This window comes from Python bivittatus, unplaced genomic scaffold (assembly GCF_059951505.1).
Source record: "Python bivittatus isolate LINGU-HERP-01145 unplaced genomic scaffold, Pbiv_v1 ctg000020_np1212, whole genome shotgun sequence".
In the NCBI taxonomy this organism is placed as follows: Eukaryota; Metazoa; Chordata; class Lepidosauria; order Squamata; family Pythonidae; genus Python; species Python bivittatus.
The window spans coordinates 17,203,155-17,325,050 of NW_028277030.1; the positions used below are offsets into that span (position 1 = coordinate 17,203,155).

Sequence of the window (121,896 nt, forward strand, 5' to 3'; positions counted from 1 at the left end):
ATTCCCATGTAATAATTAAGTACGTAATACAGAATTAAGCAAGCATTTATTTTACTTGCTAAAGAGTTATATTTGGGTTATACTTTGTTTTTCCCTGTCCTTGGTGAGACACCTGTGTAGAGTAGGATGATCTTTCTCGTCTTCAATCCAGAAACTTTGAGATGGCCTCATCATCACTAAGTATTAAAAAATACTCCTTAACCTGGGATGGTATCATATTTGGCAGGACTAGGTGAAGCATTCCAAGAACAAGATAAGATAAATGTATCTTCTTTGGCCTTGGCAAAATCAAGTGAGATAAGAAAAAGATGTCATTAATTATGCTTTGGAACCCCCATGAGATGGAACCTCGATGCAAACCTAAATGGGAGGGTGCTACCTATTGTTGGCTTTGAAGGAGTCCATCTGCCATCATCTCTTTGGGGTTCCCTGGCTGGCAGAAGGGGGTAAGGTCTTTTTTTTTCTTTGACTTATTATATCCTTGTATTCTTGAATATCCATTGGTTCTGTCTTGTGTCACGTTAATATGTTTTTTTTCTGATACTGCCTTGGAATACAGCCTTCAGTACTCGTATTGGTGAAGTCATGGCTTCTGAATCCAAAAGAACCTGTGACCCAACCCTGCTGGGCTGGGGGCAGAGCAATACAGCACATGCCCAAAATTTTGCTATAGAGACACAGATTTAGTGAGAGGAGGCTCATTCAAAGTGCTGCTACCAAAACGTACAGGGCTATTTGAACAGATGTGCACAAATGACTGCAGACAAGAATCAGAGGTTTTCAAACTTGTTCAGGCCACAAAACATGTTAATTAAAATGAAAAAATTCCCAGAACCCCCAATCTAGAGGTAAAGCAATGAGTCATCATGAGCACAGATGCCCCCTGGGGTGATGGGGCTTCTCAGTGTAAGGTGACAAGCCACGCCCTTTCTACTGTACCTTATAAAAATTGCTATGGATGCTCCTGGTTACAAGCAAGTGAACTCCCCCCCCCCCCCGCCCCTTAGTTTCTCCCAGAACCCTAGGGTTCTGCAGAACACAGTTTGAAAAACCCTAAATTACAAAGACAGGAAAAGATATAGGTTAGGAATGGCTGCCCATGACTGACATATGTCCCCAGGCCTGTTTTTGCATATGAACCCTCTGCATAATCACTGGAAGCTCAAGCTGGCAATTTTGGATCTTGTGATTTTAAACATGAGGGTAGGGGGAGAAATAAAGGCTAATGTACATGTGTGAAGCTTCTGTTAGTCTTAATACTTCTCTTTTACCTTAAATCAACCAAAACTCAATAAAGATAAACAAGGGCCCAAAAATTCACCCTATCCTCAGAGACCTTATTATTTTTCTGCCACATCCTCTAACGCCCTCAAAGGAGGAAAAAATGGGGGGGGGGAAGCAGTTTTGGCCTAAAAAGAAGAAAATTCAGATAAATAGAGACAGTTAGACACATCAAATTAAAACCAATAGCAAAACAATTCACTTGCGTTTGCATACAAGAAAATGATGGAAGAACACAAAAAGGATATTCTCTCTGTAAAACATCCTTTATTATTTGTCACAAAGTTGTCCAGAAAAGAACTGCCAAGAGTTGTCAAATACATTTTGACAATTTTAGGTCACATCAAAGTTCAAAATGTCCTCAATTTGTTTCTACTATGTTTTGATTTGGTGATCAAGGGACCAAAATTACTGTCTGTACAATCAGCAGAAGCCCATTGTGGAACTGTAGAAAGTTGGTGAATCCTTGGCAGAAGATGACTTCCTTTTAGGGTCACCAGATTTCCAGAGGTCCTGGATGGCAAAAAACGGACTGCAAGTCTGAGGAGGAAGATCACACTTTATTAAAACAATGATTGTTGGGTTCCAGCTTACAGAAAAAGAGGAACAAAGCACAATAGGAAGGTAAGAACCGTTATAAGAACGTTGAACTGTGGAGTGGGAAATTTTCAGGGCTCTGATTTACTGTTGGAATTTTTGGAACACAGAAGGAAAATCAAACTGATTTTGTCTATGTAAAGAAAGGTGCTTTATTGGTAAGGAAAACCACACTTTTCAGAAGCAGCAGCAGCAGCAGCATTCGAACAGCTAGCAAGTGGTGGAACGCTGATGGGATTAGGGTGCGTCTCCAGTTTCCATGTGATGTCTGTGGTTTTGCTGAGCTGCATTGACCTTTCTTTTGTTAGGTCTGCCTTAGACAATTACATAGGGCTGGATCTCTGTTGCTTTGAGTGAGTTGCATTCTGTCTTTGTTACGATAAGGAATATTTCTTTCTTTCTAGTAAAGAAAGGATAAAGGGGTTTGTCTTGGGAAAAAAGTAGTTTCTTTAGACGTGAAGGGATTGTGCTAAACTGGCAACTGGACCTGGTCCCTGTTACTTCCGCAGGGGTAAAAGAAAATGTCCTAAAAATAAGTTTTCTTTCTATCTCAGTCACAGCAGTATAAAAACCAGGACAAATGCATTTTGAGAGATTTGCATATCTATTACTGTTCATCCATAATACTATTTCCCAAGAAATTACAATGCACCCCACCCCCATCCATTCAAATACATGTTTGCTTGACTACTGTTGAAGAGAAACAGCCCTGGTACAAAGGGACAGGGAAGGAAGTCCAGACTTCCCCCCCCCCCCCCGCAAAAAAAATACCGGACAGGAAAGAGCTTCCTCCCACAGCGTCTTTTTCATCAAGATAACTGTTTCCCCCTCCCTGGCCCTGCTATGCAAGTGAATTGGGAAAACATTCCCTCCGCTTGAATGCAGGGGGAGTTCTCTGAAGGCACTAAAAACTCAGTGGGTGCCTTAATATAGCTCTAGGGCACAGTGAGGCCAACAAGCACAACATTGGGCAACCAAAATCTGCACAAGCAAACCATTTTTCCGAGGCTTCCTCCAAGTGCCTCTAAGGGACATATTAATGTGCATTCTCCCATCTTTGAGTCAGTAGAAAAGTATACCAGCATAAGTGGCACTATCCCCCTGGCCGAGCTTTACCACACCTCAGAAACATGAGGGTGGTGACTGCGGATATCCTTATAGATTTAATGCAGGACAGTTTCTAGTCAGTGATTGTAGATTCCCCAATTTCCTCCCCCCCCCTTTTTTTTTTTTTTGTGCCTTCAAGTCAGTCTTGACTCCTGACAACTGCCTGGACAAGTTCCTGCAGTTTCCTTCGCAAGGTTTTTTGGAAGTGGTTTGCCCTTGCCTCCTTCCCAGGGCTGAGAGGGAGTGACTGGCCTGAGGTTACCCAGCTGGCTTCGTGCCTCAGCCAGGACTAGAACTCACAGACTCCCGATTTCTAGCCCGGTGCCTTCACCACGGGACCAAACTGGCTCTCTCCTTTCCTCTAAGGGTGGGGAAAACAACCACCAATCATTCTCCGTAATGTGTGGTTGGGCAAGATTGAGGGATGCCAGGCATGTGTCGGACATGGGGGATTTAGTCACCTTTAAAGCTGTCCTTTTACTCACCTTTCAAGTGAAGGTGGGCCTATCAATCTTCCTGAAGGTAGCTGTTCCACCATTGGTAAAAAAATATATTCCAGCTGACAGGTTTGTGAGCTGAAGCATGTGGGGTGAAGCAGGAGAAGCTTGCAGGGACATCAATACCGCTCACTTTTGTAGCACTTCACCCCCCTCCTTTACCCCACGTACCTATCAGCCACAATTTAAAAAAAAAGAGGAATATTGATCTTCTGGAAGAGCAACATTAATATTAAAAACCTCCAACAAATTAGTAAATGAACTTCCCTCTTTCAGAAGTTCAGTAAATATGCTTGAAGAGGGTGCCAGCAACCAGCAGCATTTGGAAGAAGGTTACAGAGTACTCAGAACAGTGTTGGAGAAGACTAAATGGGAGCGTCTTCCCACCAATTAATAATAGGGACAGCAGGAGAACGCCCACACAAAACCTTTCTCATCAAGACCCTGTAATACAGTCATTTGGACATAATCATTGATATATTTCTTCCCCAGTTTAAACTGACTGGCAGTCTCTTTTGCATACAGACAGGTCTATCAATCTTTTGAAAGATCACTGTACACATATCAAGTCCACTGGTCTTCTAGAAAACTAGCAGAACTGTATGCAAGAAACTCTGATACATTAAGGAGCCCGTCTCTGCCCAGGCCAGGGATCTAGACTCTCTTGCAACCCATGCCACAATAGCCTTAGAAGACAGTGCCCGGGGACTGGACCAGGTGGGAGCATACCTGCAGGATCCTTAAGCAGCCAATAGGAGCTGGGCAGATCCCAGGACCTGACCACGGGATCACCTCCATTGTCTCCAAGGCATTATAGATTGTCTGTACCACAAAACTGACGACGGGAGAAGAGGGAAAACACTACTTTAACAGGGGAATAACTAATGTTGACTTTAAGCTGCCTCCACAGCAGGCTGGGAATAAGACAGAGGCAACATCCTGAGAACATATCTTTTAAAAGAGTTATTGAGGTGTCTTCACATTATAGTAAGAGTGGCATAAGGATGAGCCAAGTCCAAAAGCAAGACCTCAGAGTAATAGCCTTTGGCACTGTTATCCTCCAGCCACACTTTTGGCTTATTTCTGCAGACTTATCTTAGCTTCAGCAGGGAGACATGGAACATTTCTGATGCTGGGGTATCCACACCAAGGGGCCAATTTCCTCCTGATTCCTCTTCTGTTCTTTTAAATCAGTAATGCCCCAGAGAACAAGGCATCTATATCAACTTCAAATACCTTCTTATTTTCAAAGTACAAGAAAAACTTGTTTGCATGCTTTGCTCATGTGCTCTCAGGGCCACTGATTCAATGGTGCAGGATTAGACCTAAGGACTGGGAGGCAGCCATGTAGTTGCCTCCTTTTACAGAAAGCAAAACCCCTCAATCAACCATCGAAGATAGAAACTCAGTTTATGGTGGGAGCCCTGGATGAGAGGAGCTTTCCAAGACAAAAATATTTGGACCCCACAGCCACATAGCCCTGCCCTGTACTTTGAGATTATCTGTCAAAGAAAACAAAGGTCAGACAGGAAATGGTGGCAATCCCTGGCACACAAATATTTTGATAAAGGGAATAAACCATTTCAGTGATCTCAGTGGAAGACATACTTCTTTCCACCCCCGCCCCCGCCGCAATATTTCAATCAGAAGTTGTCTTGTGAGGATCCTGTTTTTTAGAATTCTACCTTATGTTGCTCCCCAGAGAAGCTGCTAGCAACCCCAAGAGAATCACAGCAATTTCTTTCAGAGTAAGTATCCAAGGTATTCTCAAATGGTGTCTATGAGGAAGACATGCGGTCAAAAAAAAGTGTTCTGTGTCTCATGTCCAATTAAACTATTTCCCGCACTTATCAATATTCCCTAGTTTTCTGGCGAGTAGAAGCTTCCTCTATATTGTCTGCTCTCAAGCAAGTTTGCAATAGTGCTCCTATTCATTGATTGATTCATTGATTGATTCATTGATTGATTCATTGATTCATGTCCAATTAAACTATTTCCCGTGCTTATCAATATTCCCTAGTTTTCTGGCAAGGAGAGTAGAAGCTTCCTCTATATTGTCTGCTCTCAAGCAAGTTGCAATAGTGCTCCTATTCATTGATTGATTCATTGATTGATTCATTGATTGATTCATTCATCTGGATCACCATTTTGTGCAAATATCCTTCAGAACAGGCCTAGTTTGACATACTTGGGCAGCTGCCAAAGCCCAACACTGATCCTCATCTGGGATGACCCTCCCCACCCTGTTTTTTTGTGGGAGGGGGTCTTTTCAGGCCTGGCATTCTGGTCAGGATCAAATACCTGGATCTAACCATTGCTCCTCTTTCCATAGTGCTGTGGGATATCAAGTCACACTCCTGGAAAAAGAACTTGTCCAAGCAAATCGATCAGTTTATCAGACATGGTCCAGGTGCTGTTTGATGATACTGATAGTACTGCTATTGCTGCTCCTTTGCAGCATTAGGCGACAACGAGTCTATGCTTATCAGAAAGGTGAACAAGCAGCAGAACTCTAAGTACCACACAGCCTGCCCATCACTGCTAATGTGGTTCATTCCTCTCAGGTAACTGAAAGATTCTGCTAGTGTTGGAACCTGAGTCAGCTGCAAGTCCAACCATCATCTCCATATAGGAGAAGCGAGGGCAGAGCCAACCCTATCATTAGGCAAATTGACACAACCACTTCAGGTAGCATCCAAAGAGGAATGGAGAACTGGGGTTAAGTCCCCTCCTACTGCCCTCCTGACCTAGGAGCATTTGGTTCTTTTCACTGAAGGCATGTGGTTCTCTGGAATGACCTATCACATTGCTGGGAGAACTAGCGGGAGCATGTTGTGGGCGGGAGAGCCAGATCTTCTGAGAATACTTCTGGAAGAAGGTGCCATCTTGTCCTTGGTCTCAGGCTTGCAAGCCTCCCAATTAGTAAAGACCAGCTTTCTTCAGCGTGGTGTCTTCTAAATGTGTTGGGAATACAACCTCTAGAATTGATCACATTCTCAAATGAGATTTCAAGAGTTGTAGTCTCAATATATCGAAGGCAGTGACAAGTTGGTGAAAGCTGTACCATTCTTATAGCTTCTTATACAGCAAGTGTTTATAAAACATGAATTTGCTCGTACATGATTGATAAATAGGGGGACAATGTCTGTATAGCATGCGGTGTGTTTCTTTATGCACAATTTTCCCAAGTTTCAATCTTTGCACTAACAAGAAATGCAACAAGCACTAACCAGTTCAAACAACCGCTTGCTCTTTTGTTTGCTACATGTACTACTAATTTGCTAATAGTAATGCTATATGTGCACTACAATTTGCACCTTTCTCCTCATTGGGGGGAAAGGATGGCATTCTTACTGTTTAAGTGTCCATTTACCCTCCCAAGATTGAGTAAACTAATTGAAAAGAACGTGCCAAAGAAGCATGCTGGTGATAACATTTCTGGTGGAAAAAGAAAAAAAAAAGCAACCGAGGGCGCATCAGTCATGATGCTGATTGGATATAAAGCTCCTCCAACCTGAAGAGGATCATTTTTCAGTGCTTCCCTCCCTACCCTATCTCAACATCAGTGATTTTGTTTTACTTATAATTTAGAGGGGAAAATAAATTGTTTTGGCTTGTTTCACCAAAAACCCATCTGTAAAAGGGAGAAATTCAAACTGCCTGACCAACACAAACAAACAAAGGTGCTTCCATTTTTTTAAAAAAATCTATTTTTATTAATGTTAGCTTGAGATCCATTTTGGTGGAATAGTGGCCTATCAACCAAATGAATACATTTCTCCCTGGCCTTACTTTCAAGGAGAATGAATTGACTCTGGATTCAATTCAAACAGGGTCTACAAATGTGATGGTATGTGGGAAAGACCTTGGAAGACAGAGCAAAGATAAGAGAGGGCATAGCCTGCAGCTGTATAGTGGACACAGCAAGAGGCTCAGAAGAGACCTGCCCTAGTTTCTTGGGCTGTAAAAGAGACAGTGGGAGATTTGTACTTTCAGGCTGGAAATACTGGAGAACACTACATGGGGAGGGGGCAACAGGGAGAGGAGAGGGACATCAAATGGGAGAAAGCTGCTTTGAAACTATTCATCTTAATTGAGACACGGAACATGAAGCTGGAATGCTCTGCTTTTTTCCTTACCTCCTTTCCATTATGTCCTACCTCAGGAAGAAGTAGTTCTTCTGGTGACGTTTTTCAGATCAAACATGGAGGCCCAGGGGAAGGAAGACAGGTAAACTCTCCTTGTGCAAATGGAGGTTCCTTGGCATGGCACTGTTTGGAGCTCAGGGTCTTCCTGTTTCCTAGTCTGAGATCTTGGTGGGAATGTCATTTGCAGTGACTCCAGTCTTCAGAAAACAGCCTCTAACCCTTGATCAATTCAGCCCCACATTTACAATCAAGACTAACCTTTCCTTTCCATTTCTCTGCTGACAAATCTCCATTCATTCCATGAAGATCAAAGCTCTGTAGCCCTACCTCCTTGAACTGCTCAGAATTTAAGCTCTGCTTACCATTGCAGAGTGAACAACCTGCCCTATGAATGCAGTTGTCTATGTGGGCATAATCAAGGGCTATGATGGCTCATTTACCTTTGCCACAAGTGAGCGACCCAGCTCACTTCTGCTCTCGTTTTACAGATGTACGGTTCAGAAGTGCTTATTCTCATGCAATGCACCTACAATTCAAACCCAAATCTCCAGATCCAATCCCAACAATTTGTTCACTGGGCATACACTTCCTAGTCCGGCACCTGATTTGCAAGTGAAAGTTGCCTTGGCAAATTAAGTCCTGCTTCCCTGATGGCAGGGGATCTAAGCCACAGAACCGTATCCATGGGCTTCTGCTGCAGTGATATGGGACTAAGTGCTTTGTAGCTCTTAGAATTATTCTTAATTGCATCTTCTCCTCTTGTCACTCAGTTTCATGCACTGCTGATAAATATTCTTGCACTACCACATTGATTAACAGTGGCATATTTATATTAGATGTGTGGCCATAGCAACAGCTCTCAGGCAGCATTATAAACATTTATTTACTTCCATGATATTAGTTTACAAATCGCATCCTAGTCCTTTTCCTCCTTTCTCCCCTGTTTAGTTTTGTAATCTTAGACTTTATTAGAGCTGATGCCAAACTGAAAAACAAATAAATGTGAACATGCTTATAAACACATACATCACAAGAAATTATTATATCTTCCTTAACGTACTAGTAGTTATCCTGGAGGTTAGTTTTCCTTCCCAATTCATACGCATACGTACATACATACATGCATGCCCACAGTATCCCCAAAGCAGTGTTTTGCACTTCAGATATAGATTCTACCGCTTTCAGGCCCACTGGAGTATATCCTGATTCCAATATGACAGTTATTAAGTGGGTTAGATTTGCTGAAGTATTAAGACTAGTAATTTTTTGCTTCAGTGACATTTTTTTCCTACTCAGATGGCTTCACAATCCAGTTATAATTTCCTTCCTATTATATAATGTGTTCTATGAAGTTTAATGGGTGAATGTTGCATCATTTTTCCATAGAGGGAGGATGGCTTATCTTTTCTCTTGAAAGGGCTCTGAACCCTCACAGAGAATGAGTTGCAGGGGTCTGCGTGACCTCAGCTGATCGGCAGCACCAGAATAAGCAGTAGGTGGCTCACCTTGTTTGTTTGTTTGTTCTGATCAGCCCTATTGGCATCATCTTTGTTATTCTCTTTTGACATCTTCTTCCCTCTCCCACCCCTGCGCTCCACAATGAGACAAGCTACTAAGAAAGGGAGAAGTGCTCTAGCCAAAGGTCTGAGTTACTTGCTTGCAAAGCCCTTATGAGATTAGACCAAGAATTGCCTGAGATTAGGCTGAGGGCTGCAGACTGCCCATTCCTGTATTAGAGTATTCAAAGTTCTTGAAAAAACATGGTTGCAATTCTCCTTAAAATAATCAGATAGGTCACCAGTATAATATCCACTGGGGAGACTAAGGAAGAAGCTAATCTAAGCCCTCTTAATATATTTATTCATGGCAGGAGTGACCTATAAGCAGGAAGATGGGGTGGGGATTTTCAAGGTTGTTGAATCTCTTAGCTTCTGTGCTACAGCAGCAGTTCAAGAAATGGTTGATGAAGTAGTTAATTCCAGCAATCTTATATATAGGTGAAGGATGACAGGCAAGATATTTGTCTGTAATATTGCCTCTTCGTAAGCTTTCTTGATACTGTAAATACATGAACAGGATGTAGGGCTGGATATTTTAGTGCATGTAAGGCTGGATATATTAGTAAAAATCACTTTCAAGATATTTCCCAGTGGTGACTGATAGCATCTTCATAGCATCATCCAGTCATTGCTGAAGTGATATAAAGCCTGTCCTTATTAGTGGTCAGATGACTCTAGGAGACACTGTAAGTCAGCAATGAGAAAATGACCTTAATGATAAATGAGAATTTAATTTGATTGGAAGAAGGGATTCCTTAAGAATATGTTAAAATTTGCAGATTCTGTTAGAAATAAGGTGAAAAGAACTGGGGGAATTTAAAAAAAAATGATTTGGGGGACAAACAATACTGATAGTTTTAGCAGCCTAGTTATAGGACTCGGAAGGATTATTTCTTTAAAAACCTAGTTTTGCATTCCTGTGTCCCCAGCCATGACAGTAGAGTAGCATGCAAACCTCTTTTCTTTCCTGGAAATTTTCATAAATTTCTTCCTAAAATGGAAAGAACTTGAGATTTTTTAATACCTAAATCCATTCTTGCACTGATCAGAGGTTTTTTCATGAACTGTTGTACTTAGTACATTTCTTTAAAAAAACATTAAAAGGTAAAACATGGCCTTGAGTTTAGGAATACCCCAATGACTATCTGAATATGTTCATATAGATTTTCTGGCAACAGTGAATGGTCACTGCCTTCTTACAGGTTGTTTTTTCAATTTTCCAATCAAACCTGCAGCCCTGGCTTTATGTGGTAATCTCTGATCCAAGTTCAAAGCCGATTTCACCCTGCTTGCCTTTTTCAAGGTCAGCCAAGATTAGCACAGTCCGGCCACTTGCATCCATTTCTAAACACTTTTGATTTAAAATGTGCTTTTGAGATGCCATTTGATACATACTCAAACCAAGAACTGAGTCACAGAATTCAGAAATTTGCAACCTGAAAGGCCAAACTGTTCTTATCTGCTACCAATAGAAGCAAATATGTATAGCTCAGGGTTGAACTGTGGAGTCCTTGGGGATCTCTGAGCTTCGTTGTTTTCTTGCAGACGTTTTGTTACCTGGCTAGGTAACATCTTCAGTGCTAGAAGGGAGTGGGGTTTGCTCTCTGTTTATATACAGTAGCTTGTCCTGTCATCGCTGGTGGGGGTGTTACTTTCTCCTTGGCAGTTCTCTGATTAGGCTGTTGTTTAGTGCTTGATTGTCTGAGTTGGTAGTTTCTTGATTAGGATATTGTTTTCTGCTTGATTGTTTGTCTGATGTTAATCTCTGCTTATTTGAGTGTTGATTGCTGGCAAGGAGGTGTTCTGATCTTTTGTTTCCATTTCATTGTCTCTTTGAATAGTGTGTAGATGTTGTTTATCTCTATGTGCCTGTTGATGGCTGACTTGTCTGAATACCAAGCTTCCAGGAATTCCCTCATGTTTTTGGATTTAGCCTGGTCTAAGATGCTGACCATTTCCCAGTTGAAACTAGAGCTGTCTGCCTGGACAATGGGCCACTTCTTCACCGCTCTGGATTCTTAATCCTAAACAGTCTTCCAAACTGTTACCTAAAAGGGCCATTCATTTTGTCATGTGAGTGAGGAATGTTGAAAAGTCTGGGACCATGGGGGGCCAATGGCTGGGGTGTTTTCTGACATGGCTCCATTCATTTCTCAAGCAGATGGCCATGAACATAACTGCCCCATTTGGTAACCCCAAGATACCAACTGGACTTCCTTTGGAATTGCACAGCTTCTACATGTCCCAGCCTGGCCTCTTGATTAAATCAGGGATCTTTGCAGTTGATAGGTAAGTCTATCAGCTACCTTAGGTACTCAAGAGATGGAAAGAAAAGGATGCAATAGCATTCCCATTGTCTGTAGTAATTGTCTGGAGTACATCAGACATAAAGCTATACAAATTAACCTCATGCCCAAACACAGGCACGAATTTACAGACTAATTGGAATACTGTTACAATGTTTGTGTTTTCCGCCATTATATTAACCGAAGAAAGCGTACTTGTTTATGGTCTTTCTTACAACCAGAAATGCTAACTGTCAATGTGCTGCCATCATTCCTGAAGATACTGTTTTGTGATGGGCAACTGTAGCTTCCAATAATAGAGGTGGGTTTTACTCAGGTTCTCCATAGTCCTAGGAGAATGTTAAAGTAACAGATCCCAAAAATGCCCAATATTCAGCACAGAACAAAAAGGTTCAATATTCCTCTAAGGAAGGGAAAATGTTTTAGTTGGGTCAGGGCTCTTCATCAGAAAATGCAAGATTTTAACAAGCAACTATCTATGTTTGTATACAAATTCAGTTTTGTCTTTGACATGATACCTCTGACGTTTATCTGCATGTGGGCATTTCTCTTAAATCAAGTTTAATGTCAGTAGCCCCAAGATGTAAGCTGTACACTGTTTATTTATACAGCGTTTGATGGCATTTCCCGCCCCCCACCCCTATCCTTTTCTTTGCTTTGTGTGCCCATATATTGCAATAATAAAACAAATGCTATCTGGCTAACTTAGAAGATAGGAAGAGGGTCAGGCAAACTCTAAACCTCATGCTGATGTTTAACTACGTTGACTAGGAAAGAGACACACTCGTGGACTGAAATCCACAGGCACAGAATTTAGATGCTGCTACCATGCTGTAAAGTCGCACAGCAACCACAACAACAATCTCCTGTAACGTTTACTGAAATTGCTTGGGGAGAACTCCCTTGCAGGTCATTTGATTTGAGCAGCCAAATTTTTGAATCTTAAATCAATTTCAACAGCTGATTTCAATTCCCAGATAATCCCAACAGTTTGCAAGATTTTAAAAAGCGTAATCTACTTGCTGAGCTTCAGAGTCAAATGTCAAGGCAACTAACTTAACAGTGTATCTTTATAGCTGCTGGGCATTCTGCAGCCACCCTGATGCTCCTGTGGCTTCTCTCTTTCCTGAAACCTCCTTTCTAAAGAAAGAGGAGGTTGCAGGAGATTCGAGGCAACCCACAATTTGGGGTGGGAGACTGCATGATTGGATGGTGGGATCATTTTTTAAATTCTTCTCTTAGTTATATAGTGAGAAGTGCTGTTCTCATACATCCATATCTTATTACTTCATGGATGGAAAGGCTGTTAAAAAATAAAGAACGGAGGCCTTTGTGTGAGTGGCCTTAAGCGATCTTGCAAAGCTAAGGCTATGCTCTGACATGAGACAGGAAGAAGAAACTTGGGACAATCCTGACTATAGGTCAGCCAGTCTCAAATATTGCATTCTTGGACTGAGTAATCAACAGAGTGGTTACCTTGCAGCTCTGGATGTATCTGGATGAAACTAATTATCTTGACTCTTTTCCATTGGGATTTCATCCAGGAAACATACTGAGAATGCTTTGGTCTCTGTGGAGGATGACTTCTGTTGGAAACTAGATGGGGGAGTGCAATTATACTAGTTCTTTTGGACTTCTCAGGGGCTTTTGGTACCATTAACCATGACGTCTTTTGGTCCTCTGGTGGGGTTGGGCTTTGGGGGCACTGTTTTATAGTGGTTCCAGTCCTTTCTATTGGGATTTTTCCAGAAAGTGTGATAGTACAGCACTATAATATAAACCTAAATGGTTGCGCAATGGTGTCCTACAAGATTCTCTTTTGCTCCTATGATGTTTGACCTCCACATGAAACTACCAGAGAAGGTCATTCAGAGTATTGGAGCAGGTTGCCATCAGTATATTACTGCTTATTATCCAGTTCCAGGAAAGCAATCGGTACTCTTAAATAGTGCCTAACCTTGATAATAGGATGGATTATTTATTTATTTAATGCTGGGTACTTATTTTACTCATTTAAATGACTCTGGGCAGCTTATGGTAAAAACTTCCAATCAAACATTTTAGCCCATTCAATTACCTTACCCATGACTACCATTAAAACCTAAAATACCCAATAAAAGCTTGGCCAATATTCATATACTAGGAGTCAAATGCCAGTTGAAAAAGAGGCCTTCAATGCTTTTTAGAACATCAGAAATGATGGGGCCAAGCATAATTCTGAAAGCCATGGGTTCCATAATGGAGGGGGGCAACCATAGAGAAGGGCTTCTTGAGGGAATTCCCATACTGAGAGGTCCTCTTTAGATCTTCATATGGGACAAACAGAATCATATTAGCTAAAGCGGTCCCTGGTGTAACAAACTGAAATCAAATCCAGGCAAGATGGAAGCACTTGATAAGGAGAAAGGTAGACTTGGGAACTGAGGTGAAGCCAATTTCGGATAGGGATTCACTCCCCCAAAAAACACAGTTTGGGAAAGCTCCCTGACCTTCAGTTATCACTTAGGTGGATACTGTGATAAGGAACTTATTTTGTAAGATGGTCAGACTTAGTAATGGTTATCCACATTTGGCTATAACCTATTTTGACTCCCACAACAGGCTTTAGGTGGAGCCAGCTTTGAAAAGTGACTGAAAACTACAGTTTGGGCAAACTGTGGTTGCTAGGCTGCCAACCAGGATAAGATATACGGAGCACATGGCCATTCTGAAAGATCCACCCTAGCTGCCAGCAGTCTACCAGGCACAATTTTAGGTGCTGCTGTTGACCTAAACAGTTTATGGCCTATCTGAGAGGTGCCTCTCTGTGGCACAGACCCTTGTAGACAGAGAGGTGGGGAACAGATTTACCAAGTCAGAAAAAACAAATACTGGACTCTCCAAAGATGCAGAGAACCTGCTGAAGTTTATTCTCCCCAATCCCTTGAGCATTCAGAGACAGGATTTGAAATCAGAAACAGACTTTTCGGAGCCTGGGCAGTCAAAACTGTGAACTCAAAATAATGTTCTAACTAAAATGCCTGCCCCAGGAGTTGAACTGTTTTGGCAAGAGCAGTTTGGAGATTGCTTTCCTGCTCTCTCACCAACAGTCTCAATAAGCCTTCCAGCCTCAGCTGTGGGTGTGTAGGCAGTTCCTTACTTGTGTAGTCGTGTAGCCCCTTTCCTTTCCTCTGAGGAAGCCTTTCCCACCTCAGGAATCAGCTCTTTTCTCTGCCTGGGCAATGATTTGAGGGAAAGCCAGGCAGCATAGAAGGATAGCAGAATTCGTTTACACAGGCCTGAGAAAGGTAATCCAGCAGGTACTTTCTCTGTAGGTTTCTCTTTGTTGTCCTCTGGCATCTGCCATCTCCCTCAACCTTCTCCAGCAGGCACTGAGTCTGCAAATGCACATACTCTGTGGCTGTGCTTTACTCAAAAGGAGGCTGGTGTTTTCCCTTCTCCACACTCTCCTTTTGTGAACTTAGATCTGTTACTTAGTTCTGCAGGAAAGACCCTTTTGAAGATCTATCTGATGTCTGCTCAGCTATCTGCTGTACAGGACAAGATCTTCTCCTGTACTGCCCGGTCAAACTCCCTACAGCTGGACAACATCAAAGAACCATGAACCCATTTCATGCTAGCCTTGGGGTAAATGCAGAATCTTGGAAACCATAAGAGGAATTTCCACACCTGATTTATAGTGAATTCATAAGGCAGAATCATTTTGAATGATCTGAAATGCTTCTCCCTGGATTTCTTGCCACTTGGGCTGTGTTTGTTTGTTTATTAAATTTATATGCCACCCAGCTCCTAAAGACTCTGGGCAGCTGGGAGACTCTTGATAGTTTGTCTTCTTGCCCTTCCATTGTTTTCCCATCCCTCATATTCCCCTAGAATATGGAATCCTCTCTCCAGTGAGGTCCATTTGTCTCTTTCCTGCTATACAGGAAATGGCCAAAATGCATGAAAAGCTTCTAAAGAAAATGCAGTCATAATTTACCCTCAGGTTTGGTCTGACAATTGGTTTGTTTTTAATGGAAATAGTTGGATTTGTATATATTTTGTATTAATATTGTATATATTAATAACCAGTCCAATAATCTGCCCTTAAACACAGACAGCAAATCCGAGATGATTACTGTGGTCCACTAATCCCTAGTCCAGAGTCTGAATCTATTCTTTGCAGTTCATCTCTAGCAATTTCTGGCAGGCAGTAATTAAATTCAAGTAAATTCATAAACATAAACGCTCATGAGAATAAAATAAGAAGCCACTCTGTCCTTTCAATCAGAAACTTGACACGTTCATTTGGAATTAGAGTAATTTTTTTTCTCTGTCTGTCTTTTATGTGTCTTTTTCCTTTGGCATCAGACTCGGTAGCTTCCCACTCACAATGAGTCTCTCTTGGCAGCAGCTTACTCTTTCAGATTGCCCAAGAAGCAAAAACATTTCACATCTCACCTGAACAGTGTGTGTGTGTGTACAATAAAAATAAATGGCTTAAAAGGGGAAGAGACATAATTACCAGTGATCACTCAAGGCAATATTGTGGAAGTTAATGTGAGGCTCCAACATGTCACAAGGAAAGGGAAGGAAGAGAATTGAGACAATCCACATACTACGTGGGAAGTCAAAGGCATGTAACATGCATAAGTACTCTGGGGAGAAATGTATACCAATTAAAAAACCCATTTTACTGCTGAGAAACAACCCGTAATAATAAAAAGAAAACTGTCAGGGGAATATGGAGACCCATAAATACTCCCTCCCCTCTGAGTCATTTAGATCATTTCCTTCCTACACACATAAAGGAAACTGAGTTTATGGTGTTTCTCCACCTAGATTAAAGCCTAAGCGTACTTCTCTTTGGAAACTAAATTCTGAGCCCATCCCCTCCTCCTCCTCCTGTTTTGTGCCATCTTCCATACTTCTTACACGGCATTTGTTTCCACACCTTGATTTCTGATGATGATAGGCTTTAGCCAGGCTTACTGCCCAGGAGAGGGATGAAGAATGAGGATGGGAAAGACAAGCCTTCTTGAAACGGGGATGTTTGGAGGATGGGCTACTCTTAGGCTTTGAAATGGTCTTCCTTGGGAGGAGGGTGGAAGGAGGACCAAATCTGCCACCATTTTGTTTCCAGAAAACCTTGTTCTGGGTTGGTTTTTAAATGTTGGGAAATTCAGAATGATTGCAGACATCAAAATCCTTGCCTCCTTTGACATTCAGGACAAGAGATGAATGTGTTCAAAACTTCAACATTTGTGCAGATTGGGTGACTTGCTTGTCCAGCAGCTTACTTTATTCAAGAAGTGCAGTACAAATAAATATCTTTCCAAAGACAGGGCAGTGTTTGAAGGTGCCTGGCCAAAAATATGCTGTCGTAGTGTGCTGCTTCAAGCAAACCTATTTTTAAAACTGAAAAGCTTTCTTTTGGGTCTGAATTTCTTTTCTTTTTAAACATTAGAATGTCTTGCAAAGACCGGAAGGTACTTTATTCAAAAACAGACCCTGAAAGCTTTTTGTGCTGCCTTCCTTTTTTGTCTTTTGGGGAGGGTGGTAGAGAAAAAGAAATCTAAGGAAATATCGGTACAATCCTGTGCATTTCTTATTCCATTGGTCTCACTGCAATGGAATTTCTTCCCAAGTAAACATGCTGATGAACTGATAGCTTTATTTGATGTAACCCAGTTGAGGCCAAAGTGAAGATGGGGGTCAGTTTTATGAAAAGGTTTCTCTTCAATGGTTGGGTCAATTTAACCCATTTTTAGTCAAGTTGCTGCTGTAGCAAAAACATGATTCATGCAAGAGAGATATTAGACCTTGTCAAGCACAACATTCATAGACTGAGTTGGATGAGTGACTAAATAGTGCATCTGAGGTAGTTTTCACTTGCAGTGCTCGGCTTGTTCTTGGGTCCTGGGTTATACCAATTTGCATTGCTAGTGGGTGGCTCATATGATTCAGTGCCCATCATGCTAAGCTAAGCTAAGCTCCCTCCATGTGATGGGAGAGGAGTTTTAGACTCACTTTCTTCCTACACATGGTTCCTATGAATTAAGTCAGCAACTATAGCTGCAATCTTTAAACCGCACAGACAATTGGGCTTCCTGTGCAAAGCCAGCAGTTGGTAATCTTGATTTTCTCCCCTCTAATTCATAAGCCTCATCTTCAGCTTTATACCTAAAAGAATATGCCTAACCAATCCCCAAGCAGTATATGATAGCAACAAATAGGCTGGGGGAGTCTCTGAAGACGTTTCCTTGTTGAATCCTTCTGAACTTCAGCCACCAGAGAACATGCCAGTTGGTTTCATGGAGTTTTGCAGGCTAGTGCCACCAGCTGAGTGATCCTTCCTTTACCCATTGATTAAGGTATTGTGACATCATCTCTTTGTAGGAAACCGGATGGGAACAAGGCTCCTTAAGTCTCAGGTATGGTACTTTGGACAGGTTTGCCCAGATCTGAACCAGATAGACCTTTGGTTCAGAACTGAGGAGCTACTGTGAAGAAGCTCAGCCCAGTGATATCATCCTGACCCCTTGCAAAGTATTAGTTCTGCAAGCTCTGAAATTACACTCAAAGAATGCTAAACAATCTGCACACCATAAGAAGAGGCGAGCAGGTGAGGTCCCATGGAACAAATTGGCTGCTGAATAGCTTGATGGGACTGACAACTTGGAACAGTGTGCAATCAGATGGATCAGCAGTTGAATTCCTCCTCAGCTCCTTAGAGCAATTTGAAGGGATTCTTTTGCTAGAGGATGATATGCAGGTGGTAAGCATATTATAGAAAAGAAATAATCTCCTTAGATTTTTTTTTCACTATCACTGGAGGCTTTGTGAAACTGGCGAAAAAGATTTAAAGGCACAAACAATCTGAGATGGGTGGATAAAGTCTTATTTCAGTGTTCTGTGAAAACCAAGGACACAACTGAGATGGGGAGGAAATCTGCTCCATTCATGATGACCTTCTCTAGAGGCAACAGATGCCTTCAAGATCAAGGGGAGACAAGCTAGCACTTGCTGATTCCCATTTTCCTCACTGTTTTGGGTGCAAAATCTGAAGCTAGTAGGAAAGCAAGCTTATAATATGGGGGTTGTAAAGGAGATTCTTTTTTTAGCACTTTTTAAAAAAATATTTATCTAGGTTTCTTAGCCCTATTCTACAACTTAAATACATTTTTTCGGTTTGGTTGTGGACATTGTATTACAACTGAAAAAATCTGGAAACAGCCCTATCGATGTTTAGCCATGAAATTTCAGTAGTGCAAAGTGCAATTTCCAGTAGCCCAACAAGTAGTCCACCCCAGTTCAAACTGAACATGGACACAGAAGGACATTAGAAGCTGCTCTCACTGCAGAATATTTTGTCTCCCTCAATGATATCAATGTAATTTTTTCATTTCTGACATGCTTTCTGTTTATACATAGGAGCATCATTTTCAGAAGAAACAGTAGATGAACATGACTTGTGCATGAGACAGAAGCTTTCCTTCATATAACACTATATGTGACAGGTGTAATTTATTTTTCTAGGATGATCTTCGTGAGCGTATGAGAGGGTCTTGCTAACAGTAGTGTTACCTGGGCCTTCAGATCACAACTTGGATTCCTTCCTTTACTCACATTCAGAAGTTGGGCTAAGCTGGTTAGTTTGGGCAGCCTGCCTACAATGATTCCAGCACACATCAAGTTCAGATTTCCAGATGTAAAATTCATCACATATGGAGAGTTTCTGTTTGAAAAAGTTGGTCCACAAAGCTGCCTACTTCTGGTGAGAATCAGTTAGTAAGCAATGTTACATTATTCTTTTCTTCTGTTCTTTGATTTTTTTTCCCCTTATGATTCCTGCCCACAGCTTTACTCCACTATGTATCCCACCAACAATTCTATCCAATTTCCACAGGCCATATCTGAATTATCAGAAAACATAGCAGGAAGTAGAGGGCAGGTGAAGAGAGTTTTCTACCCCAGTGGCTTCTAGATGTGTTGAGATTACAACTCCAGAATTCCAAGCCAACATGACACTGTGATAAGGAAGGCTGGCTTAATCTATAGTTAGCACATAGAGGTCAGAACAAGCAACATCAAGAGTTACAGCTATCTTCACATAGTTTGGCAATTTTATCTAGTACACAACCAACACATAGCAAGAAAAGAGTCTGCAAGACTGTTGCTTATTGACATACATCCCAGATTAAACTGTTTTTTTAAGGTGTGGGTTTTAAGGCAAATCCAACATAGTATATTCCCTTTGGGTGCAAGGAAGAAGAGGCAAAGATGTGGGAGAATAAAAACAACAGAGATCACTTACTGATATTGTTAAAGGATTCGGTTTCTCTGGTTTGGCATTATGCATTATGAAATGTGGGGTTATGAAATTGAGTTAAAGATGAGAGGATGATGGAGTTGTCTGGGTATATATTGATTTTGAAGGATGCATCATTTAATATTCCCATTACAGTAGAATATATCCTAGTTGATGGAGGACAATCCTCTTCAAAGTGAAGAGCTGTCTATTCTAAGTCTGGTTTAAAAGATAAAGAAGGAAAAACAAGCAGGAGCCTCAAAACTACCCATCAGCACCTACTTCCTGGACAGAAGACTGAGACACACACAGACTTATTTATGATGAAAAGTGTGCTGTACTTCTATTTACAGCATAATCTGATAATTATTTTTTTAATGTGCAAGAATACATATAAATTAGGACATGCAAAAGTTGTGCACATCCGTGTAATCCTTTGGCCTCTTCTTTGTGTATTTCCCTTTTTGTGGCAATGCATATGTGGTCACCCAGTTCTAATTAGTAGATTTTATGATTCAGGTCTAAAGCAGAGACAATGTAATAGATTTGTAATTAGATCTCTCTCTTAATTTCTTTAAAACAACCTCAGGGAGGAAAGGTGACTGAGATTTTGATCAGCCCTGAAAGAGTAAACATTAACCTTTATCCTGGGTCATTTTTCTGATCTTAACCACATGTCTCCAGAAGCTACCATGAGTCCCAAAGCAGAGAAATGAAAAATGTAAGATTGGTAACTTTTTTCTCATTGTGTAGCTTCAGGAAACTTGAGTAGCTTCAGGAAAACAGCATATAAGGGGAAGGCTAATTTCATCCTTCCTGGGCATAGCTCCTCTGATGAACATTTTATCTGTTTGCAGCTGCTTTTAAAAGGAAGCACAAAAGAGGGAAGATCGGATCAGAGTAGTTCCATATCTGGACTCTTCAGGACTTAGGAACAATGCTTTACTTTCATACAAACATCTGTTATTTATTTTATCCTTTTAAGTCACTGGAAGTTTTTAACAAGTGAAATGTTTAAAATGTACACAATTAGAAAGTATAGGAGACAATGCAATCCTATACAAGTCCCTCAGGTCTTGCACTGCAAGCCACATTTGCCCTTAATTGGAAAAAATCTAGAATGTCTTGTGCAGTCATTTTGGGGGTTAAATCCTGGCAGCAAAATAAAGCTGGAAAAATCCTTTACCAAAGGCTGCCGAACAAATGCAACCACCCTGAGATAAGAAGATAAATCCACTCATTCATCGGCAAGTGGATAAAGAACAGGAAACTTAAAGTAGAAGTTTTCATATTGGAGAGCTCTCTGAAGTAGGGTCCTCTAGGAATCCGTACCGAAGCTGATACTTTTTAACTTGGTTACAAATGCGCTGATGAGAGCTAGGTGATGATACCAAACCCCTGCTAGTGAAAATCAAAAGAGGATTTCAGGGACTGCAAAGACCTCCAAAGGATTTGTCCAGATTGGGCAAAGAGGCATCAAAACGGCAAACTCTGGTCAAGGTAAGCAAGCAGAGATATAAACACCGACCTAAAAAAAGGCAGAACTTCACATCTGCTTTATAATCAGAGCTGGCTGTGACTGATCAGGAAAGAGATCTTGGAGTTACGGTGATGAGCTCAGCTGAAATGTCAACCCAAGGTCCGGCTGCTGTAAAAATGGCAAGTTATTGTTCCTCTTTCACAGTGATAGTGCTCAGGCCAGGGGTGTCTGCTGGAGAATCAGAAAAGTTAATATGGTGGCCACATCCATGCAATTAAAGTCCCACCTATTTTTTATGTGGTTTGTAAGAAAAGGTGGGGCTTCAGTCCCATGGTTGAAGCTGCCATCTTGACATTTAGACCCCCTCCCTGCAGATATCCCTAGCTTAGACCATCCATTAAACATAAATGAAGCAAGATGTAGGATCAATGTAGGAAGTACTTTTGCACACACTTCACAGATAAACCGAGGGATTTATTTCCACCACTTGTACTCCTGATGTAAAGAAGAACTGAATAAATTCATGGAGGACCAGTCTATCTCCTACTTCATTGCATGTAGGAGATGGCACATAATGCAAATGATGGCACACAAGGAGATGCTTAACTCCAGCCTCCTATAGCTTTGCCTGGTCAGCCTAGTCACAAGTATGAAGACAAAGCATTGTCGTGGAGGTGTGGAATAAGGGGCTGCTCACGCTTGGGGTGGCCAGCAGATGCATGGGACCTGGTAGATCTTACTAGATTGTGCAGTAGGATGCTCAAAACACATCCCAGATGCTGATGATATATCATCCTGAAATCCATGTCAAAATAAGTTGTTATTTCCACCACCTGGGTCTGTTTACTAGGTATGGAATTTGATAGCTTGTGGAAACTAGAAATTGGCTTAGTTCCTGCCATTCCAGATATCTAAGAATATGGTCTTCTGTATAAAAGAAAAAAAGGGGGGGAAAGCGAAATCAGACTCAGCAACCACAGGGCTTAGTAACTGAAGTTACCGAGACAACCAGCCAGATCCAGGAGAATGAGAGGCTGAAGGAATGCAGCTTTACTGCAGCAACATCATAAATGGGACCAGTTCTCCCCTGCTTGCCACCTGATAGGTTTCTGCATATCGATGGTAACACTACAAAGACAACTGGTCCTGGGAAGGACAGAGGGGAAGGCAGGGACATTCTCCTGCCTCTTTTTTTCCTTCTGTCTTTTGCCATCAGTTTGCTAAAAGAGAAATTGCTTTCAGATTTTTCTACCCAAGGAGAGAATTTTGGCAAAATGTTCATGGATTCCATGAGGTGTTCTTGCACTTACTTATTTACTTATGATGCATTTAAAAAGGGTGGGTGTGAATGTCCCATCTTTTTTTCCCTCCTGTGGTCTGCAAGTTCCTGAATTCCCCAGGCTTCAGTTCTTTAATATATGGGCACCTGCCTGTTGGATGGAAACCTGACCTTGGATTTTGCTCTATTATGTTAAGTTCTCCAAGTGTTGAGAGTGGTGTTCATTTTCACGCAGCATCCTTGAAAATTAATGGCACAGTTTCCTGCTATTTTGAGACAGGAAAAAAAAAATGTAGCTGTAACATAAACTCTAAACAGCCTTAGGGTGCTTTTCAAATAAATCAAAAGGAATCCCTCCCCACACTTAGGATAAAAAAGCAAATCGTGGCCCTGCTCATGTGTGACATGGCTCCACCCACTTTGCAGGGTTGCCCTTCATAAAAATGTTCAGGGCAGCCCTTGGACATGAAAAAGTTGCTCCCTTTACCTTCAGACATGTGGGCAACCTCTGGATCTCAACTCCTAAAGGGCAAGCCACAAGTCTACCTTGCAGGAACTAGAGCACTGATGTCCTATTGCCAAGGCAGCTGGCAATTTTAGAAACTCTGGACCCCAAACATTTGCAAGGCATCAGACTGGAAAGGGTGGATATCCCTAATTATACTGCAGAGGAATGTATATAATCCCAGGAAAAGTGTGAAAGAGATTAGCTTGCAAGCTAATACCCATTTCTCCAGGTGTAAGGGCTATTGAAGTTAGTGGGACTTACATGTGAACAAACTCCTGTGAACTATTGCAGTTTGCAATTGGATTTACTTCTGAGTAGACAGGTGTAGCTAATGCCCTTAAATGAAAGCTGTGCTCCCATGCACACATTCTTGGGGGTTCATTTATTCACTGGGGAGGGTTTCCAGGAAAGCCTGCACTGGCTCTTTCCTTTCTCCCTTCACACCTTCTAGTCTAAAACAAGATTATGCCTCCTTTTCCAAACTCAGAGTCATCTTGGTTTCTAGGCAGCATGCTGGGGCCACACTCTGATCAGAAGGTAGGGGCCAACAAATTAATCTCATTGTCACGTTAAATATGTATTCTAATTAAATATGAAATTAACCAAATTAAAGCAATTGGTTTTCCCAGTTGATTAACCTTTTAATTTATTTCCTACCTTTGAAAAACAACTACCTCCTAGGTTTAGCATGAATTAATTTCCCACCTGTAAAATTAGCTCCCCAATTTATCTCCCACCTGGAAAATAAACTTCTCTTAATTCATCTCCCACATCTTTAGAAACAAACACTCCTGTGATGTATTTCCCTTCTCTAAAATAAATTCCATCTGATGAATTTCATAGCAATTCTGTAGCACATCCTGGGTTGATTCTTCACTCACGGATGGCAGTAATAGCTCCCTTGCAGCCAGCTTGCCTGCTAGTCGATTTTCTGGGATCTTCTGCAGGGCAATAGTAAAGTGCTGGCATCCAGTGCAGAAATTATGCCAGCATAAATAGTAGTCTGGCTGCACTTCCCACCCCTATTCTGCCTTGGTTCTGTCTGAACCAGAAAGATGGGGTGGAGAGAAGTGGGATGGGGAATGCCGCTGTTGGTGCCAGACCTGTGGGTCTTCTGCTGTAATGGTACATGGGAATGACCTTAGGGGACAGGAGGAAGAGCCACAGCCTAGACAACAGTGATAAATGAAATCCAAGTCTAAAGGAGGGGTGAGGGTGGCAAAAGCATCTCAGGAGGGACTCTCCCTCATTTTCAGGAGAGTAAAAGTAAGGGAGGGGAAAAGTACTTTTAGACTTGCAAGATTGATGTCAGCCTTTTGAGGTAGTCCAGACAAGAAGCACCAACCATGAGTACTAACATTACCTTTATTGTAAGGTGACAGTAACAGAGTCTTGCAAGTCTGAAAGTACCACTCCTCTCCCTTACTTTTACTCTTCCAAAATCTAGGAAGGATCTCTCCTGAGATGCTTTCTCTACCCCCACTCCACCTTCGGACTCAGATTTAGTTTATCAGACTGTTGTCTAGGCTGCAGCTCTTCCTCCTATCCCCCAAGGCCATTCCCACATACCATTACATCTGCTGTCAGTTCTCTGATACCACAGAGTGATCAATCCAAGGACTTGGACAACTGGCAGCAAAGGAGCTGTGCCCTCACTTCTCTACCCACCATTCATCCTCCACCTAGTTCTCCCAGCATCAGAAATCCCCACTTCTCCACATAGAGCAGTGGTGCATGAGCTGGGGCAGAAGTGGGCAGAAGCAGCCCTTCAGCTGGCACCCCATGAGCTGCAATGATCAAGCCCCAGAGTGGTGGACAGCTGTACTGCAAGTGAAGCGATTCTGTATTTGGTACGTCCGTAGGAAAGCCATCTACTATGGGAAGGGAAGAAGTTTCTCAGCTGCCCCTGGGTCAGGGACGGGGGCTGTTTTTGATGCCAGATCTGCCTACCTTCGGAGATAAACAAATCATCACTCTAAACTTGATTAAGCCAGGGTCACTCCATATGTATTAACAGTTTCACAAACTGAAGCTGCCACAAAATGTTGCAGTGTTTCCTCCCATTTGACAGCCACATTCCTATTCAGGATTTGAACCAGCAACCATTCTCTGCAAGAAAGGCAACCCAGCCATCACGTGTTTTCCAGCTGTTATTGTCAAATCTACAATAACACTTGTCAGTGCTCAGTTCTCTTTGAGCTTTTTTTTTTTTTTAAAGAGCAGATTTTCCTAATGGAAGGCTATCCAAATAATTCAAGCCAGCAGTAGATGGACTTGCCCATCTAGAACTTTTGAACATCCACATTCTTGTTTATATAAGATCAATGGTACATTGACTTGAGCTTTTATTTAGGTTCCTTAACTGGAAGGGGCTGGGCTGTGAGCTAAAAGAAGAGCCTCTCACTAGAAGATGGAAATTATTTTATTTTATCTCTCCTTAAAGACTGACCACAGAATTCTGGAGGTTCCCCAAATTCTTAGTAGCAAAATGTCAGAAACACAAAAATGAAGGAATAATCGGGAATATATGAAAGTTGCTTCCCCACTTCCACTGGAATGAAATATATTAGAACTTAGACTCTTAGATAGATCCAGTTCATTTGAAAGTAAGGGCTTGAAAGTAAGTAAAGAATGGGGCACCGAAGTAGAGAAAAATTGAGATAACCCATCCAGAACCCTCTTGTTTATTCACTGAGGTCCATATTTAGCAGAGCGTACGTGCAGGAGGAGAACCAAGCTCAGTAGAGATAGACATTTAACATCCAAAAGGCCATGAATTTTTTTTTTAAAGTTACATGCTATGGTAGAAAGCCTACATCTCTGGACTTTCTATCAGCCTGGTATGAGAAGGAGGAAGACACAAAGAAATATTCTATTCTTCTCCTTCCGTGCCAGGACAACTGGAAACAAAAGATCTGCATTCCTTCCTTGTCTTCCTACTTCTGTTACCCATGGACTGGCAAGAAAAGTGGGGGAGGTGTCTTTTTTGGCACAGTGGGAAAGGCCAGATTTTCCCACTGCCAAAAGGCAAATGGCCCAGATAATCAAGGGGTGTCCCCATTGCAGTCCCTCTGGGCCAGTAGGAGAGGGCAGGCCCTACCCTTAACTTTACCTTGATATGAAGTGCTTCAGATGGGCCAGACACAGGACTTGACCTGAAAGAAGCTAGAAAATGTTTTAAAAGTGGAGCAGGGAAAGATGAGTCTAAGCTACTTTCCCATCAAGGCAGGGGTGATCTGAACACAGTGTTATCCTTTCCTATGCTCTAAATCCATTTTCTAAATTAGCAGATCTTGTGGAAAGACCTTCTATCTTCAAAAATTGGAGGAGAGGAAGAAGAAAGTGTAACCAAGGAAGTGAAGGGGCAGATAGAGGAATAAATAGAAATAATAACTAGGAAATGAGAGGAAGGGGGATGGAATGATATGGGGGACAACTGATATGGTAGCTACAGTAACTGCAATGAGAAGGAGAAGGAGAAACTGGTAATGTAATCAGGAAAGAAAGCCAAGCAAGTGGAAAGGAAAGGCAAAAATAAACAGATACTTTGATGGTGAAGGTGACAAGACAGACAGAAAATTTGGAAGCCATGGCAAGGATGAGATCACAGCATAACAAGATGTCTTTTATACCCGCAGGCAACATGAGAATATTGCCCACTAGAAGCAAGCAAAGTAAGTGGTGAGCCAAAGGAAAACTAAGCAGAGAGCAAGATGTGAAAGTTGGGAGTTAAGGGCAGGACAAGGGGAGGAAGCTCAGTAGGTGGTGGCCATGGTAAGGTCACAAACCAAGGGGCTTCTCTTCTTCTGCAACCATGCATTGGTGGGTGTGATAGAGCCACTGAAAATCGGGGACAACTTTTAGGAGCAGGCTCTGGGAGCCTCCCTAAAACCTTTGAAAAGCTACCAGCAGCCTGCAGGTCAAAGGTCACACACACGGGAATCTATTCCAAGCTTTCCCACCTCTTCCAGGAGCAGGCTAGACAAGCTATGCACAATTAGTCTTCTATTCAGGAATCAAAGGACCTTTACAGAGAAATGCTACTGAAGTGCAGCCTTTCATTCTCTCCTCCGCAACTCAGAGCATCTTTTCCCTGAATAGCAGAAATGCCATCCCACTCCAGTACTGCTCTAAGATGCTTTGTCCGGAACTGTCAGGCAATTCCCCTGTCAACGGCAGAGGAGCCCATCTGAGGGCTGACTGACCTCAGGATCACTTTGCACTGACATTTTGAGGGAGATGCTGGAGCAGTTTTAAATCAGCACTGGAAAAAATACCTAGGCATCTGATCAGCCTCTCTTAGGTCAGATATCATGAAGCTGTACACTTCTGTGGAAAATATCATCCCCTTCCAGATTTTATGAATTTTGGTATATCTTTGGCACTAAGTGCTATCAGAGTTCCAAATGGATCCTATTGATACATAAAGGGCATCTGAGTGGGCCAATATAAAGTGATATATAAAGGGCATCTAACCCCAAAGTTTGGACTTTGTTCTATTTATGTCATAAAGTCATCCACTGTGTGGTGTCCCAGTGTGAAAAAATGCTTGCCCCCAACAATTCAATTAAAAGGGTGACTAGAATTAGTTCTGCATTTCATTAAACGATCAGGGCCAAAATTTGGCCAGCCCTGCCTTATATAAATCTCACCAGATTTTTGCTGTCCACATAACAGTAAAGTTCTCACCATGCCGCTTGTAGAGGTATGTGCCTTGCTTAGAAGTAATTTCTGATGACCTCCATAAAAATTATTGATGCCTATCTATCTGGAAAAGGCTATAAAACTCTTCCTTCCTTCCTTCCTTCCTTCCTTCCTTCCTTCCTTCCTTCCTTCCTTCCTTCCTTCCTTCCTTCCTTCCTTCCTTCCTTCCATTTTCTTTTTTGCATATAATTTTTATTAAGGATTTTGATTACAATAGTAAAAATGAATACAAACTAAAATAAAGACAAGAGAATAGAAAGAAGAAAAAGTGCAAGAAAGAAGAAAGAGAAAAGAAAGAATATGATAAAGAAAAAGAAAAGGAATATATAAAGAAACGACTTCCAACCTTCATTACAACAGGTATAGACAAATTTAGTAACTCTTCACCCCCTATAGTCCCCTCTAGTGTCCAATTTCTAAAATCATAAAGTCGCTTATTTTTGTTATGAGCCAAGTTAGCCAAAATAATTCTGGTTCCCACAAGAAGCTATTTATTTCTTATAGTTAATTCCAAAATTTTATAGTAAAAGTCAGTATTCCAAATTTAACTGGACCCTTAATCCATCTGTAACTTTCTTAGATTAAAATCTTATTTAGCTTTTTGCTGCTTATTTCAAATTCTTTAAGTTCTTAAGCTCGTAATTACTTTTTCTTTTGTTCAGAGCTGAAGCTAAACTCATCCATCAGCTTTTCAAACATGTCATTCTGAAGGTCTGTAATAGTTTTAAGATAGTTAATAGGCAATTTCTGAAAGTGGTTCGAAAGTGAGGCCTGTGAACTTAGTGTCCTTTAAAGGCTCTACCACAGTTGCGAGACTTTGTCTCCTGGCTCTCAAACCCACAGAAGACCACTGTCCTGCAGTCTCCTCACAAGCAGCAGCCATCCAGCCATGTGGGCAATCGATCTCCCATCCTCTCCTTCTCTGGAGAGGCTCCAAAGAACCAGTCTACTCACCAATTCTTTGGTCTTTGCTGCAGTCATCGCTCCACTTTCATGGAGACGTCTTCAGTTCCCCATGCCTTCTCCGGAAGTCCACTACAAAACTACTTTTAAGGTTCTGGGATTCCATCCCTCCACAGTTAGAGGCATAGTCTTGAAACGGGTAAGATTTGGGACTATGATGAACCTTTCCCAGCATGGCTAGCTTGTTAAAATCATTCCAATGATGCCATACAAGATTCAGTCAATCATAGAAGACCCAAGAACACCATCCAGGAATCTGTAGACTTCTTTTGCCTTGACTAAAGTCAGCGTTCATGATTTCACTATTAGAAAAGCACCAAGTAAATAGCAAAGTGGAAGCCAATTCTCACCAAGTGGAACATTGATACTCACCTCAAGTTTGCCAAAACGCACCTGGATGACCCTCCAGACTTCTGAAGGAATGTTCATGGGCAGATAACTCAAAGTGGGACTTTTCAGACTGCATCTGAGACTTTGCATCTATCAGAAACCAAGCACTGCATCCTTCAAAATGAACATTATACCAACTGTCAACTAGGGAGGTAGTACTGTCACAATTTAGAGATGCTTTGCTGCCTCAGGGCCTGAGTGACATGTCATCATTGAAGGAGGCCTGAATGCTGCTTTGTATCAGAGAATAATACAGGATATCTGACCCTCTGTCCATCCACTGAAACAGCATTTCTCAACCTCAGCGACTTTAAGATGTGTGGGCTTCAACTCCCAGAATTCCTCAGCCAGTAGGAGTTGAAGTCCATACATCGTAAAGTTGCTGAGGATGAGAAACACTGCACTAAAGTACAAGTGGGCCATGATCCCAGACCTACAAGAGAACTCTACAAGAGAATGGATGAAGAGGAACAAGTCCAATGTTTTACAGCAGCCAAGTCAATGTCCACATCTAATCCCTATAGAAATCCTGAGGTAGAAACAAGCAGTTCATCCTAGAAAAACCTTAAATGCTATTGACTTGAAGTAGTCTGATATGGAGGGATAGGCCAAATTTCCTGCCTGGCAATGTGAGAGACTGATTATCAATGACAGGAAGTGCTTTGTTGCAGTTAAACAAAGGTGGCACATTACTGACCCTAAGGAGGCAATTACTTCTTCATACTAACAAACTGCATGTTGGATGACTTAATGAAATAAAAGAAATAAGCCCCTACCATTGGTATTAGTTGTTCACTCAGTCTCCCACTATATATCACTGGGATCTCATGAAACTTGGGTAAAATTTAGTGGCAAAAATAATCTGGAAACTCTGAAAGGAAATGGATACCTTTTTTGCAGCGCAATACCAGTCAGGTAACAGCTGTATGATGACATCTTCTGCAACTCCTGCTAGGTATGCAGTGTCAGCAATCCTGGGAGATATGCAAAGTGATCCTAGGGCTGCCATCCTTCCTCAATGGTATTAAGATCCCTAAATACATTCAGTTTTACCTGTAAGTAGGCAGGGATCTGATGAGGTAGTAACTCTTCCCAAGGTATATTTTAATCCTATCCTTTCAGGGCTTTTTTTCCTGTTGAAATATCACAATCCACTGAAGTGGACTTCTATTATGACACAGACTATAGCCCTGAACCGAATGCACTGCTCTCCTCTGCTAGAAAAATTAGAAAAGATAGCTTATGTTTTGGAATGCATCACTTTGTTTATAAGGAAAGTTGTGTTAAACAAGAGCTACATTAATACTTAGCTGTGGGTAAATTAGGGAAACTTATATAGAAAAAAAAACTTCCATTGAGCCCAATGGCTAAGAAAAAGACAGATATAAAAGACATTTCTGTATAAAATTCCTAAGGGGTTAGCTATATTAAAAAAAACAAAAACAAAACTATGCACATTGTGAAAAGATAAGCCCCTGAAAGAATCGTCTAATCACGAAAGAATGAATAGCATACAATTTTATCAGTAATTAATAATATTAATCAATGTCTTGCATTCTGGAACATCCTTAGGCCAATTCTAGCAAGACAAAGAAAGTATCTTTCTGCTGCACAGTGCCTTGTACCCCACAAACCATTGTTCTCTCTCCTACTGGTTCTGCTGTAGTCAGGGCAGAGGGAAGGGGTAGAAGAGGGTAAGCCAGGTGGGACCCAGAGGATGAAGCTGTGGCATCAGTCATAATCCTAGTGGTTCCCAATCTAATTGCATGTGGAATAGTCTCTTCTGCCACACCAGTGGTAGCTACTAAAAGTGAGCCGAGACCTATTCTGATACAGTTACCTAACCTGAACAAATCCAGAGGAAATTCGTAAAAACAAGGGCTTGTTCTCCCAATTTGCTTCTGTGCTAATCTCCTGAAAAGCAAAACCACAAATTGGCTCAAATTTGCAGGAGAGCTCAAAAATTAAGTGAATAAGTCTGCCAGGTTTCATGAAAATGAGTGCAGGATGGTTTTCAATCAGAGCAGAGATATACTGTAATTGCAATAAAGTTTCAGACAGTGAGTAATGTAAAATAAGGAAGGAGGCAGGTACTAGTCAAATTACATTGTTGAGGCACTTGGTAATTGAGGAAAGGTCTTTCCATAAAAGTACATTACGAAGGGAGGATAATTGAAGACATTGATAAAAGCTTCTCCCTTGATAAGCGGTGACTCAAACTTAAGGTGAAGAAAAACATTGAAGGAATTGAAAAAGGGTAGAAGACTGAAACATTTGAATGATCCTCGACAGATTATCTTCAACTTGGAGCCACTCTTTGCTTTAACTGTTTGTTTGGTCACAAAAGTTCTTACAAGGTTGTTATGTGGTTGAGCCTGTACATTGCTCCCTTCCCTTCCCTTCTCTTCTTTTCTTGATTCTCTAGATTAGAGTATCTGAATCAAGAGAAAAGCAGAATCAGCTGCAGGAAGCTGGATGTGGTAAAAAGGATTGTCCTAGGCCCACATCCACCTCTACTTGCTTCCTAGCCATGACACTGAATGGAAAAGGATGAGGCCATTCTCCCAGGGCCTTGACAAAGAATAAAACCCTCCTGTGAGGGCAAAGAGGAAAGTCTTACTCCTAGAAAAATCACCCCAGGATTGTACTAAATGAATGATGAAAGCAGAGCTTCACTGAGGTCTCCAAGTCAAGTCAGGCCCGCCTGATCTGCCTCATGGTTTACAGTTTGGTCAAAACAGACGCCTACTGCTAGTAGGCGCCATTGCTTTCATGCACAAATTGTTGCATTCTTTGCTTTCCTGTTACATCATGAGCAGCTGTATCCTACTCCTTCATTAATGGCCAAATCCTAAAATACCCATCGTGATTAAATCCGACAGCTGCTGGTGGCAACCGTCTTAGGCTGGTGAATCAGCCTGCGGGGGTGGCGGTGGTGGATGAGAGATGCAGGATTGCAGAGTCATTTATTTACACCATCAGGTTTACATGGAAAGCCTGTAAATATTCAGCCTCTATGAGTCAATGAATGGCACAGCAGGAACCCCTGTGAATCGCCTCACAAACATTATCTCCAGCCAAGTGGAATGAATAGTCATAAATCGTTTCCTTGTGGATATTGCAGCACTGGTGTTATCAGCCGTGTTCTTCCAAGGTTATTGTTTTGCTCCAAGGGAGTGATGCTTCTACAGCAGTGAATAAGTCGGAGGGTGTCTGTGTGGACCATCAAATAACTCCCACTGATGTTCTTAGCTGCACTAGGAAAAGGACAAGAATCTTTGGACATTGCAAGATACAATGCATATTTTCCAATCTGAAGGTTCAAATTTCCATCTAAGATAAGACAGCTGGAAGTATGTGAAGTAGCTCCAAATGTGAAGAAATAGGGATGAGTGGATTTCTCTGTTTTCATTTTTTTTATTGTTCCTCTGCTTTTGCTTCAGTTTGTGTTCTTCCCTTAAATTAGTTTCATTAGGAAAATTGCTAGTTTCCAGAATTAAAATAATCTTTTAATTCATTTGTATCCTCCCTCCCCATTTTTGTGTTATTAGTGAGTACATATGCATTGCAAAAAAAAAAAAAAATCAATGAGACAGTATGTATGACTATGCTCAGTTGTACACCGTTTTAATGATGTACAGATGTTCCTCTGTACTGATTAATTATCATGTCAAAACGATCTTGATATGACTGTATAGACATCCAAAGTGCCCTTATTAATTTGTTTTAGAAAGTTATCAATATACCCATTTGCATGGACAGACGAAGAAAATATCCTAGGGAAGAAAAGGAACTCTGTGATGCACTCTGAATTTGTGCCATTCTGTGTGAAATTTCAAAACTAGGTGGGAAAAAATAAGAACTGTACTAAATAGTTCTTATACCATTCATACTATAGGTTAGATCAGGAAATTCAGACTAGGCAAATGCAGAGAGAACTTTGGAAAAGGAGGAGTGTTGACTACTTGAGTAGAATCAGAGAGAAATTGAACACATCCTTCTGTGGAGGCAGCTGCATTCTGAGTGAGCAAATTGGACTTCTGAGTTTGGTGCTGACCCTTTCACATTCTACCTTTTGACTCTCATTAGGGCTGTATGAAGCAGTGTGACTTTGCTTCATGGAGCCTCCTCAACTCTTGGAATGAATGAAATAGCCATAGAAAAATAAGGCACTCTGCCTCAGTGTCTCCAGTCAGGTTTCTTTCAGCCACAGCTTCATGCTTCACCCATATCCGAAGCAGCTTAAAGTCATACTAAGTTGTTCCAGTTTTAAAAGAGTGCTTTCCTCTTCTCCTGAGATGATCTAGCCAATCATTGCTGACCGATGCTTTAGTGCTTGGGTTCTGTCCAGCTCCAGTTGGCCACTTCAGGCTGCTACAGGCAAGCCCCCTCCCCTCTGGTCCCTGGGCGCTGTCCTTCATAGCCATTTTTGTTTGGGCTGCAGGAAAGATGGAACACCTGGCTTCCACAGAGGGATTCCCCGTGTGACGCTTGACCAGCGTGTTCCACATCCAGTGCTTCCACAGCTCTTACGTGAGCTCCTTACAAATATAGACTTTAGAGCTCTTTTGAAATCATGCTAGAAGGTTGATCTGGAAAGCAAGCCAGGTTTCACCAGTTCTTACATCTGTTACCTTTGGGTGCATGACAGGTTTCCCACTGCTCCTGCTAACAAGGAGTTTTGTGCAGTGTGTTGTTTACTGGTTTTAGCAATTGTATTATTTCCAAGGACTTGTGTACAAGCACTACAAGTGTTGTCCTGACTAGCCAGTGCTCCTAGGACCACTCATAGGCAGCTGTACTTTCCACATCTCTCTGTGCAATGTGCCATGGCTACAAAGGTCACCCTGAAGCAATGCTCTTGTGCCTACTCCAGTCCTACTTTAGTAGCACCAGGAGCCATGGCGATGACTGTTGTTTTAACACTGGCCATCACATCTGTGCAAATCGAGAAGGCAGCCTAAAATGCAAGTTCTCCATGACTGTCCAGCATCTACTTACTGCCAGCACAGCACTAGTCAGGGATGGAGTTCAGTCACTGTTGCGCACTCCTTCCTGCTTTACTCTGCATCCCCTGAGTGACTTTTATCTGTCAGCCAGTCTGGTTTGGAATGTGGGGTTGGGGCCTTTCAGACGAGTACTATACCCATGTTCAGAAATAGCCCAAGTGGCAGATAATGATTGCAAGGAGCATGGGGACAGCTTCTTTCCTCCTACCTCTTAGTTGGGCAGCTTGGCAAGTGGCTACACCCACTCTTCCAAGCATCCATCTAAACTTCCCTGACTCCATGTTAAGGAGATTGATTGACAATTGTTTACCCTCTATCAGGTGATGCTGAGTGGGAGAGGAAGCGAAGACAGGGAGATGAACCAATTCATTTCCTTAAATCGGTCTGCAATAACTAAGTACGGGCAGCGCCATCCACTGGCCTCATTATTGTGCAGAATAGAGATCCAGAACTGGGCCAATGAGTGTCACGGCCACATTCTTTTCTGCCGGCTCAAGAACTGGGGGAGAGCATTTTAACTCAGCCAGGAGGAGGAGCCCTTAGTTAGGCCCACCAGATCTCACCTAAACAAGTCTGGACAGCCTCTGGGTGAGAGCAAAGAGAAGAGTTTTCGCTGTGCCTCTGCTACCACCTAGTCATCCTTCAGTTTTTTTTCCACCCTAGAGAACTCTTATCTACCTCTGTAGCCGAGACAGCTACAGCCATTAATGTGAATCCTTTCCCTTCTTTCATTATTCTGACAGGCTGCTTTAAAATGGGAATCTAAATTATTAAGTCCTCGTAGGATCATTTCACATTGTGCAGAAGGCATTCTGCAGGGGAAAATCCAAATGAACTAGTTTATGATTTAGAAGATGATCATCTGATCAGCATGGCAATCCTGCTGCTATGCTGGAGAATAAGGCAACCTATGATTTGTTAAGGAAAAGTTTTCTTTTTTTAATTCTACCTTGTACTCAAGTTGATTGCCTTTTTGTGATGAGGCAATCAGAGAACATGTTTAATTTAAGAAGGGCATTGATGAAGAAGCCTAACTTTGCCTTTAATTATAATTATAAAGGAATATAATTCCTGAATCATAATACATTGGCTCTTTTATGGAAAACACTGTAGGGTATTAGGGAGACTGTCTTGAATGTTCATAAGATTTTTTTTAAAGCATCATCTCTTAAGGCTGTGACTCTTTATTTCAAAACAAGCTCCACTGAACGTATTTAGAATTAACTTTTGGTTATCATTGCAAGGATAAGTGGGAATGATGGAAGTTGTAGTCTATCTGGAGGGCACCAGAAGTGGGAAAGCTAATGCAAAGCATTGTACTACATATGCACTTTTGTATATTATTCAAGGAATCATCAGTGCTAGAATTAGCTGGAGATGCTACTTAATAAAGGATCAGTATATAAAATTTGAGTTAAGGACAGACCTTGGGAATGGAACTTGTTCTTAAACTGGAGACTACCTGTATTCAACAACCTACTTAGCTGAAAATAAAGTTTTCCCAATAGTTCTCTGTTCAAACTTATGTTTTGAAAGGCAACATATAGTTGGTTTTAAATAATATTAATAAATAAAATTAAATATGTACTTCAGAGAATTTGGTCTTAGACTGGAAAAGCCCAAGTCAAGATCAAATCCCCATTTGTTCTACATAGTTTTAGTTTGTTTAGCTCAGCCTAATCTATTTTACATGGTTATTGTCTGAATAAATGGTATGTATTTTTAACCTCTGATTATTTTTAACTATTATTGCTGATTTTAATTTCTTTTCAACTCTTTTTAGTGTAGTTTCTATCTACCTGTATCTTAAATAATGAGAATTTTACACATTGAGCACTTCCATATTTATTCACATTTAGTATTTTTACTGGGTAAGCACTGATATCTAACCAAAATATATCCTATTTTTCACCAGAACAATAACTTTGTGAGGTAGGTTGGTCTGAGAGAAAGTGACTAGCCCAAAGACCCCCAATGAACTTACAAGGCAATGGGTGAATAGAAGCTGTGTCTCCCTGTTCCTTGATCATCACCTCAACCACTGCGCCCCCACTAGCAATCAAGAGCAAACAAATAGAGAAAGAATTGGCCTGAGCGTTCAGAGCTCTTCTACCACTCACCAAGTGTCCTTTTACTTCAAATGCATCTGCTAGATGTGCTTTCCCCAAAGCAGATATGGTATCAGTAGAAGAGAATATGGTACCCCTGGTCCTCTACGCTGCTATAGGCATCCTTTCCCCTTGACCATGCTGGGTAGTAACTCTTAGGAGTTGGAGTTCAACAAGATCTGGAGGACCATAGTTTCCAATGTTGGGACTCGCTATGTAGAATGATGACTGCTTTCAAATGGGTTAATGAACCTGAAGGATGTGGAATAGCACATTAATTCAAGGAGAAAAATGGGTGAAAAGAAAATGAAGGAAGGAACCTGTATCCTGTGACATTCTGACCATACCTTTGTGGAACCACTCTCACCCATTTGGGGTCCAAAGTTTAATCTTCTCTTAACCACCCAAGTTTAGGAAAGCTAATCTGCAACTAAACAGGCCACCAATAGTCCTGATAAGCTAGCTTTAATGTCAATTATGTTTTGGGGACAGCTTTTTAAGTTAAAAAAATAAATGGCAAATATTTAATCAGATCCTTTGCAATGTATTTGAAGACAAATTTAAAAAGGAGATAACCCACCTAAAATTCAGGGGAAGGGATCAGAGAAAATCAGCCTGGAAACCAGTCATTTGGCAAGTGAAGTTCAAATATTTTCTTTGGGCCGAACTACCTTTAGGAAGTTCAGATATCTTCAGCAAAATGGTCTTTTAGCTCCTTATATAAACAGTGGAATCTCAAGGGTGATTTACATGTTCTATGCATAACACCCAATTGATTCTTTAAGTGCTCATCCTTGTGTAATCAAAATATAGACAGCACCACCAATGCTGAAGAGGGAAATACCTGCAGGCTCAGGAAAAACCCAAGGTTTGCAGATGTACCAAAAATTCATAAGAGAAAAGCAAACTCAACAAGGTGGGGTACCAAAGAGCAGCCCATTGATGGCTGGGCATTGTCAGTAGCCTCAATGTGTGAGTGTCTATGGAAAGAAAAAAGCATGGCGGAGAAATAGGATGGAGCATCCTTGAAGGGGCACACATAGAGCCATCTTATATGACAAGCGAATTTCAGAACTGTGCTATTCAAGATAAGCTTCATGTCTCACTTCTACCAAGCTTTTCACCTTTAGAGTTTTAGACTTCAGACAAGTGATCTACATTCTTTACTCTCTCTGTGTATAATTTTCCTGTATGATAAAACTGTTTCTAAAGTGGAGGAAGTGGTGATAATCTTCTAGCAAACAACATATAACTATTGCTATCTAGGGATACTTTTTTTTTCACATTAAGCTACCTTAGCTAACCCCAAGGGTTTCACTGGAAATTACACTCTCTTTCATTGTTACAAAATGCAGCAAGGCTGATGTTATGAGAGAAAGACTTCTCTCTCTCTCTCCCCCCTTGAAAATACAGAAATACTAATATCATGATATTATCGTATGTAGAGGGCTAAACCAAAGACATGAAATTCTGGACTGTGCTTTTCTTTTTGAACGGGTGGGGACACATGTGTACAAAATACCTGTGCAAATCTTCACAGCTGTCACTGTGTGCAGGGAACTGAAGGAAAGAGGTGAGGAGAGAAAAAGAATGAAGAACAAGTACCCTAAACATCTGAGTATTTCCTGCCATGAACTGCACATTGATATACACTGGATAAAGTGAGTTTCTTTGCAATAATATACCAAAGAGAAAGGAAATGTGTGGCTATTCCATTGCAGCTCCAGAAGCTACGGAGACAGGAAAGCAGTGACATAATGTGGAAGAAACCTGTCCTACACACAGGTGAAAGATATAGAAATGGGGTCATATAAGCAAGAAGCATTAGCTAGTTTTCAGAATGCGTGACTGAATGAGCTTTTGTGCCAAAATAAAGATAAACTTATACATGCATAGAAAGTTAGTATGTCAAGAAAAGCAGGTTCTAGCATGGCTTTCTCCCTGGCATGCTAGCAGACAACACACTCTGAACGTTTCTATCTCCTGCAGAAAATATCTCTCAGTCATTCATACAAAATATCAACATAGCAAAGTCTCTAGAACAGTGTTTCTCAATCTTGGCAACGTTAAGATGAGTGGACTTCAACTCCCAGAATTCCCTAGCCAGCATGGCTGGCTGGGGAATTCTGGGAGTTGAAGTCCACTCATCTTAAAGTTGCTAAGGTTGAAAAACAGTGGTCTAGAAAGAATGGATCAAGTGCACAAATGCAAGATAAGGGATCAGTAGGCTGCAGTCATCTGGAGGTTGAGTCATGGCAACTGGACTTCTTTTCTTTTGGTTTGATACGTTTCGCTGCTTCTCCAAGCCGCTTCTTCAGTCTAGAAAGTTGGTTGGGGGGACCCCATAAATGTCTTCCAGGGTGGCTGCGTTTCTCACTGACATGATGGGCTCAGATGTGATTAGTAGAGTCTTCGGGATGTGAATGTCTTAATCCAAATCCCTCGCTCATCCCCAAGTGGGCCATTACGTGCTGCCTCCCTGGTGACCTTGTGAAGTGGTCTTAATAAACATATAGGCTACAGTCAGCTCCCAAACCACTTTTAGGAATTCATGAGCTATAATGGTACTATCAGGGCAGCACTATAGAACAGGCAAGCAGAGCCCATTTTGTAGAAGGAGCAGGAGGGCCCCCAAGTATTGCTGACTTCCTAAAGGTAGAAAACTCTAAGATTAATTGCATCACGAAGCCGTATCTTAACCAACAATGTAAAGCAGAATTACCTGCACATCTGCCATGACAGATATGAAGGCATTGATAGCACACTCAATCCACTGGCTCAGGGCACATATCCTGGTCTTTCTGAATGATCTGACTGCAGATGTTGGTAGGGCAAAAGAAGCCATTCTTCACACCATACAGAATTAGCTTTTGGAATTAGCTGCCTTGAGACATTACAGTGAATGCCTTCTTAGAAAGTTTAGGAGGGTGAATTGTGCTTGCCCTGAGTGGAATCATCTCTTTGATTCCATTTGATCCAGGAAATGGCCATCATAAATTCGATTCAGAAGTGTCCAACTCAATTTCAAGCATTAAAATAGATTTGACAACTCAATCTGAAGGGATGTTTTGCATGAAACCACCTCCTAGTCAAATATTGTAATCAGACAGAATATTTATGTAGCCCTGATTTCAAAAGAGAATTCAACTAATGATGAATGAGTAGTTGAGTTTTGTTCAGAAAATAAGCTATTTTGGCAGATGGTTACTTATTATAATGAAAAGTATTATGGGAAAACAAACCAATGCATAACTATAGAAGGAACATTTGGCCTATAGAAAATTCAATGTTTTGTGAGGAAGAGATTCCATTTTACCACAAGAATAGTGGGGGGGAGCATTTCCCCAGGTGTTTGAGTTGGGACTTAGGTGAGCTCTGCTGCTGTCGATGTGATTGTTTTTGTCGTCTTTGTGAGTGGGGCCATTGTTTTATCCTAGGGTTGTACGTTGTGGTTTTAATCCTTGTACCCCACCCAGAGTCACCTGTGTGAGGTGGGTGGCCATATAAACCATGTAAATAAAAATTGGAAAGTTGAGAATACCGAAACTCACCCAAATTGGCAGCTGGGGGAGCTTGCCTGTTCAGAAAATGGCTGCCATCCTAAATCTGGCCATTCAGTAAATCTTCACCTGCTCTTATCCCTCAAGATGCTTTTTACTTCCTCGTGCTCACCATAGTTATCTTTCTGGTAAGATGGCCACACACAAAAAACCCACCAGGTTATAACCACCCATTTTGTTTATTTGTCTTCTAAGAATGCCACAAGGGCTCAGAGGCATTCTTGTAAATAAAAACAATAGAGTTTGGTGCTGGGTTTTACCACAGACCAACTTCCCAACTGTAATTTTTTAAAAAATCTAGAAAATAATATAAAAGTCAGGCAGAGCAGGGAGCCTGGTGGGTGCAAAGGTGTTGACAAGATCCTGGAGGGCTACAGCTGGTCAGAAAAACAAAGGTGACCCAAAAAAACTGCCCCATTCAGAAGTGACCAGACCACAGAGTAATGAAGGTTCTCATGAAGTGCTTCACCAGGGCAACTAAAGTCCCAGGGGCTACATACCCACATGAGAAACTTGGTTGATTTTAACACTGGTTCAGGTTTTAGATGTTTTACAGTTGTGTGAAACCACCAACTTGGTTAATGATCTGTGCTAAACTGAAGGTTGGTTAACTCTTGGTTAATTTTATAACCAAGGTAAGCATGTCGAGTGAACTCAGTTGAAGATTGCCTGGATAAACATTTCAGCTGCAACTCCCCTAAAGCCGGGACATCCTGACGAACAGTCAGATATTGATCATGTAGATGTGATAAATGGAGGCATGAATGAATGACCAGAAGCCAGATGGCAATAAACTTTTGCTCCAGGGAGGAAAACCACCACAATGACAATGACAACAACAACAACAACAACAAATGAATGCCAGTTGTATTCCAAATACGTTGGAATTTCATGAACAGATCTTTTTTTAATCAAGTCGCCCTTTGTTTTATTCTCTTCCACTAACAACTTTCTTTTCTCATTTCCTCCCTTACCCATTTCTCCTTCTCTTCTTGAGGGTCACACCAGCAAGCAAAACAGCCATATTTTCAGGAAAGCAACACCAGCAACCAAAAACAAACTCTGGGAATTGTCACCTTCATCATTTCGCTACAAGAAGTGACTTTTCTGCAGACCTGAAATGCCGCCTGTCATAAGGGGCTTGACTTGGAGGGGTCATGTGAGACACCGTTATTTCAAAGGCAAACATCAAGGTGATTCATTGGCAACTCGCTGCCCATTATTAACTCTGCACAGAGTGACAGATTTCCAACCCCGATATGGTAGATTGATCTATCCTGCAGCCATTTGGCTTCCTCATCATTTAAAAGTCCTCAAACTGTGAGGAACTCATCTTGCCTGCCTGATTCTAAGTGATGTGGTCATTATTATTGGGGGGGGGGCACCTGGAAACCTCTTGAGCCTTCGAGTTGCCCTCTCACACACAGCATCCTCCTACTTGTCAATTGCCTCTTTGACAATAGGCCACAACAAAATTGCAGTACCATTCACATCTTGGTAGCCAGGAGCACCTCACAAGATCTCCCTTCTTGGAACGAGCCTCCCTCTCACCTATCAATGTTGCTGTCCAGCTGCTCAAGGCTTTGGATTCTGGACCCCACCTGTGATTGCCTGGCTTCTGTGTCTAGCTTCAACCTCCCTTTCTCTAATGTTATGTGGGAATGACCTTGGGAGACAGGAGGAAGAGCCGCAGCCTAGACAACTGTCATGCAAAAGGTATCTCAGCCCACAGAAGGCAAAGGGGTGTGGGAAGCATCTCAGAAGGGACCCTCCCTAATTTTCTGGAAAATAAAAGTAAAGGAGCAGAGAGATGCTTTCAGACTTGCAAGATTCTGTTACTGTAATCTTGCAACAAAGGTAGTGTCAGTACTCATGGTGGTGCTTCTTGTGTGGACTACCTCAAAGGGCTGACCCTTTCAGAATAAACAAGGGTCTGTTTCTTCAACCCCATTCCTCTAAACTCCTCAGCAGCTGCCTGCTGCTTCTTGCAGGAGAACTTGGCCATCGGCTTTAACGGCTTCCTAAAAAGGCTGGTGCAACCTCAGTTTTGAATGTGTGTGTGTAATCGAATTCCTAAAAGCAAAAAAAAAACAAAAAACCAAACACAGCCTCCCTCCCTTTCAGTGGTTAATGGCCGCCCTCTGCAAACATTTATTTTATAGCTGCTTTGTGGATTGTTCCCTGGCATTTTAGCTGGCAGGCAGTCATTTGAACCATGATATATGGAATCTGTGTTTGCTGGAACGAGGAAGCCTCTGTGTCTGCAGCTGCAATCTTTGTAAGGAAAGCAGCATCCACAGCACTGGAGTTCTGTCTCTGTTTACTCGCTGAGCCACTCAGTCTGGAATTCTAAAACAGGAGGCAGGCCTGCGTTATGGCTGAGCAAAGCACACCAAGAAATGGTTCAGTTGTGGATCGAGTAATAGCTTGATGGCTGAAGCCCAATCTAGTCACAGCAACAGGCGATGCATAAAAATGGCAACAGAGTTCAGTGCCTGCCCTTGTAGAGTCTGCCAGTGCCATAAAAACTCTCTGTAAGATAAGAATTAGAGACCCTTTTAAGACACATACTATATTGAACGTAAAAAATAAGAAAAGGAACACAGCCACACACGATAAGCTTCAGGAAAATCAATACTGCAACATGTTTCCCCAGCAATCATATTTTGCAGGCCAAGATGATTTAAAGTATTTTACTGCAGGAAACTCGACTTTATAATTTGTGGTAGTAAAGGACTGTGTGTGTATATATATATTTATCTATATACATACTAAAACTCTTGTGTCTGTCTGTCTGTTTGTAACCTTCAATTGAGTGAAACGGTGCATTATAGGCTAGCAATTTTTGAACCAAGGTACTTCAAAAGGGCTAACTTACAGAATGTGTCCAAAATCCAGGACCCATGACTTCCGTGGGATTGAACATTGAGAAAGTGATGGCCGCTTCAGTGCCACTGTGCTGCTACCACTTCAGCACTACTGCACTGCTACAGTCAGCCGTGGTCAGGGAGGGAGGGAGGGAGGGAGGAAGGAAGGAAGGAAGGAAGGGAGGAAGGAAGGAAGGAAGGAAGGAAGGAAGGAAGGAAGGAAGGAAGGAAGGAAGGAAGGAAGGAAGGAAGGAAGATCCAACTCGCACTACTTTTTCACCCACCTGTGGTCATTCTATTTCTCTGTTTAGTAATAGATGTATTAGATAATAGGTAATCTGAAGATCACCCAACAGGTCACGGGTTGTCTAATATATATACATATACATACACATACATACATACATACATACATACATACATGTGAGTGAGTGAGTGACTGAGTGAGTGAGTGAGTGAGTGAGTGAGTGAGTGAGTGAATGACATTTTGCTGCCTGAGGCCAAGAATCAGAGAACCCATTCCCATTCCATATGCAAGAAGACAACTGGGCTAGAGATGGAATTGTATCTCAACATGAGATGGACCTCATCTTTGCTGCCACCACCTAGCATCAGCCACCAGAGGTGTGTACTTCACTTGGCCGAATGGGGGAACAAGCTTGGTTTGCAGAGTGGTTCAGCATATTCAGCATATGTTTAAACTTTTATTGCTCCTTTGGCTAAGAAAATATGGTCTGCAAGTACACAGTGCAACCTTCTTGCTGAATTAAAACAGGTTTGGTCAGCGCTCCAGATGAGAGACTTCTTAGGAATCCTATACAGTATATGCTCCTTGAGTTCCATGACCTATGAATAGTGGATATAAATATCATGACAACCAACAATCCTGCCATGGGATATCACCTTGTCATGGTAGTGTAGCTTAACATCCTCAATGAAGCTAAGGTCTATCCAGGTGGTACCATAGATACCGGTAGAGTTTTCCAAGCCAGACAGGCCTTGACTTAGAGAATCAAAACAAGAACATCCCAACTATCTATTCCAATTGGGGGAAACTGGAAAACACATTTCTATATCAAATTGTCCATTGCCCAGTTCAAGGGCCACATCTGCTCTGGCTTTTGGGCATTTGGTGACAAGTGGGCTACAGAGCTTGGTTCCTTGTCTAGGCAATGAGGACAAGGAACCACAAGGGCACTGGAAAGAAATCACTGAAAAAAATGGCCAATCAATGACAATCAAAAATCATAAAATGTTATTATGATTCAAACTCACTGAGTTGTAGTTTCCAAAAATGAATTGTAGGACATTTGGAAAATAAAATTTCTGGAATCAAATATCACTGAACAATAACTTATGGATCAGAGATATTTCATAAACCCAGAAACTAGGGTTTTACAAGCACTGAGGTTAGTGAATTGGAACAATTTTTAAAAAAATGAAAATGAAAGGTTTGAAGCTGAACATGTGCTACAGAAACAGTAGAACAAGAAGTTGACATATAATCCATTCTGAGAATTTTGAGCAGCCATTTCAAAATAATGAAATAGAACTACGACTGTCTGAATATCAACAATAACTTAGAGTAAAAGTTTTGGAATGAATGAAAGGAATCATAAAAACAAAGGTTACCTCCTTTAAAATCTACCCAAAGAAAATATTTACATGGAATTTTGCATGGGCAAATTTGGTTGCCCAATCAATTATGACCAAAAATTGTCAAAGAGCTGAAACAGTTCATAGACAGCCTCACCAAAACTAATAACAATAGAACTGGGTTATAAAGTGAAAGCAAGCCATCAAATCAAAAAGAGATGCCTTGATTGAAATTTAAACTGGAAAATAAATCAGTTTTGAAAAGAAAGTAGCAAACTACAAAATTTAAAACAACAAAAACTGAAAAATGAGAAAATAAAAACAAATCTGAAAAAGCAATACATTCTGGACAGCAAAACGATTGCCAAAGTAATGAAAGAATTAAGAGAGTGGTGGCAACTTGGAAGAAAATTGAATGATCTGAAAACAGAATCCAGCAATTCCAGCAAAATAGGCAATTTCTAAAAAATTAACATTAGCTTAACTGAAAACATAAAAATCAAACTAAATCCCCTAAAAACAAGAGAGAAATTTTGGAAAACATTTGGGATACCCAGTACAATGAAATGTCTACTTGAATATGTGATATAGAAAAACAAGCCAAATCTGAACAAATGGAGAATTCTATAACAGCAGAAATTGTAAAGAACAGGCTAAGAAGATGAAGAATTGGAATGCAACAGAACAAGATCAATTTAATAGATTTTGGCTCAAATATTTATTCATTTTACATTCTCATCTTGCAAATCATTTCAGTCACATGTTGCAACAAGGACCAGTGGCGGAATGGCTCATTATAGACCAAACATTTCTGATCGTGAAAGACACAGTAAAAGCAACACCCAATGACTTTTGTCTAAACATTTGTCTGCCTACAACATTCAAGTTGTTGCTAAGAACGATTGCCAGTAACGTGTACTCAGTATCAAATTCATTGTACCGTGTAGAAGAAAAAGTGAACTGCAAAACTTCAAAAGATCAACTGTTGATTGATATAGTGGTATTTAAAAACTCTGAAAGGCATAAAATAAGCCTCTATAGGGCCTGGAGTAGTAACAAAAAAGCATTCCACACTATAGTTAGATTAAAAAATGATTGGAACCTTTTGAAATTGATGAGAAAAATTATAAAGTTTTTAAATAATGCCATTTAGAAAAACAGAAAAGAATACTGATGGCAAACACAGGAGAATGTGGAGAACTCAAAATCAGAAGAGGAATTTTTCAAGCAGACTCTTTGTTTCTATTGATGGTAATTTTGAATAAAACATTATTGAGTTATGAATTATCCAAGCAAGAAGCAAAAATCTCACATTTGCTCTACATGGATGATTTGAAACTCTGTGAAAAATTCTCTAGAGAAATAAAATTGCTTTTAAATATAGTTTGGTGATGACATTTAAAATTGCTTTTAAATAGAAACTTTGGTGATGACATCAAATTGGAATTTGGATTGCATACATATGCAACCCTGGAAAAAGAAAAATTGAATACTCAGAATTGTACAATGGAATGATACTAAAATCAAATCCTGATAATGGATGAAAGCTATGAGTATTTGGGTGTTTAGGATTTGGGTGTTTAGGATTTGGGTGTGGGGGGGGGGACCCAGCTCTGAATATGTAAAATAAGTTGTAAATTCAAATCTGAATGGAAGTAATATAATCAGACCATTAATGCTTGGACTGTCTCTGTAATATGCTACACATTAGATATTGTTGACTGGACATGAGCTGAACTAGATGCTTTAGATTGTAAGATCTGAAAACCTATTACAATACATCATGCATCGCATCCCTGAAGTTACATACATTATTTATACTTCACAAGGCAAAATGGTGGTCCCGGCTTTTTGGAAGTGAAGCAGATAGTGTAGGAGGAGACCAGAGGTCTAAACCAGCAGTTCTCAATCAGAGGCCACATGGCCCCCTGGAGGCCCTAGGACATTTTAAGTGGGCCACAGGTGAAAAACATGTCATGGGGGCCACAGTACATGCCTAGGGGGCCATAGAAAAGCAAAGTGTATTATATGCAAATACTGTCTTTCTTATAAACCAAAACATGTCTTCTATTTACAAGTCAAGTTTGTAAGCAGCAATCTTTTTCACCAGTAATGGGACCTGGACAGGCGGGCCACAGGAGAAAAACAAGGTCAGAAGGGGCCACAGGCAAAAAAAGGTTGAGAAACGTGGTCTAAATAATTGCATGGAAGCAGGCAAAGAAAGGATGCTAATAAAAGTTTATAAGGAAAACGTTTCTGATGTGACAGAATCAAAGGGAGTGCATAAAATCGAACAGTGACAACTGCAAATGAAAAATTGGAAGGATAAAGTTCTGCAAGTTCAATACATGAGAGAAATGGGAGGCAAGGTGAACAGTAATAAAGTTTGGCAATGGCTTCAGATTGGATCCCTCAGGAAGGAAACAGAAGGCTTAAGATTTACAGCAGAAGAGCAAGCGCTAGCAACAAACGCCATAGAAATGAAAATGCAAAAAACGAGAAACAACAGCAAATGCAGATCATGAAAATGATCAGACTGTTCATCACCTAATAAGTGACTGTTACAAAATTGCCCAGACAGACTATGAAAGGAGACATGATCACATGGCAAAAATGGTACATTGGAATGTGTGTAAAATGTATGGATTTGAACTCCCCCCAAAAGTGCTCCCGAAAGACCATGTAAAAAAATTATGGGACTTCCAAATTGATACAAACCAAAATCGGGAAAACAACATGCCAGACACCACAACAATTGAAGAAAAGCAAGTTTTACTAATAAACATGGCGCTACCAAATGGCAGCAGGGCAAATGGTAAAATATCAGGACTTAACAATTACAATACAGAAATTATGGGATAAAGTGGCACACATTTTGCCCATAATTATTGGAGCATTAGGAATTATAACAATAGTATTGGCAAAAAAGCTGAAAAAAATAAAAATGTTTGACCTTACAACATTTAGTTCACCAAAAACATATTTGCTCAGAACCACATATATATTATGGCAGTATATGGATAACAGAGAACCAGTGTGGTGTAGTGATTAAGGTATCAGGCTAGCAACAGAGAGAGCCTGAGTTCTAGTGCTGCCTTAGACTTAAACTTGTCCAGTCAGTCATTGGAAGCCAAAACACAAATACAAATAAATGGGTAACACGTTTTGGAACAATGATGCTAAATTACTTATGGTCTTGGGGGATTTTAATCTGCCTTCCCTGGGAACGGGATCTGAGGTAGCTCAGGAGTTCATGGCCACCATGACGGCCATGGGCCTATTCCAGGTCATCCAGAGCCTGACACGGGACAGTGGTCACACACAGATCTGTGTTCCTGTCAGAGCAGCGGCTATGTGATCTGCAATTGGGGGAGTTTTTGGTGTTCCCCTTGTCATGGTCAGATCACACCCTGATTACCCTGGGATGCTCTGGCGCCCCTATCCACTGCAGGAAAGCTGAACTCATTAGACTGGTCCACCCCCGGCAACTGATGGACCTGGAGGGGGTCCAGAGGGAGCTGGGGACTATTCCTGCTGTCTGCTGCACAGCCCATCCGAAGCCTTGGTTGCTGCCTGGAATAAAAGGGCAGCTGAGGCTTTGGATTAGATCATGCCTGTGAGACTTCTCCCCTCTCATGGAACCCATCACTCCCTGTGGTTTACAGAGGGGTTGAGGGAAGCAAAACAAGAGAAGAAATGTCTAGAGCATTACTGGCACTCATCTAAGGACGAACTCAACCAAACACGGGTTAGAGCCGCTATTAAGGCCTACCAAGTGGCGGTAAGGGCAGCAAAGCGACAGCACTCCTCCACCCTTATTGCATCCACAAATTGCTGCCCCGCAGCTCTGTCTTGAGTACTACGGCCCCTTTTAGGTACAGGGGGCCCAGACAACCTTTTGCAGGGTCTTGTGCAGGAATTTGCTCAGCATCTGTCAGATAAAATCATTTGGGTTCAATCGCAATTGGACACTGGCCTTGCTGCACGTCTGTGGGAGATACCTAGGGTGGAATCTTGCCCAGTTATCTGAGAACAGTTTGAGCCTGTTGGACCTGAAGAAGTGGATAGGATCTTTAGGACTATGAGCTCAGCCACTTGCTCTCTAGATCCGTGCCCCTCCTGGCTTGTGAAAGCAGCCTGGGAGGTGTCGTGTGGGTAGGTTCTGGTGATGATGAATTCTTCTTTGAGTGAGGGGGTTGTTCCTGCACCTCTTAAGGAGGCTATGGTTCACCCGCTCCTCAAGAAGCCATCACTGGACCCCCACAATACTGGACAATTTTCATCCATTATCCAGCCTCCCCTTTTGGGGAAAGGTGATTGAGAAGGTAGTTCCGCAGCAGCTTCAGAGGACCTTGGATAAAGTGGATTATCTGGATCCTTTTCAGTCAGGGTTCAGACCTGGGTATGGTACAGAAACAGTACTGGTCACACTTTTGGATGATCTCAATCATATTTGGAATATAAGAAATCTGGACAACAAAGTTATTCTGATCCTGATCTACAAGGGTCAAAAATCAAATCATACTTTAAAAATGGACATGGCAGGCAGAAAGCAATAGGTGGCCTAATAGACAAACTTTGATAGTCATCTGATGCTCTGATTCTAATTTATAAGTTTTTGTTTTTAGAAAGAACTAAAGTGTTTCTTAAACGTAAGTGACATTTTCTGCAAAATTAGAACTCTGTGTGTGTGTGTGTGTGTGTGTGTGTGTGTGTGTGTTAGAATTATGCTTTAAAAATAAAAGCAGAAATCCCATTTGGCTGCATCCCTTTGGAAGCCTGAAACTCCTGCCCAAGGTGCCCTATTCTCAAACCAGATTGGGAGGACCCATTAGCAGCAGGAGTGATTTCAGTAAAAGAAGGTAGAGAAGGCCAAGGGAAAGGACATGGCAATCCATCACACCAATGATGGAAAGCACCTGAGTTCACAGTCAGGACAAGAAAGAGTAGGAATTAAGCAATCAACAACATGGGGGGGGGGGGAGAGAGCAAAATAGTAAAGCAATGGAATCACTGAACTGAGCCAGTTATTACCTGTGTAACAAAGCAACCAAATTCTCTTGTCCCAAAGCCTGGGATAACTATGGGGCAATCTCCCAACTGAAACATCTGGCCAAAATTTGGCCTAAGCAGCAGGGAGTTGCCCATGTCCTTTAGAGGAGGAGGAGGATTGGCACTTAGCTATTCCTGGGCTGGTTGATGAATTCAGGTCCATTTTTTCCAATGGTTTTGCTTCCAGTGAGGTACTTGGAGGCTGCTGTGCCTCACACTTTCCATCACTGACCTACAGAACTACCGAATTCATAGGACTCAAGGGCAAGCATCTTGGGCAGTTGCTTGGCAACTGTAGGATGCAACATCTGGCTCAAAAAGCAGGTAAGAGTTAGCAGAGAAGGCAGCTATGCACATGTTGCTAGGCAAGGTGGTGATGGGGGGTCTGGTTGGCTCTTAGTGCTTGAGAAAACTACAAGGTACAGAGCAGAACAGGGGACAGACAGAAGAACCAGCCAATGGGCTGGGCAAGGTAGGGTCCCTTATACAGGGTTGGGAGGAAAAGGTTTCAGAAAGGAATGCAAGACGGGGGGCGGAAACAGAACAAGACAGACGTGCCATCATTTATTTGTTTGTTTGTTTGTTTGTTTGTTTATTATCATATTTACAAGGTCACCCAACTCCAGATGACTGTTCACCACTTATTGTGGTGAACAATAATAAAAACTAAGTATACTAACCATCAGGAAAAACCCAATGGTTAACCTGGAGGAGGCTACCCACAACCAACCTCACACACATACACCATCCCAAAGGAGCCCTGTTCTCATCTTAGCCCAAGGCCTGAAGGAAGAGCCAAGTCTTCAAGGTTCACTTGAAACAGAATGGCTTAGGGGCTGTTCCTTGTGAAAGGAGACCAGAAGTTTCAAGCAACACCTACATCTGTTGAAGAACCAGGCAAGAGCTCTATAAAACACAGATCCTCGGTTTAACAGTATTTATGGGTTTTTTATTTGGTATGTGTTTATATCTAAGCATAGTACAAGACCTAATTTCCTTACTACAATAAAACCTCTGAAGTAGATTGGCCTAAGAGAGAGTGACAGGGCCAATGCCAGCCAATGAGCTTCCATAGCTGGGGGTACAGTTGAATCTGTATCTCCTCAGTGCCAGTCCAACACTTTTCCCGCTATACCACACCAGCTTTACTTTAATTTCAACTAAATTGCTTTCACTGCCTCATTCTGTGTCCCCCCCTTTTTTTTTTTAATTGAAGTGACCCAACAGTTGGAGACCAGCAGCACCCTTTCATGTCCTCCACAATGGGGATCCCACCTATGTTGGAAAGCTGGGCCAATTAACCACACAAGTTAAGCATCTCAGATGTCACCCCTTCGAGGGAGGCCAGGTACGAAATGGACTCCACAAGAAATATAGGAACTCTGCTTTATATAACCAACATAATCTTGAAAGCCTAACAGTGTTTTCCCTTCCCTTTCTTCCCTCTTATACCAAAGAGAGTCAAGGTGGAGTAATCTTGAGTTTCTAACACATTCTTCCCTCCCTGGGCTTAGTTCATGTTTTGCTAACTGCCACATTCCTTCTCCAAGGTCATCTCTGTAGTTCTCTACATCAGCTCGTGCTCCAGAAGAAACTCTGCAACCACAATTTCATTGCATTCCTGGATCTGCAGAACAAAGTCACCTCTCATTAACGCAAATTCTCATATTGTTCTACCTCCCATCTCTGGGATCCCTGCTGCAGAAACCAAGGCACCCTTTCTCTTCTCATCCTTTTCTGCTGAATGGAACAGCAGCTTTCTTATTCCTCTAAGAGTATCCACCTTATTTTCTTTCCCTTGCAGCAAAACACTAATACAATGAGGTGATGTGTGTGATAGGTGTCCTTTTACCTCCTATTTTGGGCAGTTTACTCTTGGCTGGTTGGAGGATCACTGGTCAGCATAAGGAGGGACTAGCTGCTCTGTGCCATGCATCAGCCCCCAAAAGATAATTATGATGAAGGGGGGTAAAGCCAGTGGCCATGTGTCCTTTCAGTTCTGTCTTGACACAACTGCACTGCATCGTTTCCCGGTAGCTATTTTCCCCTCAGTCTGTATGCTCAGCTGTCCTTCTTATCTCCTCCCCTAATTTCACCCAGTAGTTTGACACACACTCTAATTTTTCTGGCTGATGTTGGCTTTGAGCAAAATCAGCAGAAGCTGGAACCAAAACAACTCCATTCTTGGGGAGAAGGGTTCTCCTATGGGCCAGGAATGACTGCAGGTCATGTCTGTTCAGATGACTTTTCTTTGCTGCTATCCTTTCTCCATGAAGCTTCCTTGATGTTTTGATTTTATGACCAATACATCACTCAAGGCCTGGGAATCTATTGTTCCAAGGAATTGCATGTCAGTCAGCCATCAGCCATGACACTCACTTCCATCACTCGGAGCTAATTACTTATTGAACTCCAGCTGTCCTTAAAAGCCTATCACAATCATGGTATGTGAATCACCAGAGATAGATAGATAGATAGATAGATAGATAGATAGATAGATAGATAGATAGATAGATAGATAGATAGATAGATAGATAGATAGATGGATAGAACACACAAACACACACACAGAGTATTGTCACAAAAAATCTTTTGCCACTAGTTATACAAAGGGCCGCAGCTGGATCTAATTGCTTTCTTTTCTGCCACAATTGATTCTTTCACATCTCCTCGCCTGCAGATCTGTGCCAATCACTCAGGTACAGACAATATAGATTGGTAGTTTAATAAAAGTCAGGCAATTACATGAAGCAAAATTCAAGTCACTTCTTTGTCTAAGAAAATGGACATATGATTGTGCAAGTACAATCATGATTTAATGGAACACTCCTGCCACTTAAAACGTATGCTCCAATCAAATTACAGCTATACAGAAAGCTGTTCTGCCAACTTCCCTTCTGCACTGCCAGTGATGGGCAGGGACTTTGAAGCCTGGCTGGATGCAGATGATGAACGCTCTACCAGGGTTTCAAATCCTCCTGCTAGCTGGAGGAATTGGACAAGCCCTGTCTCCTAAGAGAAGCAAAAGACAAAACATGTAATTTTGCTGGATTCTGCTTGAAGCAAATGGCCCCCCGCGTAGATCTGAGCATCCTTGACAGTGCCTTGAATGGTGATAGACATGCAGAGTATATCTTCTGGGGAGCAGACAAGAAATCCATGGTTGGCTTATGGTTAATATTCCACAATGTAATCTCACTGCTGATTAGCCTACATGTGAAACCACAGAGAATGACCTTGTCATGTTGAAACTACAATTCTACTATGAGTCCAAAAGGCTGAGGAGAAGATTGTCTCTGCCCCTGGAGAATACAAATGGCACCGTAAGAGTCAGACAGAATGAAAAGTATGTGAATATGGAAGCTGATGGGCCTAATTCAACACCCACTCAGAAAAGTGCCATTCTATTATTGAAGCCCATGACAAGAGTTTAGTATTGTAAGAACAACTTGTTGGAGAGCTAAACTCATTTCATGTGTGGGCTCAAAGACAACTTTACATCATTATCAGCCTACAGCAAATATCAACCATGGTTTGACTGGGAATGTAAACAACTTAAAAGGACTTCAGCGAGATTGTCCTATAAACTGTATGGACAATCCCTCCTGCTGGAGTGGGCTTAATCTTCAGGTGATTTTAAAAATGACATAAGGTCTTCCTGAAAAGTAAAAAAAGATAAAGCCACTAGAGATAGTTGGAAGATCTTGATCAATTCAGTTAAGGAAAAGAACTTCTCACTCTTCTGGCAGCTTACAGCTGAAGGCCTTGGGAAAATTGTTAAGGATCCTGCTAACCAAGTCCTTGTACAAATATGGATGGAGCATTTTAGAAATATACTCAAAGCCCAACCAGGCGAACACCACTGAGACTCCACTAAGCATCTGGCCACAGGTTTCTTTCTCCGAACCTGCCAGACTAACAGAATCCTTCAGAGCAGGAAAAGCCCCTGGTCATGACTGCATCCTTCCTGAACTGCTTAAATTGAACTGCACGTGGTGGGCTCTTCTTCTTGCCTCTCTCTTATGCATATTGATTGCACAAGACATATCCTCAAAGACTGGGGACTTCAGAGATAACAGTTCCAATGTATGAAAAGGGCAGTAAAGGGGACCTGGAGAACTATAGACCTATTAGCCTTAAATCAAAAGCTAACCAATTGGATCAAACCTGAAGGCTTGATCAGGGATGAACAGACAGGGTTCTGAACCTGGCACTCAACAGTTTTTTCATGACTTCACTTGACTGAGATACATACCCTGAAACTGAAGGCTCCCGTTAATGTGGCCTTCGTTAGCTTTAAAGCAGCATTCAATATCATGTCTTGGATGCTGTTATGGGAAAAAATTCTAGATACCAAAATTCACAGGCAATTACTTTTTTTAATCCAAGAGCTATACTCAAACACTTATCTCAAGGTGATACATAATGCTCAAGAGGTGTGACAGGGTGCATTTTGTCCTCCACTTTATTCAATTTCTATGTAAACTCCATGGTTGAACTCCTGGACTTCCCACACACCTAAGATTATGAGTCATAAAGTTTCCATATTACTCTATGCGGACGATGCTACAGTCGTCTCTTGTACAGTTCTTGGTCTTAAACCTGCAGGGAGAACTATTGTCTATTACTGTACCCAAAAAAGGTGGACACAAATTACCAGAAATCTAAAATCATGGGTTTGCTAAGAAACCAAAACAACAAACCTGGATAACTAAGCAGAACAAGATTGAACAGGTATACTCCTTTAAATATCTAGGAGTAGTATTTTATGACAGAGGGTCCTGGAAAGCCCATAGTGAATATATTAAGTAAGTGGCATCAAAATCTACATAGGCTATCAAAAGTTGTTGTTTTTTACTCCAAAGAAGTTGAACTGATACTCTAACACTAAAGCTTTTTGAAGCTAAAACACTAATCCAAATATGCTATGCAACTTAGGTTGGCCCACATATGATGAAAAACGTCCTAGAGACAATACTGTACAAACCAAGGTTTTATTTGCCACATCACAGGCCAACTCCAACCCAATGCTCAGGCTTGTGTGTGGGATGCCCAAAACTGAACACAGGGCATGGAAACTATTGGTGCCATGCTAGTTAAAGATCAGATTTTTCTTTCCTACAGGGTTGCTACCCCTAGTCTTAGTTGACAATTATCTTTCGCTATGGACAGAGGCAGTAGAGCAGGGCTGCCTGCAGATTCCATATTAAGTTAGGACTATGTTCAGGCCAAAAAGCTGGTGCTGCCAAGATTGGATGACATTGAATATCCTTCTGAAGTCAGCTCACAATCTCAAAGCTCCAGAAGTACACTAGATCTAGGCTCCTGGGAACCTGTAAGATATTTACACACCCTTATTTCCTCTAGCTTGTTGGAAAGGATTTTTCAGGGCCAGGCACAACATTCTTCCATCTCCACTATTATTTGGCAGATGAGCCAATATTCTCCTATCTCAGCACATTTGTGCTTGTGACTCCGAAGAAATCGATACCATTCAACTAGTCCTTTTTTATTATAACTTTTATAAGGATCTTCAAAAGAATATCATAACCCTCTTTTACTAAGTGCAGCTGGGAGATTGGATGATTTTATACCCATTTTTTAACTTTCAGACTCAAATCATGAAACCATCTACATGGTAGCCAAATTTATTGTTGCAGCAGTTAAAACAAGGCAAGCTTTAACATCAAACATAACCTGACAATCTTCTCTTTCCTTTTCTTTTAAATTCTTTGAGTTTCCTTGGGTGTTTCTAATGCTGCTCTCTCATCAAGCATCTGATCTGGGGCATCGTGAAGACAGCACGTGTTATTTAATGTGTTTTTGTAGGATTGTAGGTCTGTTATCATGCAACAAGGTTTGCTTACAGGATTTGTTCTGCAACGCTGATCTGGAGCCATGATGAACAGAAAGCTTTTGAGGCTTTTTGGTTTACCTTTAAAAATTGTAAAACTGTGGCATTTTGGTTTTTTGCAACTGCCCTTTAAAAACTTACTGGGTAGAATGTTTGGCAAACCTACACTTACAAGCACATAGACAACAGCATTCAGACAACATTTGAGATGGGCAAATAGTGAGGGCAGTGGAGAAAAACCACAGGTTGGTTTAAAATGTATTGGGAATAATTAGCAAAGGGGAAGGCTAGAAATATGGCAGACCATTTTGTTTTACTAACAGTCCCTGCTTATCACAAATCATACTATCAGATCACAAGCTGAGAAGTGCTTTAGTACTGAAGCTTACTCTCCAGCAGGACTGTAATGTCTCCAACTGCCTTGAACTGCCATTGGACAGAGTAGACAGAGTTCCTAAAATGAATGGAGTTTCTGGGAGGATTTGTCAGCATCTCAGGAGATAGGTTGGAAAGTCCTTTGGAGCAGAGAGTAAGGAGATATGTTGGTGAACTATGGTTGCTTCTCATGATGATACAAGACAGCCTTCCTCAACCAGGTAACCACCAGATGTGTTGGAACTGAAAACCCTGTGATTCCCAGCTGACTTCTAGAATTTATAGTTCCACATATCTGGAAGGTATCAGATGTGGGGAGGCTGGTCTAGAGCTTCCCCTGATTGTAGAACCAAGGCCTGCTGCTGAAGCCTCTGAGGTTGGGCATACTGGGCCATGGACATGGCCATAGACGCAAGTGCAATGTGATCTTCTCAGTCTTTCCAATGTTTGTCTCAGCCCATCTTGCTTAATAAAACCTCAACATTCTTTTCCTAGTGTGTATATAAACTTAAATTTCCAATTAAATAGGAAGAGAAAAAAGGAGGGACGCACAAAAGAAACAGAAGAAAACACAAACCACAACCTCAAAAATATACTAAATTGATACACTTGCTGACAAAGGTTCAGCAAGGGAGGTCTTGCCCACAGTGAGTGAGTACAAGATCAACAAAAAAAATTGTGACTAAAGCTGGACCTAACAAAATCCACTGCATGGAAGTCGAAGTGTATTTTTTCAACTTGCTAATGGTGGCTCATCTGCCAAAGACTTCCATTGTGTTCTTCTCAAGTGATATATAGAAAGATCTATTGATGTTGGCGTGCCCTAACATTCCCTTGCTTGGTTATTCTGTCCTATCTAGCATTGCTGATTTGGAATCAGAGAAGCTGCAGTCTCCATATGCCCACGTAGGCTAGGCAAGAATGTCCAAATGTGCCTTGCCTAGCTAAGGACTGCCCTAAAGAGACTGCAGTGGCTCCACTGTGTTTCAGACAATATTTGTCCCCAAGGAGATGCTAGAGATCAAACCTAAGATTTTTTTCATGCAAAGACTACGCTCTGCCCCAGAGCTACAGTCTTTTCCCTTGAAGATTAAATGAAATCAGTATGACTGAAAAGCCAATTTAGATGTGTCAGATCTTCATACCTTACAAAGATATGCAACCTCTGAAAAACAGCAGTGACATTTTTTCTGCAGGATCCTGATTTTACTTTTCATTCTGGATTTCCACCTACCAAAAACCATCCCTTCCTAAACATGGTTGTCTTTATTTCACATTTGATGCCCTGTTTGTTCATTAACATTAAGGTATTCACTTAGAGACCATTACACAACCAGATTCACATTTAACAAGTACATATAGGACAGCAGTTTTAATTAAAATTCTATTTTAAAAAAATTAGATGCAGTCTCCTGTTGCTGCTAAAAGTTAAGTGTGTGCGTGTGTGATCTGAGCAGAGAACAACTGTGGGAATTCCTCCTCATCTGTTTTGTACAGATCTTGAGCAGATGGAAAGATTTTAACTTCAACAGCTCCACGTCAGAAATGTAGCAAGAGAAATCTTCCCTGCATGCAAATGCAGTAATTGAAAGTTTCACCTGTTGAATTTGTGTAGTTGTTGTGCTGCTGTTAAAGAAGCCACGGGAGATACAAAAAAGGAAATCTGAGGTACTAGATTATACCTGAAGTGCCTTGGAAAAGGTGACATTAATAATTAAAAATCACCTTTGGTTTAAGGAGGAAGTATAAGAATGCTCCCATGACCATTGGTGCTTCAAAAAACCAAGCAGATTGGAATATAAGATCAAGATCTTCTGTTCCACATAAACTGTAAACACTTTGTCCAATCCCATATGTGATGAAAGCTTTACAAGTCAGAATCTATACACCAACCTTGGTTTTTCAAATACAGCATCTGGAGAGAGATGGGTCCAAGCAAACATCAAATGCAGATTCTCCAATGCCTCTGATGAGTGAATGTCTAAAGTGGATTTCCTCAAATCCTACCTATTGTATTAAGTGTGGAGGCAGAAATTCAAGAAATCAAAAACTTGTGCCTCAGCTCTGTCATTGGTAAAGCCCCAACTGAGGCTAAGCAGCTCTGCGCTAAGTCCAGCGGCGTCCCCAGAAACCACAGATGTGGGAAGGAGCTGCCTCCCTCTCTCTGGCCTTTATGAAACCTGCCACCAAAAGGAGACAAGCCTATGGCCCCAGACCTTCCCTACCACCAAGCATCACCCCCCAGGATCCCTGTGAGGGGAGAGGAGCTCTCCACTCATTCACGAGAGCTGCCAGTTACTGCTGTGTAGTGTCACCACCAATGCAACGGGAGCGTTAGCCACCTGCTCGGAAGAGGCAGACATAACACCAGACCTGTCCCTGAGATTCTGTTCTTCCCAACATCATCTAGCAGGTGTTGGTGTTTTTGTGGAGGGGCCACTTGGCAACTGGTCTCACATTTGGGGCAGTGCTGGATACTCAGCAGCCCTTTAATTCTGAGCTGTTACCTGGTCTTCCACTAGAGGGCTTGGATTCCACTAGGACTGAGAGCAGATTTAAGGCTTGTAGGACACACATCTCGACTCTTGGGGAGTCAGCGGCCCATTGAATTTCATTGAGCTGGCTTCAAGTTGGATAACTGTTGGGAGATGGAGGGAGGCTGTGCAGCCAAAGATTGGGTTTTGAAAGGCTTTCTAAAAGTTCATGCCATGGCAATATTGACCTCTCAATCTCTTGGAAGATATGGAAAATCAAGAGATTGAGATTCCCATAGATTAGATCCTGGTTGCACTGTCTGCCAAGCTCTTTAGACTTTAGTCAGGGGGCGAGCTGCCTCTCCAGAACAAGCCTTGGCTGGAAACTTTGGGTTTTGCCACATCATCCACAAAAAGCCCTCTGTTTGAAGAACTTAAATTTGAGATATGATTGACCAGAAGATAGACCTACCTCCTGCTAGACTGTCATATCTCAGAAAAAGGAAAAATTTAGTACTGGTGTAAAATTGTTAGCCAGGATTTGTGAGGTGCCCATCCCCAGCCAGGCAATAGTGTCACAGTGCCCAAAGACCAGACGTGGGAGGGCCACATCTGCAGTGGATTTATACAACCAATAGGACCAAGTCAGTTCCCAGTTCCTGACTATGTTATCCCCAGACTCATCAATAAGATGTCCTAGATTGTTTGGGTGACAAACTTTGTAACAGAAAAAGAAGAAAAATACCATTTCAATACCAGAACAACTTAAGCTAACTCAGCTCTACTCAGCAGCAGCCAGAAGATTAGAGGAGGCAAGATCATGCATTCAGATCCATTACTAAGACACGTTGGTGCTACAGAAAACATAACATGGAGATGGGCTCTTTAGCTCAGCTGCTAATATTCCAGGCAGGAATATACATCTGCACTCAATATAGGTAGAACGAAATAGGACTAAGGATACAAATAAACAGTTCAGATCAATTTATCAGATTAATTCAAGTATCCTATTCCACATCTAGACCCACATTTTCTTAACTATTTTCTTCCAGCCGTCCCCTGAGGTAGGACACTTCTTCCTTCCTTGCAAGAGCTAGTCTGAGAAGAAATGCCATCTCCTGCTGAGACAGAAGGCAGAATGAAATTTTATTGCTCTCTTTTTAAAGCCCAACTAAAGGAGAAGAAAACATTCTTGTTCCTGACTAATTACTCAGAGTTTGAGTTTTCTGGAATTTTGCTGATCTCTGCCCACTATCTAGACTGATAAGTTTAAGTTTGATTAACTCTTTCATAACTAAACATTTCTCCCCCTTCACTAGATTTATGAATACAGCTAATAACTGGAGGAAGGAGAGAAGGAAGAAAATGAATATGTTTTATTCCTTCTTCATTCCTGAATCATGTAAGCAGCATTGCAAGGCTTCTCTTTCAGGTTACAAAAAGGAGACTTCTTCATTGGAGTTGTGGATCTACCTCCATGTCTTCATTGTTTTGGATTACACCTTTGTTCCAAGCTTCTGGTGGCTTAAGGCCAATACACAGAGGGGAGGGGGAGGAAGGAAAGAAAGAAGGAAAGAAGGAAGAAGGAAAGAAAGCAAGCAAGCCATATGTTGTTTCAGAGGAAGTCAGTGTGCACACTATTGGTGATGCAGGTTATCAAGCATTTTGCTGTTGAAGTTGCAGAAAATGCCACAAATGCATGTACCCCACCCATGTCACAGTACATACTACCCAGGGACACTCCAGTTGTTCTGACACTGGAGATAAAATGTCATACAAACCCATCCCTGGTTCCTAACAGAATATTAAGTAACTGTTAAGCATATGTAAAATCAGTAGCCTGAAGCAGCTATTTCATCTTACCTAACAATAGAATTTGCCCTATAGTGGCTTGGCAAATCTAACCCACACCTGGCTATAAAGACAGGAGCCCAGCCAGTCCCTGCTCACTTGCCTGTGGTTTGGGTAGCAGACCACTTTGCTTCTGAAAATCCCAGCCATGGCTGTGAGCAAAACGTCAGTAACTCTGTTCTCTAGACCATGGTCACTAAACCCTGAAGCCCAACACTGCCCAATTCTAACCCATGCTTCTAGAACAAGGCATCTTAGGAAGAACCCTACACATTCATCCTTACAATAAATTAAATGCAAGAAAAAGAGTGCATTTATTGATAAGGACACAGGTATTGAATTTTGGCTCTTACGCCTTTCCTTTTCAGTAATTCTAACATATAGTCTTTATTTACCGTTCTTTCCCTCTACCCCTCCAAGTCATCGCTGAAAAGAAAAGTTTTAATCAAGAAGCCAGAGCTTCTCTTGGGCCAGAACTCATTTGTCAAGGAAAAAATATATAATTCCACAATGTCTGCAATAACATTCTCTCATTATACATCAAAAGCATTCGCACTCTTGAAAATTTAATCAACGCCTCGGCTCATAACGCAGGGACCCTATAACCAGTCTCCAGAACAATTTCACTGGAGAAAATTCTTTAACCCAATCCTCGGTGAAGAAGCAGCAGGGGAGAAAAGCCTTCTATTTTGGTTGCTCCATTCCTAAAGTGCCTGGGATCCATTATTATTTGAAGAGCTAGTCCTCTATTCGTGCCATCACAGTTACCTACCTAACATCTAACCATCAGCATTCCCCTAGTAGGCTTCCCAGTCTTAGATGGTGTCTCCATATCCAATAAGTGGCTTTACTACTTTTGCTTGCTGCTCATAGTCTCAGAATTCTAACTCTCTCTTTCCCTTGGAAAACAGCTGCTGCAGACACTTCCTTCTTTGTCAATGTGGTAACGCTACAGATCACCTGCAAGCAAGTGGGAAATATTCTTTATCTTTATGAGTATCTTCATAGAAGCTACGCAACTCAGTAGAGCAATGTAAGAAGAGCTGGGCAGCCATTCCTGGCCTTTGGAATCCATTCCTGGTCCAGCTGAGCGGAGTAACTTCCTTGTTCCCTTTTTAAAAGGCTCTTGACATTTTTCAAAATGGGCTGTAAGTGTTGATTATTCTTGTTCTATTATCGATCACTCTGAGTTTGTTTGTTAGTGGTAATCTGCAAGAAAGATGGCAGCCATTGGGGGCATACTAAACCAGATAGATACATAAATAATTTGAGGTAGGGATAGGACTTTCAGCTTAAGACTCCTGAGACATTTTAGGTTGGCGCTTCTTCCTGTCCTGTTAGAGATATGTTGTGGCTGTCCGCTGTGTTGTGGCCCAATCCTGGCTCACTTAAAGGAACCAAATCACTTTGAAGATACAACATAAATGTATTAAGCATGCAAACAACTACAGTGTACACTGGCATATCCCTATGGCCTACTATATTACAAAGGAAAAGACAGACACAGTGTACTTTACAAAATGATGTTGGAATGCTTTTAGTAAACCCATCTGGATGACCTTCTTATTACTTATCCCTTCCTACTAGGTCACCATGGCAGCTATGCTATTTCTGAGATATGGTCAGTGAATATAATTTGGTTTACTGGGCCACAGGTTCCTGTCTGATTCTTCCCCCTGTCGCCACTCAGGGTCAATTCAGCTTGCTGTGGATGTTTTCTTACAAGGGCACTTTAAGCAGTTCACATGTATGGGGGGGGGGGGGGGCATCTCATAGGTTTTGTAGTGAATGCAGCTCACATGTGTATTGGGGAGGTACCTTTTACCACCACAGCTGAAATACTGAAGTTGTGCTTCAACCTAAATGTCTGTAAATGAAGTCAAGTTTCATAAAATGCCAACCAACCAGATCTGAGTAAGTATGGTGCCTTTTGAACTTTGCATCAGCTGGAAAAGTGGGATGTGCGTGGCAAAGCAAGAACATTTCTGCGCTTGAAATCGATTGGCTGTTCTTCAGCCAAAACTTTCAGAAGGTCTAATGAAATAGGTCAACAGATAGTGAAGGAATCCATGGAGAGGATTGCAAAAGTCAGGGTGGCATCTGTGACCTCATAATCAAAGCCCCAGATCTTTTGTATGTGTGTCAATGTCATACCTGCATACAGAGAGGCGGGGCTTAGATTACACAGTCACAGCCACCACCTTGACTTTTTGACCCTCCACACACCTCATGGATGCCACTGGTAAAAGTGATAAATAATGCAGTTGAAAGAGTTATAGCAGGGTTGAATAAGATAGCAGTATGGAACAACTCTTACAGAATAACTTGGCCAGGTCTGTTCTCCCATTTCTGCCCCATATCACTTCAACATTCAGGACTCCAGAATCCCTTCTGTGATAGGATGGAAACTGTGGTTAGGATGTCATGTTCAGCTGCAACTCAGCACAGCTCCTAACTGTGGTTAGGAAGTCATGTTTCCTGAGATATGGGGTGGAGGACAAGCCTTGAGTTGGAGGGAAGGGTTCCAGACTATTACCATGCTAATTTTATACAGATGTGCTGGGATGTTCCTGAAAAGGATTGGTTTGATATGTGTTTCCTTGATGTCGCACCTATCCTTTCAAGCAGGAATGCAAGAACCTGTGGCTCTCCAGATATTGCTGAACTACATCTCCCAGCAGGCCCTGCCAAAGAGGTGTGCATTGTTGAGGGATGCTAGGAGTTTGGCTCCAGCAATATTTTGAGAGCCACAGATTCTCCCGCTTCCACTTTGAGAAGTTAAAGCGTATTGTGAATGCAGCCCATGAGGGGAAAGGATTTGAGCCTGGATTTAAACTCTTTAAATGCCAGAATTCAGTTCAACGTCTCAGTTAAATGCTGACTAACTCACATAGTTTTCAAAGCTCCTTTAAAAGCCAGGGCTGCTGGTGCCAAATGCGTATCGCTTAGGCACAAACACAGAGCTGCCACCAAAAATGCCTCCCTGAACTGCCACTGCACAAAAGTCTCCAACAGGGCTGTCCATCTCTTAAGGCCTTAATCTCCCTTGGGCCACCGTTGCTGCTTCCAGCTGCTTCTTCTTCAGAGGTGCTGCTTGTGTTTTTGTCTTATTTTCTTGTTTTGGTGAACAAACATAAGGAGGGAGATTGTCATCCATTCCAAAGGAAATCTGGAAATCCATCCTTCTGCTGACTTTTTCTTTCTAGCCATTGTCCTCTACTTACCAGCATTGTGGTCTGCTTTGAAAGCCGTTCTCTCTCTCCTCCGTATTCACTGAGCTGCCTGTTGAAATGGAGCCCCAGAAAGGCTATTAAAAATTGGTCCACCGTTTTCCTATTTTATCTTTATGGGCTGTTTTGATCACTTACTCTTCCAAATGGTTCCGTCTGTTTTCCTCGTCAAATCTCTTGTGTATCAGGAAGCCTAACAGTGCCTAGGGAAGGTCAGACTTACAAGTTAGTCATTGTCACCTTTTGATTCCATCATGACAATGTTTTTGGATGATAAACAAAAGAACTGCGGCAATCTGTACTAGAAACACAAGTTGCTATTTTGAATGGATCAGGGCTGCTGTGAAGGCACTTAGAAGAACCATTTTGCACACAAAAGGGGGGGAAAAAAGAGAGAGCTAACATAAAACATCAGATGCAACAACATTCTTCCTGCAGCTCTTTTCAAGATAACTTTTGAAGCAGGGCTGGTAGGGAAAAGATTGAATCATGTAGCTTCAGCCTTTTCAAAGACTTTGCTATTTATGGCAAAGGATACACTCTTTATTCACTTAAGCGGGCCCCAGGTAGTCCAGATGGCAGTTGATTTGGGAAAACATTAAAGCAGTTTCCTGCACAGTCTGATCTTATACTTAGGTCAGATCAAGATAACTATCATTGTGTCTTTGTTGGCAATCATGTAAGAAAGTTAAGTGTCCTATGGTTAGCAAATGGTGCCATGAGAAGGAAGAGAGGAGAAAAGAGAAGGCCACCAAAACAGCAACATGAAACCAGAATCAAACAATACATGTAACCCTGACCTTAAACTAGCCAAATGAATGGCTTCTACAACATGCTAAGACACAGAAATCATAACCAAGATTAACGCTACACTAAGCAAATTTAGCACACTGTGCCAATCCTTGATCTTTATGTGACCCAGTTAAATGTTGTGTGAATAAGCCCCATGAAGTTCACTGAGTTGCCAGCCAGTTCCTCTTAATTTAAACTTGTGAGGCTAAAAAGAGAAGATATAAAAAATTATTTTTGAAAATACCTGTTTTTTTGTTCATTCACTTATTGAATAAATGTGCATGAACCTGCATGTGAGTAAAAATGACAAATTGGATCTCACTTAATACCACATAAAGATGATTCCCACTGTTGAAATATGATTAAAAGTTTTTTTTTGTTTTTTGTTTTTACTAATGATTTATAACATCTTACAACATCCCCCAGCTATCACTGTGATGATAGATCACTAATGAAGACAAGATTTACATTGCCACTGCTTTGGTTGGGCAATAAATCAATATAAATCACTAATGAGCCAGGATTTAACTCAGTACTCTAAAGGCAAAAGGCATGATTTTAGGTGAGGCACAAATAAACTAGACTGCCTGAGAAAAGGCATTCCTCCCATGTGCATATGAAGGGAGATTTTCCCCAAACCATAAGGAAGACATGAGATGTGTCTTGGATTAAGGAAACACAACTTTATTTTCTCACATAAACAAGGGGAACCAACTATTAGATCTCTCTATGGGACTTTTCCGGAGATAGCTGGGCAGGTTGCTTCCTAGTGTCAGGTGGTGATGGGTGGCTTCTCCTTGGCTTCCAACACAAATGTATCCATAGCTTGCTTGGGAGCATTTCACTCCCTGTATGTTAAAACAAGGCCTAAGTGTTCCTTGGCAGTCATAGGGCGCCCTAAGCCTTCAGACCCTAGATGCAAGGTTGTCCCTGGAACCCAAAGAGAGCTAGCATTCCATCTCCTCAGCAACTGGCCGAGAAAGGAGTGTCCTCTTCATCTCACCAATGTTTTGGGAAGTCTGCCCGCACTTCTTTCCTTTGGAGTCTACACCACATACTTCAACAGGGTCTGAGTATGGGAATAAACAAGCAGCTAAATCAATCTGCTCCTAGAATGTTAAAGGAAAATGTTCCCAATTGCCAATTAAGAGAGTATCCCTCAAATCCTATTCAAACAACCACTGGCTCCCTCCTGCTGCTTCCTTGAAGAACTGAATGGGTGGGTAGCTGCCTGCCAGGGGGAGAGATGCATGTGGTCAGTGACATTCCTGCTTTTGGGAAAGGGAAGTGCTTCCTCAAGGAGCATGCAACCAAGCTCATTACCCAACTGCTGCTGGTGAGGCACACACGTCATCTAAAAGAGATGCTTGTTACTGGTACTTGTTGCAAACATTTGACTGTGATACTTGGATTCAGGGAACTCAGTAGAGCTGTCTTCTGAACAGACATGTGGTGGACTGCACTGTCAGAAGGGCTGATTGCAAAAAGCAAAATAACCCCTTAGGCTGCTCAACCATTGTAACAGAGAACAGTGTCCCCACCCTCAACCCCCACTTGTTCCTGTCTCTTAGTATACACCCTTAATAAACTTCACATAAAAACTCTTCTCTGTTGACTTGTGCCAGGTAGCAATATTATCACTTCCAAAAATTCACAGCCCTTTCAAAATGCAAAATATGGAATATTATATTTTTGTTCTATTGAAACTTTAAATAATTTAAAACAGCTTTAGATCCTATTAGGATTGGCTCAGAGATGGCTTGACACCAGCTGTGACTGAGTCCTATCATTGGGACTGACCACTCTGCTTCTTGCCAGAAAGGAAATCATGATGGTTCACCTCCATGTGCAAAACTCCTGCTAGCTTTTAATACAGAGTAGGAAAAGAAACAATAATTAGCCTGTTTTTTTCAGCTAAGCTGACACAGGGAAGATCAGGCTGGCATCTCGGTGCAGCTGTGTGCTTCAATCCCAGCCTCGGCAATTAATTGGGAGGCAATTTTTTATTTTTTGATTAAAGCTTTGGTTATCATTCTACTCATTGAAGTATATGGTTTAAAACAAGCAGAGCTGGCTGATTCAACTGATGGGTGGGCACAGGAATTGTACTGAGGGATTCTATCCTTCCTACTAAGAAGGCTCCAGCCCAGGCAGCCTGGAGAATAGGCTGCTCATCTTCTCCTCCATCCTGTTCTTGGGGGTTTGATTGCATTTGCCTCATCCTTTCTCCAGTGTTCCTATTATGTCATTGATCCAGGGAGAAGATGTGAAGTAACATAGGCTTTGCTTCTGATGTTTCTAACTTGCTGAGCATTTGATTATTATTGTGGTCTGAATGGGGTCACATAGGCTGATGTAGATAACGATAAAAACAGATGGAAAAGAATGAATATGGATTTAATGTGTTGTATGAATCCACCTGTTGTCTTAACATCTGCAAATCAGGTCATCCTGTTCATATAGTTGTTATGGGCAGTGCAAGTTATGTGAACAGAGGGGCTGTGTTTTTCAGCAGGGCTTTATATATAGCCAGGGGTGACCAGGAAAATAATCACATAGCTATAGGTGCTCGTGTTATTATTTTTGCTTTAAAAATATTGCTTATTCTCCTGTGAATGCCTTTAGCATCAGGACTGCAAAAGCAAACTCAGCTACGTTGCTGTACTGATAATGGCGCTGCGATTTAAGCAGATTTGAAGCAGCATATCATTACAGGATTTTCTTTCCTTCTTTCTTGAATTAATAGGGGTTTAGTGTGTGTATTTTGTTCTAACATCAAGGATGTCGAGGCAGTCGTAAATCATGGACTGGCAATGGGAAGACCAGAGAGGAGAGAAATATTAATTCAATCTTTCAGAGCTGACCACCCAAAAGACGACTAAATCCAAGTTTTCAAAATTATCTAACCACAGTTTGGGGATGCTTTTAAAGACCTCTGTGCCTGGTATTTCACCCAGTGGTAGCAACTAGCAATGCTTAACAGACAAATCCACCTGTTAAAACAGCTTTAGTCATTTTTCCATCATTCATGCCTTTGTAACCCAAAGAATATGTTTGGTTGTAGTGAGTCGCTCTTAATAGATCTGACTTTGGAAATAATTCCAGCGTTGGTGATGATCTCCCTCCTAGCAGCAATTTAATATTACCCCTACTGCTCTATTGCTTCTGCTCAATTTGGGTTTTATTCCTGGCACAATTCAAGATGCTGTTTTTAACCTTAAGATTCAGAATAGCTTGGGATTTACATAATGGCAAACTAGACCAGAAAATCTGATAATGGTTGGAGGCTGCATATAGAAAAGCAGCTTTGGGAAAAAGGGAAACATTTATTCTTTTCCTACTGTTTTTTTTTTTTTAAGGAATTGCAACCCTTACCAATCTCTACAGAAATTGCCAGTACATCTTGATCTACCTTTGGACTCTTCCCTGACTCCCATCACCAGACATTTCTTATATAGACACTCAAGAGATAATAGGACACAGGGCTTTTGATTTCTCTGGAAAGGTTCTCCAATGTACATAGCCTGCTGCAGAAGAGATCTTACTTCTGTAAAGTTCTCTTTTTCCAAAGGAGATCATATATGTCTCTTTAAGGACAAATGTAATCTCAAAAACACCCACTTTTCTGACAAACATGGTGAAAGAAGCAAATTGGGGGAACACTGCAGTTGGGGAAGACCTGAACCAGTTTTACATCAGGATCAGCAGTAGAAAAGAGCAAGGGGCAAAACAGTCAACAAACCCCAAACTCTATTGCAGCCTGAAAGCTGGAGGCTTAATCACTGCCCTGGATCCAGTGAATCACCAGTGTGTGTTTTGCTGCAATATCTTCTTGCTGAGAAAGAGAAATTGAAGACGAGTTTAATTTTCTCTCCCTTTCCTTTCTCCAGATACCCTCTTTGGCTTTCTCTTTCTATCTCACGGGTAGGAGGAGCATTAGTTGATTAACAAGTTGGCCAGTTCAACAATCCTTCTTTGAGCTTTTTGAACTGGCCAAATAGCTAACCTCTCCTTTCTGCTTCTCTTACCAGAAATATTCCTGTTACTCATCCATTTCAAGTCTTCTTGCAAATTACTCCATTAAGGATAAAACTACAGCTTTGGGATAGCACTCCTTGCTTACATTTCAAGTACATCACATCAACCAGCCAACCCCATCCTGCAAAACGAAAGGTACATATTTGCTGCATTTCCAGGAAATAAGCAGGTGAAAGGCATCAGATCCAATACTAGGTGCTGGAGAGCTGATTAGCAAATGTAATCTTCTCTGACAATGAGATATAATCAGATAAGATTATTTCCCCACTGTTCTTCTTTTCATTAGCTCTGCTATTTGGATAATGGAGGCAAAAGCATTCATTAGAAACACCAGAAATTAAGCAACATATTTTATGTCCAATTTACATACTTGTTGTTTCCACAAATATAACTTGCATGACATTTACACCAACAAAGTCAGCTACATGTATAGGGATTACTACATGATCCACATGAAATCATTTCTATAGTTCTTTTCTGCCCCAAATTCAAATTGCCACCTAACACATTCATTTTCAGGTCTCCTTCAGCTGGTGACATTTCCTCAGACTGTGTACATACAAAGGACACCCCAAGAAATATAAGCATAGAGGTTCCCACTGGATCAGCAACAAACTCACAGTTGGAGGAATGTTCCTCTCTGCCTAAAGTCAGACAAATATCTTTCCTTGAGATTAAATATCAAAGGAGTTTGCTGGATGCCTCTTCTTCTTCTTTTAAATCTTCTTGGGGAAAGAGCAACATACCTCTGGGGAGGTGAAAGTGAAAACCTGTTCCAGGTTGGGTACTATGAATCTTCCAAGATATCAGGAAGGAAAATCCCTTGTATCCAGACTAGAAGCAACACAACACATAAGCAAAATAGGTTAGCAATTTTGTTTTATTTTGCAAGTGCTCAAAGTTCTTTCAGAAGTCTTTCCCCCAAGGTTTGATTTCCATTTTTGATGAGCTTATCTACTGTTCCTTTGTCTACACTTATTCTTTGAATCTAATACTAATCTTTCTCTAAGCCAACACCCGTCCATGTTTTTCTTGCTGTTGTGTGTCTTAATAGGTTTAAAATTAAATAGATTGAACAGACATTGTTTGTGCTAGTTTGTATGGGGGGGGGCAGTGGTTAACATCACACAGCTCAGAGGGGCAAGCCTAGGCCTCCAGTGGTTGACTGTTAATTGCTGGATGTAAACTGCCTTTGTGTTTTGTTTGGTTTGCAGAAAGGGGAAGACATTTCCCTTATTTTAGTCTTGCACCTACCTCCATGTTTAAAGAGAAGAAAAGAAGATAATGAAAACAAGTACCAGTAAAAGCAATCCCTGCTTGGGTGGGACAGGCCTGGTAGGATGAATGAACCCTTACAATATGTGAGTGGCTGTGTGTGGGGGGGTGTAATCAATGTATAAAATATGCATACATATTGGGTTACATTTCCAAATTCACTTACTAGGGAATAAGATCTATTGAACAGAATGGGAATTACTTCTGCATAAATGTTCCCCAGGGACTACGCTGAAAGTATGAATAAATATTGGTATAATTTAAACATTGACTGGGCAGTTGTAGATTCAGATACACAGCACGTTGACATTAGAGCTACACAATCTGCAGACCTTGTTGGTTTGTAGCTGTAAGACAGACCTGACAAAAACAACACATGCACTTTTTCATCCAATCAGGTTGCTTTTTACTCCTTTTCACTGCAAGCAATAGGAGTGTGTGTGTCTGTGTCAGCCCCAGGACTGACATATCTTGTTTATGGATCGGTCAGGGGAATAAGAGAACTTAGGTTCAGTTGATCTACAACCCCTCTTAGTTTGTCTCCTGTTCAGCCTTTTCAAACTCAGTTTTTTCTGGCATCAGCAAGATCTAACCCCGGTAACTGGAATGAATAGGAAGGTTTATCATATCAGACTTCTCCTTCAGAGGCTAGAGCCTTCCTGTCAACCTCAAAGTAGGAAATCCAAAGAATCCTATACCATCCCAGGGACCTTATTCAATTATTTTCATCACAGAAAATAAAACAAACAAGTCAAAAAGTCCTTTTGAATGCTTGACTTAACTCAAATTTTGTTGGATGTGTGTACAGAGCAAGAATGCATATGAAATTGGTATAATGCTTAAAACAAGTTGATTGACATATAAGCATGCATCCAGATGTACAGACTTGGAATGGTGAGCCTAGCTGTTGATCTGTACCCGTAGCTTTGAATTCCAAAATTCAGCAGTATAGCAGTAATTTGACACATTATCATGATTATCTGTTATTTTTTGTAACTATCCTCACTAGAGGAACATTTTTTTAAAAAGAATTGCCATCTACCTTTCTTTTTTTAAAAAAGAACTTATTCCAATTTTAAAATCCACTGGTGTATGTAGATATCTCTATCTGTCTATTGTGTAGTGCATATAATCCATTGTGTATCACATATAGCTGGAACTGCCGATTTTAGAACCAGTTTTTATTAATGGAGCAATTAACCTGTCATTTAAACCAATTGCCAATACAATGAAAATGCTCCAACTCCCCATAATGCCTGGTGATCACCTTCCTGGTTGACCTTTATTTTTAGAAGGTGTCCTTGGCAACACTAACTCTCTTCATAACCCACTTTCTCTCTCTTTTTCAGAGAAATTGTTGATGTGGCCAGATGTCTGGAAAAAGAAAGAGGAATAAACCTGGTTCGCTGCAACTCTTACTGTCATAGCTGACAAGAAAGAGGGAAGAATGGGCTTGATGTAGCCTGGTGCAAATTAATAACTTTTAGTGTCCCTTTCTAACTTCCATTCCAAACTCACAGCTTGGCTAAAGAGAAGATTAATTTGCTGTTTTCGAAATGTGCTTATATCATTAATAACTGCACTGCAAATACAAGATGATGGGAAGGTGTTGGTGAAATTAATAAATGTGAAGGTATGATCTCTAACACAGCAAAAGAAAGAGAAACAGGGGAAGAAAATAGCAGTGGCTAATAGAATAGGCCACCCTTCCCCAACCTGATAGCCTTCCAAAGTATTAGGCTTCCATAACTTTGCCAACAAGCTTATGTAATTATGGGAGTTGAAGTCTGACACAACTGGAGGACACCAGGTTCAAATAGAAGCTCTTAAAAGACACAGGAAAAAGACAGAGGGGGAAAAGGAGAAGAAAGAGAAAATAACCATCCTTGAGATTCTGCCCAGTCAAATGTCCTGTAGCACCACTTCTCCTCTTTCAGTTCAATTCAAATTCAGTTATAGAAGGCTACCTCAAGAGTTCATATATGTATTAATAAGGTGAGATCAGCAGAATGTGGAGCTATGTTAATCCCCAAGGGAAATGTATCAGTACACAACCTTGGAAAGCTTCCGGACGTGGCGTGGACTGACTTTGTAGGCAGTATAAATTGCAGGGTGGACACAAATATAATAATAAAGCTCTAAAGTGAGTCTGTGGAAGCTGTGATGTTCTGCCACAGCATGAAAAGGTCTTGATTGTTGGCATAATTTTCTCTCTGAAGCCCTTTCCCTTTCCTTGGCAGCTGTTTTCCTCTCATTTTTAGAGTTTGAAGGAGGCGTGCGATTTTGTGGCTGGAGAAGAGAAATACGTGAGTGCACACATGTGTTTATATATGCATTCGCCCTTAGGCATGCATATACTAACATGTATATTTTCCCCATTCTCTAGATCTGGGAAGAGCTATTTTGATCCCCAGTGCAATTAATAACATAACCCCACAGAGTAAATAGAGAGGAATCTGTTGCTGCTTTCAGTCTGTATGTTCATGGTGAACTCATTGTCTAATTATGGACCTTAATAGAACTAAGTGTCATGTTCATGAAGAAGAGGGGATATCAGCCAGCTCTGGGAATACTCTAGTATTGCAGAAGTATAAAAAGTACAAGAAAAAAAAACCCAGTGAAATGAAGACTGAGTATGCTCAGTTAACATAGAAATCCCACAGATATAGAAGATTGGAAAACCAGAAGTGGAGTATGGGATGGAATGGAATGGAATATTCTGGGTGGAATACTGACTAGGAGCAGTGGTCACAGCAACATTTTGTAGCAGGTCCCAATTGCTAACATTTTATGCTACTTCTTCAAGAGTTGATCCTTTTCTGTTGACAATGAGAATTTGAATCGATGGGGATGGCAGGACAGTTTTCATTAAGATCTGCAATCTGAGGGTTGAGGATTCTAAAAAATGAATAATAGCAGTTACCTTTTTTAATAATAGAAGTATATGTTGTAAACAGCTCTGTAAGGCAGAGCTTGTCCCAGCACTGCTGCTGGGGAAGAGCAGATAAATACAGAGAGAGAGTAGCTTGCCTAAGATCATCTATTGAGTTTCTAAGAGGTAGGTTTCGAAGCAGTTTCCTGATTCGTAATTCAGCCATGAAGATACAGCATCTCTAATGCCTTTACATTTTGTAAGGATCCTAGCAGATGTACCTTATGTGTATTCATTATGCCTACACACTAAGTTTAAAATGGGAATATCATATTGCAAATTTCAAAGACTGAATATCTAATATTGACCTCATATGCTAGTGACCAACTATAAACCGTGAAATATTGAAAGCTAACATTGTACAGCAACTATTGCACATCAAATAAACCCCTACTACATTTGCATTATTTGACTGTTATTTGACTCTGGGGGTTTTCCATGATTAACCCTGGGATGGCAATTTCATTTTGGCTCTAATGTGAACATAGTACAATACAGTTTGAATAAATCATTCTAATACTGCGAAAGGGAAAAACAAATGCCAAGAATTGTGGAGAATTCAAACTAGGAGCTCTGAGATATCTTCTCAGATTTTGAACATAGAGGGGTTTTTTCTTTTTTCTTCAGCACAATTGTGGTACTTAATATATCTCTTAATCCAATCATACATCTGCTTAAACTGAAATCATGTGATGGGCCAGGCCAGAAGAAAAGCAATTTCTAGCCTCCTTTTTTCCTGTACTTAATCATTAGCAATCAGACCAAAAAAAGAAAAAGAGAAAATCCTTCAGTCCCTGCAGAGCTGCTCTCTTCTCTGATCCCAGTAGGAGGGTATTTTTCTGTTTGATAGATTTATATAGTAAGACTTGGAAGGCCTGAAAAGAAATGGAGGAAAGAAGCCACTGAATAATTGCAAGGTCAAGGGCAGGATTTCAGAAATGCACCACTGGACCCTTTTAATGAAAAAAATATTTGATAGAAATGACTGAATGAAGGAACACCTTGAAGGACAAACACAGTTCTCAAGCATTGTTATGAAGCAATGATGATCAAGAAATAATGTTCTAACTCCAGATAGAACTAATCTCTCTTCTGCATGATCTTTCAAAAGTGTCCTACTTACATATTTAGCATTATCTATGCACACATTAAAAACACCGCCAGTGTGGGAGAGAAGGGTTCACGAAAAGTCTTCCATTTGCAATACTGATGCTTTCAAGGAAGAATTAATGAAGACTAGTGGGAAGAAAGCTGAACTAGGAACAGAAAGCAAAAGTTCACCATGTTTGTTTGGCCATGAAACTGATTATATCATGTTGTAGCCACACCTTTATCCTAATATGCCTCATAGGCTTTTGATGAGGATAAAGTTAGGGAGGTAAAGTCCATTTATACTTTTAGCTTCTTGGAGCAGAAGCAAAATATAAAATAGAACAAATGCAGGAATCAAACTGTTGGCAGCAAGAGAAGGCCATCCATTTGTCCACTATTAACATTTGAAAGAGGGTGCTAAATTGCATCCTGCCCATGTTGGAAGGCTGCAGACTCCAGGATAGCTTTCAGTATTATGGGAAAAGAGGTCCAATGACATTAAGGTTAGAGAAGACTTGATTCTGAAACCATCCTTGGAGAGTTTCCAAACTAATTTTTGAGATTTCTATGGAAGAGACTTTATTTTTCTGCCCAAGAAGTTAGCTCCATCTCACTCATTGCTGAGATTTTGACAGTGACTTGTTAATAGTTAATAGAGAGGAATTTATGTCAGGAAGTATGCACAAAGAAACCACAGTAAATTAAATTCTGGAGGGAATGAGAATAGAATTAGTAATCTGATATTTCCTATCCACTAAAGCTCTCCAATCTCTTTTTCTTCTAGCTGTTGGTAGCCCAAATTTATTTATTTATAAATCATATTTGTAAAGCTGCCTGACTCTAGGTGATTCTGGGTGGCAAACAACAATAAAAACCAAATATAAACATAATCAAGAAAAACACAATAGTTAACTAGGAGGGAACAGACCCCCACCAACCATTCCAAAGGAGCCCTCCACTCACCATAACCCAAGGACTGGGGGGAAAGTCTAAAAGGCTCACTTGAAGGGAAACAGGGTAGGGACTGTTCAAACTTCTGGAGGGATGCTATTCCAAAGGACAGACGCTGAGACAAAGCAGGTACAAGTCTCAAGTCCTGTAAGATGACACTGCTTAATGCCATGTAGGGCTTTATAGGTCATAAATAATACCTTGATTTGCACCTGGAAGCTTACTGGCAACCAGTGCAACTTGCAAAGCCAGGTGTAATATGGGCATACTATGGCATGCCCAATAATTCTCACATCATTGACTTCTGGACCAGCTGATGCTTTTGAATGATCTTTGAAGGCAGCCACATATATAACACATTGCAATCTCCATGAACAAGATGACTAAGGCATGAATGACCAGGAGGAGGACATCCTGGTCTAAGAACAAGTGCAACTGGCACACCAGATGAATTATGGAAAGACCTTCCTAGCCACAGCTATCATCTGTTCAATGAACAGAAGTTGAGAATACAGGAAGACCTCCAATTTGCATACTATCCTGAACAGAGAAGTGTGACACCATCTAAAAGTAAAGATGAAAGTTCCCCAGACTGAGATGGCTCCAATACTCACAGCCACTTGGTCTTACTAGGTCTGAGCTTGAATCTGTTTCTCCCCATGCAGAATCCTATAGTCTCCAGGTACTAAGACAAGACCTTGACAGCATCACTTGGTGGGTCTGAGGTCAATATATAAAACTGTGTATCATCCATATACTAGTGATACTTGACCCAGACTGATGAATGAACTTGCCCAGTAGCCTCATGTAGATGTTAAAAAGGAGGGGTGAGGTTATTAAGCTCTGTGGTACCCCACAAATCACATGCTCCAGATTTGAATTTTCCCTTCCTATTAACATCAACTGGAACTGGTTTCCCAACTACACTGGTAATACGGACACTGTAAAAGCACACGTGTGACCGTTTCAATAGCCTTTGTGCTGCACGGACAGATTCTCATACACACAGGAACTTTGGTAAATCTCACATTAAGAACTGAGGAGGGCAAATCATCAAGCCTGGCTCTGAAAAATGCTTTTTGCTGGGTAGGAGAGACTAAAGTAATTCACTTTCTGCCCAATTCCCATCTGGAATGAGTTGCACGGGCTCTAATGTGGCTCGGGAAATGGCTGACTTCATTCTGGAAGTCTAGATCTAGGAGCCTTTCTCTAATTATCCTTTTAGTCTTTTTGTATTCCAAAAGAAGCAGTTGCTGAAGTGGCAAGGTCCTCCTTCAATACATCACCTCCCCAGAGGCCTTCAGCAACCAGGAGGGGCATGGATCTAACAAACACATGGCTGGGCTAATCACCCCAAGGACTCTGCATGTTTCCTTATGAGTCATATAACTCATGCTCCTCCATTATCTCAACCAGATCTGCCCAGTAAACTCCAAGTGAAAAACCTTTTTTGCCAAATGCCTAGAGTATTCTTCATAGCAGCCCATAGCTGGTCCTGCGCTCCATTCCTCCCCAGCAAAAAATGGGTCACCCTAAGAAGGGTCACTGGGAGCTATCTCTGGGCACAATAAGAGCAAATAATAACAACAACAACAACAAATATGTTTTGACAACCTTTATTGCTATGACATAATGCCTAATATGGGCTCTTACACATGCTTGATTGGATTTACTCTTCATCTTCCTCCAATGGCTCCCTAGGAGCCTCTTCTGTCATTTCATCTCCCAGAGCATCTCCAAAGGGGGAACGTTCCTCTTTGGCTCCACCCAGACCTTGGTTATACAATTTCCCACTGCCATCCCAAATGACATGCATATTACGGTAACTCCAATCCCCTCTTCATTTGCTTGATCAACCCCTCCAACATTATTTCTCTCAAAACCCCAAAACAAAGTATAATAGATGTTTGGATCTTACAATAGGTGTAATTCTTATCTGCATCTTGCAATAGATGTAATTCTCTCCTAAAATCTCTACTCCCTTTCCTATCTCAATACCTTTTCTCTCTTAATTCCATTTAAAATATATACAAGGGATAAGGATTACATATGCAAAGCAGGTATACAGTATTGCCAACACCTGCTAACTCCAGAAATCCCTTTACTCAGAAGGATGTCTGATCTTTCCTGAGAAGCCACAGGTACTTAGCAATTGTTGTTTCATTAATGTGAAATAGATCTGCCACCTCCTGTTAGTTGTACTGCACCTGCTAATGGCAAAATGTCTCTTGTCCCTTTAAGGTTTTCCAAAATCCCATAGATTTGCTGTGGGCAAGGTTTTTTTTTAACCTGGGATGCCCTTAGGATAAGTTGATGTTCTATCTCTAAATTGTGGCCTTTGCCTACTGGCTGTTAATTAAAGGAACCTGTGGAATTACCTTTACAGGGGGATTTTAGGAGGATGAGCATTTGTCATAAATTATTTAAATCTTGGCTTCAGTTTCCATTCCTTTTTTGGCAGAGCTTCTGAGCTTTGAATGGCTGCACAGCTGGTTAGTTGTACTGCACCTGCTGAATGGCAAAATGTCTCTTGTCCCTTTAAGATTTTCCAAAAGCCCATAGACAAAAGCAGCCTTTTGCCCCACTGACCATAGGCTGAGATGGTCTTCAGCCCTAATAAGTCTACAGGTAGCCCCCATCCCCACCCATCTGGTTAGCTCTTTTCCTGAAAACTCCCAACCTACCCAAATAACCAAGAAGTCACAAGCCATTTCCATTCCTTCTGCCAAGGTCACTGGTGCTCATTTAAAGCAAGAGCTGTAGTCTGGCTAGGACACCAGTTCTGGATTCTCAGACCTCCATGGTTCCATCCTTCTTTGCATGCAAGCAGCTCCTAGATCATTTGTCTTTCTTTTCAGAACCTTTGCACTGAATCTCAGACAGTAGCTTGAGTGAATACATAAGCAGAAAAGTAGGCTAGGAATGTAACAGTGAATGAATGCTACTGACCAGGCTTCAGTTTAATTTTCTTAAATGATAAATTAGGCCAGTGGCTCTTAAACTGAGGGTAATTACTGCTAAGGGGATAATTTGGGCATATCCTGGGGGTAATGGAGCAATTTGTAATTGTTTGTTTATGAGTTGAAGATCCAAGTTTAGGAATGTAGCTGCCGAGACGCTCATGAAAAACACCAGAGTCTGTAGTTTTGGGAGGGTAACAGTGGGAGTAATGGCACTGTTCAAGACTGGGAAAAGGGGTGGCTGGGTCAAACATTTTGGTCTACTTCTTAATTTGCCCATGGGGAATTTCTTCATAAGCAGATACTCCAGCAGTGATAAAATAAAAACAGGCAGCCTGTTGCCCTCCAAATATTCTAATTTCAACTCTTATGAACCCAAGACATTAGGACCAAGACAGCATGACCAGCTTGGGAATTGTAATTGAAAGTATCTGAGATGTGGCATATTCCAGAAGACCGAGGATGATAACTTATCATTTGAGTAAAGCACGTATTGCCATAAGAAAGCAAATTAGAGTTGGGGCTTGTAATAAGGAAACTGCAAAGCTTCTCCATTGCTTTTAGAACACCTACAGGCCATAGACACCAAGCCAGGTTTTTTGGCCCTCCTCTTTTTGTGAAATCCTTTCAAATCCCCTCCACTATGAACTTCCTTTTCAGAGCCAAATACTGGATATAAATCAAAATAGGGAAAGGCATTCTCTCAGTATCTCCTTCCCCCTTCAATTTCTGAATTAAGGTCAGAGTTATTAGCCTAGGGAAGGGCTTCATGGAATAGTTTTATGTTAGGTCTCACACATACGCACACACAAACAATGTTTATGAAACAAAAATGTGGTTTTGGAGGCAGATTCTAGAATCTGCCCATGGAGGTTTTGTAGATTATGATTAAGTATGTAAGGAAAAATTGTTTTAAGATTGGTCTAAAAAAATACTCAGAATGCTGATCATGCTACCTCTAAGCTAAGATAGATCCTGTTTATTAGCCTTGCTCCAGCCCCTCTTCTCTCCTCTTCTTCTCCCCCTCTTCCCCCTAAAAATACATTTAGACAGCATGCTCCCGGGCAGATGGGTAGAATAAATTATTTGTTCCATAGTACAAATGATACCTTAGTTTAGCATTTATTTCAAAGCACCTCTAATATCTGAAACTAATTATTTAAATACTTAAATAACAGCTAGCATAATACCTATACATGACTTAGAATACGCAATAAAAATTATAACTCATCAAAGAATGAAAAGTCGCCTCAGACATTGACAACCAGGGGAAACCAGTGTATTTCAGGACATCTTCCAATGACATCTGAAACTAAACACTTTCTCTCTCTTTCTCTCTTGTGGCCATATGCGACAAACGTTCCAAAAGGTGAGTGATGCCACCGGTACAACTTATGGTCACAATTCTAGATGGCCTCATTCCACTGATTGCAGAGCAACCAAAATAACCTCTTCAAAGATCTCAGAGTTTGTTTATTTGAGATGGAGGTCTGTTACTAATTATTACTCTTACTATTCTTATAGAGATCATGCACACTTTTCATACAAGATTATGCTGTCTCTCAGCCCACGCTGTATGAAACCACCTCTCCGCATAAAATTCCCCCACCCTCCCCCTCCCCACACATACTTGGAATAAGGTTTGGACTGAGGAGATGAGGAAAGATGAATATGTGTACAGTATCATATCTGCAGTTCATAGATTGAGGAGTTTTATTCACTGCTCCTGGGGCTAAATAAATAAGGGGGATTGTTGGACTTATAAGCCTAGGAAGCTGTCTTATTTAGTCCACAACATCCACCACAACTGATAACAGTTCCTGAAGAATGTAGGGCTCTTCCTCATGTTAGAATTAAAATGTTTTCCACCAGTCCTTGAGGTGGCAGGGAACATATAGGCCAGTGTTTCCCAGCCTTGTCAGCTTTCAGATGTGTGGACTTCAACTCCCAGAATTCCCCAGCCAGCAAGAATTCACACATCTGAAAGCTGACAAGGTTGAGAAACACTGATATAGGCATAAAATTTCCTGTCCCAGCTAATGATCCCTGTTCTGCTACAGGCCCAGCAAACAGCGCTATCCTTATTTACAGTGTACTGGGTATGTTAAGAACTGGGATTCCCCTGGCTTCGTTTTGCTCCTTTCCCATCCAAAATCACCAACAAGCAGGAAAACATCCACCAATCAATCACTCTTTTTAACATGGGGAGGGGGAGGGAGAAGAGGCAAGTTTTTGTCAGATGGCCAGCTACTTCATCGAACCTCACTCTCTTTCTGCATAAGTGATTCATGCAGGTGCATTCCAAGGGAATCCAACTATCAGTTGATAACATAACTGGATTCTGTCTGGATATGGGTTCAGTGCTATTCCAGAAGAGAGCTAAAACCATGTTCAGAGATAACTCAAACAGCAGCTCACAGGAGCACTGTTAAACAGCAGAGGGGGAGAGAGATGTCTCTCTCTCTTCTATGTCACCATGCAGCCCCTCTGCCACTAGTTAGCTCCTGTTGGGTTATCCAGGGCTCCAAGCTATGGATTGGCTTAGAGACCTGACAAATAGGTACTTGGATAATCTCTCCCTTAGGGTACCCCCTGACTATACCATCAACAGCAAGGCCAATGAAGGACTTCAGATTGTATTCATGGCATCCTCTGCCAGGCAGAGACTTCTGCAGCTAGCCACACTGACTCCAAAATGGCAACACCTGTATTGTGATGTCACAATGCAGGTTCTATCCCTTAAATACTTATGAGCAATGTTGTAATGCAAGTACAAAAGGGATGGAGTTTGCATCGTAATATTATTTTGCGTATTTCATCACTTGCCCCCCTTCTGCAGACACCCAAGATAAGGGAGAAAGCACTATTTTAACACTGGTACAGCTAAGAATGACTGACTCACTTATGGGCTGGAGATCAAATGAGGACACAGCAGATAAAAGGCCACCAAGACATGTCCATGCTAAGTGAGAAAAGTCTCTTAGCAGCACTTTTACATGAGATTCATATTTTCTGAAAACAGCAAGGTTTTTTTTTAACCTGGGATGCCCTTAGGATAAGCAGATGTTCTGCCCCTAAATTGTGGTCTTTGCCTACTGGCTGTTAATTAAAGGAACCTGTGGAATCACCTTTACAGAGAGATTTTAGGAGGATATCATATGAGCATTTGCCATAAATTATTTAAATCTTGGCTTCAGTTTCCATCCCTTTTTTGGCAGAGCTTCTGAGCTTTGAATGGCTGCACAGCTGGCCAAATATATAAACACTTGCTGCTTTTCCAAACACAGAGATACAGAAAGCTCCAGGAACCCTGACCTTCGCAAAAGGTGATAGAAAATTATGGGGAAGATATGTACTAAATTTAGTAAGTCTACATTTTTATGCAAATGTGCTAAGTTCACACTTCTTCAACCAATAAGTAGTTATATTTCAACATCCACACTTTCTCAAACGCTCTGCAATTTTCCAATCAAAAGATGTACTTCTTAGGGGACATGCACATAGAAATATATATTTATGAAAATATATGATTGCATTAGAGAATAAATATATTAATCAAAATTGCATAGAAAATAGTTTTATTTGAAAATATGCCCATGGATATATATACACATTCTGTGTGGACATCCTTAAAAAAATTAAAAGAGATGCAAAAAGTTGACAAAACAAATTTGTGAAAAATGACAAATTGAGCCTAAAACAAAAAAATTGTCCATTCTTACTCAGTAATTTCATTTTAAAGAATGCTGCTTTTGAATCCAACTACTAGAATTCAATGGGAAGATTATATATACAGGTGAAACTCGAAAAATTAGAATATCGTGCAAATGTTCATTTATGTCAGTAAGGCAACTCAAAAGGTGAAACCAATATGTGAGATAGACGCATTACATGCAAAGCGAGATATGTCAAGCCTTACTTTGGTATAATTGTGATGATTATGGCGTACAGCTTATGAAAACCCCAAATTCACAATCTCAGAAAATTAGAATAGTGTGAAAAGGTTCAATATTCTAGGCTCAAAGTGTCCCACTCTAATCAGCTAATGAATCCATAACACCTGCAAAGGGTTCCTGAGCCTTGAAATGGTCTCTCAGGCTGGTTCAGTAGGAATCACAAGCACGGGAAAGACTGCTGACCTGACAGTTGTGCAGAAAACCATCATTGACACCCTCCATAACGAGGGAAAGCCCCAAAAGGTAATTGCAAAAGAAGTTGGATGTTCCCAAAGTGCTGTATCAAAGCACATCAATAGAAGGTTATGTGGAAGGGAAAAGTGTGGTAGAAAAAGGTGCACAAGCAGCAGGGATGACCGCAGCCTGGAGAGGATTGTCAGGAAAAGGCCATTCAAAAGTGTTGGGGACTTTCACAAGGAGTGGACTGAGGCTGGAGTTAGTGCATCAAGAGCCACCACACACAGACGGATCCTGGACATGGGCTTCAAATGTCGTATTCCTCTTGTCAAGGCACTCCTGAACAACAAACAATGTCAGAAGTGTCTTACCTGGGCTACAGAAAAAAAGAACTAGTCTGTTGCCCAGTGGTCCAAAGTCCTCTTTTCTGATGAGAGCAACTTTTGCATCTCATTTGGGAACCAAGGACCCAGAGTCTGGAGGAAGAATGGAGAGGCACACAATGCACGATGCTTGAAGTCCAGTGTGAAGTTTCCACAGTCTGTGTTGATTTGGGGAGCCATGTCATCTGCTGGTGTTGGTCCACTGTGTTTCATTAGGTCCATGGTCAACGCAGCCGTCTACCAGGAGATTTTGGAGCACTTCATGCTTCCTTCCGCAGACAAGCTTTATGGGGATGCTGACTTCATTTTCCAGCAGGACGTGGCACCTGCCCACACTGCCAAAAGTACCAAAACCTGGTTCAATGGCCATGGGATTACTGTGCTTGATTGGCCAGCAAACTCGCCTGACCTGAACCCCATAGAGAATCTATGGGGCATTGCCAAGAGAAAGATGAGGGACATGAGACCGAACAATGCAGCGGAGCTGAAGGCCGCTATTGAAGCATCCTGATCTTCCATAACACCTCAGCAGTGCCACAGGCTGATAGCATCCATGCCACGCCGCATTGCAGCAGTCATTGCTGCAAAAGGGGCCCAAACCAAATACTAAGTACATATGCATGCTTATAGTTTGCAGACGTCCGATATTCTATTTCCAATCCTTGTGTTATTGATGTCATGTAATATTCTAATTTTCTGAGATTGTGAATTTGGGGTTTTCATAAGCTGTACACCATAATCATCACAATTATACCAAAGTAAGGCTTGACATATCTCGCTTTGCATGTAATGCGTCTATCTCATATATTGGTTTCACCTTTTGAGTTGCCTTACTGACATAAATGAACATTTGCACGATATTTTAATTTTTCGAGTTTCACCTGTATGTAAGAACATATGTATGTATGTTTGTATATGTGTGAATGTGTATATACACACACACATACATATATACAGAACAGTTCTTGTGATTATTTAGCTGAGGGGGTTCAAGCCTAAGCAGAACAGCAGTGGTGACAGTGCATCACCTTGATATATACTGCACTTGATGGCCACTTGTGCAAGCTGCCTTGAGTGGACAGGGATCTACAGGGAGGACATTGGGATGTCATTCAGACTGGAGAAGTGTGACCAAATGGTAATAAAGAGAGGAAAGGTAGTTAAGACTGATGGGGTGGAACTACTAGCAGGCCATGTAGCAAATATACAGAGCAGCTACAACTACCTTGGTAAGTTCCCTGTCCACTCAAGGCACCTTGCACAAGTAGCCATCAAGTCACATGGGAACCACAATGAGGAGGCAAGGAAGACAGCAACATTCAAGTACCACCAAAGGATAAGACAGGTCCTGAAGAGCCAGCTCAATGGGAAGAACAAGATCTATGCCATCAACACGTATACCCTGTCAGTCATCAGATACCCTGCTGGTATAGTGAGCTGGCCAAAGGAGGACATGGAGGCTGCTGATGTGAAGATCCAGAAGCTCCTCACAATGTACAAAGGTTTCCACCCCAAATCCAACACCCAGAGACTGTACACCAGCCAGGAAGAGGGCAGGCGGGGTCTGGTGAGTGTCAAAGCCACTGTCCTGGATGAAACCCAGAGCATCCAGGAGTATATCAGTAAGGTGGCACAAACAAAGATGAGCTGCTGAGAGAATGCCTGAGGCAGCAGCAGACATGGGAGAAAGTTCAAACAGAGGAAATGCCTTGGCAAGACAAGCCCTTGCATGGGATGTACAATTGAGAGATAGCTGAGGTGGCTGACATTGAGAAGTCCTACCAGTGGCTGGAAAGGTCTGGACTAAAAGACAGCACTGAGGCACTGATCATAGCAGCACAAGAACAGGCACTAAGCACCAGATCCATAGAAGCAGGGGTCTACCACACTAGACAGGACCCAAGGTGCAGACTGGGCAGAGAGGCCTCAAAGACAGTCCAACATATAGTGGTAGGCAGGAACAGCATATATTGAATGGCACAACTAAGTAGCTGGTATTGTGTATAGGAACATCTGCACAGTGTATGGGCTAGACCTTCCCAAGTCCAGATGGGAGATTTCACAGAAGGCTGTGGAGAATAAAAGGGCTAAGATCCTGTGGGACTTCCAGATCCAGATGGATAGGCAATTACTGCCCAATCAACCAGACATCGTGGTAGTAGACAAAGACCAGAAGACAGCGGTGGTGATAGCCGTAGCAGTGCCAAGTGACAGCAACATCAGGAAGAAGGAGTATGAGAAGCTGGAGGAGTATCAGGGTCTGAAGGAGGAACTAGAGAGGATGTGGAAAGTAAAGACTTTCTTATGACAAATAATTCCCCCCCCCTTTCCTGCCAAACTCAAGCAATCCTTCATCAAGCTTTAGATTCCTAACTCTTAAAACCCCCAAATACATGGCCTTTAGATCACCAGGCATAATTAGCCATTCCTGAATCTGTATATATTGTCCAATGAAACCCCATAGTTCCCATAATTCCCATGGGAATTAGCATGTTCAATTGACATTCTAACTGAAGATTATGGGAATTATAATCCTACCCCCTTGAAGAGCATCAGGTTGGGTAAGATTGGTTTAACATACCCTCCCTCCCATTCTGCAATATTCTCAGGTAGTATCAGAAGATTGAGATCCTTCAGAAAAGCAGATGTTCGTATTTTTCTGAAACAAGACCTTTGGTACTCTCTTACAATGACTAAATCACACCACCTCCTTATCTTTCAGATATTGTGACAATGCTCATCTTTTAATCCACTCCAGTACATTTAGTTCTTCATCTCATTCAGACATCTATGATAGCTCTGGGTTTAGACCAAGCCTTCTACAAATAAACAAAACTTTTTGAAATGAGAATGTACTTATGTACCTAATTAGGCGTGTATGCTTTTTACAATAATATTTCTTGTTATTTTCCCTATCTGTTCAAGAAAGGACAAAATCATTTAGAGCACAAACTGCATGTGAGAAAGAATAAGGAACTAGATAAGCAAGTTTTTTAAAAAATGAAAGAAAGAATGCAAACTGTGAACATTGTTAAAACTAGGAGTCATGGCAACTGTTTAAAAAAATTGTCAGATTACCACAAAGCAGATCAAGAACAACTGTTTTACACCTAAATGACTAACAGATTTGTTATGGCATAAGCTTTTGGGGCCACAATCAATCTGTTATCATCTTCAAAGAGCTACATGGGACTCTTAGCTGTAACAGATTGAGATAACAGATTGAGGCTACCCCTCTAGAATTACAAAAAGGAAAGAAAGGTTGGAATATGCGAGAAGGTAAATGTGGGAGTAGTTTATCTATAGATAAATATTATTTGACAATGGAAGACTGACATTCTCAAGTTGGAATGTCAGAATGGATGGAGTCAGGAGGTGTCAGACGTGGCCTATGAAGCTAGTCAGGAAGCCATAAAAAACAGTCTCACACATCATACTAAGCCAGTTAGCTTAGTGTGTTATATGAACCCAAACACTGGAGTTTGTAAATCACAGAATCACAATGTACTGTACTGGTTAAAGTGATGAACTTGGACCAGGGAGATTCAGGTTCACTTGGTCACAGAGCTCACTAGGTGACTTTGAGCCAGTCCCTCTGTGACAGAATGGAGAAAATAGAAAGAACATTATCTGCCATCATGTCCCGTGGTTTCCCAGAGATACTCACTGTGCTTGTATTCTGATAAGCATAAGCTGGGGAAAGCAGCCTGGAAAAGAAAGTGTTGAGCTAGGGAGATAAACCATTATACTTACACAGAAAATGTCCTTGACGGAGGGGAGGTGAAAAGGGGCAGATGTGCTGGCAGAACGAAGAGTTAGTTAAGGGAGAAGGGGAAGGAGATAGTTAGCAAACCAAGATGGATTTAAACAGCTTTTTTTTTTATGTAGCCATACAAATTCCAGGGTGAGGAAAATTTGCTGAAGCATTCCAGAGAGGTCCAGGAGAAGACTACTGAAGAAAGAAGATGGTCAGCAAGATCATCTTGGCAAGGAACGGATCAACATTGTGCACATGGGCCTATGGTGAAGATCCAGAATGTTTTCATGCTGCTAACCAGAATGCCAACCAAGGGTCATTTTTGTTTCACTCTTAAGAGGGGAGAAGGGTTTTAGAACTGATAGATATACTCATAAGTTCAAGTAGACAAAGACTTATTTTGCAGGTGGTGAAATAGCCAACCAAGGCATGTTTGACCAAATAGGTAATAAACTTAGTTCCTGCTTCCTGTGGCATTTTTATGAAGCTACTAGACAACCTGTGACCTGCTGGGTCATCATTTCAGAGATATTTCCTTACCTAAACAGAGAAACAGAATGACCAAGACTAAAAGCAGTGGGAGTGTGAGAGACTTACAACTTGCTGCTAGCTTCTCCATTGACTTTGCTTGTGGAAAGTTGGTAGGGAGCATCAGAAATCTTCCTTCCTTCCTTCCTTCCTTCCTTCCTTCCTTCCTTCCTTCCTTCCTTCCTTCCTTCCTTCCTTCCTTCCTTCCTTCCTCCCTCCCTTTCCACATATAATATAGGCCCTCCCCTCGCAACCCTCAGAAAAACCCCAGTAAAGCCTCCTCCTCCTCCGCTGACCCGCCAACTGCCTGCCACTTTGCTGCAGGGAGGTGGACTGCAAGGAAAACTGCACTGCCACTCTTCATTCTGTGTGTTCCCAAGAGCCCCCTCCCTTGAGGGAGGAAGAGGGCTCACCCATCAACCACCAGTGCCCCCAGCCAGCCCTACCTCATCAGCATGCATCCAAGTCACTCCCTCAACCTTCCCTCAATACCCAGCGCTGTTATGAGATTTCAAATTTCTGCCTTGTTTCCAAAGCAGCCAATCACTGCTCGCCCATTGGGCCTTGCCACCAGTCAACTGGGTGCAGGGGACAGAGGGAGGCAGGAAAGAGATTGGGGATACACCCATGATGATCACCTGACCTGGGCTGACCACAGTAGTGTGGCAGCATGGTAGTGCTGAAGCAGCCACAAATTCCCCAAATTTCAATCCCATTGGAGTCATGGGTCCCAGATTTTGGATGTATTCTGTAAGTTAGCCCATTTGAGATACTTGGTTCAAAAATTGTTGCCCTATGATGCACCATTTCACTCAGTTGAAGGTTACAGACATGAGAGTTTTAGTAGCATATAGATAATGGGGGAGGGGTGGACAGTTTATTTATCTACAGTATAATCACTAAAAGCTGCATAGTTTTCCTATCTCTGTTGATGCTAAAAATAAAAGGAGGAAAAAATTATAAGAAGTTTCATGGGTGCTGGAGTTGTCTGAACATGCCTCAAGAACTCAAAGCAAAGAACTCTCTTTCAGCCCCAATTACTTCATATTGTTATTGTTGTGGAGGAACATTAGGAGTTACACTCATGCAAGCTGCTTTGAGTCCTTAGAGGAAAAGTAGGATATAAACACAAGAATAAATAAAATCAAATCTTAAGCATTCATGCTAAGTGCAAACTTAGCTATTGTGCTTTGTTCAACAAACCATGATTCAAATAAACCCAGTGCTTAAGCATAACTGAAGATAATCTTGACCAACCTATCTTAGTATTGCCAATATCAGAAACAGCAAATCTAGGGCTTTTCAATTCCTATTTATCTACAATTCCAGTATGTCTCATTGTTGTCCATTCTGATTTGACAGCATAGGTATCTGCAGGGGGGCCAAGGGGGGTAAGTAACAAAAAGTGCATTACAATGTTGTAATGCGAATTCCACACTTATTACTTGCATGCAACATTGTGATGAAAATATGGAACTACAAAGTTTGCATCATGACATCATGACACAAATTTCATCATTATGACTAGGAATGGATACCTATGTTTGAGGGCCCAATTCCTGACCCTGATCTACATGGACTGGCAGTGCCCCTGTGGGGTTCAGACAAGATTTTCCCAACCCAACTTGTTGATGCCAGAGATAAACTTTGGAATACAAAATGGTTGTATTCGCCCAACCAACCGATCTACGAATTAGCTAATCACATTTTAGCATAGCATGTTATGCTAACCCAGTAAGTTGATAGTTAAGTGTGTGATGCAAACCCAGTCAATCAGATTAATTGAGTAAAAACATGCTTCAATTATTCTTGGGTAAGCATCTCATGTGAACATAGCCACTATTCACTATAATATTCACTATTCACGATAACCTTTCTCCAAAGAGTCAGAGATGAGAACTAGTCCCAGAGTTTTCCTCCAAGAAATATTCAGAAACAAACTAGATCCAATAAGATCACTGAGTCTCAGGAAACAGCCAGCCTAAACCTATCTAGGAACACTCAGTGACTAGCCCCGATGGATTATGTCAGTCCAGCACAAAGTGGCTTCAGCGCTAAGAAGCTCTAGCCCCAGGGATAAATCATGTGGGGTTGATACCCATGAGACAGAAATCCCTGGTCAAATCCCCATTAGTGATTTGATACCAATGATATTCTGAGTGTGATGAAAAATTTCAGCTGTTATATAGAAAAGCCAAGACTACTGAGCCTTGATCTTCTTCAGGCAAGATCAATAAGTGTCTATCAGGGAGAGCTAAACCCCAAAGTTCCTTCTGTGTTGCAGGCAGCTACATTCAGGGGTGTCAAAGAACCCACCAGAGAACCCTTTAGGTGGTGCTATCATTAGAGGAGGAGGCAAGCAGAATATAGCCCTTTGCAAACGTCCCTGGTGAAATAGGGACACCTTGCTGGGGCCGAAGCCCGCTGCCCTTTCCTGCAGAGCCATCAGTTAACCTCTTTATCGGAGGAAGCAGCTGAAAGCAGCAACGTCTGGCAAGGAGCCAAGCTGTCATCTTGATTCTACTGGCCAGGAGCTTAACATTGTATGATCCCGTTGCTCATTCGAAGTATGATTTCATTGGGGATCAAGAATTTTCTGATTCAGTATTCAACTAAGCTTTTTAAAACACTGCAGGCATTTAAGACGTTAGTCTTTAAAGAACCCAAAGTGTTCCATCTGGAGAGGGTGACGTGAACACAAAAGCTTCACTAGGTTTGGGAGGGCTTTCCATAGGTAAAATCAGCAAGGGCCGCATTTTCAGAAACACTGTTGTGTTGTCAGCTGAAACAATGAATGGGAAACCACATGAAAGAAAATCCAACCAGCAAAGGAGGCTGAGAGGTGAACTAGGCAGGTTGTCAAAATGAAACATGAACGTTTTTTTCAAACTCAGAGCAAGCTCCTCTCAGAATACAGCCGGCCCCCACTCTTTTCACTTCAGGAAAGTTCAGACTCTTCAGCCAGGATTTTGATATTCAATTACTAAGGATTTTGGCTCTCCCTCTACCCTGCCCCACCCCACCTCACCCAGATTCATAAAACTGTTTTCTATTTTATTTTTGGATTGTGGGTCCCCAGAATGCCCTGTGGTTAGAAAGGCAGGACATAAATTTAAATAAATAAAATAAGACCGGCCCAGAGAGCATCTAGCTGAGGATCCTAATGGAATTCTTCTCTCTCTCTTTCATTTTCCAAATGAAAAGTCTATTTCCTAAAGCGGTTATTTGACTTGGTAGGAAAAGCTTTTGTGCAAAATCAGTTATTGTGATGGAATGGAATTATGAAGGCCAGGCTCAGGGAGATAAACATTTTCTTGATTGATGTCAGGCCTAGCCCAAGGAACTCCAAGAGACAATGCAAATTCAGTCCAGCTATGTTTATTAGCTACAACCTCTAGCAGGAATCTTCCCAGACTGAAACCCCATCTCCCAAAATCAGCCAGCCACAACACTGTGAATTCCTCAGGGAGGTGCCAGTCTCATCCTCTTGTTCCTCCCACGCTCTTCTGGGGAGCTAAGAAAATGTTTATCTCCCTGAGCCTGGCCTTCTTAATTCCATTCCATCACAGTTATACATGTAAGTTTTGCTTTTGCTTTTGTGGGGCAAACAAAACTTTCACAGCATCTACCCTGGAGCTTTTTTGAGGTGTACTTGTTACTATTGTGTTGTGGGTGGTACATAGGGATATATATTGTTATATTTTTTACTGATTAGTGTTTTTCTTTTTCTCAGTGCTATTGTGTAGGTTATTTATTTATGTATTATGCATATTTATATCAATTAATAAAAAACACTGGGTGCTAACAAACTTAAAAACAGAAATGTCCATACAAAAATAATAAGGAAAAAAAAATCATAAAAGACACTGGGTTAAAAAGAAATCTCTCAGTCAGCCAAGACAAAAACAGAAACTGGGCTCCATTAACATCCTGGCCCTAAGGCCTGAGGAAAGAGCCAGGTTTTTAAGGCCTTCCGAAAGGCCAATGGGGTTGGGGTTATCTGAACCACAGGGGGAAGGCTGGTCTAAGAGCAGGGGCTACCATACAGAAGGTAGGCCTCCTGCTAGAAATGTTTCGATTGTATGGTAAACCACTAGGAGTCAGTTGTGATTACACTGGTATATAAATTAAATACATAAATAAATAAATCCTCATGAGGAACAGACATTTTAAGTAGAAAAGTGGCATAAGATTGATAATTTCCTTATTGTGTCTCCCCTTATCTGGACTGTGTTGCTATGTTTTGCTCTCCTGCTACCTCCATAACAACTTTGGTCTTTAAACACACAATTATGTATGTACAAATTCGATAGAAGTGGAAACTTCAAGCCACCTAATTCACTCCCTCTGTGTAAAATCTTGAAAACTTTTTCTCAGATTCTGAGATCACTGATTCTTCTGGCCCCTAAAAAATATTGAGAACCAATGCCTGGCATCAATATTGGACAGGGTTAGGTCTTACAAATCAAACTGATCCAAGCAAGGCTCAAATTGGGTAGGATGAGGTACCACCTTCTTAAAAATGGAGGTTTGTCATTTGAGGTTCTTCTGAGTCCATTTCTAGTATCAGCTCTATGTCCTCATGTCAGAAGTGTTTTTTCCCAGCTTAGGAGAGTACAGTATGTCAGAGTCACCCTTTCCTGGAGAGCACATCAATCTGCAAGATCAACAAAATGGACACCGCCACTATATAAGATAGCTATAATGAACTAAGTTTGCTGGCATTTTTTGGTCAAAGCCTGACATACACAAGAGCTGTACCTGAAAAAAGTACACCTTTCTGCAAGTGACATACAAAAAGAAGGATGTGGGAAGAACATACATTGGGGAAATGTCTATTTTCAAAGTTTGCATTGGGAAAATGTACATTACAGATCATGATATGAAGGAAATGTGCTTTTTAAAAGTTGGTTCTTGGGGAATTTAACAATGTAGATTGGTAAATTTAGGTTTAAACTGCAGAGAGAAAAAATAGCTATATAACATCCATGTGAAAAACCTGTAGTGGGAAAATGCACATAACAAGGAATGACATCAGGGAAATTTGCATTTCTCAAGTTCTTGAGAAACTGACAATAACAGCTATGTCTCTTGGGAACTGTTATATACAAAATCTCTGCATGTTAAAGAAATTTACAAACAAAAACCATTGGAAATAGGGACCGGGACTTGTCAGCAGTGCCTTCTCAGGCTTGTTCTGGCAGGAGGGTCCTTCTGGGTAATGCTCAAAATTGATGATGATGATGATGATGATGATGATGATGATGATGATGATACACACTTTAGTAGTTACAAGCAGTCATCCCATCTTTCCTTCAAACTATGCAGGTTTTGGACACACTTATGGGGGCCAAGTAGGAAATGTCTGACTAATGTAAAGATTAATAATTAATAATGGTTGAATGACGTAGGAGGAATTGCTTGAAACATAGTATGAGGCAAGGTGATAAAATGATCTAGGTTAAGTCAAGTATCATAATAGTAAAGACTGGATCATTTCAATTAATCACTCACTGCTTATCACTCAGATTTGCAACAGGAAGAATCACTTGGCAGAGCTGGATTCATTGATTCCCAAGATTTACCTATAACATATATAAGCAGAGAAGAGGAAGAAATTGCCTAATTACATGTAGGGCAATGGTGTGCATATATACTAAGTATGAAACAAAGAAATAGTCTGTTTTAGCTATTATTTGTTGTATATAATAACCCAGGAATGCCAGAAAACCAGAAGTATACTATGCATCCCATTGAAATCAGTAAATCAACAGCAAATAATGCTTCTAAACTATGTTTGATTACTCCCAAACAAACCATGGTTTAGTTACTGGATCCATTCATATGTTGCCTTTTGTTGAAAATAAACATGCCACATTATGAATGGGTTCAGAGCATGAAGCCAGTTAGAGAGAAAAAGTATGCTATATCCTATCTTGAAAATTTCACTCCTTCTGGCAGAGGCTCTGACCATCATCAGAACTTGTCCTGTCCACCTTTCGCTCAAGCCTCGTATTAATTTTTCCTATGAATCAATTGCCTTTCCAGGAAAAAGTTTCCCTCTCCCTAGAAGAAATGATCTAACACTTCCCAACCCAGCAGGGAAGAGGAATAAGGGAAGCAAACTGTGGCCCTCCAGCTGTTGCTGAATTACGATTCCAAGCATCCCTCAACACTGACCATTCTGGAAATGCTGGCAGCTGAAATTCAGCAATGTTTGCTTTGTTAAGGAGGGAAAGTTGGCAGTGAAACAGTTAATCAAGTTGCTGAGTGGCTTTGTAATTAATATACTTGTAGCCAAATTAAATCCATATCACTTGTCTCTGCATATGCATTCTGGGATATAGGAGCAGCTAATTATTTCCCTTGGTGTAAGTCAGCAAGTGTTTGCTTAATTGATTTGTGTTTGACAGATCTAGGCTAGACAGATCAGAGACCAGTACAATTAGTCATAAATGTAAATCAGCTTTCAGCACAATGGAGAATGCTGATGCCAGTGGGAGAAGTAGACCTCCTCTCCTTCTGTCTGCCGAACTAGGAGACTAGCAATCACCCATCTGGTATCCTTTCAGGTACGCTGTACTACAGATCCCATCACTCCAACAGTATGGCTAATAAACAGGAATAATGGATGCTCTAGTCTAACATCTAAAGGTCCACAGGTTGGACACACCTACTTAATCAATTATCCTTTCAAGAGTTTCTGCCAAAAGCCGCGTTGGCTGGCAATTCTGGGATTGGAGTCTCATCATATGGCGGGAAAGCTAATCTATAGAGCAGATAATTTTCTTCCAAGCATGCAGGGGAGTAAAAGAAATATAGCCTTCTGGATCTAGAGGCATTAGATAATGTACAACCTGTTTTTCTCTGGTAATGTCATTTGACAAGCTCAAGACAATCAATGACTGAAAGATTATAATGTATTACAGGACCATTAAGGAGGTTTTTTCCTCAGTATATCTAAGAAAATGGAGACTGGGAGCAGTAATGAACACGGTAGTTAAGACAAAGGAAATACAGACAGTGTGTATGGTGCACTGCAAGTAGTAACACTGGCTGAATTTGAAGTTGTCTGGACTAGGAAGCTAAGCAGGGACAGGCTTGGTTAGAACATGACGGGAGACCACCTGGAGCCCAGATTAGACTTGCTCAGTCCAAAAAAAAGTTCCAATGTAAAGCAGTGGCAAACTGCTTCTGGGCTACTGCCAAGAAAGTTGCTTGGGCATGTCTTCCAAGTCAACAGGAGTCAAGTTTGACCCAAAGGAGGCGTTATGTTTTCAACTGGGCTAAGCTTAGGAAGAGATTTCTAACTTTTTAAAAATGAGTTATTAATACCTCTTTGATGTTGAATTGCCAAATTCTGCTAGAAAGGTCTCAGGTCATCAGGCTGATGCCTGCTAACATACAGTGTTCCCAGGAGAGAGGAAAAGTGTACCTATAGATATTTCTCTGCTTCTAAAATCCAATGACACTTTAAGCATCTTGACTTGAATATCTCAACTATAAGAAAAAGTCAGCTTGTATGAGTTAATATTGGAGTTATTTTGAAAAAAAAGTAAGGTCTCCTTAAAACTGAGCTCAAGTCTATGTGATTTCAGTCCATGTCTATGTAGTTTCTGGGCACGATAAAGAAATGGTTTGCCTTTTTTTTTTTTTTAATTCCAGGACATTTTTTCAACTTTTTGGTCTAGGAGAGATTTCCTGGTCTCCTATCCAAATACTACAAATCGCTGCTTTTTCAGATTAGTCAAGGTTGACCAGGTGCTATTACCTATCATAATTATTGTTTTGAATAGTATATCCTACAGCAAAACGTCATTGTTGGGTTCCTTCCTTCTGATTCCCCATCTATGAAGATGAAAGAAACTTGTTGGAGGGTGGGAAAAGGGACGGGAACTTTTCACACTCACAGACACTGTTTTTCTTTAAATTACAGTGATGGTTATTGTTACAGTGCTTTTCAGGTAATGTTTTTGTCCTTACAGTATTTCTAATACAGTGTTTCTCAACCTTGGGAACTTGAAGATGTGTGGACTTCAACTTACAACTTCAATTCCCCAGCCAGCATGGCTGGCTGGGGAATTCTGGGAGTTGAAGTCCACACATCTTCAAGTTCCCAAGGTTGAGAAACACTGTTCTAAAATATACAGTGGCATAAGCTTAATAAACTATACAGGCATTTCTACTTGAAGCTTTTTATAGTTTCTTAATGGTCTTGTTTGCTCCCTCCCTTATTCCATAGATGCCCACTTTGTTAGACAGCTTCAGTCCTTTCACTGCTCAGGGTTGCTCTGAGTCTAGAGAGGAGGAAGGAAGGAGAAAAAAATAACTTTTTCCTGAGCTTCTCGGAATTCCAAGAATTGGTCAAGCTGTCCTTGCTGATGTCTGGTCTGTCCTTTTCAAATGCAACAGATTTTTCCACCACCCAGTCCACTCTGCAGATCTCACTTTCGGATCCTGCTTGCTCTTTCTGAGCCCTCAGCTACAGAGTCCTCCTCCAATGTGCCTCGATTCATACAGCACCTCCAGTCCACATTGCACAAATACAACATGAGCAACATCCAGTAATGTCCAACAATCCCCTCCATTACCTAAAAGATCTGCCCTTTGTATGTACTCTCATCAAAATGCAGATATGCCTGTTCCCAGATATCTTAATTAGGCAAGGAGCTCATCAGCACCTACATGGCACTTTGCAGGGTTTGGGCAAGTGTGTGTGTGTGGGGGGGCTTTAATCTTGAGACCATTTTACAATTCTGTGTCCCAATCAGGGCATCTCACCTGTCATAAAACTATATTGAACTCTAGATTTTTTTTAATTAGACCTGAAATTTGCTAGTTCAGGACAATGGGCTTATCCCCATGTTTCCTAGCTATGTATGGAAGATGCCTTGCTAGCCCTTGTTTGATAATGTGTCCTCATGATGGAGCCTTTGTTTCATCCCCAGCCTATAGCTTTGTAGCCTCCCTAGATGCACAATGTATGATATGTGAGAGAGGCCGGCACGCAAATGACAGTGATAGAGTGAATGAATGGAAGTAGATAATGGAGCTGGCAATAGAGCAGGCCATGGAGCAGTTGATGGAGCAGGGTGGGACGATGGAACAGGTGATGCAATGGGTGATGGAGTAGGCAGTGGAGCAAGAGAGAATGGTGCAGCAGCAGGTGATAGAGCGAGAGAGGGCAATGGTGACAGAGTGGACAATGGAGTGAAAGAAGGCAAGGGAGAAAAATCACATGAGTGATAGAACAAAAGAGATGATGGGTGATCACAAAAGACAGGCCAGCAAGTGACAGTGAGAAAGACAGAGCAACAAAATGTGAGAGAGGAAGCAAGAGGGTGAATGAGGGAGCAGAAAAACCCACCCAACTTAGGAGAGGCAGAAAAACCCACCCAGCTGTGTCCCAAGGTAGAGAGAACAAATAATGATGTTTTTTCACGTGGCAGGGAATCACTTCCTGCTGAACTACCAAGGCAGAAAGATTGGCCACGAGAGCAGAGCAAATGATGCCAGCAGACTTTTGTGCCACCTCACACAGTGGAGGAAAGACCATTAAACAGCTCTCTGGATGCACTCAATGTTTTCCTTTTCTAATATCAGTGGCCAGCTTTTCATGCTTTTCCACTTTAGAATGACAAGAAACTGAATTTCCATTCTGGAATCCAGCAGGGTTCCAGAAGCTCCAAAAGGAGGGTTTGAAAACAATTTGCAATCCTGGGGCTACAGGTTGCCCAACTCTGTTTTAAAAGAAGGCAAGTGGAAAAAATAGCTAACAGTATAAGTAGCATGTACTGTATATTCAGTAATTCACTGTTGGCAGTGAAAAAAAAAAATCTCAACTCTGCTGTTTTAATCAGTGGTTGGTTCCTTGTAGAAAGGAAACCACATGCCTAAGCCATGAAAGGAAAAATACCACATCCGCAAAGAGCTTTATAAGAGATATGATTGAATTCTTTGCCCTCTTCCTTTTACTGTGGTTGGGATTGGGTGTTCTCTGCATTTTCCTTTCCTGTTTGACTGTCCCTGTGTTTGATTGGGACTCTTGCTAAGGAAGAGGCTGCTGGGCGCAATCAGAGATGGCAAATTCCATTATTTCAACTTTCAAGATAGTACAAATTATGCCATGGCATAGTATTCAGTCACTAAGGATGTCTTAAGCCAGGGTTCCTCAACCTTGGCAACTTTAAGACGGGTGGACTTCAACTCCCAGAATTCCACCCATCTTAAAGTTGCCAAGGTTGAGGAACCCTGGCTTAAGCAACTGAGTATTACAAACAGTTTCAAAACTTGGCTAGTTCTTCTGCCTCCTTAAACTTGACATGCAAGACATGGATCAAGCAAGCTTCCTCCCCTCACCAAGTCTGAAAATAAGGAGGCTGATCTCCAAGAGAGAAAGAATCAAAAAATATATATTAATCTACTTCAAAACACAAATAAAACCCAAGCTCTGCTTGGAGGGATTTGTGCTAATGAGCAAATAAACCATGTTCTTTTAAGGATTTGCTAATCCTAAAATATGTGGAACTGGGAAGCCAACTGGCAGTGAAGACGTTTGTTAGCACTTACTCTCAAAGAGAAATATCTTGGCTCAGCATCAGCATATTTCATATCTTATTTAAGCACAGCCTCTCATTAGCACGTGCCATGACAAGGCATGAAGGCAAAATATCAAACCCAAAATAAATACAAAAATCCATGGAAAATGTGTCTTAAGCACTCATACAGGCAAACAAAACTAATGTGTGTGTGTTTGCAGCCAAGGAAACTTTGGGCTCCCAACTCATGTGGAGGATAACTAAGTGTGGAGCTAACTCCTGGACTTGGGGGACTGCCAACAAAGACAGCAGCCCTGTGTCTTGTCCTTCCATTTATGCAAATTTCCACCAACCTGATATGTTCCACATGTGCTGGACTTCAACATAAGTTCCAACTGGCACGGCTGAAGAGAATTATGGTAGATGAATTCATCCTTGAGTGAGGAGCTAATCCCTCCTGTACTTAAGAAGGTGGTGGTCCACCCCCTTCTCAAGAAACCATCCTTGGACACAATGATATTGGACAATTTTTGTTCTGCCTCTAATCTCCCCATTTTAGGGATGCTGATTGAGAAGGTAGTTGAGTTGTAGCTTCAGAGACCCTAGGAGGAAGCAGATTGTCTGGACTGCACTTATTAGGGTTCAGATTTGGTTATAATACTGAGAGGGCATTGGTTGTATTTGCTGATGACCTCTGGAGGGACTGGGGTGCATCCATTCTGACCCTTCTTGATCTCTCAATGGCTTTCCATACCATTGACCATTGTATCCTTCTGGATTTGCTCAGGGAGTTGAGACAGGAGGCACAGTGTTGTGGTGGCTCTCCTCCTTCCCCTGGGGTTCCTTCCAGTCAGTGTTAGTGGGAGGTGAGGAAGAGGTCCAGCCCTGAAGCCTTAAAGTGTAGGGCTCCTGTGGGGCTGTACTTTCTTCTCACTGTTATTTAACATCTACATGAGGCTGCTGGGTGAGTTCATCTGATGGCATAGGGTTAGGGGTCATCAGTGCACTGATGGCACCAAATTATACATCCTAGCCCGAGCCCACCAAGCACCATCACAGTGCTTTCTCAGTGTCTGGATGCTGTAGGGGCCTGGATGGGGAGGAACAGGGTCAGGCTCAACCTTGGCAAGACTGAGTAGCTGTTGGTTTGGGGACTTCCCAGACCTGGGGACTTATCATCTTTGGCTCTGAATGGCTAGCACTCTCCCAGGCAAAGGTAGTCCACAATTTGAGGGTCTCCTAGACTTTTGGCTCCTGCTAAAGGAACATGTGGCAGCTGTGGGTAGAAGCCCTTTGCACAAATTCATCTTGTGCACTATTTATGCCCATTCCTAGACCAGGAGTCCCTGCTCACAGTCACTCATGCTCTGGTCACTTCCCATCTGGATTACTGCAATGCACTCTATATGGGGATGTTGTTGAAGACCACTCAGAAGTTGCAGCTGGTCCAGAATGCAGTGGCTCAGGTTGTTATGAGTACACCTTGGTTCACCCATGTAACACCTCTACTCCGCAAGCTACACTGGCTCCCAGGTGAAATTCAAGATGCTGTTTATCACCTACAAAGCCTTTCATGGCACAGGGCCAGATTATGTGCAGGACCATCTGTCTCCAATTACTTCTGCTCATCCCACGAGGGCAGGGTAAGCATACACCAGGTCCCCCTATTAAATAGTGCCACTTAATGGGATCTAGGAGGAATGGCTTATCTGTCACAGTTCCTGCCCTTTGGAACTACATATCCCCCAAGATTCAGTTGGCCCTCACCTTGCCAGACTTTTATAAGGCGCTAAAAACCTGGCTCTTCCTCTCAGAACTGGGCCTGGGTACTGGGTGAGTCTGTTCAAGTGTGATGGCTGTTTGCTCTATTGGATTTTGTTCCATGTGCACAACATTGATTTTAATTGTTTTTATTATTATTGCATCTGTTTTACTGAATGTTAGCTGCCCAGAGTCACATATTGCTTGGGCAGCTATATAAACAAAATATAGAGAGAATTAGGTTAGGGAAGACTGGTCTGGTGCCATCACAGAAGAGTTAGTAACAAATCCAGACAAGAACTCTATGACCTTTCTGCAGTAAGAACAAAAACTTTTGGAAACACTTGACTCCATCCAGGGATGATTAAGTTTTGTGCTGTCTTCTGAGTAAGTCATGCAGTTACTCTAAATATTTGATACTACAAAATGTATGATACAACAGCATCATAGTTCTGTGCCATTTCCCTGGGCTTGAGCTGGCAAAGCTAAGGAAATTCACCATGCTGTGATGTCACATCGCTAATTTTGTAATTTTAGTTGTTCATGCGGGGAGGAAGAGGAAGAGGAGGGGGGGTAGGAGTTTTGATAGAATAAACCACAGACCCACTGAGTCAGCATCCTCTTAGAGGCCACCCAGTTGTCTGCTGCAGTATAAAGCCCTTAATAACTATTTTTGAGGCAACTTTTCCCATTATTCCCAAAAATTATGATCATGCAGAAAACTGTTAACTTGTGCTGTGACTGGCATGATTAATTTTCTCTCCATTAGAAACAGCATTTTCAATGCTGGTACCAAAGCTTTGGTGCTTCTTTGCAAGTGCTGTCTTTGTGGGCTCATTTACCTGATACTTCTGAATAATTATTCAGAAATACCCATGTTTCATCAGGCTTCGAATGGACCAAGAACATGAGAACTTAACTGCTAGCCTTTAAATATTGATTTTACTTGTTGCATTGGTTTTGCTATTTCATATCATTTTAATTTTCAGAAATGAGATAGGATAGGGGACTATCTTGCACCAAGAGTTATAAAGATGTGGCAATATACACATTTCATAAAACAATAAAATATGGGGATTAATTCATTAGCTATGAATGGCTACAAAGCATTCACCAGGGGATGTGCGTGTGGCTGATCCATAGTGGGATCAGTGGCAAAATGGAGTATTTGCTTCCATTTATTAGTCATTTGACAATCAAGGGATTACATAAAATAAGCAGGTTTGCAGATTTTTAATATTTATTTATTTGTCCTGCTTTTTTTGTAGGAGCTCAAGTGGCATGCATAGCACTTCCTTGTCTCATTTTCCCCCACAACTACCTTTATGAGGTAGGTTGGGCAGAGCAAGAATGCCTGGCCCAAAGTCACACAGCTAAGCATCCATAGCTGAAGTGGACTTGAACCTCCCCACTCCTAGTGCAACATCTTAACCATGACACCACTGTCTGATGCCTTCAGAGGAGAGTCCAGATACAGAGATACAGAGAGAGAGAGAGAGAGAGAATGAGAGAGAGAGAGAGAGAGAGAATATGTGTCTAATCTTGCAAATACTATGAGGAAGACAGTAGCCAGGTCAGTGAGCTTTAAATCAGGCAGGCTACTTAACTAAAGATGATTGATCGATTTGATCAGTTAAGTACCATCAAGTTGGTGTTGTCTCTTAGCAACCATAAGATAGATTTTCTCCATGGAACTAAAGATGATGGGATAATATGGGAATTCCACACTACTAGACTGCATTACAACAAGGGTTGGCAATCTTTGCAAGCTCTATGAATCTATCCGGGATAACCAACATTCAGAGTTTATAGGATCTGTATCTCAAAACTTCTGGAAGGCAGCAAATTGTCTTCCCCTTGTCTAGAAACCCTAAAGCAGCTTCTCTGGACCCAGCTATTGTACTGAATGGCAATTCCCATCATTTCACTTGTTTTCAGGCCCTCCAATTTAGGGACTTTAAGGAAGGAGCTGAAATCTTAAGTCGAGAATAGAAATGGGTAACAGCGTTCAGAGCATTCCAGAACAAAAGAGCTAAAGATGGATCAAAATGAAGTTGAAAAAATATTCCAAGATGGTTCCTGGCCATTCTTTTTTTGAGTTACTATTGTCTCTTCCCCTTTCGGCTTTCCTTCCTAGCGTGGGTATGAGCAGAGGGAATCCTTTAGTTTTACTTCTCAGAACTGAGAAGGGACTCATTAACACGCTCATTTGATTACCAGGCATCATGAACCTTGTGGAGGTCAGAAAGTCTGCTGACATAGTCCCTACTGCTGCTTTCAGCCTTGTCATCTCTTCTAGCACTGTATTCAACATTTCTTCTGCATTTCTGAGATTCCTCCCACCCCAAAAGAACAGTAGTTCAACAACATTTCATAGGTGGCATGTGGTTTCTGACACTGACTGAATTTAGGGGATGGCCAAGGGATATGGGTGAGAGCCCTATCTTTCTCTATCCAGTGGTTGTTTTGGCAGATTGCAGCCTCCCTAACTTCACACATTTCCATTAAATCCCATGGGCAGGTATCATTAAGGAATTCTGCCTGTGGGAACAGAAGCACAAGGCTGCCAGGTCAGCCAGAAACAGAGAGGAAAGGTGTAATAGGGGGACATGCCACCACCTGTCCCTTCACAACAATCAAATTAGCTCAAAGACACCATCCAACCCTTTCAACTTATACAGTACCTTCAGAATTCCACCAAAGAAAACTTCAAGAAGTTAGAAGAGAGATTTCTCTCCAGTTTCTCACTGGAACTGAGAAAAGCACGTGGTGCCCATGCCAAGCACTGCCAATTAGGCATTGAGTTTGCAGCAACCACATTATGGACAGGCAGCTTCCTCCCCCCTCCTTCAGGCAAAAAGCAGGAAAAATGAACCAAGGAGATCATCCTTCTCCCCGTGGCACTCAGTGATGCGGCCAGGGCTGGATTTCAGGGCTGAAGTCCAGGGCCTTTCAGCCAAGGATCCTCCCTGAGGACAGCATGTGATGATGCAGCAGTCTGGTTTCAGACTTTGGGCTGCCACTGGCAGAGTGGGGCACATGGTGAGTGTGTTGGCTGCAGAATCTTTCTTCCTATTTTGTTTTATAGAAAACTTTTATGGCCAAGAAGGTAGCCAAAAAAACCCTGCCTATGGTCTACAGATGCTTCTTTTGTGATTCTTACTTTTAAAGTCCTATCCTTTTCTACAACACCTCAGTCCTTTACTCCCAAGAAATGTGTTTAGCAGCAGTGAGAGATTCCACTGTATTCCTACAGTCATAATGGAGCTATGATTGAAGTGAGATTAAGATGTGAAAGAGTCGATGTTCAAGTATCTCTTTTTCGGCCAGGATTGGCAAACAAGCTTTTATCTGTTTTTTCCTAACATATTGGAATAGAAGACTAAAGCATGGTATGTCAGTGAGGGGAGTACAGGAAGAAATTGCGGTGCGCGGTGTGCCCCCACTCTCATGGCCTTCAGTAAGAGTGTGAAATCTTGGCTATGCCAGGTGGCCTGGGGGCCAGATGGGGGCTCACACCAGTGGAAGTGGCTTGTGGGGTAATTGATTCTACCCCCCCCCCATCATCTTGAATGTTTTTAGTCTTTTTATGTGTGGGGTTTTTTTATATATAGTCTGACTTTTAATTAATTAATGTGAGTATTCATTTTTTTTAATTGTTTTCAGGTTTTATTCTAACTGGGAGCTACCCAGAGTCACCCTCTGGGGGAGATGGGCAGTGTACAAATTTAACAAATAAAAAAATAAAGAAATGAAGTGCTCTGTCTCAACTTCATAAAGGACTTCTCCATAAATTCCAATGTCTAAAATAGATGGGCATCTGTGACTCAGGGCTGCATCCAACTCAGTAGTGCCTTCACAAAGATCCTGAAAACCTCTCCTCATTGTGCCATCAGTTTCTGATGGCCTACGTTGCTGGCAGATTTTAGCTGGAAAGCACTATTTTTTGCCAGATAGCAGTTCTTCCCAAGACTTGAATGAATAATATTCTTTAATTTTTCCCACTGTTTTATCCCAGACTCCACTTCCTTTACAGATTTTACATCATGGCCCTGATCACTTCAGTCTCATAGCCCCCATGGTGGCAGGGATGTCTGTGAATAGCTGAAAGTGGGGTGAGACTTTGGAATATTTGCCTTTCTCAGAAATGGGGCTGATGTCAATTCCCCAGAGCCTCAATAGATGGTCCAGACAATATTAATTTACATCTTACTGCATGATACTTACCCTCCATAAGAGTCCAATCAGTGTAAATAGCTTCAAAGGTCATTGATGACCAATAGCCTAGAGAAACAATGAGAAGCACTCTGCTCCATCACTTACGCCACTCAGTCCAGCCCCTGCTTGAGAAGATGATCCCATTACCTGTTCTAGCTAGGTTTCTGCCATTCTGAAGTTTGGCAGAGGAAAGTGTTCTGGGCCAATTTCTGGAGGAAAGTCCAAGCTGTCTTGGAGAGGATCAGCAGTGTGGCTCTCACAGGCACTGGAGGGCAGCAACATTTTTATGGCACTTGAAAAACTCCCCTATTAAATAAGAATGGACCTCAAACCATTAGAAATAGAGAACTCACCCAGGATTTGAGGTTCTCTTGTTCTTTCAGGCAAGAAAAACAACATCTTGCAAGATTTTGACCAACTTGTTTAATTATGCTGATTTGGAGGTACCTGCATTATCGCACAAGATCATTTCTGCTGCCAAGATGTCATTTCAGAACCCATCACGTGAATAGATTCCCATGCTTTGCCAGTGACTTTGATGCATGAGTAAAAAAGATGCAACTGCCTTGAAATTCTCATCTCTGCCTATCATTTTGTCTATAAGAATATGTTAACATTAATCCACCTGGGAGCTGTGTACTGTCTTCATGCAGGAAAAGCTTGCACCATTCCTGCATGACAGAGCTGTGAGAGCTATTTTTAGAATGATACAACACATCATGTTTCTCCTGATCTCTGTACCAAAGACTTCCACAATGAATTGTTTCTACTTCTCCCCAGCAGTGGATGCTGTCACATTGGGACATCATTTATAAAACCACAGTACTGAGTCAAGAGTAGGCCGAAGGGGCTAGAACAAAGGAGTCTGCTATCACATCTCCTCATATCACAGTAGGTCTCATAGATTTATGGTTATGAACCTACACCCTGGCTGCAAGAAGGGGACTAGACCGTTTTGGGAATTCCCGTATTCACGCATCTGCATCTTCAGAGGAACTAGGTTCTATCCCACTCCTGAGCACATTTAAACCAACTACATTCAGGCCCTGGAGAAACTGCCTCATCATCACCCATGCGCTCAAATTATTATTTCCTGGCTTCTCTTGTCAAGGAACAGGAAGCCATGAGGCAATACTGATGGGTTGGATTTCCACCAGCCTAGCAGAGCTGGGGAACCCATGACCCCGTACTTGACGGTGCTAAATTACAACTCCCAGCATTCTTCACAATTAGCAGGATAGCTTGCTTTGAGATTTCCATCTCTCAAAAAAGAGATATTGCCTGGGACAATCCAAAGGTTAGAGGGGACTTCAAAGGCTTTTCTCTGGTTTCGGTGGAACTGCTTCCCATTCCCTCTCTGCTGTATGGGGACTCTCCATGGTTCTGCATATCTCTACTCCATCCTAATTCCTGATCTAATTTGCCCTCTGTTCTCGCGTGGAAAAAAAATTATTCTAATCAAGGAGGCCACAGTCAACAGTAAGAGCTTAGACCCAGACCATCTGGAAGGTACTAGGTTTCCTACATCAAAAGATTACACATAGGAACATTCTTTCAGCAGCTTGTCAGATAAGCACAGATTCAGTTCCCCTATCTTAGATACAAATAGTCATACCCACATCTACACAACGGTTTCTATGCTGTTGTGACTGAAAGCTTACTGCTCATTCTAGAAATCAGCTCAAGAGAGTCAAGTGAGCAAAAGAGCATTGAATGAAAGTTTCACAGCACATCACTCAGATGAATTACATGTTTTACAAGTGACAGGCACAGATGATCACAAATTCTGGGACACTATAGATCAGCATTTTTCAAACTTGGCAACTTTAAGATGTGTGGACTTCAACTCCCAGAATTCCCCAGACACCATGTTTGAAAATCACTGCTATAGATGAACAATCTCCTTAAGGGAGGCATCAACCAAGCAAGCCCAAAAGAGAAACTCAGTAATGAGCACAAGTTCTCCACCTGAGTAGTCACTTCACAGGGATTAATAGTATTCTGTATATTTTCTTTTCTTTACATTCCTATTGTCTTACATGGGGGAAATCCTTTCCCTGGATGAGGTGTCTTCACTCGTAGTTTGAATGTGTGTGCCATTAAATACCTCCATGATACTTCTCATGCATCAGTGTAGATGCCTTTTTTATTCTATCGGTATTATCTCATTGTAGAGGAAGGGTAACACTTGATGCAGCTCCAAGATCTCTGAGTTTAACTCCGCTCCTAACCCTAAGCATAGCAGGAGCTAATTTACATCCTCACAAGGCTGCCAGGTGATCTCAGATGGTCTTTGTCCCTCACAAAGCTCCAGGGCACCAGGAGAAGAGGAATCCCTGCCTCTCCTCCAGCCAGCTGTGGATTAAAGCTGGAGTCTGATTGGTCACAGCAGTCAGGAAGGGCAGGAGGGCTGCGGCACCATGGAGGGTGAGGGCTCTTTGGCGAGTTTATTTTTGGTTCAGTATGGTGAGCCAATTCAAAAGCTATAGCTTGCTCAATGAAACAAAGCAACACACAGCCAGCAAAATCATGACCTAGCCTGCGTGTATGTGTGGGCTACCTAGGTATGTGGTAGATGGATTCAACTGGGGCAGAACAGGAGGCACACTACGGTTGGCTAGCTCCAGACTCCCCCTTGATCTGATTGTATATCCATGAAACACAACTTTTAAACTTCAGTTAGAAACTCTAATTGCAAGACACTTAGGTCTGACTGGTTTCTTTTTTCTTCATTAACTTTCTTATTGAGTTGTCGTACAAAATCCAAAGCCATCAGATCTGCTAATGGCATATTAAAAATTCTCCACACAAATGCTGTAAGCCAGTTCCTCATTGTTATTCCACAGAGTGATTATCGTTCCTTGATGATGTCTCAAATTTGGTTGATTTCAGATTGAAACCTTCCGCCCCCACCCCTTCCCCGACACACACTTTTCAATTTGGAGCTAATTCATTTCCTAACTCCTTGTTATGGTGCAAAAAGTGCAGAGAAATGCTGTAAGCCTCGAACTTTCTCTAATTTATATAGTTAAGTATCATTTACTGGCAATTAAAATTAGCCTTAAGGGCTTTTGCAAACAAGCAGGATTAGCTAACAGTGAAACATTTGTGTTTTTGTAAACAGCAACTTCAGGACTTTAAACCAGCCAACAGGAGAATGGAACAATTTGCCTGGAACGAAGAACCATTAAAGTCTTTAGAAGCACATGTGGGAGTCTCCAGACTGAGTCAAACTCCTAAGGTTGTTATTTTGTTAGGAAATCACATCTCACCACAGTGAATTGCTCCTCCGAGAGCATGAACACATGACACTAATGCTTGTGCACATAGACAGCCTGAGAACGCTTTCAGAACTGGAAATTTGTTGGAGTCATGCTTCAGATGACTTCTGGTCTTACTGCTGGTGGTGAAGTGCATCCCCATTAAAATGAAGGTTAGCACTTGTGGGTCCCACTCCATATGTGGCAAAAAAGATTACCTTGTCATATCTGGAAGCTTCTGCAGAGCATCATATCCACATTTGGATCCAGCCACTTTAACAGGATGGCAGAAGGAGATGTACTTAGGAATTGGGCATTCCTATAGCCCAATCTGTGCATATATTGGCTTTTCTCCCTTAACGTCTGTGGCTAGACAGATTGACAGACACAGATGACACCCAAGGTGCTTAGGTTCCTTGACACAATTTCCCCTTATGAGGGAAAGTTCCCTAGCTCAAAGGTAGAGCCCATGCCTTACATGCAGAAGGCCTTAAATTCAGTTCCTGGCATTGTTGGGTAAGGTTGTTAAAATTCTGAATACCCCTTGCCAGGCAGTGTGAGCAGTACTGAAGTAGACAGACCAATGGTCTGATTCAGTGGCTGGATTCACACATTATACTTGGCCATGATGTGAATTTACTTGTTTGTGGCTTAGCACAGTGTGCGAAGTCACCCACAATGTTTGTACCCATGTTTATGGGTTATGATTTATTCAACAAACCATTACTGACAAAATAATGGGTTAGTTGTGAGTCTAGGTAGCTTCTTGTGCTCCCGTGTTCCTATATACTAAATAATAAACTTTTTTCTCTGAGTAATTATCCTTAAGTAACCCCAAAATTTACCATTCATGCTGTTAGGCTTTAGGAATCCCTATGGCTAGTTTGGTCCAGTGGTTAAGACACTGGACTAAGAGTGAGAAAACCTCAGGACTAGTCCTATCTTAGACATAGAAGCCAAATGAGTGGCTTTGGGCCAGTCACACTCTCTCAGCCCTGGAAGAAGGCAGTGGCAAACCAATTCCAAAAACATTGCCTAGAAAACTGCAAGGACATCTCTTGTAAAATAAAACAGTGATAAAAATGTGAAGAACAAAAATGTGAAGAAATAGCGGAAACATGCCAATAAAAATGTGAAGAAATAGCAGGAACATGCCAATAAAAATGTGAAGAAATAGCAGGAACATGCCCCCTAGGTTGCTCAAGTCCAGACAGATATGAGAAAGGCCCACATATATACATCCAGGAAGTACAGGGCCACTTTCCCACTAATGGTCCTCCACATCTTGCTAAACTACAACTCCCAACATCCTTTGCCATTTCCCATACTGGCTGGAGCTGTTGGGAGTTTCATTTCAGCAGCAACAGGGCAAGGGAAGGACTAGTTGCCATTCATCCCTGTTTTATATCATTGCAGAATACAGGCAGTACCCAAAATATCAGATTATATACATAGTGAGACTGAAATAAGAATAGGATAGATAAAATATTTCTGTATGCACACATGGATCCAAAATTATAAATGCAGACTTTTAGAGTGTGTGTGTGTGTTTGTGCGTATAAGAGAGAGATCTTGCAGTTGCGTTGAATCCATATCACCATATAAATGATGAGAAATGTGTAAAATATACATAGCTTTTCTAGGTTTATTGGCTTTGGTTTCCATTTCCATCCCCAAATCAAAGGAAATGTATTATATAATCAATCAAAACTTAATCCATCTTGAGTTCATTACAGCCATTTATACCAGTGCTTTCAGCCCATGAACTTTACAAACTCAACTTGAAATGAATTTCTGAGGGCAGACTCTCTTTCACACTGGTGAGCTGGAGCTTATTGAAATAATAATTCAGATCTAAGAAGCAAGTTCTATTAATTTCTATAAAACCCTTCAATAATTTACCAGATAGCTCCTTCCATCCATAATGATAGCTAGGAAAAAATGGGAGAAGAACAGAGACTGATTACTATTCCTCCATCTGTGAAGCAGCATAATTCTTCTCAAAAAACGGCTTAAGCAGTGAACTGAGATACACGCTAGAGGGGCACAAACTGCAACCCAGATGCATATTTTAGGGAGAGGGCTGGTTGGAGATCACCTCTCTGAGCCTCTTTCCTGAATGAACCAATCTCCCTCCTATTGCCATCTGTCTTTCTGCAGCCTCTGAGCCTAATCTGCACCCCTGCCCAGGAGGGTACGGAAGGCAGTGGGGGACTGTCACCCCTTTCTTTTCCTTTTGTCAGTTGGAAGTGATCAGGAAGCAACCATGAGAAGGACATCAGAGGTGCTGGAGTTGGTAGGTGCCCAGTGATAGCCACACTCAGTCCGGGACATTCTTTTCAGCCATGAAGAAATTCTAAGCCCCACCCAGATGGGTTTGATGGGGACGGTTGCATCTTAAAAGAACCTCAACTAAGGGGATTTTCAATGATTAAGAATATTCAGATGTGGAAAAAAATGTACTATCCAAGGTCACTACTCATAGGCCAGCTCACTGAGAATCCCAGTTACATTTGCATTATGTCTGAGTTCAGTGACCCTGACATTGAGATTGATTCTTTCTTTAAGAAAATGGTATTTCAAAGATATTTCAGAATTGCACAAACAACATTCTGGGAATTGTAGTCCCAACATCTCAGAAGGGCACCAGGCTGGACAACAGTGTACTAAAGGCTCGCAGCCAGAGATTGGTAGATTCCAGTGTAATTATTAATAGTAGTAGTACTAGTACTAGTACTTCCTCCAAGAGCTCAAAATGAGGTACATAGCCCCCCTCCCATTTTCCCCCACAACAACCTTATGAGTAGGTTGGCCTGAGAGCGTAACTGGCCCAAAGTCACCCAGTGAGCTTCTCTGGCTGAGAAGAGACTTGAATCTGAATCTCCCCACTCTTAATGCAACTTCTTAACCACTATACCATCCTGACATTCTCTCTCCTTCTGTCTCTGATTCTTACCCTACTCTATCTGAAGTCTAACTCTAGGGCAGTGCTTTTCAACCTTGACAACTTGAAGATGTGTAGACTTCAACTCCCCGAATTCCCAGAATCAAAGTCCACACATCTTCAAGTTGCCAAGGTTGAGAAACACTGCTCTAGAGGTTCCCTGACTCAGAATTCACTCATCTACAAAGCTCCCATATTTTTCCTTCATTCCCAACACCGCCACTTTCTCTGGCAGAACATTAGACGAGGTCAATAGCATAAAGCTGTTTGTTCTCTTGAGAGGAGAGATTTCCTCTCATCTTCATTTTCCAATGAGCTCCCAGTTCCTTGGGTTCCTTTTTATGTTATGGTTTGATCTTTGCTACACAAGTTTATTTCTTTTTTTTCTCCCCAACTACTCTTCCTTTTTCATGCAAAAAGGAAGAAGAATCTTCATGCATTTATGATAAGAAGTCAGTGGCATAAGAAATAAATAAATAATACACCTAATACAAACAAATAAATAAAACTAAGCTACCCACCGTACACATCCTAAATCAGAGAAAGGGGAACTGGGGCTTTATCAAGATTTTGTTTGTGCTAATGGGAGAAGACAGCCCTGATGCCTGCTGAATGCTGGTGTATACAAAGAGAAGTGCCACTGAACAAATACAGAGTAAATATGCCTCCCAACATGAGAATAATTCAATCCCAGGGATTTAAAAGAATCCAGGCTTGTAGAGAAGGCATAACTTCCACATATGCCATCAAAAGATTGACAACCAGAGATTATCTTTCCTATCTAACATTAAACCAAGAGCACTGCCAGAATGATTTGGCTGCAGTAAAATGGCATGAGTTGAGGCCATTTCTCCTATTTGCTCTCCTCCCCCCCCCCCCCAAAAAAGCTTAAGCTGCAAGGAACCTTTTTTATTATAGGTTTCTTTGCTGTAGGAATGCCCCTTGGGATGGGGAGTTTTCATTCCATCTCAAGGCCTCTTCAGTAGTTAGCAACTGAAGAGCACCAAGTCAGATAACAATTTTGTGCTCAATAAAATGCTAACATTGAAGTTACAGCACATTTTTAACCCCACCCCCACCCTTCCAAATTACATAGTTTTAGAAGCTATCCAAAGTAATTTTGTAATTTGCAGCTGTGACTTGCAGCTAAAAAGATGAGAGGAGGGTTCAGAAAGTAGGGGCAATCACCTTCTAAAAAGCCTCCACAGGACCAAAATCCAGAATGAAACCAATTCCATTCCTTATTCCTGTTTGTGTCTACGTGCACTTTGAGACAGACAGCTCCAGAAAAGGTCTTGAGAGTGAGAGATACTTGCAATATTCTTTTACAATTTTCTGTTGTTAAAAAAGCAGGGGAAATCCATGAATGTATTGATCCTTTCTTGTGTCTATATTAATATAAGTATATGTGTTTAGGCTACAATCCTATACTTACTTTTATGGGATTAAATGCCACTGAACTCAAGAGTTGATGGATATACCCTACAAGGACAAACTTGTACTTTGCTGTTCCCTTTTCAGCTCACCACCTATCTGAATGCAAAATCCTGTTTCATTGGCTTCAGAGGCATAAATAACAAGATACTTCCTGAGATTAACCATGTAATTCTATCCATGCCATTCCATCCTACGGTACTGTGTTCAATGGGACTTACTCCCTTGTAAATGAGATTAAGATACTGGCTTCAATGTTCTGGTGCTCATGATGATGGTGAAGTCTCTGAGGAACCCAGCAGCTCACAGAAGCTGGGGCAGAGCAGACTACCGCAGCATGACTCATAAGAAAAGGAAGGATGGCTTCGGTATTAGTGCTAAAGGTAAGAACAGGTGTCGCAAATCCACCAGCATCCCTGCATTGAGCTGTGTATTGTTTGAGGCTTTGTTATTGAGAGTTCAAGCACGTCTTGTTTTTAGCTTGAATGATGCCTGAAATTAAACACTTGAACTACTGACTCTGCTGGAATCTATGTTTCACATCCTTTTTATGCATCTGAAAACACCCTTTCTCAAAAACATCTGAAATATGATAACAGTTTCTAGCTACTCTACCATTTTCGTCATGTGTGCGTGTGTGCGTTTTAAAATCTATATTCCAGTTTCTATTTCAGGCATTTAAGGTCACAATAAGAAGAGAGTCATTACAGCTTTATATGGCAGGAATGTTTCCACATCCCAGAATGGTTAAGCTTAGCCTAGAAAGCCATTATAAATATGTTTGCAGTGAGTCTCAAGTACTGCAATGCACCCCCTGCCCCAAAAAACCCCAACAGTTATTATATTCTTATAATTCTATTATTCCTCTTCTTACCTGAGTTCTATTTTCATGCCATTATGATAGCATTTTCAAGCAGCAGTCCTACTATTAGGTGGGATGAAGCAGCTACTCTGAGGAGTAGCTGTCCATAGTAGTATTAAAGCTGGTTCTTTCCTGCACTCAGAACAGAGAAGGGACATCATCTGTCTCTGTTGTAGAATGTCTGAGGCCAGCCCAGATGTTTTCCCACTTCTTTACATAGGCTTCCCATTTCTTCCTATACACAAAACACATTGTTCCAAATTATATCCAGGTGTGATCTTACCCCTTTTTTTCAACAAATTCTCCTTGTCTCTCTTCAGTTTTTCCTTGTCTCTGATCCTCACCTTGAATCCTAATCTTTTTTCCTGATTTTGCATATTGTATTAGCCATTCTGATGCCTGGAACATTCCACACTCTGTAAAAGTTGTCTGGGAATTTCCTGTGAATTCCTTTTCTGTGAATTCTTTTTCTGTGAATTTCCTCTTCAGACCCATAAATCAATCTCTTTGTCCCTCTCTCTTTTTCTCACTCTTTTAGACTGAAAGTGGACTAAGTTGTGAAAACAGTTGTGAAAACAGTTGTGCAGGGCTAGAATGGCACCGTTTTAAAGATCAGCATGATTAATATGATTGTGGCCATCAGTTAGAAAAAGGGTGCATTACTTGTCTAAGATTATCCAAAAATGTTAAAAACATTCATTTAGGTTAACTTAAATGTTACAGAATGGTGAGCAAATTAATACATTTAACAGAATTCTTCTCAATGGAAAATGAGACTTTTGGCAATTTTATTCTAGCCATGTTTTTGATTTCTCTCCCATAAATGCTGCATGGGGGAATAGAAGGGAAGGGACATTGAAAACACTCCATGACTAGTAAATTGGCAGTATCTCCCTAATTTATGGTTGTATAAAAGCCACAACTCAAATTAAGCATAATTTGATACTTCATAACTTTGGTCTGCTCCCCACTTTGTTTTTTTGTTTTTTTGTTTGTTTTTTGAGTACATAGACCAAAGTGCAATCTAACTATAATAACATTTTAGTTCAGTTAAGCCATGAATATTTACTGTCAATGTTAATTAAGGGAGGTATTGCCAATTTTCTGAATAAGGTCATGAGCATGTTTAAAGTTTCCTCCTACTTTTATTGCAGCACTTGTCAGTGTGGTAACATGGAGATTCCAGCATTTGTTTGGCATGCTGAAAGGAAAAGATTGTACGAATAATCAGGAGAAAAAGGAGGGGAGGGGAAGTACTGCATTTCCAATCCAACATTCTAGTTAAGCCGAAGTTTACCAGTACTTCAAGCACAAGCGATCCTTGTATGTATATGAAAGTGGTCTGAAAGGAATGTAAGGAATGGGATTCTGATGGCAAACCTGTCACGTTCAGGAGTACAGTCAGTCTATCATTTCTGGTCAGTCAAGTGACTGAGTAGTTTGAGCACCAGGATGGATAGATGATGGACATACACTGACAATTTACAGTACATACTTCTCTACCCTTTGGTTCTTAATGGGTAAAACTAAGGAAAGTTTCTAGAGCAGGGTCAAAACTACACTCCAACACAGGCTCATTTCCTATTATTCAGTCTACCATCTGACTGATTAAAAGTCTGGATTAAGCTTCTGTTTCCCCTACCTGGCCACTCGGTTTACCAACTGAGAAAGAAGGGGTAAATCTAGTATACTGTACACACTTCCCAAAGTTAGGCATAACTATCTTGCACACATCTATCAGAAGCAGTAGACCACAGGTGATATCTTACATCCCGCAACATCAGCCGCCCTGGGAACAAATATGTAGTTCCAAGGAGACATTTGTAGTTCACCTTTGAGCAATGCTGAGAGAGAGAAGGATGAGGGAGGGAGAAAGAGACAGATGGGTAAGTGCGAGAGACGTACCAGTGAGCAAGGGACAGGCAGAGAGGATGAGATAAACCACAGATCATTCATGTGGTGAGTGAGGTAGCAGTACTTAATCCATGGGGTGAATAGGGGCTTCTCAGTAAAGCAGGAGAAACAAAAAGCCCCCACTCACCCCACTGATCAGGTTCTGTCTGAACTCACATCTCCCCTTCCAGCCTTAGGCATAGGCTGTATTAGGGAGACAGAAAGGGAATATTTGCCCTGCCAATAGAAAATCCACCAATTACCTTCCTTAACATCTCCCCTATTAAAGTTATCAGGACTCCCACCACCACCACTGGCCTGCCTTGTTACTAAAACAAAATAGAGATCAGTTGTTAGACCAGAGCAAATTATCCTGGCATACTTTTGTGCCTCCTCACAGACTGGAGGAAAGCAATTGGCCGGATGTGACCTCAGAATCCAATACTATTCTCCACTGTAGAGTTGACCAAGATTTCCAAGTTGAAAGGAAAGGCTGTACTGTAGTTTGACAAGAGACCATCTGCTTTGCACACAGAAAGTCCTGGGTTCCATTCTTGACTTTCCAAGTACAGCTGGGAAAATCTCTAGCCTGAAGACCTCCTGTCATTCAGTGTAAACAATGGGCTAGACGGGCCATGGCTGAGCTTTCTGTTTACTTTTTTCAATTTTGTTGATTATCTTTGGTATTTTGTCACATAGAAAAGTGGGATATAAGTTGAATAAACACATTCTTTAAAGTACACCTCCAAAAGTTTGCCCTGATTTAATCTGGCAGCATATGCTATGCACAGAAACATTTTATAATGCAACTTTATCTCTTCCGCACAAATGCACACCCCTCAGAAATTGTCTGCAGATGCTCAAATAATGACCAACCAGTCTCTTGAGAATCTGGGGGCTTCAGATCCTGCAACAGTGATGGTCAAACACAATCTTCTTGGGAGGCTATTTGTATGGATTGTCATCTCTCACTTGGTTTGTGTTGTCACCAGCATTTGGAGGTAAGAATTGACCTTACAACTTGTCACATTGGCAGTGATGTGTTGGAGCCAGCTCACACTGGCTCATGTTAAATTTTCTGGAATTTTGCAAGCCAGTTAAGAGTTGACCTGAGCCATGAAAGCTGGTGCACTGATCAGCTGCTTGGCGGCTAGCGGTGCAGCATGGTGGCAGCAATGGAGCCCGCAGGGTCAATAAGGCCTGGAGGCATTGGGATTTTTTTTTCAGAGAGCCAGTTGTTAAACATTTACCAGCACATCACTGCATATAGGTGTCTGCAAGGTGTCATCATCCTATAGATACCTCTGACTTGGCAGAAAATGCTTAATACACAATCCCAAAATACTGTTAAGGGTTGATTAAGCTCTGCCAGAATTGTAGCTTCAGTGTTTCTTCTAGATCTGACCTTAGAAAGCATCAATTCTACAAGCTCATCATAATCATTTTATCACCAGAAGAATCCTAGATCTTGCATCTTGTTGACAAAATCCCAGTACAAAGAGTCAGTTTTATCTTGTGCTATTATAGGATGATCACTGAAGCCTAAGGTTATGCAGACTATGTTTCGCTTGAATTTGAGGCAACACCAAGTTTATCTCTACCTCCTTCCTTGAACCAATGAACTGCCAAAAATACATATTTACTATGTATAGATTTCCAGCAAAAGTCTAGAAATGCTTCTTTTATACACAAGAGAGCTGACAAGGCACCTTTGCTAGGAGCACAGGCAGGCACTCTACTAACAAGGTCTGTCATGGAAGAAAGGGCATAGAAATGCTTGGGCAATTCCAGCACAGCCCAGAGGGCCTCTATGGTTGTACCTGCCAGAATGAGCCAGAGCAACGGTGGTAGATCTGCTAGACCAGGGGAGGGGAATGCTAACACACCACTGGTGAGCAGATACAGGACCTTATGCAGTTTCTGATCATTCAGACAAATCCACAGTAGCTTTTAGACTTAGAGCTCCAAACTGAATGCAGTGATTGCTGATGCCACTGACTTTAGCAAAGGATGATCATTCTGCCCGGAGCATGTCAGCTGTAATGGCACAAGTTTGCCCTACGACTACAATGTTTTGCTTGGACCTTTTCCCATCTCTAATATATAAAAAGATCCCGTTGTGATCAGTATGTGAACTGCTGGTGAGACAGGACCAGATATGGTGACAAGACTGCTCAGATAACAAAAGGCAACCAGGAGTTAAGTAGCAAAATCCAGATTAAGAGGAACCAAGAATATTTAGCACACACAGCATTAAAATCACAGTACCAACACTACTTTCCGAACTGCTTTTGTTTTCTCTGCCTCTCTCTTCCATGCATGTATACAGACCTTCCCCTCTCCCATGCTTACCTTAGAAAGCCTAATCTGAACGGCCACCCTCCTCATTCTCCAGGTTACTGAAGTTACTTACTTGCAAAATTGGTGGAAAGAATTTGTACAAGATGGAAAAGAGGAATGCAAATTGTGGCGTTTCTTCATAATACGCTATACAAAAATAAGAGTTGCATCTGTAATGTCACCAACTTTGAATTCTACTCTCACCACCTTTTTGATCTAGCCAAGATCACTGCTGGAATGTGTACTCTGTCAGATTTTGAGCAATCTGACATGAACTTCAGCAAGAAACTTTTCTCATTTCTCTAGTCTAGAGCCAGTTTGATGTAGGGGTTAAAGCACCAGGCTAGAAACAGGGAGACCATCCAACACATTTTTAACATTGTCCTTTAACTGTCTTTTAAGTAAAAACCCACATTGACCCTTATGAATTCAATTCTTGCAAAATTATTTTCAGTCTATCATCTAGAATCACTGTGAACAACTTGTAGTCATTATTCAATAATGATATCGGCCTATAGTTTCTTGTTAAAGTCAAATCTTGTCCCTCTGGGTGTTAATGCTATATTGGCCTCTGTCCAACTCGCTGGCATCTTTCCTCCCTTTAGGATAGAGTTCATTGTGTTTTGTAAAGGTTGTAAAAGTTCATCTTCAAAACATTTATAATAAGAACCTAATAATCGATCTGTTCCAGCCACCTTTCCTAATTTAATCATTTTTATAGCTTCAGAAATTTCCTTTACTGTTATAATTTGTCTCTCTTCCTCTAGAGAGATGTCACTTCCTTTATACAGATTGGAATAATAATGATGAAATGCTTTTTGTATGGCCACATTGTCCATTAATACAGTATCTCCTTTTTGTAATTTCAATATTTTTTTTTTTTTTTTTGGTAATTTATATGCTAGCCACTTCCCCGGTTTATTTGCAAACTCTTTTTTTTTTTGCTTTACATAATTCATTTTTATTTCCATTTCTCTTACTGTCAATATAGATAATTGTCATTGTAAAAGCTTAATTTGTTGAGAAATACTTATCTTCTCTGGAAATTTCTTTAATTCTTCTTTTCTCTTTATTTAATATAAAATAGCTTGTGTTTTCTCTTGACTCTTCTTTTTAAGTTCACTATTATGTTGTATAAAAAAAACTCTAATAAAAGCTTTACTTGCATCCAAAACCATTCTTAAATCAGTGCCTTTACCTAACTTATTTTCAAAAAAATCTTTTAATTTCTTTTTACAGTTCTTCACTATTGCTTCTTTCTGTAGCAACATTTTGGAATATTGGGGGCAACATAATGAAAAACAAGCCGTACTGATCTTCTTAGATGCAGAGAATGCCTTTGACAATTTGAACTGGGCTTTCTTGTTCAAGGTTTTGGAAGATATGAATTTCGGAGAGAACTGTATAAAATGGGTAAGATCGATTTACACTTCACAGAAAACACAAATAATTGTTAATAGCGATCTAACAAAAGCCTGTGAGATACAAAAAGGAACAAGACAGGGATGCCAACTGTCTTCCCTCTTGTTTATTTTGGGTCTTGAAATATTGAACAGAGATATAAGACAAGATGAAAGGATTGTGGGAGTAAAGATTTAAAAAGAAACTTATAAATTAAGGGCTTTTGCATGACTTGGTGTTGGTTTTGGAAGATCCTTTAAAGGGAATTGAAATATTAATGGGCAAATTTTTAAAAAATGGTGCATTAGCAGGTTTTAAGATTAATAAACAGAAGGCAAAGAAGTTAACAAAAAAGTGAAAATAGAAGATCAAACAGAATTGATGAATAAAACAGGTTTTAAGATTGAGAAGAAGGTAAAATATCTGGGTATCACTATGACAAACATGAATTGTATGTTATTTCAAAATAAGTATGTTAAGACATGGAATGAAGTTAAAAAAGATACATTAAGATGGGTGAAATTACTATTGTCATTGCTGGGGAGAATTTCTGTGATAAAAACGAATGTCTTGACTAGAATGATGCCTTTGTTTCAGAACAATATCTATTTTGACAACTGATGTGTGGCAGGGGAAAAAACACAAGTTAAATATAAGGTGTTACAAGATGCAAAGGAAAGAGGAGGACTGGGTTTAGCTGATTTGGAATTGTATTTTGCAATTTATTGTTTGGTTTGGATGAAAGAGTGGGTATTGCTGAGAAATAGAAGGCTTTTGGAGTTAGAAGAACATGACCTGAGATTTGGGTGGCATGGATATTTGTGGTATGATAAAGTCAAGGTTAATGTGGATTTTAAAAATCATTATGTTAGACGTGCCACGTTGAGAATATGGAATCGATACAAATTCAGTGTTCGAGAACACCTTTGTGGATCTCAGCACAAGAAGCATTTTATAGATAAGAAATAGGCAAACACAAATGGCTAACTTAATGCAAGATACTAGAATGTTGTCAAAGGGAATGTAAAATAAAATCAAGAGAAGAACTCAGTGATTCTCTTAGTTACAATTATTAGAAGGATTTAAAGCAGACAAAATAATTTATGGTTTTGAACATTGTAAGACTGAGTTTGAAATAGAATTGTGTACAAATGATGAACATGTAATTGTTAAAATGTATAAACTTTTACTGAAATTTGAAACAGAAGAACAAGTGAAAGAATGTATGATAAAGTGGGCTAAAAATGTTGGTAATAATATACAGATGGAACAATGGGAAAATATGTGGCTAAAAGTACTGAAATTTACACTATGTTATAATCTTAAAGAGAATTTTTATAAAATGATGTACCATTGGAATATGTTACCAGACAAATTATCTAGAATGTATAAAGGCACTTCAAATTTATATTGGAAATATGAACAACAAGAAGGGACATTTTATCGTGTTTGGTGGACGTGTAAAAATGCTAGAAAATTCTGGATTCAAATACATACACTGCTTCAGAAGATTTTAAAGATTAATATAAATTGAGATCAGAGGTTTTTATTTTGGATTGATGGACAAACAGTTGGAAAAAAGTCATGGAACTTGTTTTTGTTTATGATAACTGCAGCGAGATTATTGTACGTACAAAGATGGAAAGATTTGGCATTACCCACAATGAAGGAATGGTTGGTGAAGATGATGGAACTGAGTTGCTGAGATGGCTAAACTTGTTTGATCAGAGAAAAGACAATATCTACATTTATTGCTGACTGGAAACCCCTTACAGACTTTTTGCATGAAACAGAAAAAAATGAACTTATGATTTACGGTTTTGATAATTAGACGGGATAGATTATAGAAAGAAGAGACTTATGATGTAACCATAGAGTAAGAGGTAAATTTATAATCGTACTTATAACTGTTGTAAGGAAGATCGGAAGGTACTTCTTTGTATTTTTTCTTTCTTTTCTATTTTTCTTCTACTTTTTTCATTTCTTGCACTTTTAGCTTTCTCTTTGATTTCTTTTTCTTTTCTTTTTCTTACTTTATATTAGTTTGTTTTAGTTTTTATCTTCCTTTTTAAAAAAAATCTCTAATAAAAATTATATATATAAAAAAAGAAACTGGGAGACCATAAATTCTAGTCCTGCCTTAGCTGGGTGACCTTGGGCCAGTCACTCTCTCTCAGCCCTAGGAAGCAGACAATGGCAAGCCACTTCTGAAATCCTGCCAAGAAAACTGCAGAGACTTGTCCAGGCAGTTGCCAAGAGCCAACACTAACTCAAAGGCCAAAAAAAAAAGGGGGGGGGGTAGTTTGAGTATATTTAGCTTGAGATCCAGGTATCTCAAACTTATCATCAAACTTATTGTAAGGCATCCCAGCACAGGGGATCCCAACATTTTTCCCACAGTCCTCCTAAGTTAGCCATCTTCATGATCAAAAATCCACTAGTGACAATCAAATACTTACTCACTATTCAAATACTTGTTCTTGAAATAATCCAATGTGTTCCTTTCATCAGGGAGAAAGGAAGCAGATACCAGGAGGAGCTCATCCATTTTCGAAGCCTTCTTCCTCTCCTATATTACAAGGAATGCCTGTCCCAGTAGACTTTAGGGAGTGAAACCTGGAACAAGGAAGACACAAAAAATGAAGTATACTACGATGTTGAAGAATTATGATGGTTTTAAAGGTTAGAACTGTGAACGCTGATGACCACCTGGGATCCCCTGGGTAGAGGACTTGGCACTCTAACTCATTTGAGTCATAAATCAAAAAGATCCTTCTTGCAAATACTATGTACAGTATGTCTATTCAGAACTTATCCCAGCTGAATTGAGAGGAACCCTTTAAACCACATATAGTTTTTCAGCCTAACTCCAACTGAGGCTGCAGCTTCAGCACCAATCTTTAAAAATATTGCTAAACATAATTAGCAGCCTAGCTGAAAGATTCGGCGCAATGTGGCTTGGCAGCGTTTGTGTCAGCATGAAAGCTAGCACAGGTCTGTTTCATGTCAGATTCCTTTGGTTGCATGTAGATCTGTCCTTATTTAACACTCCCCTCCAGCTGTGCTTGGCTAGGCTCATTAGTACTCCCTAAAGGAGATTTTATTATACTGACACTTCAGAACAACTCCTTTATTTTGTGTTTATGCACTATCTCCTCTCCCCTCTTTGAATAAATCATCAGGAATCAGTCTGTTGCATACAGCTCAAACAGAGGCTGCGTCTAGATACCTTCTATGGCTAGGAAGGTTCTTCTGCAGAAAAGCTCTTCAGAAAGCCAGGAATTCCAGGAAGTGAGATGAATAGATAGGCAGCCTTTATTTGAGCTGTATATGGAATGGGCTGCCAAGTACAAACGTGATACATAAAATCTTAGGATGAGACCAAAGACTTATCTGTTCCAGCATTCTATTTCCACAATGACCAACCAAGTGTCCATGGGAAACCCAGAAGCACTAAACCCAAGGGCTTTCCTGGTCATGACCCATGCTGCATCTAATACTGAACATAATATACATCCATTGAAACTGGCAGCTCTTGATAGGGTTATCCTCCAAGAATTGTTCAGTCCCCTTTTAAAGCCAGCCAAGCTGGTGGTTCTCTTTTTCTTTTATTCTTTCTTTGTTCCATTGTGTTTTTATCTTGTATCATCAACTGTACAACTGAGAAGGGGAGAACAGGATTGTTGTTCTGTAGAAGAATCTTAAAAAAAGTTTTCAATAAAGAGAGAATAACAAAAGAGCCTGAAAACACTATCTGCTAGAGCAACCCCCTATCTAGGCTTATTGAGACCTTCAGAGAACTCTAAAAAGGAAGTGAAGTAGCATTTTCCTTTGCAGAAAACATGCTGATTCTTGTTTAGCAGGACTTGTCTTTTTATATGAGTAATTATTTTTATCTTGCTAATGCTTTACCTAAAGCAAATGTTAAACTAACTGAATTTCCTGGATCCCCTGGATTTTTTTTTCATGTTAGTTTTGCTATTTTCCAGCCAGCTAACATAAAGGATGATCTTAGAGATCATAGGTAGTTTATTAGAAACTCACTTCTTCTTAAGAATCTTTGGATGCATACCATTTGAATCCAATGGTTTGATTTCAATTTTTTAATGAAATCTAGAGTTTCATCTCTTGCTTACTACTGTTTGCTTCAGAACCTCAGGTTCAGCTTTTGCAAATATCAGTTCAGAATCAGGTATACATATCTTATATAGTGCAGGGAACTGTAAAGAAATAATCTTCTCTGCAGCTTTTAAAGTTTCATTTAGGACTTAGATCTTTGTCACTAATACACCCCTCTGGCCATTTTCCTGCTTACAACACGTATTTAGACAATATTTCATTATTAGTCATTATTATTAGCAACATACTGCTCAAAATCCTTTTGGCACCCTTTATTCTCTCCTTGCATTTTTCTTAAATGTGTGTTCTTTTATGTTCTTCTCATTTGGACAACAATTTCTTCAAGGAAACTTTTTTTTTTCCATCTCTAGTAGATTCTTTGACAGTACTTGTTAACAATACTGGTGACCTCTTGGACTTTTCAAACACACAATATATATTCTATTGAGCTTTTATTACTGTAGCTTTAAAAAAACATTCTGGAAAGATGTGATCCTCTTCACTTTCCAATTTTCCATTTTCTTTTTATCAATCCCCATTTTTTTTAGAATTTCCTCTTTCTAAATAAAATCTGACTCTGTTGGCCTTTGTAGGCAATTTTCCTCTTACATATAAATTAAAACTGTAACACTATAGTCATTGTTTCTTTCTGGTTTAATAACACATCGCATGCTATCTCTTTGTTTTCACTCAGGATTAAGTCCAGAACCACATCCCCTGAGGTCATTTATGATGTACAGAAATTTAACTCTTCATCATAATATGCAAATTTAATTACTCTACAGGAGGCTAATTGAAGCCATCCATTACTACGACACTCTCTCCGATTTGATTCTTCATCTACAGATCCAACTAACCCTCTAGGTAGTATATTCACAATACCATATTTTCTTTATGCTACCAAAGAAAATCTACAGGAGAGCTGTACATAAGCTCAGTTCTTATTCCTACTAGTTGTGGGGGCTTGGAGATGGAACAGCATTTTTAAGCACTCTATAAAGATTCCTCTGAACCATCTCTAAGGATTTTCCCCAGCTGCAAGTTTTGGTCCCCATTCCCCAATATGTCCACACAGTCTCAGCAGGTGGCAGCACCTGGCCATCCTTGTTTGGATCTGGGACCTAAGTAGAATCAGGTCTGTTTGAGAGACTATCAGGAGAGCTCAGGGTTACAGACTAGACTGAACAGTAAAAAATAAAA

The 121,896-nt window shown here is 41.1% G+C and overlaps 1 long non-coding RNA gene across 1 annotated transcript; it reads right to left on the minus strand.

Moving 5' to 3' along the window:
- Positions 1 to 64,555: 64,555 nt before the first annotated feature.
- On the minus strand, positions 64,556 to 120,807 carry LOC112540873 (uncharacterized). The gene is made up of 3 exons (XR_003084922.2): positions 119,287 to 120,807; positions 119,037 to 119,193; positions 64,556 to 68,749 (listed from the first exon to the last, which is right to left on the minus strand). It is a non-coding gene; the product is annotated as an uncharacterized LOC112540873 (long non-coding RNA).
- Positions 120,808 to 121,896: the final 1,089 nt, after the last annotated feature.